At 44.1% G+C, this 141,469-nt stretch overlaps 13 protein-coding genes across 13 annotated transcripts in view; 9 read left to right on the top strand and 4 right to left on the bottom strand.

Annotated features, from left to right (window-relative positions):
- Window positions 1–347, top strand: part of LOC149280374 (tektin-like protein 1) — a 2,822-nt gene extending 2,475 nt beyond the window's left edge. The window contains exon 7 of the mRNA XM_089500625.1: window positions 165–347. Coding sequence (XP_089356751.1) covers window positions 165–347 — 183 coding nt within the window. The remainder of the gene's footprint in view (window positions 1–164) is intronic.
- A 1,252-nt stretch (window positions 348–1,599) lies between these two features.
- On the top strand, window positions 1,600–4,251 carry LOC149280373 (small ribosomal subunit protein uS7-like). The gene is made up of 6 exons (XM_089500580.1): window positions 1,600–1,626; window positions 2,812–2,917; window positions 3,043–3,252; window positions 3,705–3,833; window positions 3,966–4,064; window positions 4,151–4,251. The coding sequence occupies exons 2-6, from the start codon at window positions 2,813–2,815 to the stop codon at window positions 4,217–4,219; spliced, it is 612 nt and encodes a 203-aa protein (XP_089356706.1). The 5' UTR covers window positions 1,600–1,626; window position 2,812; the 3' UTR covers window positions 4,220–4,251.
- A 3,276-nt stretch (window positions 4,252–7,527) lies between these two features.
- LOC149280372 (SH3 domain-binding protein 5-like) lies at window positions 7,528–10,005 on the top strand. Its single transcript, XM_089500579.1, has 6 exons — window positions 7,528–7,707; window positions 8,308–8,370; window positions 8,455–8,583; window positions 8,703–8,864; window positions 9,086–9,259; window positions 9,598–10,005. Exons 1-6 carry the CDS (start codon window positions 7,528–7,530, stop codon window positions 10,003–10,005), a joined length of 1,116 nt encoding a protein of 371 aa, XP_089356705.1.
- Window positions 10,006–19,903: 9,898 nt separating this feature from the next.
- On the top strand, window positions 19,904–48,038 carry LOC149280371 (gamma-aminobutyric acid type B receptor subunit 1-like). Its single transcript, XM_089500685.1, has 21 exons — window positions 19,904–20,102; window positions 21,570–21,758; window positions 24,587–24,616; window positions 30,783–30,943; window positions 31,945–32,079; window positions 32,954–33,124; window positions 33,799–33,900; window positions 34,335–34,400; window positions 34,672–34,863; window positions 34,970–35,212; window positions 37,381–37,444; window positions 37,978–38,055; window positions 38,533–38,683; window positions 38,922–39,054; window positions 39,601–39,717; window positions 45,867–45,974; window positions 46,455–46,548; window positions 46,730–46,857; window positions 47,090–47,218; window positions 47,396–47,539; window positions 47,811–48,038. The coding sequence occupies exons 1-21, from the start codon at window positions 20,081–20,083 to the stop codon at window positions 48,036–48,038; spliced, it is 2,685 nt and encodes an 894-aa protein (XP_089356811.1). The 5' UTR covers window positions 19,904–20,080.
- Window positions 48,039–50,414: 2,376 nt separating this feature from the next.
- LOC149280370 (RING finger protein 225-like) lies at window positions 50,415–51,044 on the bottom strand. Its single transcript, XM_089500624.1, has one exon. The coding sequence runs from the start codon at window positions 51,042–51,044 to the stop codon at window positions 50,415–50,417; it is 630 nt and encodes a 209-aa protein (XP_089356750.1).
- A 3,350-nt stretch (window positions 51,045–54,394) lies between these two features.
- LOC149280369 (butyrophilin subfamily 1 member A1-like) lies at window positions 54,395–62,258 on the bottom strand. Its single transcript, XM_089500623.1, has 7 exons — window positions 62,234–62,258; window positions 57,161–57,508; window positions 56,782–56,991; window positions 56,131–56,247; window positions 56,021–56,041; window positions 55,908–55,928; window positions 54,395–55,089 (listed from the first exon to the last, which is right to left on the bottom strand). Exons 1-7 carry the CDS (start codon window positions 62,256–62,258, stop codon window positions 54,395–54,397), a joined length of 1,437 nt encoding a protein of 478 aa, XP_089356749.1.
- A 338-nt stretch (window positions 62,259–62,596) lies between these two features.
- On the top strand, window positions 62,597–66,262 carry LOC149280368 (butyrophilin subfamily 1 member A1-like). The gene is made up of 5 exons (XM_089500622.1): window positions 62,597–62,657; window positions 62,890–63,240; window positions 63,344–63,616; window positions 64,256–64,306; window positions 65,751–66,262. Exons 1-5 carry the CDS (start codon window positions 62,597–62,599, stop codon window positions 66,260–66,262), a joined length of 1,248 nt encoding a protein of 415 aa, XP_089356748.1.
- Window positions 66,263–68,519: 2,257 nt separating this feature from the next.
- On the top strand, window positions 68,520–72,349 carry LOC149280367 (small ribosomal subunit protein RACK1-like). The gene is made up of 8 exons (XM_089500578.1): window positions 68,520–68,628; window positions 69,261–69,432; window positions 69,641–69,788; window positions 70,006–70,101; window positions 70,372–70,482; window positions 71,011–71,151; window positions 71,322–71,432; window positions 72,219–72,349. The coding sequence occupies exons 1-8, from the start codon at window positions 68,520–68,522 to the stop codon at window positions 72,282–72,284; spliced, it is 954 nt and encodes a 317-aa protein (XP_089356704.1). The 3' UTR covers window positions 72,285–72,349.
- A 5,845-nt stretch (window positions 72,350–78,194) lies between these two features.
- On the bottom strand, window positions 78,195–82,354 carry LOC149280366 (small ribosomal subunit protein RACK1-like). The gene is made up of 8 exons (XM_089500582.1): window positions 82,246–82,354; window positions 81,741–81,912; window positions 81,134–81,281; window positions 80,821–80,916; window positions 80,031–80,141; window positions 79,721–79,861; window positions 79,437–79,547; window positions 78,195–78,260 (listed from the first exon to the last, which is right to left on the bottom strand). The coding sequence occupies exons 1-8, from the start codon at window positions 82,352–82,354 to the stop codon at window positions 78,195–78,197; spliced, it is 954 nt and encodes a 317-aa protein (XP_089356708.1).
- A 13,755-nt stretch (window positions 82,355–96,109) lies between these two features.
- Window positions 96,110–99,023, top strand: LOC149280365 (carbohydrate sulfotransferase 4-like). Its single transcript, XM_089500621.1, has 3 exons — window positions 96,110–96,149; window positions 96,828–96,916; window positions 97,725–99,023. Exons 1-3 carry the CDS (start codon window positions 96,110–96,112, stop codon window positions 99,021–99,023), a joined length of 1,428 nt encoding a protein of 475 aa, XP_089356747.1.
- A 9,676-nt stretch (window positions 99,024–108,699) lies between these two features.
- LOC149280364 (carbohydrate sulfotransferase 4-like) lies at window positions 108,700–109,791 on the top strand. Its single transcript, XM_089500620.1, has one exon. It carries the CDS (start codon window positions 108,700–108,702, stop codon window positions 109,789–109,791), a length of 1,092 nt encoding a protein of 363 aa, XP_089356746.1.
- Window positions 109,792–116,785: 6,994 nt separating this feature from the next.
- Window positions 116,786–120,919, bottom strand: LOC149280363 (alpha-1,3-mannosyl-glycoprotein 2-beta-N-acetylglucosaminyltransferase-like). The gene is made up of 2 exons (XM_089500705.1): window positions 120,323–120,919; window positions 116,786–117,538 (listed from the first exon to the last, which is right to left on the bottom strand). The coding sequence occupies exons 1-2, from the start codon at window positions 120,917–120,919 to the stop codon at window positions 116,786–116,788; spliced, it is 1,350 nt and encodes a 449-aa protein (XP_089356831.1).
- A 5,903-nt stretch (window positions 120,920–126,822) lies between these two features.
- LOC149280362 (E3 ubiquitin-protein ligase PPP1R11-like) lies at window positions 126,823–129,824 on the top strand. Its single transcript, XM_089500618.1, has 3 exons — window positions 126,823–126,900; window positions 128,079–128,187; window positions 129,646–129,824. Exons 1-3 carry the CDS (start codon window positions 126,823–126,825, stop codon window positions 129,822–129,824), a joined length of 366 nt encoding a protein of 121 aa, XP_089356744.1.
- The last annotated feature ends 11,645 nt before the right edge of the window (window positions 129,825–141,469 follow it).

Raw genomic sequence — 141,469 nt, 5'->3', positions numbered from 1 at the left:
AGGTTTAACTACAGAGAGCTTCTGCTGTAGGAAGAGCTTGACCGGCCCTGTATAATGTATAGCTAAATCAGGGTGATTTCTCCTTGTCAATTGAATTATACAGTGGGGCAGTTAGAAGCGATGCCAAAGCCTCTCTCACTGGCTTTTTTTGCCTTCTCCTTAAGGGCTCGGCCTCCCTGCAGAGATCTCTTGAAAGAACGCGTGGAAATACCGGGGTCGTGCAGAGCGCCTGCCAGAGATTAAAGGACGACGCGAGGAACAAAATGTGGGGAGAGCTGCTGGACCGAGCGGCGGTCAGAACGAGAGAGAGGAGCGCCAAGAACCGGAGAGAGAGACTGCATCTGTGATTAGAGCGCAGAGCGTCGGCGAGAGACACAAAACACACAACCCTGACTGAGTAATAAAGAAAGAAATGGAGCGATACCAGAGTTATTGTCTGTGTATAAAAACATATCACACATAAAAAGAGCCCCTAATGTAGACGTGTACCCCGAAATCGCACGCTTCCCGCCATGTGCTGCCGAGAGGGGCTATGGGGTTAAGGCACACCAGGAACTCTCCGGGTCTCGTCCGTGAAGAGACGCTCCTCTTGGGGGGGGGGGGGGGAACGACACTCCACGTTCCACTTCCTCTCCAAAAATGGCGCATGTCCTGCGGCCGCCTACAAAGGGGGGGGACTCCAGAGCCACAGAGTTGAAAGTACTTTATTTCTACATACATTATCTGGGTTTTAGGGCTGTAAAACCCTGTGACGTCCTCGTACAAACATTCCAAGCTCCTAGAAAAGATTCCCAAAGAGGGGCTGCTGAAAAACATACGTTATTTCATACCGTGTTTGACAGCATGTTATACAGAGTACACGTACCTGATAAATAATGTCCCAACAGGCCACCGTAGTTCGAGTGCAGGGAGGGAAAACAACCGATACGCGAGTCCCGCCACACGTGGTTCTGTACAAACCGGAATAAATGTCAGAAGCCACACAGCTATAATCTACTAACATTTTGAAAAAATCTATTAAGATACTATAAGGCCAATGATAGACATTATTAGAGGAGGACAGGGTAACCCCCAAATTAGCATGAACTGTACAACATATCAATACACCCCCCCCCCCCCCCCAAAAAAAAAAAACCTATGGGTTATTTAGCATTTATGATATGGAATTACTAATCATATCTTTCTGTGTTGGGATATACTCTCAAAACTGATAAATACAATAAGGGTGCTGTTCATAAAAATTAACTATTGACACGAACCTAAGAAACTGGTTAGTAAAGCTACGTAAAGTATAAGATGCCCCTGTGCCAGAGACCATGCCTTTACTTAAAGCGTTAAGATCTGCCAGTATCTAAAATGGAAACTGGATTTGCAATACGTATGTGATGCCGGCCATGCGCCCACTTTTTAAATGGCGCTCCAGACGTGACGTAGCGACGCCTTCCCTCATCCAAAATGGCGTTTTTTTGCTGCGTACGTCTATTATAGTAAGGGTGATGTGAGGGAAGAGCTGGCGTAGTGAGGACTGGGAGGAAGTGTGGGCCCCTGTATAACTGGCTAGGAGACCCCGCCCCGGCCTCTTTCCGCTCCGAGCGCCGACCGGTGAAGACATAGTCGAGGAGACACGTGAGTGTCCAGTGTGATTTTATACTCTCTTTGCGGTTCTTACAGCGGTGTTATATCGGTGTATGCGGCTTACTGGGCGGGTTACCGAGTCGGCGCGCGCGGGGTTTTGGGCCCGACGTGTTACTCTTAGCAGGAGGAATGGAACGCGTGTTAGAGGCCTGGCCTCCATGCCCCGTACAGTGCATATTACATATACCCGCACATATCACACGAGTCTGCCAATAAACTCCCCTGTATATCGGTGCACTTCGGGGCTCTGTCTCCCGGCTTGTTGTATTTTTCATTATGGGTTTCTGGGGCTCTCTGTGCGAAAAGGCGAGGCTGACTGGGACAGAGTGTGAGTGCGCTCACTGGAGAGTCTGACTGATATGTATGTATGTATATATATGTGTATATGTATGTATATATCTCTTTATATTACGGTCCCCGCCCTCTGGATGTGTAATTGACAGGCAAATGTTTCTTGCTTATTTAACTCCTTTATAACCGTGTGTGTGTATATATATATATATATATATATATATATATAGCTAGTATGGTGCACGCCTTTATGTGGATGCGTAATCCTGTGTATATTGGATATGTGTGTAAATGTGCGTGTGTATGGATGTATATATGTTCATGGTTCCCAGACTCTGTAATCCTGTGTATGTTGGATGTGTGTGTGTATATATATATATTACATACTCATCCTGATCTATTCTCCAAATACTCTTCAGTTCTATATGTTGCTTTTCAGCAGTATAAAGTGTTTGCTCTGCCTGATTTTATACACAGTATGGCAGTGAAATGGTTAACTTTCCACTTATGAAAGTTACTGATGGTATTCTTTGTGCGCTTCATGGATGCTGAGAGTCCTTAGTCCAAGTACCCCTGTGTGTTGCCCATCTGCCCTGTCTGCGGGTGGCCCCGTTGGAGATCTGAGTTACTGGGTCTCCTTGAATGCCCCCTGCTTTGGACTGGCAGAACTTACAGTAAAGGGGGTCTCAATGGAGGGTTTTATTAACATTAAGTAGAAGCCTGACATTCTTCCTTCCTCCTGGCAGCTTCCTTATTTATATAGCGCCTTCATATAGCGCAGCGCTGTACAGCGGTATCGGCATTTGTGTTTAATCTGGTGTGTATCTCTGGCTGAGCTGTCAGATATCGCGTTTCTTGATCTAATCCGTCGCTTGTTTCTTGCAGGATGGCAGACTGGGAGGGCGTTCCCGTAGGGGCCGAGACCCCCGAGATCAAACTGTTCGGGAAATGGAGTACAGACGATGTTCAGATTAATGACATCTCTCTGCAGGTAAGCATGCGCAGAAAGGGGAGTCTCTTCATATGGATTTGTTGCGCATGTTTGACATACGTCTTACATCACTTCCTAGTTTTCACACAACTGGCGGCTGATTACCGTGATTTTGTGTCTTTCAGGATTACATTGCTGTAAAGGAGAAGTATGCCAAGTACCTGCCCCACAGCGGAGGCCGTTATGCTGCCAAGCGCTTCCGCAAGGCTCAGTGCCCTATTGTCGAGCGTCTCACAAACTCACTCATGATGCACGGGAGGAACAACGGCAAGAAGCTCATGACCGTCAGAATAGTGAAGCACGCCTTCGAGATCATCCACCTGCTGACCGGGGAGGTAATGACATCACGACCTTAGTAAAAAAAAAAAAAAAGACAGACCCCCTGATTGGCTGGTTTTGTCGTACGGCTGGCTCGTATTTTAGCACTGCTGTCGTGCGGAGGTTAATTCTGCAGCTGTACGGCATACTGTGTGTTGTCTCGCTCTGCCCTGCGCGTACAGTGATTACCTCGTCTGTTGAATATTTTTGGCGCTGAAGGTTGGGAAGACCTTAAGACAAAACCTGATGCTGGATAGAAGCAGCTTGAGTAAAGAAACGTGTTTTCCCGCTTGCCGTGTTGGACAGCTGGGGGTCCTGGGCTCCAGAAATGTTATTCACGGGCAGCCTGGTGTTCCCTGCTTCTGCACATCGCACATAACTGTATCGGGTGCTTTAAACTAGGAATACATGTTTCTTGTTGTGATGGGAGTTGCACTCTGTTTCTCACCGATCTGTGTTCTGGTTTTAGAACCCCCTGCAAGTTCTGGTGAACGCCATCATCAACAGCGGACCTCGTGAGGATTCCACTCGTATTGGAAGAGCTGGAACCGTGAGGAGACAGGCTGTGGACGTGTCGCCGCTGAGAAGAGTTAACCAGGTGACGACGGAGGGACGGAAATAAAATGACGCACGTAGTTCTGTGATATGGAGGGTCGGAAAGGAGTGCATTGGGTCCATGGAGAGCGATCACTGCGCGAGTGGGAATATTAACCCTCCGTCTTGTCCGTAGGCTATCTGGCTCCTGTGCACCGGCGCTCGTGAAGCTGCTTTCAGGAACATTAAGACCATTGCGGAGTGCGTGGCTGATGAGCTCATCAATGCCGCTAAGGTGAGCTTCGTACGCGCTGTGTAGTTAATAGCATTAACACGGTATTTTAATACGGACTCTTAATTCTATTTTTCTTCTTCCTGCAGGGCTCCTCCAACTCATACGCTATCAAGAAAAAGGACGAATTGGAGAGAGTAGCCAAATCCAACCGTTAAGCGTGTCGACATCCTAACGGGGGCATCCGGTGTCTCGTACAATAAAGAAATCTGTTATGTATTTGAGTCTCCTGTGTATTTTTTGTTCATAATCTTGTATTTCATCATCGTGTGATGACGCTGTGAGGCAAAGTAAGCGTTTTTGGAGTTGGGTGTTCATGAGAGGCGCCCCAGGATCCAGTAAAGCTTTGAGATTTTAAGATTAGTTATAGAAGGAGAATCTGAAGGATTGAGTAACGTCGGTGGTAACACAAAGATTATCTGTGTGAAAGTGAGTGAGAGCTGAGGCTTATTGAGTAAGGTTTGCAGGAGTGATGGGGTTCTAACTCCTAAAAAACACTTCCAGCCCCGCTGAGCTTCTGCTAAAAGCCCTGAGCTGCCCTGTATGTCAGTTTCAAGGTGCCTTTAAGATTTCACTATACATTAAATAGTTGCTGCGAATGAGCCATCCTCATGATGTACGCAGGAGGAGCAGAAAATGTGCTTGGAAATGAAACTGCCTCAAATGCCCTAACTATATAAATAGTGGTCAGGTTGGTACTAAAGTGCTTGCTGCACCCACAAAACGATTGCCCCGTCAATTTAAATAATGGGGTAACTACATGTAGTAAAGAACACGCTATCTTGGTGATCCCCAGGGTTCCAGGTATTGAGGTATGAATTTTAAAAATCCAAATGGCTGCTGCATCCCCCTATAATACAGCAAGAAACAGGCTTGTATGCTGAGTGCCCCCAGCTAGCCGTCGGTGTGAGTGAGAAATGCCCCAGGTACTGATCACTCAATGCTGTAGTGCGGTTACTCTGGGGAGGGTAATGGGGGCCGCTTGGTTCTTTATTTCTGGCATCGTGGGAAGCGCCAATTTACCAACAATGAAGAAGGAAAGTAACAGCTGTCTACGCAGTTACCTCAAAAGCGCTCTTGGATGTCGGTCCTTCATGATGGATACTTTAGCCGGAGATGTTCCTTGAGTTTCGTCTCGCTGGATGAGCTGTCAGTCTTAATGTCTGCTCCGTTCTCTGAACTGAAATGAAGCTGGTAACAAAGTATTTACATAAAGGCTTCACCGTGAAGTTATATGATTCTGTGGATTCTCCAGTATGGCTGCCTGAGTGCTGCGCATGCATACAGCCTCCCCCAGGGCGTTTAGTCCCAGAATCCTTTATGCCCAGGCACGTGCATAGCATCCGTGACAGAGCGTGGACGATGGGTCCGTGCGCATCTACACGCAGCCCACGCAGTAGTTTAATCTGTATAGCGGCTTTATGGGGTAACGGGATTCACATTTCCCCTATACATTTCCTAGTCAGCGTAATGTATAGGCAAAAAGATACATCCTACAAAGCTATACCTTGTCACTTTTCAATAAAAGATACGCTTTCAGGTAATTTCATAATTTACCTGCAAATCCATTAAAAGTTAATTGTGTACAGACCGTATTTTTTATTTGCATTTGGTGTAATTTCATTTTTTACACAATTGATATTGTGCTGGTTTTGTGTCTCTCTGTGGCCATTTGAGTTATAGACTAATTAAAGTTTTTGTAGGAACAGACTTCATTAGCATCGCCATAAAGCATCAGCTCAGTGTGGTGTTTGAGCCGGGAAAGTCACCCAAAATATCACATGACTGCCAGCAACGGCGGCTCCAGGTCTGCAGATAAAAGGGGTTTATTGGAACAAAATGAGAGAAAAACAGGTTTTTGTCACCGGCCGACATTACTGTATACAGCGCTGGGGGGTTATTACTGTATATAGTGCTGGGGGTTGTTACTGTATACAGCGCTGGAGGATATACTACTGTATACAGCTCTCCTTGCGAAAGTCTTGGTGTGAGAACACGGGGTGGGATTCAGGGATTCGTCAGTAACAGGGATTATGCTTAGGACGGTATATTTAACCGAATAACCGATTATTATACATGACATTATACTGAGTTATGATATAATACTAGTGTGATGAGAGGGGCAGTAGGGTAGAAGGACCTTGTGCGACATCCCAGTTACACACAAAAGACTGCATGGCAGTTCCCCTCCAAGGTTTATGCGGTCCTTTGCTGACTTAGAATAATGAGGTTTTTCGTTATATGACAGGCACATACTAAATACATCTTCCTCCCACACTGGTTTGAGTGAATCGAAGTCTCCATGGTAACAAAAAGGCACTGTTCTTCCTTTCCGGCACTACACCGGAAGTAATTTATCGCAATCGCCAACATGTACGAAAAAACTAGTAACACCTTGCACGAGGAATGATTTTCCGCCATTTTGTTGTACGTACGACACATTTAAGCTTCACGCTGCGCACCCGTACGGAACCTTTTTATATTTCGCCATTTTCCCGTACGGACAGATTTACTTTTCCGAGGGAATGCCGTGCGCCATGTTGCTGTACGGAAACCTCGTAACTCTCTCCACCCACCTTAGTTTGCCATACCTGGTTTCCGGTTCCGGTGTAGCCGGGCGCTGCCGAGATCTAGGCAACTGGCCTGAGACTCCTGTGTAGTGTTTGGGGGGCCGCATGACGTCAGTGGCCGACCCGTGACGTGACGCGGGTGGGTCAACTCAATGACGTCTAAAGAGACTGTATAGGTGGGTGACATTGCACTGTTTACCGTTACGAAAGCTGTATAGGTGTTTATGTTGTAGTAACAGATGTTCTAACGCCTCTCAGCCTGTATAATAATATCATGGAAATTAATGTATTTAGTTATTGATCTGATGAACATTTTAAGATGTTTCCAGGGGTAACCAGTCACAGGGGGAGTCATTTATACCCCAAACCGTCACATTGAGACCATCTCCAGAAAGATCCAGACATTCTAGGGAGAGTTCAGAGGAGGGCGGCTAAAATGGGGAGAGCCTAAGAGAAGAGAGAGAAAGAGGGGTATCTAAATACAAGAGAACATCATCTAAAACTAGAGGATCACAGGCTTAGATGGAATGCAAGGAAGTTCTACTTTATTGAGTGGGTGGTAGATACATGGAACAGCCTCCCAGCAGAAGTGGTAGAGGGTAATACAGTGAGCGGATAGGCATATGGCTCCTGGATCTCAGATGAGATCAAAGACTGATAACTAATGGTATATAACTATGGTGGGACATTTATGAGATTCTTAAGATATAATATTTATCTATCTTTGTGTGTCATTGTGTAGGTGTGATGGTAGTGACTAGCGATGAGGGCTGTTTAAATAGTTATCTCTTTATATAACACTTCAGTATTGTTTACCGCGTTGTGCAATAACTTCATTCATTCACTAAACGTTCTCTCTCTATTGTGTAGGCTGTGAGCAGTTAGGCCGTCTCGCCATGGATGGGAAGGATCCATCTGAGGTGAGACTTCCGACTCCAGGGGCTGAGAGTGACAGCCACCCGGAGCTGGGGGAGCGTGGAGAGAACACCTCTGACGCCAAGAGACAGAATGAGAGTGCCGCTGACGTAAAAAGAGAGGAAGGGGAGCCGGAGGAAGAATTAGATCCCAGAATACAGGTGTGGAGTCTGTTCTTTAACGCCTCCGGTGCCTCGCTGTGACGGTGTCCTGCCTTCCTCCCTGTTTATTTTATATATATGTCTCTCCTGCTGACTATCATTCCTGGTCAAAACCTGGTTTTATCTAATTTTGCCCCAATAAACTCCCAATAATCTGAAGACCTGGAGCCACCATTGTTATCAGTCATGTGATATTTTGGGTGGTTTTCCTGGCTCAAACACCACACTGAGCTAATGCTTTATGGCGATGCTAATGAAGTCCCTTCCCTGATAGCCTTTCATTAGTCAGTGTGTCTGGCTGGGCGATTAAGATCTAGCCATTCTATTGTTTCCCGCCGGCAGTATGATAAGGAGTCGGAGGTTTGTTTAGTAGATCGGGGATCAGATAACAGAGCGAGAACTCATACTAACGGCTGATATGCAGCCGCCTGAAATCATTATATTCTGGGGAAAAAACTTTTAAGAATAGAAAACAGTAAGTGGTCACTTGAAATTTTCTGGTTCAGCTATTTCTTTTCTGTTTTTCTTGTTCTGCTTCTCCACCTCCCTGGTCTCTTCATGTTAACCCTTAATATGTCACTTTTATGTCTGCCGTCTCAGGAGGAGTTGGAACGCCTGAACCAGGCAAGCGAGGAGATCAACCAGCTGGAGCTACAGCTGGATGTAAGTTGCGTTGAGATGTTTACTGGATTTCCACCTCTATTCCAATGGCGGTTATTGAGTTGTCGCCCCTCTCTCTCCCTGTAGGATGCCCGCACGGCATACAGGCGGATACTCACTGAGTCTGCGAGGCGGCTCAACGCTCTAGCCACTCAGCTTGGAGCGTGCATAGAAAAGGCCAGGCCGTACTATGAAGCTAGGAGATTGGCCAAGGAGGTATTTATATAAATATACAAAAAAAAAATTAAATATATATATATATATATATATATATATATAAGTAACTAGCTTCTTCTGATTGTCAGAATGAAATAAACCATATCATACCCATACAGGCTCAGCAGGACACTCACAGCGCAGCCCTGCGGTACGAGAGGGCAGTCAGTATGCATTCTGCCGCCAGGGAGATGGTGTTTGTAGCCGAACAGGGAGTCACCGCAGATAAAAACAGACTGGATCCAACGTGGCAAGAAATGCTGAACCATGCCACATGCAAAGTGAGGGGGGAGAGTGTGATTTGGGAGAGAAATATCTGATGGGTGAGGATAGAGGGAGGGATGGTAAGAGGGCCCTCTCTGTGTGCTGTATACAAAACACTAAGCCCTGTAATATCAGGGTTATCTTGTTGGCACAACATCATCTATCCCTTGATTCTCCTTTTCCGTCTCTCTTGGTTAATCTTCCCCCCTCATATGCGTTTATTCTGACCGCTCGTCAGGTTAATGAAGCGGAAGAGGAGCGGCTGCGCAGCGAGTTTGAGCATCAGCGAGTGACCCGTCAGTGTCACGAGGCCGAAGCCCGAGTGCAGACTTTACAGAAGAGCCTGAGACGCGTCATCATCAAAAGTCGCCCTTACTTCGAGCTGAAGGTCCAGTTCAACACGGTGCTAGAGGTGAGAGCTGTGGTGTTACTCTTCAAAGGGCATAAGGTTTCGTAGGTTCTGCGTTACCCAGAACTAGAAGTGCCAAGTATATGACTTTGCCCCAAGTGTCTCTGCCGTACAGGACCAAGGTGGTGTCTGCGTCACTGTTTAACAATGTGGTGGTAGAACGCCTCGTATTCTTGGAACCTGTCCTTGCGAGACTATGGCCCGTGACCAAAAAGTTCATTGCCTTTTAATGTGTTACCCTCATCTTGATCTATGAAGGACATGTCCTTACCTCTGCATTTAGAACCGAATCAGAGAGTTCGTTTTACTCTCTTGTGCCTTTTTTCGTTGCTGTGTTACAGGAGCACAAAGCTCGTGTCACTTCTCTGGAGGGTTCTGTGGCCCAAGCAAAGCTCCGATACTCCGGAACGCTTCGTAATTTAGAGTTGATCAGCGAGGAGATCCATGCTCGCCGCACTCAAGGACCTCTCATGACCCTTCGCGCTCCTCCGCTTGGAGCTGAAGCCCCTTACTCCATGCAAGATGGAGAAGGGGGTCCATCGGCCGATACAATATCTCTTCTCAGCCTGCAGACCATTGCATCTGATCTTCAGAAGAGCGATTCCGTAGAACACTTGAGGGGCTTGGGGGACGTAACTAGTCTCGACGGCAGGGTAGAAGATGAAGAGAATGATGGGGCAGGTAGGGAGAGAGCAGGTGAGAGAGGGGGAGGTGGGGCATTTAGACATCACAGGAGTGTTAGTCTGTGAGAGAATAAATTAGGTACAGAGACATATCAGACTATGAAAGGACTTTGTTACATTTTAGAGTGATCAGGGATAACCAGAGGTTGCTAGAGACATCAGATGATAGGTGAGGTTGTCCAATTGCCCTGGGTGAGAGCAGAATTTACTTCATGACAATTTAGCTAAAGGCTTGGGGTGTAGGGGTAGATAAGAAAGGGAGACGTCTTATTACTTAAACAGCGGCCACTGTGCTCCTGACTATGTAATAAGAAAGCTGCTGCCATAAACTTTCCTAGGAGCTTCTGGATGGGGGTATATAATAAACCCCATCGTGACTTACACTGGCATAGGATGGTCGGGGGCATGCGCTAATTGCTTACGTTCTAGGAGAGAATCCCTCTGTGCGGAGTAATCACCACGGGCCCCAAATGTCATGCCAAGGAAACCAGTCAGTATTGGAGAGCCCCAAAGAGACCCTACTTTCTAGATTATCTTAACCATGTTTTGTAGCCGAAGATGACGACATTGGCCCAAGTACACGCAGAACGAGAGTACAGAAGGAGAAGACAAGGAGATGTTCTAGTCCTGGCGACAGGGTAGGGACAGACCGGAGATGTCTCGCTGCTATGAGAACGTTGTCTGTTTGATGCAGCGCTACAAACTGTCTCTTTAAATGTACCTCGGCGTGTCCTTGTCTGAAAATTAGCGTATGTGTATATAGATGCGGGCGCTGGCTAATGTATATATTACTGTATAGCACAGGCTGTGTAAATATACCCAATAAAACATATAGTTCGAGGCAAAAGACCAGGCTGCTTGCGTTTTTCAAAGGGTCCCTTTTGGGGTATTTGAAGCCGGATGGTGAATGTGTAGGAAGGGGGTATTTTTAATTATCTTATTACATATTATTATTACATATTATCTTCACACAATCTTATTAAAAATTAATAATTAGGAGCTCTCTAGCAATGTTACCCAAAGATACATTATCGTGAGACGTTTTGTGTCTGTTGTGGGGCAGCGAGCGAATTAATTGGATGATCGCCTAGATTCAGGATCGATTTATGTCTTATGTTTACGTTCACTTATCGTATTAACCGTACATCATCCTGGGACCTTACGCTCCTTCCTGCGATGGCATCCATCTGGAGCTGCCATCTTGGCCATTTAAAATGGGACACCTATATATTCTATACATTGCAGATCAGGCGGTACGCACTTTGGGGAGCATGTGTCAGACTAACCGGCACGTGCAGAATTAATAGACCACATCAGCCCCCTTCTCCAGGACACGCCACGTTTTCATACCCTACAATAATCCAGATGTCCAAATTGGGTCTGACTTTAGGGGGCGTGGCTAGATACAGGGAGTGGTTGGGCCAGGACCGCCCACCATACCTTAAGAGCCGCCCCATACATCCAGAGCGCTGCCATATGGCAACGTGCAACAACAGAGACCTCCATTGGTTGTGCAGCTCCTTGGGCTGGTCAGGGGAGTTCAGACGATCTCAACCGACCCATTGCCCAAAAATCAGGACTTTCTCGCAAAACGACGTGACACTCGGAAGTATGCCCGCACCGCAGGGCATCATTTTACCATTACATGTGTCTTGGGAAAACATGGCCGGGGTGGTCGTCCCACTCTATGTCCATCTAAAAATCCAAACCCGCCTGGCCAGATCATGAATGTTTAATCCTGCAGTGCTACAAACCTCAAGGTTACCCTCTGCATTATCTATAGGAAAATCCACCAAGGTGTTCAAGGTCAGTACGGAGAACGAGCGGAGCGGAGGATCGTTTCCTCCCTAGATCTCCACCAAGGAGCTCCCTGGAGATCAGAGGAAAGGAAGCGAGAGGCTGTTAACAGCAAGGAAATAAAAGGCGTGGAATTCACCGCCAAACGACGTTCCTGCGTCATTCCAACTCATTTACCACGAATCCCAAAACACAAAGCTGCCTTGGACTGAAAAGACTTTCCGACTTAAACGTGTCGGGCTTATTAGTCAACGTAATTGCCACGATTTAACCCTCTCAGCTCACACCATAGATTCGGGGAAAGAACAAGAAGCGCAGAGAAATCACAAATTGGAATCTTGGAATCAAAGTGTTTGGGGCGACGTCCCAGGCGCTGCAGCTGAAGACTTTAAGAGAGGGTTTCGTTAATGAGTGATGGGATTGGAGGAGGGGAAATGTTAGAACAAGAGGCCATCATCTACAACTAGAAGGCTTAGATGGAATGTAAGGTAGTTTTACTTTACTGAGAGGGTGGTAGATAAATGGAACAGCCTCCCAGCAGAGATGGCAGAGGGCAATACAGCGAGGGAATTTAAACATGGGTGGGATAGGCATACGGCTCCTGAATCTAAGGCGAGACCAACGACTAAGGTTTGAGGCTTTACAGCAGGAGAAACGGGCATTAGGGTTACTGCTGTGATCCTATACAAATGTTTAATATGCCTGAAGAGGCCTTGAAAGCTTGCAATTTATTATACTTCACGTCATCCTTCCGTTAATCGGATTACCATCATATATGTCCAGCTGACACAAATTTACATCGCTGGATGGTGGCACGCGTATGCACTACTTCATGCAGTCACTTTTTACATGCATAATGTAAGCCATTATGTGGAATCTGTGCCCAGACTGAGTCACGGTGACTATTATGCGGCACGTGACCCCGCGCTGCTTTCATGTCCTGATTATAGACTCAGAGATTCTGTGCTGTATGAATAGAAATGACCCATTTCTGTTATTCCTTCACATTTTCGCCACCATTAATGTTTATTGCACTAAATAACTAGAGGTCTATTATAACAGAGGATCGACCCCCTGGCTACGGACTGCCGTCGGTACGGGGAGCCGGCAGGCAGCGCAGGGTTATACTGGGAATTGGGGAATATAATATATAGGCTTTGGTGCACGCTGAAGATCCTCCTCCAAAAAGCACTGTGTGTGGGACACGGTCTCCTGGTGTTGGGATCTCGCTCGTGCTTCTGTAGGGTCACCTTAGGTGGATCATCCTGTTCCCTTTAGGAGAAGGATGAGGGGGGGGTAACTGGCGAAGTCAGGGGAGTCCGCAGGAGGAGGGCAAGAGGTGGAAATTGTCCGTCTTTAATTTTTTACGCATTGATCAAAAGACGGTCCTACTGAGCATGGATGGTTCTGTCCGACCTGCGCCAAACCAGGGATAACTATATTTCAAGCTCTCCGGCGTCCGGGTCCCTTCCTAGAAGATCGCAGCCAAGTAGGATTCCCACACAAGGCTAGCGGGACTCTGTTCTGTACACCTGAGGCTACTACAGCTTCAACCGCGATCAACGGCGTTGGCCAACACTCCATAACATTCTGATGATGCCTCGACTGGGAGGTGGGATTTCTGTAGACATCACCCGTTTCCTGCCCCCTGTCTCACCCGTTTCCTGCCCCCTGTCTCACCCGTTTCCTGCCCCTGTACCCCCCCTAGGCCAGCTCTCTCACACACCTCCTGCCCCGCACACACAGACGGTCTCTCCCTTGTGTGTTTCCTTAGCCTGGATTATCTCATTATCCCCTCTGCTCTCTGTCTCAACTAATCTCCTATTTCATGTCCCTTTCCCCTGGGGCTGTCTCTTCCTACCCTGCACTCTCTCCTTCTCTCCATCACATCTGCTCGTTGGGATGATGCTAAAGAGGTCTCTTGAGGAGTCCCATTTGGGAAATCCAATTCCGGGACGCCTGGGACCATTATGATGGGGTTACCAGAAGGTCCCATTGACCAGGAACAGGCTTCATGAATGGTGCTAGAAGCCCAACGGAGAGCTCTGTCTGAATTCACTTTTACGCCGATGAAAGGCGATGAGGAGCAACTCCGCCGACAGTGAATTTGGCAGACTGTACCTGCTGAGCTGGCCTAAAAAGTCACCGGATATCAACTCAACGATTAGACTGTATTGGAAGGATTTCCTGCTCAGGATGACTCCGTTGGGACGCGGGTCTTATTATAGCCTCATGCAATATTATGAGCGTATGATGTCATTGTTACCGGATTTTATATGCATTCTCCGGTAATTTTCCAGGTTTTAAGAAAGGCAGCTAAACGGTTAAGCTTAAAAAATAGCCAGGAAAGAAAAAAATATGAATGCATCTAAATAGGAGCAATTTTCTTTTCTTTAAGAGTAAGAATTGGCCAGAGGCGATCTTCAGGGAGAGCGAGCGGGGAGGGGAGAGCGAGCGGGGAGGGGAGAGCGAGCGGGAGGGGAGAGCGAGCGGGAGGGGAGAGTGAGCGGGAGAGCAGGCTGTGTGTGTTGGGAGAGATCAGAGAGGCCCAGCTGGTGACAAGGTGACACACTGGGCACTTGCGTACACGCTGAGCTCTGCCTGGCCACCTCTGCCTGGCCTCCTCTGCCAGCTACTCCGGGCCCCATTTATCTCACCGGCAGCGTCCCCTCTGAGCTGACCAGAGCCGAATCAGCCCAGAGGGGTTTCATTACCCCAACCACACCCTGGCGTCTTGCGCTGGAACCATTGAGGTACGGTGCAGCCCTGCACCGTGCATGGTTCATAAAGTGCCCCTTTTAACCGTTTCCACGCTGGAGCCCCTTACACACTGCCTCTGATCTGCCCCATGCTTTCTAGTTCTGCCCCTGTGCCGGCTCCTGGCCCCAGACATTTTATCCTTTTATCTGCCGTCCATAGTGAGTGCCGTCCTGCCGCAGAGCGAACGCAAAACCCCTTGGTTTCCCAGCTCTGTGTTCCTCTGTCTCCCCGATACCACCTGTCTATCCCCTCTACAGCCCCTTTTCATCCCCACAGCCCTGTCTCACCCTTTCCTGCCCCGTCTCACCCCTTTCCTGCCCCCTGTACACCTGTCTCACCCATTTTTTGGCCCTGTACACCTGTCTCACCCATCTTTTGGCCCTGTCTCACCCGTTTTTTGCCCCACTACACCTGTCTCACCCATTTTCTGCCCCTGTACATCTGTCTCACCCATTCCCTGCCCCTGTACACCTCTCTCACCCGTTTCCTGACCCTGTCTCACCCATTTTCTGCCCCCTGTACATCTGTCTCACCCCTTTCCTGCCCCTATACACCTGTCTCACCCGTTTCCTGCCCCGTGTACACCTGTCTCACCCCTTTCCTGTCCCTGTCTCACCCATTTGCTGCCCCCTGTACACCTGTCTCACCCGTTTCCTGCCCCTGTGCCACCCCTAGGCCAGCTCACACACCTCATGCCCCTCTCCCTTGTGTGTTTCCTCAGCCCGGATTATCTCATTATCCCCTCTGCTCTCTGTCTCAACTAATCTCCTATTTCATGTCCCTTTCCCCTGGGCTGTCTCTTCCTACCCTGCACTCTCTCCTCCTCTCCATCTATCCCTCTCCGCTCCCTGTCTTGGTCCTCTTCCCAGTGTGGTTGTTTCTCACTTCTCCCCCTCTTCTCTCTCTCTCTCTCTCTGTCTCTCGCTCTCTCTCTTTCTCTCTTTCTCCACCCCTGTCACACATACTCTCGCATCCTCTGTCCGTCCGTCCGTCCCTCTGTCTCTCAGTGGGAGGTTGATGTAAAGAGACAGGAGGGGGAGGGGGAGAAGGAGGAGAGAGGGGAGGAGAGAGACAGACAGCTAGAGAGAAAAAGAGAGGGAGGAGGGAGAGCGCAGGATGAGACAGCCCGAGACAGCCTGTCTGCCGAGCTACTGCACTGAGGCCTAGGAGAGCCCCGGCCCGGAGAGACAGGCGCTGCCGGAAGAAGAGACGTCAACTTTCCCCAGCATACACACCCGGGGCAGGAAGACGGCATCCGCATCCCAGGTCGGGGCAAAGAGACGGCACCCGCACCCCGGGCTGGGGCAAAGAGACGGCACCCACACCCCGGGCTGGGGCAAAGAGACAGGGCAGCAGGTACAGGGATCCATAACCTCATCCTTGCAGGCAGCCAATGCAAGCCAGGTCACCCCCGACTGTGTGTATATCATATATATATGTGTGTGTGTGTGTATCATATATATGTGTGTGTATATCATATATGTGTGTGTATATCATATATATATGTGTGTGTGTGTATATATATGTCATGTGTGTATATCACATATGTGTGTGTATATATATATATATAATGTGTGTGTGTGTGTACATCATATGTGTGTGTATATGATATATATGTGTATTTATAAATACACTAAGTGCGTATATATTATATATGTACATATACACTATGTGTGAGTATATAATACATGTAAATATACACTGTGTGCGTATATGTGTATATATATGTACATATACACTATGTGTCTACGGTGTGCACATGCAGTGGCTGCCTACATACCCAGATATACCACAAATAAATCTATATGCATACAGCGCCCACGTGCGCTTACGGTTACGTGTATTTGCACACACTTTGTGTCACATATCTTTAAGACATGATCATTGGTTTTATACAGCGTATAATCCAATAAGCATGTTATGTATTTGTGTGTATATGTATATGTTCTTATTTACAGATTATGTTAGGATGTTCATGCTTTGGATGGTGATGGAGCGTGTACCTGTCTCTGTGTGTACCGGTGATGGAGCGTGTACCTGTCTCTCTGTGTACCGGTGATGGAGCGTGTACCTGTCTCTCTGTGTACCGGTGATGGAGCGTGTACCTGTCTCTGTGTGTACCGGTGATGGAGCGTGTACCTGTCTCTCTGTGTGTACCGGTGATGGAGCGTGTACCTGTCTCTCTGTGTCTACCAGTGGTGGAGGTGTGTAGCGCTCTGTGTCTACCAGTGGTGGAGGTGTGTAGCGCTCTGTGTATACCAGTGGTTGAGGTGTGTGGCGCTCTGTGTATACCAGTGGTGGAGGTGTGTAGCGCTCTGTGTATACCAGTGGTGGAGGTGTGTAGCGCTATGTGAATACCAGTGGTGGAGGTGTGTGGCGCTCTGTGTATACCAGTGGTTGAGGTGTGTGGCGCTCTGTGTATACCAGTGGTGGAGGTGTGTAGCGCTCTGTGTATACCAGTGGTGGAGGTGTGTAGCGCTATGTGAATACCAGTGGTGGAGGTGTGTGGCGCTCTGTGTATACCAGTGGTTGAGGTGTGTGGCGCTCTGTGTATACCAGTGGTTGAGGTGTGTAGCGCTCTGTGTATACCAGTGGTGGAGGTGTGTGGCGCTCTGTGTATACCAGCGGTTGAGGTGTGTAGCGCTCTGTGTATACCAGTGGTGGAGGTGTGTGGCGCTCTGTGTATACCAGCGGTTGAGGTGTGTAGCGCTCTGTGTATACCAGTGGTGGAGGTGTGTAGCGCTATGTGAATACCAGTGGTGGAGGTGTGTGGCGCTCTGTGTATACCAGTGGTGGAGGTGTGTAGCGCTCTGTGTATACCAGTGATGGAGCGTGTACCACATCATGATGGTAATTTCCTGCAGACTTTGATGTGACCTCTTCTGTAAATAAATAGAACCAGGTGTCTGGGAGATATAAATAAAGTCCTGAGCTGGAATGTCTGTGTATATGTTGCGCTGGGGATCTGTCTGCAAGAAAAAGTGATATGTTGGTATGTTTGATTGGTATATGTTTAAGTGATATGTTTGATTAGTATATGTGTAAGTGATGGGGAGGTGATATGTTTGATTAGTATATGTGTCAGTGATGGGGAGGTGATATGTTTGATTAGTATATGTGTAAATGATGGGGAGGTGATATGTTTGATTAGTATATGTGTAAATGATGGGGAGGTGATATGTTTGATTAGCATATGTGTAAGTGATGGGGAGGTGATATGTTTGATTAGTATATGTGTCAGTGATGGGGAGGTGATATGTTTGATTAGTATATGTGTAAGTGATGGGGAGGTGATATGTTTGATTAGTATATGTGTCAGTGATGGGGAGGTGATATGTTTGATTAGTATATGTGTCAGTGATGGGGAGGTGATATGTTTGATTAGTATATGTGTCAGTGATGGTGTGTTGATATGTTTGATTAGTATATGTGTCAGTGATGGGGAGGTGATATGTTTGATTAGTATATGTGTCAGTGATGGGGAGGTGATATGTTTGATTAGTATATGTGTCAGTGATGGGGAGGTGATATGTTTGATTAGTATATGTGTAAATGATGGGGAGGTGATATGTTTGATTAGCATATGTGTAAGTGATGGTGTGTTGATATGTTTGATTAGTATATGTGTGAGTGATGGGGAGGTGATATGTTTGATTAGTATATGTGTGAGTGATGGGGAGGTGATATGTTTGATTAGTATATGTGTGAGTGATGGGGAGGTGATATGTTTGATTAGTATACGTGTAAATGATGGTGTGTTGATATGTTTGATTAGTATATGTGTGAGTGATGGGGAGGTGATATGTTTGATTAGTATACGTGTAAATGATGGTGTGTTGATATGTTTGATTAGTATATGTGTTTTGTAGATATGGGGCTCCCTTTTACCTTGTGGATGAGATCTGATATTCGGATGGAGGATTTAAACACAAAGAGATCGTACTGGGGGATCTGTTTGGTCTGTGTGTGTGTATGTGTATATATATATATATTTAGTACTGGGGGGGTCTGCGTATTGCACTGAAGGGCACTATCTCTACGTATAGGATAGCATTTGCTATACATATAAGAACAGCTGGTATTCCTAATCCGTATACACTGATGTGGGCAGATCTCCTAAACGCCGCGTATATCTGGAACGCATCACATTTTTGAGGATTCATTGCAGTTGTTGCTATTTTTTCTGCATAGATTAGGGTGGATTCCTGCATTATCCGGATCTCTCCTCTCTGCTCTGATCTATTATGTCAGTATACTCCGCTGATGACATCTATTCTCTATATATAGCACTTAAACGGGATCACTTCTGTCTCTACATTAAGGGGGGGTCCCTATATAACAGCCAGCTTGTCCCCCGCTTTGCCGTGTGCCGAGGATTCTCATGTGTGACAAACGAACTCCCGTGTTACGTTCCAGGGCATGTGACCCCTCATCGTAAACCCTGCATCATGTGACAAGAACCCCGGCCATCGAGCTCAGGATTCAGAGACAGTATACCGAACATTACCATACAGAAAAGTAAGTCCGCCGGAAATATCGCTGCCGTGTGCCGGCGCGCAGCATTCAGACCCGTCCGGCCCGTCTGGTCGCCCGTTATTCCTTTTGGACTCGTCTGAGATCCAGGAGCCGTATGCCGACCCCGCGCATTATTAATCCCCTCGCTGTATTACCCTCTACCGCTTCTGATGTTAGATTCTGGACTCTGGACTTTGTTAAATCCCCTTTTGTATTTAGATGTCTCTCTCCCACCCCCCTCTGTCTCTTCTGCCCCCCAAGCTCAGTAACCATCAGTGCCTGGCGGTCGTGGATCTCTTGGAAAGTTAATCCTGATGGACTATTGTGACCTTTTTACACTCATCATGTGACCCTTTAAAACATGAATTGTTCGGTTAATTATACCTTTTATATACCTCCCCTCTCTCTCTCTCTCTCTCTCTCCTCCCCCCTCTCTCTCTCTCCCTCTCTCTTTGTTTGTCTCGTAGATGCATTGCTGCATCGCACTGTTTATCGCGGTTTCGCTCGCCTCGGTTTATGCATCGACGGGAAATACCACAACAGGTGAGAAATGGAGAGAAATGAACGAGTGCGGCAGGAGAATAGAGAGAGAAGAGCTGGAAGAAGCGCAGAGGGATATGACGCAGCGTGTTTAGCTGCACCACGCATGCGCTGCAAGGGCTTTACGTGCGCTTTTTATGTAGAAACAGTGGGGATGACAGAATATACCCACGGCCGTTTACCCACTAGTGTTATGCTTTGGCCACTCTGGGCACTCGTTTCAAGTTCCTCCTACGTTACAAAGCTGAGGCTAAGTGAGGAGCCAATCGGGAAGGGGGAGGTGAGGAGCATGCTGGGATACATAATACTCTCCTACTCTCTCTTATTCCGCCCCCCCCCCCGAGCAGGCTGCCGCATCATACACCCGCCCCGCGACGGGGGGATACGTTACCGAGGCCTGACGCTGTCTCAGGTGAAAGCGGTGGAGTCTCTTCCCGTGGATTATGAGATTGAGTTCGTTTGCCGTGGAGAGCGCGAGATTTCTGGTCCCAAAGTGCGGAAATGTCAGAGCGATGGGACGTGGACCGACATGGACAAACCCAGCCGCTGCCGTGAGTATCGCCCAGTGAAGGGGTCGCCAGCCACGGTCCCTATACTGCCCCAACGGTGATCATGGTGGACCATTTAATGCTGTCCTATGGGCCTTCACAAACCTTGCCACGGACATTGGTTTCCTCGTATGGACACTTTGTCTCTCCTGACACTTATTACACACATTCCCCCCCCTACCCCTTGCACTCGCCACATTGCTCTTCTGCTCATAAACGAAAAAGGTTGTCCTCCGGGTCATCCGGTGATGGGGTCCACATGCAGAAAACCAATCTGAGGCAAGAGAGTAGTCAAGGGAGGGGCTCCTAGGGGCCATTTTTTTTCATTATTAACTACTCCCAACTTCTACCCCCCAGTGAGATGAGATGGAGGGGTCGTAGCTTGGGAGCTAGAGGGTCACTCAAACAGTGGGATAGAGTGGCAAAGTCAGGACAGTTGGGAGTCCACTCTAATTGTGTACGGGCGTGAATGTCCACTCCTTTCACGGGAGCTCCCATCATGCACTTCCACCCTTTATGGTTGTGAGGAATATATCTGTAATATTTCACACATGTGCTTCCCTACATCCTCTGCTACTTGTGAAGATAGTTCTCATGGCTTGGAGATTGGAAAAGGGCTCCGTTGGCATCATACATGACGTATTGTAATATTTGAGCCCGAAATGGCTTTAGAATGCCTTGAGCGGGCTAGGAAAGGCGGCACTCTACTGTAGCAAACACTAGAGAAGAAGGTAGGTAGATAAATAGAACAGCCTTCCAGGAGAAGTGGTAGAGGGTAATACAGTGAGGGTATTAAACATGCATGGGATAGGCAACGGCGAGACCAACAACTGATTAAGGTTTGAGTCTCTACAGCAGGAGAAACGGGAGACTAGACGGCAACTACTGTTTCTTTTTACTACCTGTAAGTCACGCGGGAAACGGGAGCCAAGGGACACCCTGCAAAATCTTGCTTCATTTTTCTTTCTCTACTGCTACAAGTAACCTACTTAGCGCTTATCACTGGGGACCCCACTCACAATACAGATAGGGCACCCACAGGGAAAAAAAAAACACCAGGACTTCTCTTTAATGATATGTACGTTGCATTATTTAGCGGCTGCCTGCCGACTTCTTCGTGTCTCTTTGCTGTAATGTGACCGCAAACACAGCCTTACTCACCATAATGTGACCGCGAACAGTTATAACAGGCTTTCCTGTACACTTCTATATATTATCCCACGTCCGGCCCCCTCGGCCCTTCTGGCTCTGAGCTCAAGGATACAAGATTGATTTATTCCTTTTAATGCTTCTTTTAGTTGCTTTAACAGAGAAATACAATCTCCTCCACCTCCCCCCCATCACCACCTCCTGAAGGCATGGAGTGTTGGACTCTCTGACGGGGTGGTGGCCACCGCTGCTTGTGTTACCCGTTGGAGACAACCTGTACCCATCCCCCGTACTTATCTCAGTCTCGCTCTCCTTCCTCAGTCCACATCTGCCCTCGAATGCACTTGAAACTGGAGAATGGCCAAGCGGAGGTGAGAGGAATGGGTCGGGTTCCTATGGAGGGGACGAGCGTCTCTTTCTACTGTGATCCTGGCTTCCTGCTTGTGGGCTCCAGCCACAGCACCTGCACCAAGGTGGGCAAGTGGGACCACCCCAAACCTACATGTCAAGGTGAGAGAAGCAAACAGAAGGTAAAGGAGATGGATGTTGGGGGGGGGGGGGGGAAGTGTCCACGGAGCAACAGAGTAAAGTGTTGCTGGGGCAGAAATAGGGCAATTGGTACTGAATTTCTGTCTATATCTCTGTATAAAATGACTAAATAGAAGCAAACTTACTAACGTCTACTTGCATGTAGTCTTTAGTCGAAGGTGATGCCATATATTGGGCCAACATCTTAAAAGCTATAGGCTTTAAGGACCCCCGAGGTCTCTTCTTTATGGAATACATAGCGCTAAAAAGTACTTGCTAGAAAATCCTGTATAGAAAACTTTGAAGAGTAGGTGGGCAGAATAGATGTCCTGGCAAATTCTTGCCGAGACCGATTGTAATGTTATGATCGTTCAAGAACCATTGTAGATGTCCCTTTGCAAGGTCTTATATCCACCATGAAGCGTCTGGTAGAGGGTTTTGATACCCAGCACACTGCAGCCAGAATGGTTGAGGTTCTCTATCCCTCACCTGCTCGTAATAAAGCAAATGTAAAGCAATGTAGTTAGCACTAAATCCTCTAGATGGCACTGTGGTCACTTTATGCTATGATTACCGGAAATGGTGTTTAGAAGTGTGTGTGTGTGTGTGTGTGTGTGTGTATGTATGTATATATATATATATATAATATAAATTATATTGTATGTGTATATATATATATATAGTAAGTACAAATTGTCCCGGTATTTCTGAAAGATCAGTTTGGGCACGTTTGTGGGCACCACAGAATTTTCGTGTTGGGTTAGATAAACAGCTGCCACAGCAAAAATGTTGGTGTATGTTCATTGAATTCCGTGACATTATTAGTCCTGGAAACATGCTGATGCATTATAAATTATGTGAGCGACCATAGTTTAGAGTCTAGGGCAGGGGTGGGCAATTAATTTTCCCATGGGGCCACATGAGAAATTGGAATGGTTTTAGAGGGCCAGACCTCTACAAACTACAAACTCCGAAGCCTTGTCCATTTTGTTAACTTATGTGCTGTTTAATAAAGTTATTCAAGCCTACGTCATTGGTAGAGGTGCTTGAATAAGTAAGGCCTGAATAACTATTAGCACAGCACAGAAGTGAACAAAATGAACAAGGCTTCGGAGTGCATACCGTATTTTTCGCTCTATAAGACGCACCTGCTGATAAGACGCACCTAGATTTTAGAGGAGAAAAAAAAGGAAAAAATATTTTGAGCTAAAAAATGGGCTAAAATATTTATTACAATAACTGAATAAGCTATGAACACAGTAAGACACACGCAGTAAGACACACACAGACACAGTAAGACACACACAGACACAGTGAGACACACACAGACACAGTAAGACACACACAGACACAGTAAGACACACACAGACACAGTGAGACACACACAGACACAGTGAGACACACACAGACACAGTAAGATACACACAGACACAGTGAGACACACACAGACACAGTGAGATACACACAGACACAGTGAGACACACACAGACACAGTAAGACACACACAGACACAGTGAGACACACACAGACACAGTGAGACACACACAGACACAGTGAGACACACACAGACACAGTAAGACACACACAGACACAGTGAGACACACTAAGACACACACAGACACAGTGAGACACACACAGACACAGTGAGACACACACAGACACAGTAAGACACACACAGACACAGTGAGACACACACAGACACAGTAAGATACACACACACACAGTAAGACACACACACACAGTAAGACACACACACACAGTAAGACCTCCCTCCCTAACCCCCCTTCTCAGTATCTCCCCTCTAACTCCCTAACCCCCCCTTCTCAGTATCTCCCCTCTAACTCCCTAACCCCCCCTTCTCAGGATCTCCCCCCCCCGCCCCGGTCACTTACCTTAAACTCCTGTGTTGGAAGCGTGAGGCGTTTGTCTCGGGTGCCGGCGCTTCACTGCTGATCGCCGGCGTCTGACGTCATATGCCGGCGCCCAGCGTAAAGCGCCGGCACCCGAGACAAACGCTTCCAACACAGGAGTTTAAGGTAAGTGACCGGGGCGGGGGGGGACACCGGACTCATTGGTGAGTCACCAGGACACTCTTTGCGGGCCGGTCCGAGCTATTCAGCGGGCCGGATGTGGCCCGCGGGCCGTGCTTTGCCCAGGTCTGGTCTAGGGGGTGAGCCTGTGATCAACCAGTACCCAGGGCACATGAAATGTGATTTAGCCTGTTGACAAAATAGTCCCAATCTGCCAGCTTGTAGCTGAAGAAATCCATAAGTGAATCCAGAAAGGAAACATATAGTATGTTATTAGTAGTTATGTTATTTTTTGTTTAATATTCTGTTTTAAGCTTTATATTCAGTTCAGCAATGAGAGTGGAACTGCGCTGCCCTCACTCACCACTGGGGGGCAGCATATGACTGCAAGGGACCACTGCAGTAATTACTCAAATGCAGTACACAGAAAGACACGGAGATCAGCAATTTGTTTGAATCATTATATACAAAAATTACAAAACCCAAAGGCAACCCCCCCCCCCAATCAAAGCAGCAGGACCCGCTGACAAGTGCAGGTGGAAAGTCAGCCATGAATTCTGGGCTCACATTTACATGGAGGGGACCTGCATAACCTACTACGCCAAGCTATGAGCTGGCAATAATATACAATAAATGACAGGAGCAAGTCTACATTTAATACAGACGTTCACTATTGTACCGTGATGGCATACAACAGTCCTGAATTTTCATGGCAGTCCAGACGGCTGGCCTTAAGTCCCAACTCTGCCTGCTGTCATAGCAAGTGTCTTAATCTTTGAGGCTATTGTCACATCAGTTCTTCAGGCAGTGGTGGAGGGCTCTGTGACCTAATGTGGCAGAGCATGATGTAAAATCTAGACGCTTCTCAAGTATTGTGAATGGGCCCTTGTCCAACATCACGGGAATGGGACACCAGATGACTTGTATGCGTGCGGTGACGTGGGTTCACACGGTGCTGTAACACAGACATGACGGTTAGGCTATATAATCACTTATCTATTCCAGTGGGTTTCCCCTTAGAACTGGTAATGAACTGGGATCTTCGGGCATGGGGGGCATGGGGACACAGGAAAGGAAGATGGATGTGTAAAATGTGGGTACAAGAGAGGGGCAAACGGACACGGGCAGAAAGCGAGGGTTATGGACATGGCAAACATAGAGAAAGGGGATAATGGACACGGGGACCGGGAAAATCTATTGGGGCTGATCCGGCGAACTTGCTCAACAGCAGGGTTTGTTATTGCATTACGGGTTACATGGCAGTTCCTCGTTTTACCACTGGGTGTCGCACCTGTCTGTGGCCGCTGGGACGATCCGCGCATGTTGTCAAATATATCAGCGCAATAAAGATCATTAACAAAAATTGGTGTTGTCTGTAGAGTATATTTATATTTTATATACTGGGAAAGTGGCGACCATGGAAGAAAACACGGGCAGACTAGATGGTGATTGGAGTATCTCTATCTATCTATCTATCTATCTATCTATCTATCTGTGTGTCTGTCTGTCTATCTAATGCAATTGTTATATAAACAAATACAGTATTATTAAAGGGGATCTGTTGCCATCACAGCTTTAAGCATAAGCAAATTCATTAGAGTGGAAGTCCCCTTCCTGATTTTATCTAATTTTGTTCCAATAAACCCCCTTTATCTCCAGACCTGGAGCCGCCATTGTTGTCAAACACCACGCTGAGCTGATGCTTTATGGCAATGCTAATGAAGCCAGCTCCATAGACTTTCATTACTAAATGCTTCTCTCCTGGGGGGGAGAGGTCAGGGGCAGCAATTTGATCAATTTCTCTATCCTGATGCCCCCCCACCTCTTTCAAAGGCTACATCTATTTTGCATTATCAAAATTTTTTTTTTTTTTGTTAGAAACACTTAATTGTCATATGACATAGAAGACCGTGATAGGTTGTTGCCATAGAAACCAAAAAATCTTTTACGTACACTTGACTTCTGGTTCCCTTTAAATCACGTTATTTATGCCCAGAATCTGGGAAGATTGTATTAGAGGTCAGGCAGGCGCTAGCTCGAGGGTCTTTGGCTACAGCTCCCATAACCTCAACTCGCATGTGCTTGGCTCAGAGCATTCGGAGTTGTATTCCTGCAACTACTAAAGCAATAAAGTGTCCCCAACCTCTTTAATTTCACACGTCTCTGACATGCAGTGTTATCCTCTGCACATGGCTCTGATTAATCTGTCTCTTTTCCACCTTCCTCTCTAACACAGTCAGGCGCATGGATTCCTCACGTAAGTCTGACACCTTTCTCTCTGCCTGGTAAATGTTTGCATGATATACCCCGTGTGTCTCCGCGCATGGTGTATTCTGCTGTCTCTGCGCATGGTGTAGTCTGCTGTCTCTGTGTGTGTCTCTGTATGGTGTTGGCAGCTGTCTCTTTGTCTGTCTCTGTGCATGCTGTTGCCAGTTGTGTATTTGTGCGTCTCTGCGCATGGTGTAGGCAGCTGTCTCTGTGTGTCTCTGCGCACGGTGTAGTCAGCTGTCTCTGTGTGTCTCTGCACATGGTGTAGGCAGCTGTCTCTATGTGTGTCTCTGTGTATGGTGTAGCCTGCTGTCTCTGTGTATGGTGTTGCCAGCTGTCTCTGTCTCTGCGCACGGTGTAGGCAGCTGTCTCTATGTGTGTCTCTGTGTATGGTGTAGCCTGCTGTCTCTATGTATGGTGTTGCCAGCTGTCTCTGTGTGTCTCTGCGCACGGTGTAGGCAGCTGTCTCTATGTGTGTCTCTGTGTATGGTGTAGCCTGCTGTCTCTGTGTATGGTGTTGCCAGCTGTCTCTGTGTGTCTCTGCGCACGGTGTAGGCAGCTGTCTCTATGTGTGTCTCTGTGTATGGCGTAGCCTGCTGTCTCTGTGTATGGTGTTGCCAGCTGTCTCTGTGTCTCTGCACATGGTGTAGGCAGCTGTCTCTATGTGTGTCTCTGTGTATGGTGTTGCCAGCTGTCTCTGTGTGTGTCTCTGCGCATGGTGTAGGCAGCTGTCTCTGTGTGTACATTCTGCACAGCTTGTATCTGTCTTTCCTTCCCCTCTCAGCCTGTCTTTAACGCTCCTTCCGTTTTGTATCTATGATTTCCTACCCTATCTATCTAAATGCCCCTCTCCATCACCCTCGGTCTCACAGCCCTCTTTGGCTACCCTCTAATTCTTTATGGCTGTCGGGCTTTATAGTTTGCCGCCCACCGTCCCTGTCTACGTTCCGATATCACTCCATATCGCTATCATTTTATCTTTATTAATATGCTGATCTCCGCACGCCGCCTGTCACTCTGATTAAGGTCCCTGGTAGGGCTGTGAGAGTGTCAGCGCTCTCAGAGCTCGGAGATAAGGGATGGGGAAATGGGTTCATGAATGAGTTATGAGGAGGACGGTGGGGGGGTAGTCTCCAGGGGTCTTCTCTCAATCTGTAGCCGCGGGAGCTTCAGCTTGTGATCTCCTGTCCTCCCGGGACGGCTGGCAGGTTTGGCTCCTTCCCCACAGAGCTGACCTTTTTTGATTCAACATTGAAAGCCCCTAACAGATGAGGAACAATCCTGTCTCCCATTCCTGCCGTCAGCTTGTAATATACAACCGAACTAAACCCCCAAATCAACACACACATACTGTATGCACGCTGACCTTTTAATTACCCATCATTCACACTGTGTCATTGTCATTTTCTCCCCTGTTTTTCCTCTTCCCATTCTGCACCTTCTAGTTTTTTTTTTTTATTCTGTATTTAATTCTCTGCCATTGTCATTAATTTTCCATTTCACGCCTCATTCCTTCGCCCTCTCTGTCCCGTCTTACTGTTTCTTATCTCTCTTTCTTTTTCCTCTCTGGCTTTTTCCATGTTCCTTATTCTCCGCATTCTGTTATCGGTATTTCAGTCCTTTTTCTCTGCTGTCTGATTCTAAAGAGAGGGAGCCTTACAGGGGTCATTAACCCAGTAATACCCCAAGGTGTTATTTATTTTATTGCCACCCTCAGTCTTCTCCTCTATTTACATGCTTCTTTACATAGTCCTTCTCACACCCCTCGCATCTTTCCTTTCTCGTTATCATCATAGTTCGTACATTACCAGTTTCACTCTCTTGCTCCCCATTTCTCGTCATTTTACTCTCCCTTCTCTCATCCTCTCTCGCCGTTCCTTTCTATTGCTTTTTTTCTCGCCTCCCCATTCTTTCTTTCTTCCTTGTTCTTTCTCTCTTGGCCCTATCCCACTTTATTTGTGTCCTTATATCTCCCTCTGATCCCCCTGTCTTCCTGCCTCCAACCTCCATGTCTTTCCTTCTCCTCCCGTCACACTCCTACCTGTCTCCTTTTAATCAGCTTTTTTCTTTTTCATATTTTTGTTTAAATAAAACAATTTTAAACGTCCAAAGACTGTAATCATCTTTATTCACCAGTCTTTCCTTCCCTCTGTTTTGACTTCATTCTTTCCTAATTTATGTTTCTAATCTATTGTACATCCCCACGGCATATGTCAGGGCTGTATAAAACAATCAATTATAATAATCTCCCACATCCTGCTTCATTAAGCCTCTCATTTTCCCTTTTTTTGTCATTAACACTTCCTACCATTTCTCTCATTTTCTCCATCTATCTTTATTTGTATTCGTTACTTCATCTTGTCATCTCCTTATCCTTTCTCTTTTTTTCTCTTTATGTTCATTTTTTTCCTTGATCTTTTTTTACTTCTCTTTCATTCATGCTCAGCGTTTGAAATAAGAAACATAGCATTTTAAGACCCGTTTGTCCCATCTAGTTGCCCGTTTTTCCTGCTGTAAAGACCCAAACCCTAATCAGTCGTTGGTCTCGTCTTAGATCCAGGAGCCAAAAGCCGATCCCGCGCATGTTTAAATTCACTCACCGTATGAGCCGCAATCGGTTCTACCTAATGGCTGTTCCACTTATCTACCATTCTCTCAATAAAGTAAAATCTTCCTTCCATTCCGCCTAAGCCTCTGACCCTCTAGCGTTCGATTATGGTCTCTTGTTCTTCCTTGAGAAATAAACTTTCCTCCTCTGCTTTGTTAAATCTCTTTAGATCTTTCCATCACATCTCCCCTCTCTCTACTCTCCTTTAAATGATACATTTAAGATCCTTTAGTCTTTCTTGATAACATTTCTTACTTTTTCAGTAACTTTATTTCTTTCCTTCTCCATTTAAGATTCTGTAAAAATCCTTTTGACCTAAATACAAATTAATTTGAGCGAGAAGCAGAAGGGGCGGGAGAGAGGACAGAAGGGTAACGGCTGGTACGGGGTGGGTGCAGTCACGCACCTCTCTCTTCTCAGACAACCGGCTTTCTCAGTCTGTCTAATTCCCCTATACCCAATCCCTTTACTTTGCTTACCCCCTTTACCCCTTATGATCCTTTCCATCTCTATTCCCCAGTGTTTTTCCTTTTCAGGTTCCCAGAGTTACCTTCATTACCCCCGCACCACCTCTCTTTTACCTCCACTGATTCACCACAAGGTTTTCAACTCGTTTGCCACCACTTAGCACCTTTACATCTCTAAATACCCAAATTGCGTATGTCTCCTCCTAGCATACATTCATTTGTCCCTCCTTCATTACCCCTTCCCTCCTCTATCACTTTCATTTCCTTTACTTTACCTCCATGTCACTCATTCTCACGTCCCTCACCTCTTTGCCTTGTTCCTCTTTTCTCCCCAACACTGCATTGTCGCCCCCTCCTCACTATATCTTGTCATCTCTTTCTTCTTCTTCTCCTCACTTTTACTTTTAAAGTTCATTTTTAGAATTTCCTCATTCTCCAGTCCCCTTCCTTAAATTCTTCCTCCTTGTATCTCCTTCTCCCCCATGGTGGTCTTCTTGTTCTCCCACTGCCTTGACACAGAGCCCCATTACCATCACACTCATTTCCCCACCGTTCATCTTTATAGAACTTCCATTTCACTCCATTTTTCATTTACCCCCCTTCTGCTTCTATATAATTATCTCATCTGTAACACCCCCCCCCCCCTTATGGTATTAAATCTGCCTTTTTGGAGAACTCTCACCACTTTCTCTAATGGTTTTTCTCTCTGGGTAAACCCTTGTCCTATCTCACATATTTCCTCATCCCTTAGTATTACGATAACCTTCATCTATATCACGTCTCAACCTCTGCCCTTAATATGTCTATCCCCCACCCCCCCTGTCTTTCTATTCCCCTCACTCCTTATTATTTCCCCTCTGACCGTCTCTCCCTGTTTTATGTCTCCTTTCCCCTACACTTGCTCCCTCTCCCCTCAGTTCTCCATCTCTCCCTCTGTCCATCTCACATCTCTCCCCCTCCTTGCTCCCTCTCTCATTTCTCATTCTCTTTGTAATCCCCAGCTCCCTTCGGCGTGGGTGACATCAATGTGTCTCCTCCCCCCTCCTGCTCCCTCTATTGCTCCCTCTCTCCCTCTCCATCTCTCTGTCGCTCTGTAGACTGCAGAATCAAATCAGGAATCATGCAGATGCTGCGGCTTTCTCGCTCCTCATCCCCAGGCTGTTTCTCTCAGCTCTTCCTGCCCGTCTGATTCAGTTTTTGTTGTTCTCTCCCTCTCTGCTTGTTTTTTCCGTCCATTATCTTGCTTGTTCCTCTTTCCAGCTCTTGTTCCCTCCTCCTTTCCCCATTTATTCCCCCACATTCTATTTATTTTTCCCTGCCCGTCTTCCATTAACCCGATTTCACCCCCCCCCCTGTTGATCATCTGCCTTTCTCCTATGTCTCGGTTATTGTTCTGTATCCCGTTCCGCTATTAGACATCTCCCCGCCGCCTGCACCCGTTTCCTTGCCCCACTCCATAATCCTCTCCGATCTTTTCCTTTCTTGCCCTGCAATGCCTCCTTCCTACCCTGGTCTGCCAGGCCTCCTCCTTCTCTTTTGCTCTTCTCCCCCTCAATGATGTCTCCCCATTTGGTCATGTCTGTCTGTCTGTGCGTTTCTGTTCTGACGCTCTTGCTGTGTGCTGTGGTCTCAGGTAAGAGAGCGCTGAACGTGGGTGCTCTCTTCCCCATGAGTGGGGGATGGCCCGGGGGGCAGGCCTGTCAACCTGCTGCACAGATGGCACTAGAGGATGTCAATAATAGGAGGGACATTTTGCCGGAGTATGAACTCAGACTTATACACCATGACAGCCAGGTAAGGATGGAACACATGGAATAGGGGGGAAGGACATGTTCATGTATCATGCGTGTTGATAGAAGGGTGACGGGGCACGGGTGTTTGAAGAGGACGCTCTGAGGGTATCAAACCAGGTGATCACCACTGGCGAGAAGAGCTGGGTCATCTGCATGGACAGCATGAGAATAGGGGGCTGACATCGCTAATAATTGGTGACCGTGTGACGGCACATCGGTCGGACAAGTCTATTAGATCATAACGAATGGTTAGAAGAATGATTGAAATGCCAGGACACCACATAAAGGTGCATGGAGGGCACACGGTTAAAAATGGGGTGAGGGAGGAGGACAATTTATGTAGGCGTTGGGTGCAGGTGAGGAAAAGGGACAGGAAAAGAAGGTGAGGGGGGGGATCGGGAAGTTAAGACAGAAGATGATGAGAAAGCAACAGACTGATAGACAGCAGGGAAGAAGTTAGAGACAGCTGTTGCTGGAAGGGAAGAGAGACGAGGGGGTGGGGGGCAAAGACAGAATGACCTTTTAGCAAAAGTATCTCCAGTGTGTGGGGGGGGGTGCAGCCGGGCTCTCTCTCAGGATTACCCCCTGCGCTCTCATTATTCCACTCAGTTCTCTCACTGTTACCACGGCAACTGAGGAAAGAGTAAAATATTCCAGAGTAGAGAGATAAACGGGAGAGAGAGAGGAATGGGCAAAGAGGGGTTTGGAGGGGGAGAGACAGATGGGGAGAGAGACAAGATCAGGAAAGGGAAGACTAGAGAGAGACAGATTGAACACTCTCATTATCTCTCTGAAATCTCTGTTTCTATTCCTGTCCCATCAATAACGCGGCGATAACACACGGGCATCTCTCTTCCCCATCACATTCTGATTTCTATCTCCTCTTACTGTCTCTTCCGGTGTGCCCCCTCCACATCCCGCTCTCATTCTCTCTCTCTCTCTTTGTAATACTTCACTCTCACCCCTCTGTCCCTGCTCTTCATTGCCTCAATCTCTCCTTAGTGTGACCCTGGCCAGGCAACCCGCCACCTGTATGAGTTGCTCTACAATGACCCCATCAAAATTATGCTAATGCCCGGTTGTAGCAGTGTATCCACCCTTGTAGCAGAAGCTGCGCGGATGTGGCATCTCATAGTGGTGAGTAGCATCTCCTGTCTTTTGATGCTCCTTTCCAACAACTTTCTCAACCTTCGTCTCCTACCATCTCCAGTCGGCAAGCCTTTCACTTTCGCCCCAAACGGTCTTTTCCTCCCAGACCCTACTTTGCCTTCTTTCCTAATTCCGTAGTATAATCCCATTCCTCCCCCTCTCCATCTTCTGTCCCTCCAACTCCTGCCTCTACACCACTTTTCCTTGCTCAGCCTTTCTCCTCCTCTTTATTTCTTCTCTTGCCCCCCCCCCGCTTCTGCCCCTCTCCTAACTTCCTTTCATTATTAGTCCTCCCCACCATACTTGTCCTCATCATTTTTTTCCATTCCTCCCCCCTTTATCACCACGCAGCCGGAATTTGCTACGAAAAAAAGAGTAAAATTATACATTCCATTGTCTTTCAAATAAATAGTGCCTAATTAGCATACGCTAGCTATTACATGGCAGGCGGAGCAGATCCAGCTACGTGAATGTACTGCCGTATCCTTCGTGTGTCTATACATCCGGAAATACAAGTAGGCACTAAATATTTAAGCGCATGCTGTAAGTGGGTCACATATTGTTCTATCCATCTCAGTATCTTTCATTTTCTACTCATATTAATATTCAATTTTCCCAAAACTCTAATTATTTGCCCACCGACTCCTCCACATACTGTCTTCTTTTAGCTCATCTGATGACCCCGTGCCATACAGCCTATATTTCCCTATTTTTCTCAATTTTCTAGATTGTCCATTGTATTTAAGCCCTTTTTGGATTAGTTCTTCTCTGATTCTTTCCTCCCATTTTATTTTTTCCAACAGCGACCTTACTTTTCCACTTTTCCTCCCTCGTCGCTAACATTCTTGCCTTCACATTCTAGCTCTCTTACGGCTCCAGTTCTCCTGCGCTCTCCAATCGTCAAAGATTCCCGACTTTCTTCCGCACTCACCCATCGGCCACTTTGCACAATCCCACAAGAGTCCAGCTCTTCAAGAAGTGGGGATGGACCAAAATCGCGACGATACAGCAGACCACCGAAGTCTTTACCTCCGTGAGTGTCTTATAGCCATGAAATTCTCTAGACCAAGAGTATATTGAATGCTCCAAACTTCAGAGGGTCTTTAGACCAGCTAGAGGTTACCAGTGAAGGAACTCATTGACCAAAGGGTCACCACCAAGGTCTTCATGATAATATAATGAGAAGAGGAAGCTCTCGTCTTGTAGAACCTGATGTTGTGAGAACCCGAGAGTCTTCACACTTGAGATTACCTTACAGATGCCGTGTGTCGGTAGTTCAAGGGTTCACTGTGGCCCTAATTAGATTTTCGTAGACTGGATTGTTCCATTTACACCTACAGGGTCTCTCATGGTTCTAACGCTTACTGTAGCCCACAGGGAATTGAGAGCGAACGCTCCAGTTACACACTAAGAGGAGAAGTCAGACAGAAAAAAACAAGGGAGTCATAAATTAAATATTTCTCTGGGATTGTTCATGGAAATTGTATCGCAAAGAGAGTAGGAGATGTCTCATACGGAGTTGGAGGTTGAGCTTTCATTATCTAAAGATCTAGCAAGTGGTGATTATTTTCTTCAATGTTCATAGAACATTTTTAATAGGTTAGCTAAAAAAATAAAAATTTTAGCCTCAGAATGTAGGGTTCTTTGCTTATTACCGTACATTCTATGCGTTAATTAGAATTTAATGAGATCCTCCATCTCTGCCAGACCCTCGATGACTTGGAGGAACGGGTGAGGGAAGCCGACATCGAGATCACTTTCAGACAAAGCTTTTTTTCTGACCCAACGGTGCCGGTCAAAAATCTCAAGGTAATTTCCTTTCAACTGGTTGTCAACAAGAATCAGACGGGTATCCGTGGGAATATTCCATCGTCTTCCAGACTTATTGCCTTCAACGTGATCTCCATCACCACGTATCCCGTGCGCTGAAGGAGGCGCTGCCGCTTGGTGGGGTTTCAGGTCACCTTAGCCAACCGTCCGCGTTAATTATAGACTTCTCGCCTGTGATTGCGTCATAGCGGCAGTCATGGCGCCCGCGGTTCCTTGAAAATGTTAAATAGGTCACTGAATTCACAACATTCCGTTTAAATTTTTTATAGAGCTGACAAAGTGTTAGTAAATAACCCTTGAGTTTACAAGCCTTTACTTTTTATGGATTTTTTTTATCGTTTCCGCCGCTCTCTCTTTTCTATACCGCCATTATTTGTGTTGTTTATGAATTCACTTGTCTTTCTCTCTTTTAGAGACAAGATGCAAGAATAATAGTTGGATTATTTTATGAAACAGAAGCCCGTAAAGTCTTTTGTGAGGTAAGCTTTTTTTATCCCCCCCCAGCCAGTGATTTTCCTGATGAGTTATCTCTTCCACTCAACCTCAATTTCATTACATAAGTGAAATGAGATTATGTCTTTACCATAAATCCATTGCTTATATAATTTCACCACTAAGTCCCGCTATAAACCTTGTGCATCCATTTCTGCCCAGTCCGAGTTCCAGGGCCGACAACTTTTTTTTTTTTCTCCCTCTAATGTTTCTCCGAGGCCACGCAACCGTCTTACAGCCTCCCCTCGCTTCTCACAGGTGTACAAGGAACGTCTCTTCGGTAAGAAATACGTCTGGTTCTTAATCGGTTGGTATGCGGACAACTGGTTCAAGATTCCAGACCCGGCCATCAACTGCACGGTTGAAGAGATGACCCAAGCAGTTGAAGGCCACGTGACCACAGAGATTGTGATGCTCAACCCCGAGAACACACGTGGTATTTCCAACATGGTACGGAAATCGCCTTTTCTCACTTTTTTTTTTTTAAACCTTTCTCTCTCTCTTTATTTTCTTTTGTTCTTTAACACCTTCTCTCTGGTGCTCGTCTCTTTCACAGACCTCTCAGGAGTTCATGGAGAAGCTTAAAAAACGTCTTGGTACAAACCCCGAAGAGACGGGGGGTTTACAGGAGGCACCTCTTGCCTATGACGCAATCTGGGCCCTGGCGCTTGCTCTCAATAAGACAGCCTACGAGCTGTCTAAGAAGGGACTGCGATTAGAAGACTTCAACTATAACAACAATATCATCAGTCAGGAGATCTACAGGGCCATGAATTCCTCGTCCTTCGACGGCGTTTCTGTGAGTCTCTACTGTCCATCACCTGATTAACCTCATCATACCTGATCTTACCCACCTTATTAATCGTCCACCCAACCACAGCCATGTTCTCTCTTTTGACCGAGACGTCTCGTTGTCCCTAAGGAGATCTCTCATGGTCACCTGTCTTCTCATCATGTTCCCCGTCATCTCGTTCCTCCATTCTTCTGGTGTCCCTTCTGCCAGGCGATTGTGTTCCTCGGGTGTGTAATTGTCCCCGAATCGCTCTATATTACCATTTCACTACCTTCTGTTTTTCAGTTTCCTTTTATTTATTTCATTTTTCCCACCAGTCAATCAATCGGTCTCGGGTTCCATCAAACCATTCGTTATCTCACTCTGCCATCGTCTCGTTATCTGCTCTCGTGTATATCGTCACAGCGCTGTAATTACTATATTTCATCTCTTGGCTGCATTATTAGAAATTGATTAATTGTTTCTTTTTGTGTATCTGTCATACCGGGCTGGCTGTTTACTTTTTATGGTTTGGCATTTGATGAGCAGACAGTAGATGTCAGTGAGATTTATGGAAAAGAAGGGAAAATTGGCAGCCGGAGTGTATGAATCAGAGTTTTCTAATCAAATCTGATGGAGGTAATCTAAAAAAAATGTGTTTTTAATATATTACTATAAAACATTTTATTTTGATGATTAGGACGGCCTGTTTTGTGCCGGGTAAGTAGTCTAAAGAGCTCCTAAAATCAGTTCCTGCGCGATGGTTGTCTTCAGAGCCTAATAATTAAAGGAGCCTGACGAAGAGGAGCTACGAATGTTATTAAGATTCCAGAATAATAGTTATCGGTTTGGGTATTTCAGATATTGAGGTTTGGGGCAAATTGCCTGCTTATTTCTGACCCGTTGAGATGAAAGCCCAGGGGCAGGGTGTTTGACCGCTGAGGGTAAATCATTACCCGGCGGGGTACTTTTGACATATCCGCAGTGGCTCGCTGCTCTGCGGTGTTTCGTTGCTCGGCTCTCTCCTTAAACGGTTATTACGATCCGTTTTCCGCTTCAACAAATCGGCGAGGAATCATCCATCGCCTTCAGGGCGTTCGGCCACCGCGCTGCCCGATATCTTCGTGTCTGAGATATGGAACGTATCACAGGAGGTTACACGCTACTCAAGAGGCGCTCTGTGCCTTTAACGCGGCGCGGAGGTCTGAGAACGCGGCCCCAGGGATTCTCCTTTATGTGTTCGGCGTGTTGGCGGAGAGAACCTTGCGGTTATTTACTGTTGATCGTTTCTTAGATGTGACGTGCGGATGTTGGTTTATACCTCGCCGCTCCCAAACTGTCGCCGTTAACCACGTCTTTGCCGGCCGCCACTGCTTGTACCTTGATACCCGGCATCGTCTGTATTCTGGGAATCCGCCGTCTGTCCTCCTGTTAATGTTATTAGGCGAGATAATTCGGATACCGGGAACTGCGAGCTTTGGGTGTATCTGCCGACCGGTGTGTTTGTAGATCTCCTTCTAGAATAATAAATGCCGTGTTTATTAGGGTAACCGAACAGGCAGCCTCAAGTGAGAATAATAATAATAATAATAATAATTATTATTATTATAATAATAAGTGAGAATAAGCAATATTAAAGGTATTTTTGGGGGTTTGCTTTCATTCTTCACAATACATCTTCTGGTACCTTTTTTCCAAACAAGCGCTGTTGATTATTTTCATGGGCGTCAGCCGCTCTTTTCTCTCCAATATATTCTGCAGCTGGAATGTGAATATTTTCCATGCCAAATGACTATTATTTACGCATCGCCCCAGTAATGTCATCATTCATGCTGCAGCTTGATGTCCTTTTGCCTCCTTCTTTTATGATTGTATCCATATCCTGACCGATTCTGAGGTCCTCTCATGTCCAATGTCCGTGTTCTTCCCTATCCCCTTTGTACAGGGCTGCGGAATACGTTGGCGCTATATTCATCGCTAAGTAAAAATAAATTCCCAACCTGTTCTGGTGTCCTCTCCCATCCTTTATTTAGAAACCCTCTCTGATGTCATGATGTGCTCCATCCCAACCCTCCTGTACCCCACCATCACCTCCTCGCTGTGTATCTGTGCCGTTGCTTCGTTGTATCACCTGGCTCTTGGCTTTTATGGCTCCCTGCTTTCCTCACTCTTCCTCTTTCTTCCTCCATCCTCAGGGTCATGTGGTTTTTGATGCCAGTGGCTCTCGTATGGCCTGGACCCTCATTGAGCAGCTACAAGGTGTGTGGATCGTAGGCCGAGGAGAGTCATACCTGACGTGTCAGCTCCTGATAGTAGGGGGTGGTTAATATGCACCAAGCGATCCTTGGACCTGTGGAATATCAGTCATCCTACCAGCTAAACCTTTACCATCAGTACATATATTTGTGTCATTTATTTAGTGGAAGTGTTGATGTGTGTTCCCAAGAGCTCACAGTCTAATCGTGTAATGAAGCAGATCAACAAGCACAGAACGAGGTCCGTGTTGTGGGCTGCTAAACTATTGGCTTTTAGTACATAATACCTTTATAATTAATAGTTGGATGAGGATGATAAGAATTGTAGTCAGAGAACACTTGCGAGGATCCATCTGTGGATTAGAACGGCAGTGAGAGTTGAGGATCTCCGGAGATATTTCATGTCTTGGTAGAGGTGACCTCTTGCTAACTCCTTGCCCTGATCTTCGCTTTCTCTCTTCTGTCTTTTCTTCTGCTCACTCGCCCTCGTCTTTTCTCCGCTCCACAGCTGCTCCTCATACTTCTTTCTTTCCCTAGGTGGCATTTACAAGAAGATCGGGTACTACGACAGCACAAAGGATAACCTATCCTGGTACAACAACGACAAATGGATCGGTGAGCAAGCTGGGGCTGGACCTCCTTGCCTACACTTGTCACATTGTCATTGCGCTCTCGCATTCATTGCCTCTGTCTATCACATAAAGCCTTTGCGGTCACATTGTTCCGACCCCTCGTTTTCTTTTATCTCTTCATTCCTTTCTTCTCTTCATTCCTTTCTTCTCTTCATTCCTTTCTTCTTTATTAACTCTTTTTTTTTTTTTCTACAAAACCTCCTATATCTCAGACGTCTCTTCTATCCCTGGTTTAAACCAGAAAGTCAGACTGAATTCTCTGTCCATGATTTAGTTCCCTTCTCCCATTGTTATCCGTTCCTTACATTCTTCAATTAAACTATTCATCTATTCTATCCTTTTTTTCCTTTCTCCTTTGCCCGCTCTTCATGTTCTGCTTACTAATTCTTCAAATCTTCCTTCGATTCTCCTTTCTCTTCCTACCCTCTAATCCTGTCGATTTTCTCTCTGGCTCTCCTAGGGGGGTCTCCTCCAGCTGACCATACCAAAGTTATTATCACTTTCCGGTATGTGTCTCAGAAACTTTTTATCTCCGTCTCGGTTCTCGCCGGTCTCGGGATACTCCTGGGATTTGTGTGTCTCTCATTCAACATCTACAATAGCCACGTGAGGTACGTTTGGCCGCAGGTGTCCACCAGAAACAAACATGAGGGTAGAGTGGCAAATCGGGACTGTCTTTTGCAAAGCGGGACAGTTGGGAGGTATGCATTATAAAACCGTGCATATGCCCAGTAAATACATACAATAATGTATCAAAGCCAACATATTGACATGATATAAACCATGTTATTCTAGGATTGTAGCGCCGTGATATCCGGAGCGTGGTACTATCACAGTTTTCTCTTTCAGATACATCCAGAACTCTCAGCCCCACTTGAATAACGTGACAGCCGCGGGATGTATCCTCGCTCTGGCGGCGGTTTTTCCGCTCGGCCTTGACGGTTATCACATCGACACGTGGCGCTTCCCTCTCGTGTGTCAGGTGAGAGACAGCCAAACTCGACCTCAGAGAGACTTGCTCAGAGAGATCACAATAAGGAACAGCCAAACACAACACTAGCGCAGATCCAACAGGGTTTTAGATGTAATTGAAGGACGTTTTACTTTGCCGAGAGGGTAGTTGAGAAGTGGAACAGCCTCCCAGCAGAAGCGGTAGAGGGTAACACAGTGAGGGAATGTGAACATGCATGGGACGAGACCAACGACTTATTAGGGTTTGAGCTGATCTGCCGGCAGATTCTAAAACGTTAAGAGAATAGGAATCCTAAAAAGCAGAAAGAGATTCCGCTATGGAGAGACACCATCATAAAAGTTCTCGCACTTCAGCACCCATCATGCTCTTCCATCAAAAAGGATGAGTAGCGATCATGGGAGTCGTAGTCCTTAACCACAGGACACTGCTGGTTCTCGCATACGATCAGAAATGGCACCAAATGTTAGGGGGACGTTACTTTAGTACAGCATTGACCTCTTCCCGTCTCTTTCTTCTCTGTTCCTTCGCCCCTTGATCACACGCGGACATGCGCAGGCGCGTCTCTGGCTCCTGGGGGTCGGCTTCAGTTTGGCTTACGGCAGCATGTTTACCAAGATTTGGTGGATACATACAGCGTTTACCAAGAAGGACGATAAGAAAGAGCGAAGAAAGGTAAGAGGTGATTCTGTGAGAAGAAAATTAAAAAAGGGGGGGGAGCCAAAAACATAAAATTAAAATAAATATAATTAAGCGTAACTGATGTAGCTTTATCTTTGAAACTATCTTTTTTTTAATTCAGTTTGACTTTTTTAATGAATTATCACGTAAAACACATTGATTTACATTTTATTTTGGTGATGATGTCATCGGCTCTCCATATAACGTATGCTTTTACGGCCCTTTAAATAGCCAGTGGTGCTCGGAGGCTAGACAGGAAGTGAACGCTGGAACTCCGTAAACAGGAAGTGGCTGCTGAATAAAGTTTTATTATAACCCGTGCTCCAAAAACATATTATATATTAAAAATGTTAATCTGAGTATTGATGCGAGCTACATTAACCCTTTAATGGTATTCATATTAATACTAAATACTAATATTAATATAATATTAATACTAATGATGAATGAATATTAATGAATGAACCAGTGTGAATTAGATTGATGTAATCGCATACCCCACAGGGGGCAGTTATTTCTCTACGCCAGGGATGAGTCACATTCCGTCCAACGGAGCGCAGCGTTTGGGGGGCGTTGGATAAGCGCTCGCCTGCGATTCCGGTGGATGAGTCAGAGATGGAGAGGTGAGGAGGTGTAAGAGCGAGGAGAGTTTGGGGTTTAATATAGAAAAACAAAGCTGTAAGTAAATATATAACTCGCCCATACGACCTTATATTAAGATCAAATACCGCAGGCGGGAATTAATTTGCATGTGAGGCTGCACGGTAAACTGACAGGGCGGGGCCAAACAATAAGAACCCATTTATCGATTCTCTTAAATTTCATGCCAGAATAATCACGGATCAGCATGCGCCACGACATGCCGGCGACTGCGGGAAGGATTAAAAAAAAAAAAATGCTTGTAAGCCGGAGGGAGGGATGCTGGGTGTAGGATGCAGTATGGACCTGAAGTGTTCGCGTAGGGTTGCCGTGGCAACAGACGGCTACGCAATGCAGAAACTTCATATCTGCACCTTATTCCTTCCCCCTCCCCCCGCTCGCATTATAGCCAGTATAGACTGGAAACCGGTCGATTCACGCCTTGGCCTGTATGTCTGCTACGTAGCAAATTTAACCCTTTAAGCGACGGAGCTGGAGAATATACATTGTTGGGTGATATATATATGATATGATAACATACGTTATATGTTAACATATAACATATGATAACATATGGTATGATAACATACTCCTGCGCATGTGTTGTAATGACGTGTATAAACCCAATTAGGAACCTTCTGGAATATGTTGTTGTTCACATCGCTGCGGTCGCAGTTTTCAATGGTTTTTGTGGTTGTCTGTAGGCCTCGGTGCCCCTTCTCAGACAAACAACCCAGCATTTAAAGAGTTAAGAAATAACGTAGGGCGCTATACCTTAACCCTAATGCCCAATGGCACCTATAGCCATACACAGCCCTGATTTAACCGCTTCAGTGCCGAGCTCCACGCCTTAGAGGGGACACAAACCGTTCTTATTTATAAGGAGCAATTCTAGAGCCGGGTTTAAAAATGGTCTTGTCCTGCTGCCTGATTGGACCATCCCATCGGTTGCTATGGTTATAAGCTTAACTTGATTCTTGTCCAGTGGGACTCGGCTTCCCCCTCCAGTTAGGATTTTGACCCCCCACGTATCGCCCGACACCGTCATCCATAACCAGCCATTAATTCACCCCACCCCGGGGCAGAAATACACCTTTTGGTGTTTGTTTTGTTCCCGGACGGACGGTATGTGAATATCTCGCTAGTCGTGATGACGTTGAGCGGCTTCACCCTCTTTATTTCTGCTGGTTTATTTCTAGGATGTACCGTCATGGTGTTATTCCTCCCCTGTCGTCAGAGATGCACCTTTTTGGTCGCACCCTCCTTAGTTTGAGGAATTTGTTTTTTGTTTTTCATATATTTGGAAAAACCTGCAGCCCGGGTTTCACAGAGATGATTAACGTGAGTCTCGGGCGCGCAGGTTCACTGCCTCCCACAACGTGTTTACTTTCCCTTAGTAAGGGAAACACCTGGCACGTCATGGAGGACAAGCCCCATCATGCGCAGTGGGAATCGGAGTCCTCCAGAGCCAACGGCCGCCTGTGTCTGCCACATCCTGTCCTCATGCGAACCAGAGCTAGCCTTTGGTCTGGCTGAGCATGACGGGAAGTGGGTAGCCTTTGTCTGTCTAAGCATATTGGGAGTTGTTACATCAGCGGCCAGGTGGTCTAAGGTGGGACCGTATTTCATTGTTAGATTAATGTAATTAATGTGATTAATGTAAACTTAAAAAAAAAACTAATTTGGTTCAATAAAAAAAAAGTGACTCTTATCACCATAGCAACCAACAGAATGGTCTCTTCAGCATCGGTTGCTATGGTGATCACATTGTGCATCATATCGATCTGGAATCCTTGGATATGAATTTTTTTGTTGTTGTTCCTGTCGATATACGGTAGTCATGGCAATTTTCATTAATTAGCATGCATCGTAGCCGAGATATTTGGGGGAGAATAAGTGATAATTACATATTTCTCTCAGCGCCGCCGGGAATGGTCCAGAGAATCCCGTCGAGGCTGTGCAGACAGCTGTCTGTTTTCGGAGAAGCCGTAAAGCGCTCTCAAGCTGCCAGATTCGCCGTCCTTTTAATGAGCGACATGCTTCATAAAGGAATACATTTCCGTGTAATTCCTCCCCAGCCCCCAGCGTGGAATCGCTCTAATTAATTGCCGTACCCGAGGCAAATTTGGGAAAATGTCCTAAATTTTCGGGGGTCTGGGGAAATTATTATTATTTTTTTAACCCTATGAGATGGTTGCACTGGTTTTAACCCTATGAGTATTGCGTCATATCGGGGGTCTCGGAGCGCAGGCTCTGCCGTTGGTATTTCGTAATCATCTCTGTAGCAAGGAGCCCCCCCCCGGCCGCTGCAGCTGTGGGAGCAGATGTGACGGAGCTCGTGAAGCTGCAGCTCTGCCCCCCGCCCCGGCGGAAAGCGGAGCCGCAGGCAGGATTTGTTGCGGTTGAGACCTTTTCAGCGAAACAAACTTAACCCAGTTCTGTCTACGCGGCGAGAGCGCACAGACAGCCGAGTGCCGCGGCAGCTCCAGGACAGAGACGCACTGGATATCGCCACCTTCGAGAGCCCCGACCACCCCACTGCCCCAAAAACAACTCTCCACGCGGCAGAAAATGGTATAGAACCCCAGCCTGCCAGCACGTAAAACAGATCTATTTCTTCAATCCGTCACCAACGATACAAAAGATCTGAATATCCCCCTCAAAAATATTAATCTTAGTAGAACAGCCTCCCAGCAGATGTGGTAATACAGTGAGGGGATTTAAACATGCATGGGATAGACATACCTCTAAAAGCTGCAGCAGGGGTGAGGAAGGTTCGCTCCCTAACCCCCCAAAAGCTCTGTGATTGTGTGAAAAGACTCAATAAAGTTGGATTGATTTTAGACCCCGGCTGGCTTCGGAGGGAGTCGTTTTTCTCACCTCTTACCGGGTGATTTTCTCACGTTTTGATCACTTTGAGGAGAGACTTTCGTTTGTCGCGTCTGGAAAACATTAAAGCGGCTTCTGGGACAATAAACTCATACAATATAAAAACATGCAGAAAAAAGTGCCTACTGTGTACAGTAATAACCCTGAGCGCTGTATACAGTAATAACCCTGAGCGCTGTATACAGTAATATAACCCCCAGTGCTGTATACAATAATAACCCTGAGCACTGTATACAGTAATATAACCACCCAGCACTGTATACAGTAATATAACCCCCAGCACTGTATACAGTAATATAACCACCCAGCACTGTATACAGTAATATAACCCCCAGCACTGTATACAGTAATATAACCCCCCAGCGCTGTATACAGTAATATAGCCCCCCCAGCGCTGTATACAGTAATATAACACCCCAGCGCTGTATACAGTAATATAACACCCCAGCGCTGTATACAGTAATATAACCCCCAGCGCTGTATACAGTAATATAACCCCCCAGCGCTGGATACAGGGGTGCTTGGGGAGGAAAAAAGGTTAAAAAAAAAACAAATTCAAGAATAATCAGAGGGTGTTATTAGAAGACACGGTCTCTAATTATCCCACGAAGAGTTCAGGGGGTAGAGGTCTCGTGAGGCTCATGGTCACAGATAATTCCACAGCAGCCACATCCGCCCGTCCAAGAAGAAGCCGATATCTATGACATGGTGCAGGGTGGTCACCGGCAGCCACGCCGGCTCCAGCCTCCCCGACAGCCGAAACCTGAGCGGAAAATCACTCGGATCTAAGAGAAAATCTGCTGCCCTGGGATCTAAACTACCGGCTGGAGCCGGCCATGTGCTTCTCGCTCGTCCTTCTTCCCAATAAACCAGCCTATTACCTCCTGGTGAGAATATGTTGGGGTCCAGCGGACGTCCATAAAGAGAGCTAATTTTCATCAGGGTTTTTACATTTACATAAAGGTTTGGGGTCACTTAGAAATGTCCTAGTTTTATAAAGAAAAGCAGATTTTGTCCCTTAAAATAACGCGAAATGGATCAGAAATCCAGCGCAGACGGGGTTAATGACTATTGTAGTTGGAAACGGACGACTTTTTAATGGAATCTCTTCATAGGCGTACAGAGGTCCTTTATCACTCCCATCACTCCTGTGTTCCAATGGCCCTTTATCACTCCCATCACTCCTGCGTTCCAATGGCCCTTTATCACTCCCATCACTCCTGCGTTCCAATGGCCCTTTATCACTCCCATCACTCCTGCGTTCCAATGGCACTTTATCACTCCCATCACTCCTGCGTTCCAATGGCCCTTTATCACTCCCATCACTCCTGTGTTCCAGTGGCACGTTGTGTTCGCTCATCTGAGTTTAGGTTTACATTACTGATATTTTTTTACAGTGGCCCTCGGGTATTTTCCTCTTATGATCATGTTCACTTCCGTACACATTTCTGACACGGGCTATGAGGTCATCGGTCGCCCAGATACGCCACGTTCATCATTTAATCATATTATTAGTGAAAATAAATCACCCCCCACGGTGGGTCGCCGTCTTCGACCGGACACAGCTCGCCTGTGATGGTGGCCGTCGGTTTATCTACCCGGATTCAAACTGAAAGTCTTCGGGTTGAGAGCGGGTGAAAGCGGAGCCGGGATGGCTGACCGCAGGCTTTCACTCCACGCGGGAATTATACGGGCTGAGCGTTTACTGCCCTCATTAAATGTTTGCTTAGAAAACTATTATTTTATTTGGCTTCCGGATACCGCGGTGAGGAATTGGGCAACCTTCACACCGCGTGACCTGTGATTACTGAAAAGGCCCTGGGGTTGGTGTAACGTTGAGCAGGTCCTGAAGTGACGCTGTGGGAATAGACAGCAGATTGTATATACAGGAGGTATTTGTAATGCTCCTCTATTGGCATACTTCCCAAGTGTCTCGGCTTTTGTGGTATGGTCCCAATTTTTGGGGGCTGCCCCATTTATGTGGGCCAGCTCTGGGAAGCTTAAAATCAATGGAGGTCTGTGCCATTGCGACGAGGCGGCTCTTCAGATATAGTGGGTGGGTGGCCCTGACCACACCCCCTCCCAGGTCTAGCCACACCTCCCTCTTATTTGGTCCTGTCCCTGAAGCCTATAGCCACACCCCCAACACAGGTCCCCATTTGGGCACCTAAAATAACCTGATTTAACCTAAGTATTTATATTTTGCCCTAGAAATGTGTTTATTGCTGACCGTACCTGATACAGAATATATAGGTGACCCGACGAGCGGTTATATTGTATAGATATACATTTCACTGGAATTCAAACAAGACGTGGCGTTCACGAGTACCGGTATATACCGGTATATACTGTATGTAATGCGATATTTGCATTGTGTAATTCAGTGCGTTTCCTGTAGAGGGCAGCATGCTGGGCCAGCACTGCATTATATATGCATGGTATAGTAATATATAAGATAAATATAAGCAGGTGTGGTAAAGGGGATTTCTTTATTTGCTAAGTTGGGTATTATATGCTCGACGAAGAGACGTAAGTAGTCCTGAAAGCTTGCAATCTAATGCAATTTAGAGAGTTCCATTCTTCTTCTTCTTTTGCCTTATCTGCAGCAATCTCAGACTCTGGAGCCCTGGAAGCTGTATACTACAGTCTCACTTCTCTTGGGGTTGGATGTGATCACTTTTGGGATCTGGCAGATTGTAGATCCCTTGCAGCGAACCATTGAGGTGAGTGACACAAAGAAAAAGCCCGTAAAGACTGTATAGGAGAGAGGATGCGCTGGGCGTCACAGACAAGGGAATGACGATGTCGTTAGAATTAGAAACGATCTGTCATTAGAGATGTCAGATAAATCATGAGAAATGGCAGAGGTCCTGCTACGGAAGCTCTCCAGCGGAATCTCCATTACCCTCCAGTCCTGCTAAGCACGGATTGTAAGCTCACGGTGTGCATCTCTGCCCTTCCATATTTCTAAATTGTCCTTTGGCAAGTGCCCATGCGCAGCGCTTTAGAAAATGAAGACGTTTCTCTGATGTCTTCGTGTCTCCTCATGTTACAAAGTTTAGATTTTTTTGTCTTTTTATTTGTTTCTTGTGCACCCAAAACGTTCTCCAACCTGGAGAACGCTTATACGTATCTCCTGGGAATAAACCCGTAGCAGTCTAGCTCTAACGCATCTCTCTAAACGTTCTGTGTGACATCTTCAGGAGTTTACCAAGGAGGAACCCCGAGGAGATCTGGATGTACTTATTCTCCCGCAGCTGGAGCACTGCAGCTCCCTCAAGATGAACACGTGGCTTGGTGCGTTAATGTCTTTTCTTCTTATTTCCTCCCTTTTTGGCAAATGATTTCTTCTCTGTGTGCATCTTGGTTGTTATTTTTTGCATATGTTGCTCAACATCCACTTTTTTCCACCATGAAGTAGACCTTTGGACCGCTTTTTCACCTATCTCTCTCTCTCTCTTCTTCCCATCCTCTCCAGGTATAGTCTATGGCTCCAAGGGTCTCCTGCTCTTACTTGGTATATTTCTCGCTTACGAAACAAAGAGCGTCTCGACTGAAAAAATCAACGACCACCGCGCGGTAGGGATGGCCATCTACAATGTGGCCGTAAGTACTGGGGCCGGTCAGTCTTTGAGAGGTCCGTATGGGGAGCACCAAGGTCAGGAGCACCTGGAGACTTTTAATTCTAGAGATACCTATGGTTTCCATTCCAGTAATAATTACAGACAGACTGTATTTTTGGGAGCCCCTTCAGGGCGTTAAGGAATCTAATGCTTAATGTCTCTCGTTAATGGTTTATGGAGCGGTCTTATCTACATCTGATGTTTTATGTCCCCAGGTCCTCTGTCTCATCACCGCGCCAGTCACAATGATCCTGAGCAGTCAGCAGGACGCGTCTTTCGCTTTCTCCTCTCTGGCCATTGTCTTCTCTGTCTACATCACCCTCGTCGTGCTTTTTGTTCCCAAGGTGAGGGCGAGGGCATCCTTTTTGTGACACGTCTCCTTAGGGCCGGGCATTTTATTTTTATAGACGGAACCCGGGCGTTGTAGTGATCCCTCTTGGCCGATATTCTCTGCAATGCATGAGTCCCTGGGGTTTTTATCTGGACGCAGCTTTATCAGATTGTGTCTTTTTTGTTCTCAGATGCGACGTCTCATTACTCGGGGAGAGTGGCAGTCTGAGCAGCAGGACACTTTGAAGACCGGCTCTTCCACCAATAACAACGAGGAGGAGAAGTCTCGGCTGCTGGAGAGAGAGAATCAGGAGCTTGGGAGGATCATTGCCGAGGTGAGACGTCAATAGGACAACCCTAGGACCGGGTTGGAGGAGCTTCACCCATCTAGCTGTCATTATACTGTAATGTATATCAAGCATTGTCCAGGAACAAGCAGACCACCCAGCCATTCTATAGGACCACCGTAACCTTTTCTATGTGTTTTAATTCTTTTCTCTCTTTTCATCCCTTGTTCTTTTCATTTTATCCGCTCCTGCCTTGTATCGTTCACACCTTCCCCACCTTCTGCCCTTCTCTCCACCCCACCATTTTTTCAATTTGCAGAAAGAAGAGCGGGTCATGGAACTGCGCCAACAGTTAAGGTCTCGCAGGACACAGTCGGTCACGGCGCGAGACAACTGCTCTGACAATCATTACCCCAACTCTTCGGGGGCAGTCTCTTCTCTCTACCAGCCTGGCCTCCCACTCGCTCGATGCCTCGTAGCGGAAGGGGGGGACAAGTTGGGCAGGAACAGCTGTGACGGGAGCCGAGTGCACCTCCTCTACAAGTAGGGAGACATCTCGATGGAAATGGGCTGGGGCGCTCTCTTATTCTACATAGCTGTAAATACACTGTGTGACCTCTGTTTCATCTCAATCAGTATGTCTCATTCCTTCACTCTCAGATCGTGTGTGTCTTCCCTTCTTTCATCCCTCCTCACTCCAGCCGACCACGCCGTCCGCCTTCCCTACCCCCCTTGTGTATTATTCCAACTTTCTGTCTCATTATTATTCAGTTACTTTCTCTTGCACCCAGTTCTCATTGAATTTGGCACCTTATATTACACAGCAATCCCTCACTATAACCTTCACGTTCTGGGACTGCTCGCTCTCTCCCTCCACCGCCGTCTTTCCATGAATCTGTATATTCTCCCCTTAAGTTGCTTTCCCTCAGGGATCGTTACCGTCTCTGTTATATAGAGTCACCCGAAGTCATCTGCATCAACACATCGCTCACAACATGTTTTCTAAGCTGTGATTGACTGTTGCAATAAATAAAAGAGACACATTTTACTGTTTGTTTTTCAACAAGTCTGCTTATTTCTTATTTTATTTTATTTTTTATTTTTTTTTTTATTTTGTGATCTGTGTGTATAAAGCAGCTAATAACCTAATTCTCACACCTATACCCATTAATAAGATGGCTTTTATTTTAGCCGTCGTGATACCGTGACTGTAATCTGCCATGGCTTACAGTAAATTGCTTAGAAACAATGTTTTTTTTAAGTGGAATTGAATGCAACCCCAAGACAATGGCATGAATTACATAGGCAGTTCTAGAAAAAAATTATTATTTTGGGGTCTCCTTTTTCCCCGTTTACAAAATGGTCCCGGATGAGGCAAAAGGTTCCCTTTGAAACATAAAAAAGTTAGTTTTAAGCTGACTTTATGTCTTAAAATAAACATATATATTTATTATTTATTTTTTTGGAAGGAATTAGTTCTTTTTACTAGGTGATTGGCACATACACAATACCCAAAACTAACCTTTTTTTTTTTTTTTTTTTTTTAGCTTTTAGCCTCAGGAGAGACAGCAATTGTCTGGAGGTTACGTGCAGGGACAGCACTGTCCCTTTAAGAAGAACAAGGCTGATAATTCAGCTAAAACCCTGATTTCTGTTAAGTCCAAAGGTTCGAAATATGATTTTTTTTACAAGAGTCTTTCTTATGCCTCATAACCTTCCCAACCCAGGAACTGACGCTGAGACTCTTCAAATATACATAACACTTTAATCAAACTGATTCTATTGGACTTCTCAATGATGGTGATGACCAAATGGTTATGAAAACAGTGGCTTGTGTGAAAATTCCAAATGAGATTGTTTCCGCTGTTTGATATAGCAATGAGAAAAGCACCAATCAGGATGCTCAGATATCATTAAATCAGAGTATGAAGTAATCGGCTCCAGACTGCGTGACCCCGACAATCTGCCCTTTAACCCCAGATCTGAGACTGGGGTAAAAAATAAAATCCATGTGTTCGTATTACCGGATGAAGATAATGGAAGTTGTGCTTCAGCTACACGTTCTCGGTCTCTTTCAATGGAGCTGAATGATGAAGTATAAGCAGCAAGATATTACCTCATTTCCCAGCAGTGATGGAGGTCCGGCCGAGGTAACATCCAAAATAACAGGGCCTATTTATCTGGAATCAGTAGGGTTTTGGACACCAAATGATCATTAAGCCTTCCTCCTTCAAATAATCCAAATGTTCATGCCCCCCACATAGAAAAATGAGCACGTAGACCTCAGAACAAAGTTAATGTATAAAGATGGGTATTGCACACTAACATTCAAGGAGCTCAGAAAGGATCTAATCACATTGGTAAATCCTATGTACTCTTGAGAAAGAGGCAGTCGGGGAACTGGAGATAATGCGGACCGGATTTCAGCCTGAATTTAAACAATTGCTTTTATTGCTTGTTATAGACAAAAAGCCGGTGACAATTGCGTCTTAATTTTAGCCTTCGTTACAGCCGTCCCAGATGAGAATGGGCTGATAATTGCATGACATTAACTTCAGGGAATTAGCACGTTAGCACTGCCTAATTATAAGTCTTTGAGGTTACGGTAGTGCAAACAATGGAATTTTCTAGGTCACCTAGACCTATTATGGGCAATAAACTGAATGGAATTTCAACGTTCCTACGTAGAGGGAGACAAAGACATCCAGAGGCTGCCCATCAACCATGACTGCTCCCCATGTAACAAGGTGACTTCCACACAAGAGACACACCTCCGTCAACTGGTGCCTTCCATGAAGATATCCAGTAAGTGACGTAGCCTTGTACCTGGATGAACATTGTCCAGAAAATGACTTCAATGTAGGCTTCCATCATCTAATGCAGTTTTAAGATATCCACCATTGTGGAAAGGTCCAAAATGCCCTTAGTGGCCCATATGGTTTGTGGTGGTGTTGAGCATACTCCCAGTTCCATTATTACCACCGTTTCCTGCATTGCTACTTACGTTCCATGGAACCAGGTAGAAGATGTACACACCAGCCAGGACAAGAGCGATAGTCAACAAAATGGCCATAGCTATAGAGCCATAGAAGATGCAACCTCCAGTCCTCAAAAGAGAACACAAATTCCGGGGGGATCGGGGATCAGGTGGAGGACGTCCCAAGTCGACACTGAGGCTGACGGTGCTAAGGTGGAGTGAGTTATTCTTGTGCACATACAAGAGTCCACGTTTTCTGCTAAATCTCAGGGAAGGAACTGGGCAGCTTGATGGCTTACTCACTTTACCTAATAATTCTTCATTGGTGGACAACCCCGGTGGACCCTTCTTGGGTGGGACTGAGGTAGGAAGACGACAGATGGGGCAGGAGATCACATCGGGTTGCGTTGACCCCACAGTAATCCGAGAGAGGCATTCCAAACAGAAGACATGACTGCAGGACAAGACTTTTGGGAGGTGGAAGACGGTATCGTATGGAGTGAAGCAGATGATACACTCAGAGAGGCCATCTCCCTCTGATGCTTGAGTGGGGGCCTCCTCATCATTCTTCGACATGATGGAGACGTCTGCGGAAACAAAAAGGTCATTAAACTGAGGAGAAAGCCAAGAAGAGCAATCAATGGACCTTAACATCTGAATGAAACCATTCCCACTCACCTTTGCAGGCTCCTATACCCTCCCATCACCTATCACCATCCCCCAACCGCACAAGATCTGGAAGTGCCTCAATGTTTTATGGACCCCAGGGCGACGTGTCCTCTTGTGGCTCACGTACCGTTAAAGAGAACTTACTGACGGCTTTTTCCCGAAATATATACTATTCCTTTTCTTAAGGCAGCAGCCTTTTTGTGTTGGGAATGCTCCTTGTAGCAGGTTATTCTAGTTATTGCTTTCTTGATATATATTTATATCATAATGTTACACAATGGTCCAAATTTCTTGCATGGCACAGAGGTATTTAACTAAGGGCCACGTGCTTGCACCTTTTCACTTAATGCTTACAGTAAGCGTGTGGGACCATATAATACCTGTGGTGACCCAGGATGGGACCACCCTTATTTCCAAGAGGTCCTGAATGTTGCCTATGATGCCATGTTGGTCACCCCCCTCTGGCTTTGTACCTTTAAATGAGATTGCCTGTTACCCCCACGTTGGCCAGCTGAGTTCAGCTGTTGGAATGAACCCTAGCGGCATTATACTGGTTTTATTCAAGCATGACGGGATCATACGTGTTATAGATCCAACATGAGGACGTTCTAGATCAATGAGTCATTTAACCGATTCGGCAACTGTTTAGGAGACCTGGACTCATATTGGCCATGTATTTAGATGCAAAGGTATTTCATGGATGCAAATGGGATTAAACTGCATGGAACACTATATTGTGCGAGGCACATATCTCTTTGGTTTTTGCCCCAGTCAGGGCAGATTGTCAGGGCCGCACATATTTTACTCTGGTATCTGAGCATCCCAACTGGTGCCTTCGTCGCTGCTTTATCATACAGCTGGAATCCCTGCCTGAATAAAGGTGACTAATCAAAATATCTTTACCTCCCGACAAGTCATGGTTTTTTTTTCCGGTAAGGACTGTTATTATGAGACTTTTATTGCCTCCATTAGTGAGTCACTACGATAGAATCTTTTTGCTAGGCTATTATAGGGTTAATATCGGCCTCCGTGCATTTAAAGGTGCAAACGAAGAAGCCATTGTGTTCCTGCCGTTAACCCTTTGATTGCCCGAGTGACGCTCTATGCATTTATTTAATAGTCTGCATTGGACGGGATTAGGCTTTTCTGTGTCATCGGGGGGATAATGAACAAAAAACCTTTGCAGGGCTTATAGGGTTAATGGGAACGCAGTCTCTTTCCTCCCGCTTCAGTCCCTCTGGGCGCAGTCTCTTGTTTGCCTGGCTGGCAGTCTCTTTATCTGTATGTATTTGGTACTCCTTGCTCTGTACACTCGCTTATCTCTTTCTTTCTCTCTCATTCCCTGTTCCGTACCCTCCTTGGTCTCCAGGCATCCTCCCCACCTCTCGCTTTACATTCTCTCTCTCTCTATCTCTTTCTTCTTAATGTCCCCCCTTTCCCCTTCATACTAAACACAAAAGCTTGCAATTAAATGGCAGATAATCAGTAGGCGGCTGCAACCTCTGGGCATCTGCTGGATTATAACTCCCATCAACCTTAATAAATAAATTGCAAATCTTTGCCGTATTGCACTCTGCTAGACAGCCTGGTTGCTGTCTCTTTTCTCCTTGCATGCGGTGTTATATCATATATATATAATACTCACAGTCCCAGGATGCACAGGCGTCTCGCGCTGTTCAGATCCCAGGCTCTGGCATTGTCGCGTTCCCAATCAGATTGTGAGCTTCTCTGCTCTGCAGAGTAATTTTTTCTTCTGTCACCTTTTCTCAGCTTTGGGGCAGTCTCATGGGCTGTCTAATCTGGCCCTGGGCAGCTTCGGGAATCTTGCCCAACCTGTCTATCTGGATGTCTCACCCAGTGCGAATTCGGTTTCTTTTCCGTGTTCCCTCCCTCTTGGCAGGTGCATTGATAAGGAACCCGTAACCTACAGCAATTGGCACCCGGCCACGTGACTCAAACAAAGTGAACTTCAGAGTCACAATGACGGACGGCGGGCGGTGGAATAGCTCCTCCCATTACAGGGCCATACACAGATACAGGTAAAGTAAGGATTAGCCCCTCCCATTACAGGGTGACACCGTGACGGGGCACATGTGTCCCTCCACTTATAAGGATGACAAGTGAAGTTCTGAAGTTTTTCCTGGTTGTGCCACATTTTGCGGTGTGACACGTGTTACAGATATGAACACACACCCGCACTTACACACACACTTACACATACTTACACCCACAAACACGCAGGGCACGCAGACAGGAGGCTGCCATTTGCCATTCTCTGCGCAGAACAATATAGTGACTCGGGTAATGGTGGGATCTGTCTGCAAGATGGACGTTTGGCTTTCTCTTTTGGCATAAGGGCGATGAAAGGGGCTTTCTGGCAGTAGGCCACGTGGAGGCGGATTTCACACTTGCCCCAAGGGCAAGCAGCCTACCAGTAACTTTTGCAGCATCCCAGTAACCCCGTCTGGCCCTGAGAGAGAGTTTCACTATTTTCCACCTAAGCACCACTTGTGAGATATTGCCCCCCGCCAGTCACTGTACATGCGTGTAGTAGGGTAGTCCAGCAGAACATGGGTGTGCAAAACAGCCCTCTCTGCAGGCGCAGCGTCCATTGCTCCACACGCAATAGTGGATAGGGGGCAGTATACCGAGGTGGGCATCTGACCGTCTTCTATACCTACCCTTCCGCGGCACTTCAATGGGAGTCAAAATGTACAAAGACTTTCAAAATGACACACAACTTTTTATTGTAAACCAAACATTTTTATTAATTTCACTTAAAAAAAAAAAATAGAACAATCAAAAAACCAAAAAAAACATAATCAAAAGAAAAAAGCCTTACAAATACAAGATCCATGTAATATAATAGTCTGGTTTACATTAAATAGACCATACATTGAATTGGTGAATACATTTTATTGTAACCCAATAATTTAACCCTTTGTTCCTATATATATATATATATATATATATATATATATATATATATATATATATATTTATGTCCCTGTGCTCTGTGTTCATAATAAAGTGTATCACAAAACCCAAAATGCATGCGCTGCGTGGCTTTCTTTGAATAGAGAAACGTTCTTTATATAATATTCAGCTCCACCTAGTGTTGTATTCTGGCATCTTCTGACCATGAATGGCAAGGAGTAGAAGACCTACATCTATTCCCTAGACAATATTTACCCATCTGTAGAACTTTTACAATAATGAGAGCCGGGACCGTAGCTAAGATCCAAAATACTCCGATTTTACAGGACACCACCGTCATTGAGGTTGTATGTAGAACCAGGAGAACAACAGGAAGAGGACGCTGAATGCAGAAGACATTCGGTGTCCTCTTTCTGTTGTTCTCCCGGTTCCTCGTTTCTCTTTATTGTTTCTTCTTTCTCTCTTTCTTCTCCCCCAATGGCTTTCCCTCGATTGGTCTCGATCAGCCTTATTTTGTCCCCTGTATTTCCCAGCCAGAAGAACGGACTGAGACTCTCCTGTCGAGTCACACTGAATTTAGCAATGCATTCCCAGGAGTGAACATCATAGAAAGATAACTCCCAGGGATCTTTGAGCTTTAAGTAGACCCCAACCATGTTCAGAGTACCTCTTTGAAAGTTAAGTGGCTTCTCCGGTGTATCTAACACTTTGTAGGTGTCAACAAAATTAGCGATACACCAAATATGCTCCTGGGGGCTGAATTGATATGCTGCACCTTGTCTTCGTACCCTTGGAGAGGCAACACCTACTGCCCATTCCAGCCCTGTCCCCATGTCTACCTCCCAGTAATGGCAGCCGGAGAAGAAGGAAGGGGTGCCGAGACAGCAGCGCTCAGTCTCAAAGCGGGAGTTATTTTTATACGGTTCAACATCGGGAGGTCGATTAAAAAGGGTCATGCAGTCTTCGGACACAGAGAGGTTTGGTTGAGTGGTTTCTGGGGAAAAGCGGATGTTCTCTGAAACAGAAAGAGAGTACGGTAAGAGGGCCAAGAATGGACTGAGATAGAGACATCCTAACATGTCCTATCCTAACATTATCGGCCTCCTCTGGAAATAAAGTGCAGAAAGAGTGACTGGCAGAGTCCGGTTTTGTTTCCTGTATAAATACCTGGTTTCATGACGGCTTTTCTCCAATCTAAAATGAGTAAAAAGAACGTCATTAGCTTGAAACAATAGAAACAAACATATAGTTCCATCTAAGGGGTGTAATCACCAAACTCTCAGTTTTAGCAGTTGAGTCGAATGATCCATGATCTGAAGGCAGCAGACCCAACTCAAGAAAGCCACCTGGAAGGAGTTGAGTCTCCATTGACTTAAAAGAGTAACTTCTAAAATGTTATTTGTGATATAGTCATTGGGTTAGTATGGGGGGTAATGGTAGTGAATAAACTTCGTGCCCAGATGATATCAGGTTCTTATCCAGCGATCATCATGTTTGGAAAGAGCCTAAGACAAATCAGCATTGAGTGAGGTTTGATCAATACGATTATAGGTTCTATGGCAAATGCGCCAGCTTTTTGGGACCCCAGTGAAGAAAGGATAACAGAGAAATGGCGGGTTTGGGCTACCATGTGCAGTAAACTCTTCTTGGATTATGTAGTCCAAGAAGAGTTAAATTTACTTGGTAGCCCAAATTTGCCATTTTTTGTCGTCACAGGTGTCCCAAGTTAGAGACATCCCAACAGAATCTGAGGAGAAACAATAATTTGAAGGTCAACACAGCTTGCCCAAAGTTTCTGGATTAGATATGAAGTTGGTTCTTGCCAAGACATACCGATTTCAGCGGACAGACGACCTATAAAGGCAAGAGAGAGGAGACATGCTTGAGACATTTACGTCCAAAAGTCTTCTACTTGGTTATCATACACCATCAACACCATCACTCACCGACTTCCACCGTCAGTGCGTCTAAAAAAAGAGACAGCCAAAGCCATGGTTAGTAGGCATGTCGCACACCCATATCCTCCTACTTATCTCCCTTTCCCAACGTCTCTTACCTTTCTCATTCCGAAGCCTCCGGATAATGTAAAACACACCGAACCCCCCTATTAAACAGACCAAAAAAACAAGGACGAAAGCGTAGAGCCATTTTGATTGTCGCGGGAACACAGCGTCTGCGGAGAGACAGAAAAAGATGAGGTCGGGTATCATAAAACACCGCTAGAGTGATCCAAATCATTGAAATAAACAACTTAACATCTGGCAGCCCCCATGTTATGCATTTGAAACCTAAGGTTACCTAAGTGTTACAGGCTTAAGTTCCCGAGATTAATAACCGAGGTCCCATGAGCACTAAGATCTGACTATTCATAATATGTGGACAATGATGCCACCAAATGACCCGAACTTAAGAGTTTAACTCAACAATGGAACTGTAGGAGGAGAAGTAACCAGCATTTGAGCCATTCGTAACATAAATGAGCAGGAGGCATTTAGGATAAAATGGAACCAGCCCTTAATGCAGCATTCCATCCAAGACTGGATCCTTTAGTTCATCTCCGTTCTCTATTATGAAGGTATGTCAGTTGTCTATCCCATACCTTCATAATATGTAACCACCAAAGCATTGAGATACCAACCTGCGATACGTATATAGAAGCCGGTGTCATTTAATGTCATGGCGTTTCTCACCGCACAGTAAAGGTTACCCTCCAAGGAGTCTTTGAGAAGAATGCTGCTTTCCAGTCCAAAGTGTCCGTCCATTTCTTTGGTAGATATCTCCGAACCGGGTGTGATTCTATTTCCATCTGTTCCTTCCCAGTATACTTCTGGTTCTGGGTACCATCCAGAGGTAGACAAGGAAAGCATCAGAGAGTTTCCTTCCACGGAGACGGTCAGGTTTGGAAGAGATCCCACACCTGCAAGAGATCGGTAAGAAAATGAGAGAGTCTTTGAGAAAGACATGAGGAAAAGAGAGAAAACCGGAGGTTAGAATACAGGATTTAAGGAGACCAAAGCGAAAGACACTTGGTAACCAAGTCTTCTCACCACGTAGAGACCGGTTCTCCGCTGTTCTGAATTACAGACCTGTGACGCTGAGTTGCAGAACGGCCTCTTCGTATATCTGACTGCTTGTGTTCTCCACAAAGCAGTGATAGATCCCGGCGTCAGATAGGCGGATGTTACGCAGAGACAGTCCCAGGTCCCCAACCTCAGGACAACCTCGTAAGGATGCCCTCCCACGATATTCTGTAACTTGCTGCTCCTTTTCCTCCCGTCCATCCTTCAGTAGGACCACAACTGAGTGAAATAAAGTCCTGAACCAACGCACCTCTAGTCCGAGAAGACTCAGAGGGGGTGAGAGAGTGCAGGGCAAAACCGCATCTGATCCCACTGCTGCCACCAATGCGCTTTGTGATTTCACCTGAAATTGACCTGTGAAGAAGTGCGAGAAGGGCCGTTACTCACACATAAGGGCCGTCTGGGTGGTTTTGACATGCTGTCGCCCCCCAAGAACATGAACTCAAGGCTCATTGGCCTTTTATGAAAGTATTACTATGTTTTTCTCAGCAAATCCTTACTTGCTGATTATTTAGAATGGGACAGACCACATAACGCCAGGACCGAAACAACATGGAGGAACCCCAAGAGTTTAATAAAGTTGTATGAACTTTTTGTTTGCGTTCTTCCTTTTGTTATTCACTTGACTGTTGTGACGAGCTGTATATTTGTCCTCAGGGCTTGTTCCATTTTACTTTCCTTTCAACAAACCAGTATAAGCTCGTTCAAGCAGGGCTCTCCTCGTCCAGACTGTTAGATAAAGCGCCAGTTAGACCCTTATCCAATGTACAGCGCTGCAGAACAAGGTGGCGATATACAATTCATTTAATAATAAGTGAAAATAAGTAATTTAGACATTTGGATATAAGGTTTGGATATATAGGTTTACAAATTCTGAAGGTCCCTTTAGAGCGCTTGTCACTAATTTGGAGAGATGTTGAAATAGTATGGCATGCCACGTGCCGATAGGCTGGGCGTACGGCGCATGCACGGGTTCCGTGATTAGAATTTCTCAGCCCATCGGACTCTGCCGTGTTTCTCTTTGGAGGGACAGGTTGTTGCCACATCGGTATGAAGCTTGCATTAACAAAGAAACAGAATTTGATGTCGGCCCACCTGGTCTGCCCATTTAGCTATGAAACCTCTCGCCGTATTTATTTGGTGCCAGGAGACATCGGTTACCAATCAACAATGCTCATGGTGGATGATGTTCTATGGACCTTCACAAACCTGTCCACGGATACCGGTGTCCTCGTACGGACACTTTGCCTATACATGCCAGGAAGCCCCCTAAAATGCATATTGAAATATCTTGTTAATGCATTCTTTAAACCTGTAAAAATGTTTAATGGAAGCTGCAGCTCCTGGGTTGCAGTGCAATGTCTCTTCTGTGTTCTGATGACCTGCACTACCGATTGATTGCTTGAATCGGCCTATCAGTCCTTTGATATCAATGGGAGTGCCATGGGAGTTCGTGTGCACAGGGGTCTCATCAGACCCCAGGATCACATGCCAAGCCAGCACTAACCGGCGAGACCCCCCAATGCATTTGTAAGGGGGACACCATGACAATCTAAAGGGAGATGAAGCCTGGTCCAGACACGTTCTAGAGCATGAGGTTCAGAAGACAATTGTTTAACGCCGTTCTTGGACCAAACCATTCCATGTGAACAACACCCCTCCCTACTGGCTATGATTACAACAAATCAGAAATATGTATTGATAATTACTGGATATCCATTAATATCCAGATTTTTTTGGGGGGTATTGCAAACGTTAGTGTTTTGGAAATGACCCAACATCTGCCTGTCTACGAGGCCCAAGAGATATTGGAAGATGAACGGCTTGTGAAACCCATGAGTGGCTCAGCTATTTCACGGAGGCCATTTCCAGTCCGTCCCGTTTGTCTACAATTTATATTACTGGTAGAAATAAACCAAAAATAAACTGTCTTGCGCTGTAACGATGACCATGCTCTGGCGACGCCGGGTTAAGCCGGCAGAACCTGTTAGGCTTGGGTAAGGTTTGTGTACTTAGTGCGGTATGTGAGGTATGTTTGGTTGTAACACGGGTGTAAGAGATAAGGGTCACGCAGTATTATTTCAAGGAGGTGAAATGTTTCCAATTGCAAAAGATCAAGGGCACAAACATGACCTTGAGAGTTCCACCAGAATGTTCTCGGCAACAATGTATCTCCCACTTTGCATTGCATTTAGCCACATGGAGGGCTTTATTCACTAAAGTGAGAGCTGATGGATCCAGCTCCCTGACTTTACTATACATTATGAAGGTCCAACCTCAGAGAGCGTCAACTGCAGGAAGAGCTTGGCTGAACGGCTGCTAGCGGGATTGAAAGCAGCCGTTGTGCGGCAGCCTCCTCCGGTGCCTAATGAAGTTAAAGGGGCCAGCGTGCCCGCACTGGGCCGCCCATGGCCGTGCCTCAGCACTTCGTCCCACATCTTAAAAGGGTGCGTGCACACCGGCCCCTTTAATTTAATTTCATGAACGCCGGCCTCCACCCGCTGCCCCCACCAGACACCAGGGAGTCAGAAGCAGTAGCAAGTCTGGTGTTATAAGGATGCATAAGGCTTTTCTGGAGGCAGAGTGCCCCATGATATGCCTTTTAACCCCCTTTATGCCACTCTGCCTTCAGAAATGCCTTTTAACCCTCTATATGCCACTCTGCCTCTCGAAATGCTATATGCCACACACACACACACACCAAGATATACTAATCATCACGGCCAAGAATTCTAAACAAAACTCAGGGTACGGAGCTGCCCCTGCAGGATACAGTTATACCTCCCACATACTGCAGGGGGCAGCACTTTACCTGTTCTGGACTTGCAACATGTGAAATGTACACACGTGTCCTGAAAAAAACATGGGGTCACCCTAGCCAGCAATAAAATAGTTATTCTGCCCTTTTTTGAGTAATTTCTTATGGGAAGACAACGAGGAAATTGCAAGAATTCTGAGAATTACTGAGGAGGGGAAGTTCCTTTTTCCCTGCTTGTCTCCAGTTTACCCCCCACCTCCTTTGCTTTGACCTTTTGTGTTGCCAACTTTTTAGTTGTGTCTTTTTAGCCAGATGAAATGGTCAGTTAACACAATATTCCAGGTGTGTTGGGAGGTGTGCGGACGAGTGGGCGCCCTGGGAAGTAGGTGTTGTCAGAATGTGGCCACCTCGGAGCTCCATCTCCCTGAGCAGGTCAGAGGAGGTCAAGGATCTCCCTAACTGGCCCATACAGTGGGGCAGCTACCTGGAACAGGGCAACAGTGACCAAAAATGGGGACCTCCTGTGAGAATGAGTTTCAGGTCTCCAGGTCTCTTAGTCAAACGGGTTTTCCTCTCTCTCTTTTCTCAAATTTTGTATCCCCTTTTGCTTCTCTCTTTCCCTATTTTCCTCTCCTTTCCTTTTCTTCTTTTCTCCTTTCTCTTTCCTCACTCATTTCCTCTTTCATTTCTCTTTTGTCTCCCCTCTCCTTTCTCTGATTTCTTTCCTGAAAAGGGTTTGCAGTACTAGGAATGCTGTTTCTTTACACGACAGGCCTGATTTAGAAATACTGATCTCTAACCAATCTCCCTAATCCTAGAATATAAATATGAAGAAAAAGGGAAATCCTGAAAGTAAAACAAATATCGGAAAATGCATTGATGGTTCTTGAATGTGTGGTCCAAGTGTCTATGCACTTCCACGTCCTCATGTCTAAGGCCGGGTGCTACCAGAAGCCAACATGTGGCAACCGAGTAATAGAACAAATGAAATACGTTTTATGGAAATGTTGCTTGGATTTCAAAGAACCGCGGAGAGGTCAAAGATCCAGTCCTGCTGGCCATACCGAGGAACTCTTCTTCCCCAGGTCAGTTTCTTCTTTCTCTGGGCAGGGGAACAGTTTGGCCGCGCCTACTCCCCACCCACATTCTGCCCACTCCCCTCCCACTACAAGCTAGCCCTGCCCTCTACATGTGACAAGCCCTGCCCCTTCATGAAGTCAGTTCTCCAGGAGAGGGAGAGCTCCGAGTAGGAGATCCTCAGATACGCTTCTAATGATTACCCCTTTGGCGATTCCAATTCAACAATTACCAGACGTCATCTCCAATGTAGAAATGATCCTTATTTATTATTGGTTTTCTGATTCATATTTCTGGACATTTTTTTTATTGAATATTGGGAAATAACGTGTTTTCTAAGTAAAAATAAAATAGCAACAGTAAGAATTACTTCCTGTAAGGGGAGGTGCCGCTTCGTATAACAGCCCCCGGGAGTGTATTGTTTGTTCTTTGTTCCTCGTGTTTCTACCTCGATTTTCTTCTTTTTTTCTGCCAACTGAATTAACCCTTTATCTCTCTGTCATGAAATATATTCCAAGATTATCTACCGAGGGCTGCCGAGTAGCACCCTAGCTCGCCCAGGTGGTAGGGCTAGTACTGCAGAATACAGGGAATTCAGCAGGATGAGAAACCCCCCCCACACACACACACACTAAATTTTACATATATGACCATTCCTGGGAGCGTCTGCCCAGAGAAAGTGGAAGCTGTTCCGGAGGCACAGGGAAAGCAGCACATCACTCGGAGACTCCGGGTCATACCCGGAGAGTGTATATTATATACACATACATATAATATATAAACATCTTCACTGTCAGCAATGTGGATCTCTGAGAACGCTCATAGATCCCGGATCCGCCATGAAATGTGGGGTATACAGCGATCTAACAGCGAATGTTATTAACATCTTAAATACACAGACTATAGAAATTATTACACACTTTAAGGAAGCTGTTGAATAAACGTGGATGTTCTGATCCTTTACAATAGAATTTTTATGGATTTCCCTGTCACAAAAACAACGGCGGTCGGCTGAGTTGTCCACCGGTGGCATGATGGATGGATGGATGGATGGATGGATAGACAGCTAGGGTTAAACACTTTACATTAAGAGAGGGAAAGCGAGACATGAAGATTAAGAAGGGATCTTCAAACAGGGACAGAAATACCGTCCTTATAATGACGTCAAATCAAGGCTACCCTTGCCAGGTGTTCCATAAATAGAAGAGAGTGGGGGATCTGGATACAACGGAGGAAAAAAGTACCTGAGACCGCTGCAGCCAGAGTCATTATCTGGAGACAGAGATGAGCCAGCATTCTCCCCGTTCTCAGAAGTGCCTCTCTTCTTGTTTCACTTTTGCAGTTTTTTGTTTCAGGAAATAGATTTTGATAGTTTTTTTTTTTTAAATAAACAGGGCGTGGAGGTTTTGGAAAAGAGACGGTGGGGAGTGCAGAAAAGAAACACCAATGCACTAAAGGCACAGGAGCGACCTGAGAAAAAGGGGGGGACAAAAACTATCAATCGAAGCAAGAGGAGAGGCATTCGAGGGACCCTCTGATCAAGGAGCGCAGCCGAAGAGAGGCAGCCAAGACTGAGAAAGGGATCTTAGCGACGTTGAGTATCCAAGATGCAGAGAATGTTCAGAATACTGGTCTGTATCACCGTGGTTCTGCCGACGACTGCCGCAGGTAAACCCAAGGCACTCGCTCAGATTAAATATGCATTATGCAGGGCTTCTAAGGGGGGGGGGGTTCTATTTATTCTGGTGTGGAAAGTGTTAAAGTATTTCACAGGAACCTTGAAACACACCGGCAGTCATACTTATTTACAGAACCGCATAAAGGATTGTATGGTTTGAAGTTTTGTAACTTAAAAATGGTGACGGTCAATCTCAAGTTTGTGATCCTTCCTTTTTTTTAGTTGTGTTTCGGGTGCTGTCTCATGATACCTTGTTGGTGGCAGAAGTGGGATCAGATGTTGTCTTGCCATGTACCCTCTCGCCTCCGCTTAGCCCTGTTGGGCTGGAAGTGCGTTGGTTCCACAATCTCTATCACTCTGTGGTCTTCTTGATGAAAGACGGAAAAGAGGATAGGCAGCAGCAAAGTGCCGAGTACCGTGGGAGAGCTTACCTGCAAGCCGGACCAGGTGAAGGGAACCTGTCCCTTTCTCTGCGCAATGTCCGCCTCTCTGATGCTGGAAAATATCACTGCTTCGTGGAGAACAAAAGCAGCCAAGCTTATGAAGAAGCTGTCATGGAACTTATGGTGGTTGGTCAGTTTAATAGTTTTCTTTTACGTTATCAGAAATACAAAGTATGTGTAAGTTCTTCCTTGCTTTATTTTCCTGTGGATCATTCTGAATTTGTTTCCTACAGGGCTAGGTTCCCCACCTCTGGTGGAAGTCACACACCAAGACAGCTCTGTTCTGCTCTCCTGCTCCTCTGATGGTTGGTTCCCGAAACCCCAGATGCGTTGGGAGAAAGAAAGCCGTGATGTTGCTACAGAAGTCCAACACATGAACCGGAGCGATGGTCTTTTGAGTGTAAAGAGTAACATTCTCCTGAAAGATTCCTCTGACGGTCTCGTCTACTGCGGAATGAGACATTCCATCACCGGCCTCGAGGCGGGTGTCTACGTGAAGATCTCAGGTTTGGTTTTGAGATCTTTGGTGGTCTTTCATTGATGTGCTGTCAGAGCGCATGATCTGTAAGGATACTGATAATAATTTAAACAGTTATGGAGCGTCTCAGAGAGTGTTGTACCATTACTCCACGGGTAGAAACTTAAAAGTATGTATATTTTCAATAATCCACTAATCACGCGCAGTCAAAGGTAACATATGTAGCAAGATTCTGATGAATGAATGTTATTTTACCCTTTAGGCCGCTGTTTCTGGCTACTTTCTTTAGACTAGTTCATGAGAGCGCTGGTACCTCTCAGGCTGGGCATAAAACACGCTATACAGCCCAGAATTTGAGAAAACCACATTTGGCTGACAACACACCCAGAGCTCACTATTCAGTCCTGTCCTTATTCACTGAAAGGGATTAGAACATGCGCATGCTCATGGAACACTCATGAATTAGCACAGAAGGGATCTACTCAAAAGTCAATCCTCCTCGTTGCTTTAGAGTTGATTGTATATGCAACTTAAAGTAGATGGTCAAAAATAGCCGTCATGGTCTAAAAAAACAATTGTTTTTCTTTTCCATGGAGCGCAGAAGATATGTTTCCCCGTCTCTCCTTCTGGGCAGTTTTGTTTCTCCTTCTGCTGGCCATTTTGATAGCCGGCTCCGGCACCGCAGCCTGGTATTTCTACACTTACCGCAAAGCCCAAGGTAAAGAGAGGACAGGAGTGCCTTGGACTAGCAGAAGACAGTAGGAGACCGCTTTGAGACAGAAGACAGAGACAAACTGAAGACTGTAGCAGTTACTATCGAAAGAGACAAGAGATAAAGGTCAGCGAGGTACTGAGAGGGACAGCAGAAGACAGCCATTACCGAAACTGACCAAAGTCTTATTTACTGACTGCTCATCCACTCTCAATGAATTATTTTTTTTTGTATTTTCAGAGAGAAAGACCGCCGAATATGAAAAAAAACAGGGTACGTTCCTTTCCTCTGTAGCGTCTGTGATTCTGGTATTTTCATGCCATTACTTTTCTTGGCGCTGGGTAAATTCGTCCTTTCTTAGAAACACAGAATCTGGGGGCAGAAAGTTAGATGGAAGAAGAAAATGTTGAATGTAGGTCACGCTCAGCCGCATCCTCCGGTTACCCAAACACCGCGATCGCGGCTCTTCAGTTGAGGTGACAGGGGGTTCCAGCAACACAAATTTCCAGCCTGCGTATGAATGAACGGCTGTGTTATAAAGAGCCATTGGGTAGAAAAATAGAATGTTTGCGAAGATTGCTCCAAACTCAGCGTTAGAATTCATGATTATAAACATAAAAACAACCTCTGCATCATTTATATACCCACTAGGCCGCTGCCTATTACCCTGAGCAGTTAGGGGGCACCGCCATCATGTTCTTCTATATGTTTGCAAGCAAGTGCCTGAAGAAGAGATAAATGGGACCGGTCCTGCGGTTACGTAATCTTTTCTCTCTCTGTTTCTCAGGATTTTTTTTCTGATTATTATTTGTATTATTATTATTTGCAGAGCGCCTGATACAAGAGATTGGTGAGTGTCCAAATACGCAGAATGAAACATAATAATAATAATAATAATAATTAAAAAAAAAGAGCATGGAAAATGTCTTAGACGGCGACAGTTTGGGTAATCCTAGATGAGACAACAGTAGGAAGACGAAGAAAATGATTACGGGGGCTACTTCGCGCATCTAGAACTTGCTGCTGTGCGTCAAACGGTGAACCAGATCAAAGACGCTCTCGCAACTCTTCTTAAAGTCTTATTTTTACCGCTATTCACCCCATCGCGCATGGTGGAAGACATAATTTATTGTACACCGTACCACCTCTTTTACTGGAGTCCATCAATAACGGACTGTAGTAATGAATATATCCAGTATTGTTTATTTTTCCCCCACTATTTTACTCTTTTTCTCTTTCCAGAATGGAGAAAGATTTCTGCTATAAAAGGTATGAGTAGAGTAAAAAAACTATAGAAACCTGGATTATAGTTAAATTCTCGATCTACCGTAACTCTACGTTACTTAAGTTTATTTTGATCACGTCTCCTAGTCTTTGATTGCAGAATGATCCATCTTTTTTTCATTTTTATAATATAACCCCCCTGTTTCTTTTCCTGTCCTTCTCCCAGAACCTATTCTGTTTAACTCAGAAAGCGCGTTTCCTGGTCTGCTCGTTTCTCCGGACTGCCAATGCATTTCGCCCACGGGAAATCTACAAACGGACTTAAATCCCGAGCGGTTCGACACAGAGCCGTGCGTCCTCGGGAGACCGCTGTTTGACTCTGGCGTTCATTACTGGGAGACGGAGATTCGAGAGCAGGGAAGCAAGTTCTGGTCTGTGGGGGTAGCAAAACAGTCTGTGAGACGGACCGGCGGACTGCGGGAATCACCTGAAGCCGGAATCTGGGCAATGAGGTCATCTGAAGATGGATTTTATCTCCTTAAAGACGTTGCTGAAAAAATCTATCCATCAGAGACACCGCGTATTTTGGGAACTTATCTAAACTTCGAGGGCGGAGAAGTTGCGTTTTATAATGCGGAAACGTTTGAGTGTCTCTGTCGCTTCCGCGAGAACTTTTCCGAGCCGGTGTGTGCCTTTTATTACGTGGGGTCAGGAATCACATTTTTGTTAAATCCATAAGAACCGGCCAACCCATTTATAGCTCAACAACAGCCGGAGAGTCATTTCATAAACCAGACTTGGTCAACGAGGACATTTTATAGAGTAAAACATTCTGAGAACGGAGTGTTGATGTTTACCAGAATTTGCCAATTCGTGCTGTTCGGAAATTGTGTATTTTAAGCAACTACTTCCTGCTGCTTATCACCTTCCTCAAACAAGGTCATGCACTTTTAAGAGGCTCTAACATCTTATTTTGAATATGTACTGTTCTAAGCAGTTTACGAGCTCACTGGTTCTAAGCAATTTAAAAGCTCACTGGTTTTGTAAGCCCCCCCTATATCACGAAACCAACAAAGGGGTGCTGGGACAGCCAGGGATGAAATGTATGTAATAAACCAACAGGATTACCCTGTACGGAACAGTATATCGGGGGATTTATTGTGTCTTTAAACCCACTCTATGTTTATGTTCTATGACATACAAACCCTAACATACATTAAGGTTGACCTGTCATTTTTTCCAGCCATTTTTTTACCAACTGTATGTGTGATATGTGGTTGGTAACCAGGCACGTATCTTATACATATACCCTCGTTTAATGATTGCAGTGTAGTGGGACCGGAGCTTGCCTCTGAGTGCCGGAAAGCACATGGGGTTGGCTTATGTGTACTAAGCAATGTTCCATCTAATTTTTCTTAGTTGGCGTGCGCAGAAAATTTCTCTTGTGCAAAAAGTTTCACGGAGCAAAAATGTTGTGCGCACAATATCCGCGCCGCATAAAGTTTCAAAAAAATTATAATTTTTTTCTTTTTTTGGGAAAAACTGTTGTGTGCACAATTTTTGGACATGTGCGCTCTCTAAAAAGGCTATGTGCGCGCGCACAAGCGCACAGCTTAGAGGGAACACTGGTACTAAGCAATTCTCGTGCATTCCGTTACTTTCTATGGTGACCGCACAAACTTTTGTACGTATTTTGTTTGGTTGTGGGGTTTTTTTTGTTTTTTTTTATTCATCTCTATAATGCATCATTTAGTACGAAAAAAAAATAAAGAGTGTAACATTTTTGGAGAAAAAACACATTGTCTAACAGTTTCTCAGAGAAATAAAAACTGTATAAAATAAAAATAGACAAAATAATAATAGTAAATGACAATAATAATAATATAAATAAAATCTATTCATATACCTATGCTGAGTTTGGATGTGAGTCACATGCCCGTCATTTTCATTTATTTTGGTAGGTAAAAAGCCCATATATTTGTTTTCCAAATTTTAATATTCTATAACTTTATAATTCCATAACTTTAATAGCGCTCACAGATCCCGAAACCTATGGTCATTTTGACGTATTTCATGCGTTCACGTCGCCACCGATCTCATCCAAAAGAAACAAAAAACTTTTCAAATAGACTTAGTAATGCAGCTTTGGATTTTTTGCCCAAAATATATCAACTTGCAAACAAACACTCGTATTAGCCTCTACCACTTCTGCTGGGAGGCTGTTCCATTATCTCCCACCCTCTCCATACAGTAAAACTTACTTGCATCCAATATTATTCCTGTGAGACGAACAATAACTTCTCACATGAAAATCATGCTAACTTGATTAAGATGTTGATTTCAGCTTTTTTTTTTAATAAAAAGAAGGTAATATAAGAATCATCAATATGTTAAACGCCCTCTATTGGGGATGCTCTTTATTACCAACACAGGAGGCTCGCATTCACCCCGGGGAGTAATAAATATGAGTCCCACTATTTCCGGTTAAGCCATAATTTACCACGGAACACATATCGTCTATCCCCTAACTGAAACGGATTAGGAACATTTTGTTGGACGTACAGGAAACAGTCGTCTTGTGATCCAGATCATTTCCTGTTGCTGTAGCGCAACGTGCTGACGCTTTGTAAACACTCGTCGGCTGCGGGCGGCCATGTTGTGTGTGGCTGTTGCTCCGCCTACCTAAAGTATAACTAATGTACATTTGTTGGCGCGTAAATTCACAAAACGATCGGGGTTTGCGCTTTTGTTCACAGATTCTTTATCATTAGGCTCGTCTTTAGTTTATTGTTAGGAAGAATCCTCATATATGCGATACACCGCCATCTTGCTATGCAGCGTAGTGACGTAATGACGTCAGACGCCGGCGTGCTCTTTCATCACTATATAAGGCTGCCTCTGCGTTGCCTCCGCCTCTCTCCGGTCTTTTTGGGCCCAGCTTTTGCAATCTGCCTCCATCCGGCATCGGTGGAGCGTCCTCGGACTCATCGCAATCATGACTGAGCAAATGACCCTTCGGGGGACCCTTAAGGGTCACAATGGCTGGGTTACCCAAATTGCCACCACCCCACAGTTCCCGGACATGATCCTCAGCTCTTCCCGGGGTGAGATACATGTGTATACACGGGGCTTGTCATGTAAATAAGACATTCTCCCCGCCGGGTTGTATTGTCGTGTAATTGTAACCTGTGAATGGTTTCAGGGTATAAATGCCTGTGTGTGATGGGAGTGGGCTCTATTCATCCTTCCATAGAGTTCCACTCTCTCCTCATTCACACCAAGGGTAGAGCTGGGAGGCCATAACTTGATAGGTGCAGCTACTTCAGTAACGTGGGGCAAGTTTACTCAACCTCTTGAGTTGTATTTGCCCTGGAGTGGGTAACAGTCCATGCCACCTAAGGCTGGTGGGGTGGTTGTTTGGTTCTGGAGCTTTTCTGAGATGCACCATTCTGGGTTGTTAGGACATCAAGATATTCCCAAGCGTTCCTCGGCCTCTGAGTAAGAAATGTAGAATCTGCATGCAGTTTGGCCCCATTTGGCCCGTCTGGTCTGCTTGATCAGAGAAGACACAAATCTTAGTGCAGTTTTGGTTAATTTAAGCGCTGCAGCCTTTGTAACAGATCTGTTTTTTTGTGACATTGTTTACTTTCTGTTTCTTGGGTGTGCCAGTGATGACTTTATGCAGTTTGGTTAAAATCGGCAATATTGTTAATGTTTGCTTATTTTCCTTGGGCAGATAAGACCGTCATCATGTGGAAACTGACCCGTGATGAAACAAATTATGGCGTCCCTCAGCGCGCCCTGCGTGGTCACTCTCACTTCGTCAGCGACGTGGTCATCTCTTCGGATGGACAGTTTGCCTTGTCCGGTTCCTGGGACGGTACACTCAGGCTGTGGGACCTTACAACGTGAGTATGAGTGATGGAGCGTGCATGCGCGGGATGTATACGGCGTGGTGGGAGGAGGTACAAAAGCCCCCTTTCCTCAAAATGTTTATGGCAAAGCAGAGGGAAGTTGTGAATCTGTCCCTCCTCCCCCACAGGGTGGCACAGAAACGATTATTCAGAGGGGAGAGGACACTGTCATTGTGTCATCGTGTCAAATGTCCCCCTGCAGTGGCATCACCACCCGACGATTTGTTGGTCACACCAAGGATGTCCTGAGTGTTGCTTTCTCTGCTGACAACCGTCAGATCGTGTCGGGATCCCGCGACAAAACAATCAAGCTGTGGAACACACTAGGAGTGTGTAAATACACCGTCCAGGTAAGGAACCGGCTCACAAACCTGTTGTATGATCGCATCCCAAACGCATCTCGTTCCCTATGAATAGAACAAACACTCCTGAGTGTCTTCAAAAGAGACAAATTCAACCCCTGCGGACACCCCTGCAATTATGATGGGAACAGAGAGGCGTCTTCATGCCCTCTGCCCGTGACGCAGATCTCCTGCTGCTGTTAATAACCCACTGTCTGTTCCACAGGAGGAATCTCACAGCGAGTGGGTCTCCTGCGTCAGGTTCTCCCCGAACAGCAGCAACCCCATCATCGTATCCTGCGGCTGGGACAAGATGGTGAAGGTGAGTCTGGCTGTGTCTGTAATGTCGGTTGATGTTCTCTAAAGTAAGATAGTATCTTGGCTATCTCATATTCTGAAGCTGGAAGGTAATAACTTTTGGCCGTTAGGCCTTTCTGTTGCTTTATGGGCAGTAGAGGGTCAGCAACTATTACGAAACCTTCTTGAAACCCAGCTGCGAGGGAGGGAACGCATTAATTGATTCTGTTAAGCAATCGTCTTAAATGTGAAAAGTGAATGCTGCTTAGATTTACATAAATTGTCTTCTGATCAGGTCTGGAATTTGGCCAACTGCAAGCTGAAGACCAACCACATCGGGCACAGCGGCTTCCTGAACACCGTGACCGTGTCCCCCGATGGATCTCTGTGTGCCTCCGGTGGCAAGGTAAGATTTTAGAGCTTTACCTCCAGTGCTTTAGTTTAAATGTTACTGCTTGGTGTAAGGGGGTGTTCTGTACAGTTTGTGGTGATAATTATGGAGTGAATTGTGTTGCTTTTTCAGCAGCCATCTAACGGTGGGGTGGCTGCATCTTCTTGACTTTTAGCACAGACCCATCAGGTTGTTAGACATCATGCTTTTGCAGCTGTCTGGCTTATAAATTGGCCCTATTACTAGTCTGTCGCCAAACCTTATTTAAGGTTTGGCCTCCTCTTAAGGGAAGACAGGCTTGGTTCTCGCTGGGCCCCCTATTGCCGGAAAGGATAGATCGTAAATCTTCACAGCTACTGAGGATAGACTATGAAGGGCTTCTTCCTATGAGGGCTGCCTAGTCCGCTGCACACGGATTGTTTGAGGTTCACTTTGGTGCAAAAACATCTGGCTGAGGATTGACCACAAAGCCTTGTGGACCAGGCTGTCCAGAATTTGGGAGAGTATGTTGTGTTTAATCTTGTGTTCTCGACTTGTCTGTAGGATGGACAGGCCATGCTGTGGGACCTGAATGAGGGAAAACATCTGTATACCCTGGACAGTGGGGACATCATCAATGCTCTCTGCTTCAGCCCCAACCGCTACTGGCTCTGTGCGGCCACTGGACCCAGCATCAAGATTTGGGTAGGTTTCCCACTGTTACGCATTCTACAAAGCACTTCTGCCATGATGTATTCTCTTAATGCCAACTGATACTAACTGCTGAATCTCAGAGGCTGTTACTGAGCAGGACTGAAGCGTTCTTTCATAAATAGGGTCTGAGTTTTTGTGACAACTGTTTTTTACCCCTGTAGGATCTGGAAGGCAAGATCATTGTTGATGAGCTGAAGCAGGAAGTGATCAGCACCAGCAGCAAGGCTGAACCCCCACAATGCACCTCTCTGGCCTGGTCAGCTGACGGACAGGTAATTGATCTTATAAATGTATCCATCGTTCATATTAATGCAGTGAAGAAATCATGGAGTTCTATGTATACATTTCTGTTGCAGTTTGAAAAGCATCACCATAGTAACAAAGCTGTTAATGAAGGGAGAGTTTAAGTTGGCGTTCATTATATACTTTAAAGGCATTTCTCTGATAGGCTGACCCTTTATAATGTATAGTAAATTATTTCTCCAGCCTCCATATGCATTATACAGGGCTAGATAACACTATTTCGTTAGGGGAATATGCTTTTGTGGAGGGCTAAACATTCTCTTTACTGAATAGACCCCAAAACACAGTTTGCAAGCATTGCATTGGAATCATGGCTTTATATATAACATTTAATGTATAGAACACCTTCAACATGACTGTTCCTGGTATGTGCATATTAAATCTAAAACAGTCTAAACACATGTAGGTTCTCAGTGGTCCCGAGCTGCCATGCGAGGACTTCAAGCTTCTGAAGGCACGTCCACTGTTAAGGATAGCCCACCCTTAACAGGAGTGACTAAGTTACTGCAGGCACCCTGAAGCCTTTGCTTGGTCTGATTAGAAGCTTCATGTGTCATTAGGATTTGTTTATGTGAATACCATTAAGTCGCCAGTAACAAGGTTTCAAAGCACTTTGGTGCATGGTGGGGCGTTGCTGATTCAGGTGGCGCTTGAAACATTGACATGTTGTGTGGGGTCAGTACTGCTGAATTCAATGCTTTAATTCCTTTTTTTTTTTTTTTTTTTATATAACTTTTTTTGTTTTTCTCCCCCAGACACTCTTTGCTGGATATACAGACAACCTTATCAGAGTGTGGCAGGTCACCATCGGCACCCGATAAATGCGTCAAGCACACAAGCTCTGGAGTCTGTAGAATGGCATCTGTTCAAAGTCACCCTCACAGAAGTCTTTAACCATTAATAAAAAAAGTTGCTAAAAATCTTGTCTTGTATAAATTTTGTAAGATTGAGTCCAGTCAAACATTTTGGATGTCGTGCTGTTGTATGCTAAACAATGGCTGCCGGTTACAGTAAGAGTGGCTTTAGTGTTAAACCGTCCTCTCAATCTGCTGTTTATGTTGAATCTTCTGTGCGATTCTCAGCGCTCTGTTAACTGCCAGCCCGTGTAGAAGATTATAAACTTGCTAGTAGGGCCCTCTTTACATTGTTATGGTTTAGAACTCTGTTCTGGTTTTCTCAGACCCAAGAAGTAGTGCTGGGGAAGCTGTGGGTGCAATAAACGAAACTATGGCAGACTGCACAGGGGCTTCTGGGTTGTTTTTTTTTATTGCTGAATGTCTTTTCTGTAATCTCTTTGCAAATAGGGCAGATGGATGGTGTTTGACATTCAGCAACTAGAAGTTTTATTTATTTTATACAGTGCCATCAAATTCCATAGCGGTGTACAATGGGTAGACAGTAACCAGTAGTATGTAACATAACTAACAGACAACAGGTGAGAAGGGCCCGGCTCAAACAGCTTTACAATTTAGAGTAAAGCTTGACTGTGTGATCAGCTCCTTATGACAAACATTAAGCCGCTGCCTTAACCCTGAGATGCCAACATAGCGTGTCTGCCCAGACCCTGCTGGGATCTCTATTGGCTCCCACTTTTGTGATCGTAAATGCCTGAGGTTCAGGGAATTTTTTTTTTTTTTCTCCCCCTTAAAATTTCTTTATAATAAACATTTTATTTTTAAGCCTCGGGTGGTTGCTTTGACCTCACTAGTATACGTTTGGTACAAAACCACAAACAAACTGTGGGTTTTCCCTCTAATTTGTAAATTTTGAGAAGAGAAAGAGGTTCAGAGATGTGTCCTATTTGATGGGAGATGTGTCCTGCTGGACAGTCAAATGCTTGGGAGATTAAGGGTCCTTTAGTTGTAGCTGCAAATCTTGTTACAGCCGCTCATCCACAGAACATCCGCCAGCTCTGAATGTTGTGAGATCCGGCTGTCTAACTGCCAGCACTTGTTATTGTAAGCAGGAGCTGTTATTGGCTACAGGCTGACTGATTACATGTAGTAAATAACCAATCAAAACAACGCCCGTGCAAAGATCTCCTTTTATATCATTAGCGCTGCTACTCCGCTGAACACAGTAATCTGAGCAAAATCCAAGACATGCTCTCTATTTACCAAGGTGTCGCTACGGCATGGTGCTTTATTCTTACTTTACACTAGGGTGGACACATTGGGTTTTAAGCATTAAACTAGAAAAATAAAATTCCTTTAAATACATTACACCCAAGTGAAACCATAAGTGATGTAACTCGGTGATGTAACAATCGATACTAGGTAAACTTCCAGAATGAAGCATTGTTCTGTTACCATAGAAACCCATTCATTGCCATCAAATACATTGTATATTGCATAGAACAAAATGTGCACAATGTATGTCTTAGAATGCAGCTTTACGGTTACACCAATCTCACCGATTTTTGTATATAAACCAGAGTCCTTGTGCCTGTAAAATAGTGTGAAGGAGAGCAGAGTCCCGTTCGACAGACATTACATGAGCCCGAGCGATTTCTTTGCTGTCATGTCATTTATCCATTGATTCTCCTTCGCAGGAGTCAGCGGTAGCAGCTCGCTCACCGGAACGGACCCTTCTGATAGAAACCAATGCGGCTCTGCACTCGTTTAATCCATTAGTAGCTGCCATATCCAGTATATGTATATAATCTGCATTTTGCCTTGGTAATAACACCCTTAGTCTGCGCCCTCTCTAGATAACGGGTCTAGTATAAGTATTATGTGTTTAAGTACTTGATAACTTTGTTGTGACAAGTTTTGGTCCACAGAAATCTAGATTAGAATTGTTCTGGTACTTTTTGGAACCCTCAACCAAAATAAATTTCATAAAACGTGCAGGATTACTATTCCTTACATATTGAAAGTCAATATGATGTCATATAACGGCCCCCAGCTGTAAGAAAGGTAAGCGAGGAGGGGACGGCTGCTGGCTGGTGGTGCTGCCAACAGCTGCACCGAAGAAACGATCAGCTTTAGTTGATAAAGTAATGCATCAACTGTCAAAATAAACACACATATTCACGCTTGCCATGGACCAGATTAATCCTGACCAATGTTACATCTAATTTTTCTTAGTTGGCGTGCACAGAAAATTTCTCTTGTGCAAAAATTTTCACAGAGCAAATAATTTGTGCGCACAATATCCGCGCCGCATAAAGTTTAAAAAAAAATGACAGTATATGGACCAGATTAAGCCTGACCCACTAGCGGGCCATGGACCAGATTGTGACCCCAAACTTTTGAATGGTGGTAAGGGGACAGTACCGCTTTCAAAATTTAAATGTAAATGTGAACCTTTTTTAAAATGTCTCCCTGTGTACATAGATCAATTAGCCACTAAATCAAAATTCTTGCTAAAGCCCTTCCCCTTGAAATGTCTATTTTATAAACTACATATGGGAAGAGATTAAGGCTAACTCTATCTCACCCGACGCTCTGCACCTCCCTGCGAGTCCCTCCACTGGCTCCCCATCCATAGCAGCATTAAATATCCTACAAAGCTGTCACTAACACTGCTCCCCTCTACCTATCCTCCCTCATCAGCAAATATACTCTCATCACCTCCTCCAATGCCTGCCTACAGGACTTCTCTCACGCAGCACCAACCCTCTGGAACTCTCCTCCCTGTGCGGTCCGACTCTCACCAACTCTACCCTCCTTCAAGCGCTCCCTAAAAACCTCTCTCTTCAGGGAAGCCTACCACTGACATAAACATCAAAACTTCCCTCTCACCCACTTACAACCCTTATCTCGCCCTACATTAACGTCATTCACTACCACGCAGTCTTCACCTCCTGTTTCTCACCCCTTATCCACCTAGAATGTAAGTTCCTGCGGGAACAGGGCCCTCCATTCCTCTTGTATCTGTATGTCAATTGCTTGTCATTTTGTACTTGACGTTATCTGTAAAACTTTTACCTTGTACAGCGCTGCGGAATCTGTCGGCGCTTTATAAATAAAGTATAATAATAATAATAATAATAATAACTATGTGTCGTGTTAATTATGTTTGGCGATTGCAAGCAGTTGGTTGTAATAACATTGATGGTACATTGTTACCGGCTGGCACGGCTGTCAGGGTAATAGAAATGACACCGATAATGGATTTGCGATAAAGTCTAGTAAAATGTATACAGGAAATAGGAGATGCTAATGAGGCGGGATGTGATGGGTCAGTACTTGAAAGTTATTAAAGACATGCTAAGGAATCTAAGACTGAACAACATAGAGTAGTGGATGTAATTTCAAAATCCATAATTTGCTAAATATGCCAAAATAGAAACTTAGAAATATAGAATTATATACAGGGCCGGCCTTTGGGGTGTGTGAGTTGTGCGGCCGCACAGGGCGCCATGGCCGCAGGGGCGTCACTAGGTGGCCACATGTCCCAGATTGCCCGGGTCCCGTGCACCCTAATTGAAGCGTGTTTTTATTTTTTAAATAGACGCGGAGGAGAGAGAGAGAGAGAGGCGCTGAGCGGTCTCTCATGAAGTTTTCAGCAACCGCTCGGCGTCCCTCTGTCTCCTCCCCGAGCATCTAGCTCAGTTGCGGTGCCAGCATGTCATGCTGAGCGCCGGAATATGACGTTGTATTACGGCGCTCAGCAGTGAAGCAGCCTGCACCGCGGCAGAGCAGGGAGTCAGAGGCCTTGCGATCCCACCGCATGACTTCTGGAAGGTAAGTGAACTACAAAGGGGGGGACAGGGGGTCAGATAGTCAGAAAGGGGGGAGAGGTAGATAGTGAGAGGCAGGCCCGGACCGGGACAAAAAATAGGCCTGGACATTTAAGACTGAGCAGCCCATTTTTATTTATTTATTTATTGTTAAAGCCCACACTTCATGTACCATCTTTGCATTTCCCCAAAACATTCATGATAGACACAAACACTTACTCACTCGTTCACACAAATCATTAAAACATATTCATTAATGCAGTCTCACAAATCATTCAAGCAATTCATCCACACATGAATTCATTAATTCTCATACGCATTCACAATTCAGCCACACATTTATGCATTCATTCTTGTACGTATTCACACTACCCACTCTCCCCATCCCCTTCTAACTATGTATCCTTCCCCATTTCTCATTATGTACCCTCTCTCACTATCTATCCCCTTTGTCTTTGGAAGCAGGGAAGTCTTTTGGAAGCAGGGGCTACTTAAAGAAACTGCCAGTTTAGCTGTTTTTTTGAAATCATATTTCAATCACGGTCTTTACTTCAAAGAGCTAAGTACATATTATGCAGTTAAAAATGCATGTCTAACACCGATATATATATATATATACCTGTGTGTGTGATATCATGCACTTCATAGTGCGTCCCCTGAATGGCAGAAATAAAATGTGGTCACCCTAGGCGCCAGGCGCCGTCCTATCACCAAGGGCGTGCTAAGGCGGATGCATGGTGTGCACCCAGGCAGTGGAGGCGAGAGAGGGGCACCGAGAGGTCGCTCATGAAAAAGTTTTCAGCAACAACTCGGAGCCCCTCTTTCTCCTCTGCGCCCTACCACCCCTCGTCGCTGCCCTGGCTGCAGTGGTGGGAGTGCGAGGCCTCTGTCTCGGTGAGCGCCAGAATATGACTTCAAATCAAAGGGGGTAGATAGTGAGAAGTGGGGAGAGGGGGTAGATGTGTGAATGAAGGAGTGAATGAGTGAGTGACTGCTAAAGTGTTTGTGTCTATCATGGATGTTTAAGTGATTTGGGGAAAGGCAAATATGGCACATCCAGGCTGTTTGGGGACAAAATTGGCTCAGGCTGGGCTGTAATTTGTGTGTAATCTGGTCTGGTCAAGTCGCCAGGGCTGGCCTTTGGGGTGTGCAACCTGTGATCTATACCTGTGATTAAGTTTTTTATCTATACCTTTAATGTCGAGTTTATATGTGAATTCAAGTTGATTTATACCTGCAAAACTGGGTTTGTGTGTTATTCTGTTGAGCTGTATGTTGTGCTATGTTTCCCTATATATAGATTATATATAGACAGATACGTGTTCTCTGGTCCTACAGCCACTTGTGAAAACTTAATTTGGAAAACCAGTGAACATCTCAGCGGATATCACAGTTGCAAAAGAAAAACCAACATCATGGTTCTCAGATGCTGTGAAGTATGGACCAAAAGTAATACATTTGGAAAAGGTTAAAAACAAACCTAAAAAAGCTTTTTACCTAATTTTTCTTTTTAAATGCGTCCGAGTATGTTAGTGCATGTGATTATGTGTCTGGGTATCTTTGTGCCCAGTGCATACATGTAAATAACGTGTACGGTTGTGTTAGTGTCCCTCCCGAGATCAGGCTTTGGACCCCCGCCCCCCCCCCAAATCTGCCATCAGAATCTATAGATTGCAAAAAACTGAATATGGCAGCAGATTAGACTCGTTGCATCTAGTATCTCAATTAGTCCTTGACCATGTATGTTTTAATTCCCTCACTTTACCACCTCTGATAAAACATGGCCACATGATGAAAACCCCATGCACAGGTACAGAGGAATATATATATATATATATTTTTTCTTTTTTTTTTTTGAGGGGGAGAACACATCCTTTCTGCTGAAATGTACATTTTATCCAGGCCCCCAAAAACCCACTCTTTCCAAAGACAAAGGCAGCTGAACTCCATAAGCTTTATTGAAAACACTTTCATCTATGTATCTTTACAGCTGGTGTCAAAGCAGATAGAGTCCATGCACTTAGGAGGGCACGTGCGCTCAGTCTTAGCGTGTTCCAATGGTGACTTGCCAAACCCTGATCAAATTATCAGTGTATCCAGCGAAGAGTGTCTAAGGGAGAGGAGGAAAAAACAATGAATACAAGATAGAGGTTGTGAATTTTCATAAATATATATATATACCGTATTTGCTCGATTATAAGACGACCCCCCAAAATCTGAATATTAATTTAGGAAAAAAAGAAAAGGCCTGAATATAAGACGACCCTAAAGGAAAAAAGTTTTACCAGTAAATATTAATTCATGTAAACTATTTTTTTTAATAAAAGCTATGATTGAGAAAAATATTTTTTTTGTTTTTATTTCTTGTATTTTCCAACCTGTCCCCCAGTTACGCACATCTGCCCCCAGGCTTGCCACTCCAATATGGCACTGTGGCCCATGATATGCCTTTTAACCCTCTATATGCCACTGTGCCCCATGGTATGCCTTATACCCCTATATGCCTATATGCCACTCTGGCATTTAGGGGGTTAAAAGGCATATTATGGGGCAGAGTGGCATATAGGGAGGTATAAGGCATTTCAGGAGGCAGAGTGCTCTATTAAATGCCCCCTTAACGCCACTCCAGAAATGCCCTATGCCCCCATTTAACACACACACACACCCTATACCCCCATTTAACTAACACACACACGCACACACACTCTCCACCCCCCCCCCCTCAGCCCTCTCTTACCGGTGCTTCCAGCCGGGGCAGCGGGTTGACGTCGCCTTCCGCTGCAGCCGGAAGGAGGTGGAGTTGGCAGCGGGGGTTTGTATGCGTCCGTCGCGTATACTTTCCCCGGCTGTCAGAGATCAGAGGTGCGGTTCCGGTGCGGGGAACTCTGATCTCTGACAGTCGGGGAAGGTCTACGCGACGGACGCAGACAACCCCCGCTGCTAGCCACACCTCCTTCCGGCTGCAGCGGACGTTGTCTACGCGGATCGCGTAGACGTCAACCCGCTGCCCCGGCAATACAGCAGGAAGCACCGGTAAGTGTGTGTATGATGGGGGGGGGTGAGACAGGAGGATCCAGGTCCCCTGCAGCGGTGCGGGGGATCTGGATCTTAGTCTCCTAAATCAGACCTCTATTTGAGGTCTGATTAGAAGACGACCCCGATTAGAAGACGAGGGGTATTTTTCAGAGCATTTGCTCTGAAAAAAACCTCGTCTTATAATCGAGCAAATACGGTATATATGGGGATGGGGAGAGAGGAAGACTATTCAATATTAAAAAACATTTACCTGTCCATCAGCTGACCAGGCCAGAGAGGTGCATTGTGGGGGTTCAGCCTTGCTGCTGGTGCTGATCACTTCCTGCTTCAGCTCATCAACAATGATCTTGCCTTCCAGATCCTACAGGGGTAAAAAAACAGTTGTCACAAAAACTCACAGACCCTATTTATGAAAGAACGCTTCAGTCCTGCTCAGTAACAGCCTCTGAGATTCAGCAGTTAGTATCAGTTGGCATTAAGAGAATACATCATGGCAGAAGTGCTTTGTAGAATGAGTAACAGTGGGAAACCTACCCAAATCTTGATGCTGGGTCCAGTGGCCGCACAGAGCCAGTAGCGGTTGGGGCTGAAGCAGAGAGCATTGATGATGTCCCCACTATCCAGGGTATACAGATGTTTTCCCTCATTCAGGTCCCACAGCATGGCCTGTCCGTCCTAGAGTCAACAGAATAAGAGGTAACTGAACATGATGGCAGATAAGAACCATTCGGCCCGCCCATTTACCCAAGTGCCATAACAAGACCTAAAATATCGCATTCTTGCATAACAAGCCACCACCCCCATTGGCCAAAGCTTTACTTTCCCAGATCACCTATTTCCTTACCTTTCCACCGGAGGCACACAGAGATCCATCGGGGGACACGGTCACGGTGTTCAGGAAGCCGCTGTGCCCGATGTGGTTGGTCTTCAGCTTGCAGTTGGCTAAATTCCAGACCTAAAAGGCAATGCAATTTTGTTTTAACACATGACAATGAATGACTTAAATATTAAGTATGGACTAAACTACCAACCGGGAGACACCACTGAATGCACCTGTAATCATTAATAGACACTATATCCATTATCACTCACTGTGGCGCATGTCATTGATATTAACACAAAACAGGGCAGAACTGTCCATCTTGATTCACTAAAAGGCACTTTCTTGCTCAGTAACAGCCTCTGAGATTCAGCATTTAGCATCAGTTGGCATTAAGAGAATACATCACTGCAGAAAGTGCTGGAAAGCTACGTCGCCCGTCCTCTGTTAACACTTCATTGTAGAAAAGGTTTATAGACACTAAGCACGGTGCTACTGGAGAACTGCACTCGCAACACACATCGCCATTCACAGCTATAACCCTTCTGGATGGGTAAGAAGCAAATCCAAAAACTTCACCGTCTCCCACAGTACAAGTTACCGCGAGTAAGAATACAGACACGGAGGCTGATGTTATAATTTAAAGCCAGCCGGATTAGACGTTGGAAGATCAAGTGAGATACTCCTGAAAAGCGCAGCATCAGCCTTCACTGAAAAGCGTGCGAGTTACTAGGGGTGTCAATACAAAAAGGTGAAGAACCCGCAATTTGTCATCCTAAAGTCCCATATAATTTCACGAAATAACCAGACTCACCTTCACCATCTTGTCCCAGCCGCAGGATACGATGATGGGGTTGTTGCTGTTCGGGGAGAACCTGACGCAGGAGACCCACTCGCTGTGAGATTCCTCCTGTGGAACAGACAGTGGGTTATTAACAGCAGCAGGAGATCTGCGTCACGGGCAGAGGGCATGAAGACGCCTCTCTGTTCCCATCATAATTGCAGGGGTGTCCGCAGGGGTTGAATTTGTCTCTTTTGAAGACACTCAGGAGTGTTTGTTCTATTCATAGGGAACGAGAGGCGTTTGGGAAGCGATCATATAACAGGTTTGTGAGCCGGTTCCTTACCTGGACGGTGTATTTACACACTCCTAGTGTGTTCCACAGCTTGATTGTTTTGTCGCGGGATCCCGACACGATCTGACGGTTGTCAGCGGAGAAAGCAACACTCAGGACATCCTTGGTGTGACCAACGAAGCGCCGTGTGGTGGTGCCACTGCAGGGGACATGTGACACGATGACACAATGACAGCGTCCTCTCCCCTCTGAGGATACTTCTGTCTCACCCTGCAGGGGGAGGTATAAATTCATATAGTACCCCCTTAGGCTACATCTGCTTTATCAATTCATCTTTATGCAAAGCATGACATAAGGCTTTATACAGACATGCCAGTCGGCTTCCCTGTAGCCTTAAATTACAACGTGGCAATTTCAATCTCTTGAATTTATAACGGCCAGCAGTCCTCGGCAAATAACTAGAATATCGGAAAATTCTTATTTAATACAATATCAGAAAACGGAATATCCAGCCCGTAAAACAAGAACAGATTAAAAACCAATAGCAAAAACACTAGCAGACGCGGCATTATACCTTATCACATACGCTCACCTCCTCGCTTAATGAGGAAGCAGCAGCCTATGATATATATTGCGCTAGAAGCTTAACACGACTTACGTGGTGAGGTCCCACAGGCGCAGGGTTCCGTCCCAGGATCCAGACAACGCAAACTGCCCATCCGATGAGATGACCACGTCGCTGACAAAGTGAGAGTGCCCACGCAGGGCGCGCTGGGGGACGCCATAGTTGGTCTCATCACGAGTCAACTTCCACATAATGACGGACTTATCTGTGACAAGAAGAAAAGTTATAGCCCCATAAGATATTATATACACTCCATAATGATGGGATACATTACATAGCTATTCACATACTAGATTTTTTTGCATCAAGTGTATATGGACCCACATTTTATATTATATACATAATTATATATATATACATACACACACACACACAGGATCCTTATATCACTTAAGGGCACAATTAAAGCTCACAACAATGAAGAGTTCTGTGTATGTACACACACACACACATATATATATATATATATACACACATATATAAATAAATAAACAGTATACAAATAACTACCCTCCCCCATAACACACGAGCACCTCACCCCGGGAAGAACTGAGGATCATGTCAGGGAACTGCGGGGTGGTGGCAATCTGGGTAACCCATCCATTGTGGCCCTTAAGGGTCCCCCGAAGCGTCATCTGCTCAGTCATGATTATGACGGTCCCGAGCACACTACACCGGCGAAGGATGGAAAGAGATCACCGGAGACAACCCGGCAGCGGCCTAAAAAAAAAAGGTAGAAAGCGTGTAGCCCTGGCCTTTTATACTACGTGAGCAATATTGCAACGTCATCACGTTATGGGAGGAAATCCGTCGGCTCGCCAACCACAATAAGGCGCCTTCCTTATTGAGTAAAAACTTTATTAATACCGCGACGTTTATGCAACAGGTTACAGGAAGCTGCCAATGCAGTAATGCTTATTATTATCTCATCATACAGAAACAACTTTATTAGTACCAAATGGTTACCACTCACAGTGTTGTTAAGGTTAATTTTATAGGATGCTTTTGTAGTGTTACCTGAGACAAGGATACCCACAGCGCTGTATACAGTAATAACCCCCCAGTGCTGTATACAGTTAACCCTCATCTCTGTACACAGTAAAAAAAAAACCCCAGTGCTGTATATAGTAATTTAACCCCCTAGTGCTGTATACAGTAATAACCCCCCAGCGCTGTATACAGTAATATCGGTTAGTGACAAAAACCTGGTTTTATCTCATTTTGTTCCAATAAACCTCCTTTATCTGCAGACCAGAAGGCCGCCATTGTTGTCAGTCATGCGATATTAGAAAAATAAGGGATTATTAGTATCTTTTATGTATATAGCACCAACTATTCCTGCAGAGCTTCTTACAGTCCCTACATTCAAAGGATCTAACAAAACTAGAACTGGCGGACTAAGGTGAACTGATACATTAGGTAAGGGGGGGGTCTGCCTGTTATTTTACAATCTAGAGGATTAATTGTTAAAGGCTTATATATGATTTGGTTTACATAATGGATATCGCAAGACAGCATTTAAGCAATTAATTAGGCATACGGGTCATACCTTGTGCTACAATGCATTAAAAGGGTGCTTGTGCTACAAATGAACCTAAATGTAATTCCTTCAAGGTGTATAGTAGGATCTGAGCATGTGTTCCACAGCTCTGACAACCTGTTAAAGGCCCCATCTTTATTAAATGTCATGCAGGTGTTTGGGGGCAAATGTCACATCCCAACAGGGCGAACGGAATTGTAAATTACATGTCCGCAATCCAGATTCTTTTTTAACCGTCATATGTTCAAATAACACTGCAATCATCCTTTTATAAAAAAAAAATAAAAAATTACATTTTAATTATAAATACCACTTTTATCGCTTGGAATAAATATTTGTATGGTATTTATCTGTTTACAGATATGTTGGCTTGCAGTTCCACATTTGGCCACGAGAGGGAGCTCAGAATTAACAATAACGATTATTTCGATCGTGGTATGTTGGGATGCGAAAAATGACAAAACGTCATGGTGACATCACTTTTCTCCCCACGCACCTGAGCCTTCGCTTTGAATTAAGTCTTGAAATGCCTTCTTTATGCTTGTCTGAGAATTATGTCCAGTACATGGTGCACATCAATTATTTGTGAAACGACCCTATTACATTTATATATGTAGTTTCACATACATGTAAACAAAGTTCACAACATATCACAATACTTGGAATGTCACAATTACTGATCTCGTTATACTAAAGAAACAAAACAGTCATTCTGGCTGAGGGTTTTGGGAGTTAGTCCACAGCAGCCCTTCTGCCTGTCACCATCACCGTAATCTATTTAGGCTGGAGGGGTCACAATGATGAGCAGGGATCTGGTGGCAATGTTATCCGTATGCTAACGAGCTGATCTAGAGACACACTAAAAGCCATACATGAAATTCGGTTGGAGAAATTTATTATGATCTTCCAGTGACTATTGAACAGTAATAGGAAGTTATCATGGAGGGGGTGCTGTTAAAGAATAGAACACACAGGAGAAACCGTGGAAACATGTCTGTCCAGTTTATAAGAATTGTCTCATATCTAGGAACAGTCATGGTCTTTACAATGATCTCAGACAGATCCTCCGGATCACACAGTCTGCTGAATCCTTCCTAATCAATTCTGCTTTAATGATATCAAAGCACCCCAACTATTACCGATACACATGCCTGGGAACTCTCCTGGTTTCGTCTGGAGACTATGGGTTGTGGGAGCAGCGTTCTGACACAGACCACCACCCCACTTCCCCCTTGGACAGTGACGTGTCCCATGTCATCAGCGGTACTTTCTGCCTGCATCCCGCAAGGGGAAGAGGGGGCTCTGTTTAGCTGAAGCCATAAAGTTCCCAATTATGCTTATTTTTCACACGATAATTCCCTGCTTGAATACAAATGACTTCATTCAGAATATCTTACATGTACCCTCTGACAAGTCATGGTTCTGTGAAGTGCTGTTATCTTTGTGATGGACAATTAAAGGGTTAATATCAAAAGCCTCATTTGAAGGTATTATATTAAGCAATCCAAACCTTGTTTTACACAATGTACATAATATTTGAAAAGTTTTAAGGAAGTTACAGGTATTAATATGTCATATCTGAGCAATGAAGGTTTTTTCCGTGTTTCCATACGTCTGTTTTGTACAGAAACACAGGGTGTTGACTGCCATCACTGGATCACTTTACCACATTTGCCAAGACTTGCCTGTTACATGCACCCACTTAACCCTATGAGTTCTGGGGTTTGGGACCCACTTTCCCCTCTGGACCCGAGGCTAGGTGGACTGGGGCAGTCATGCTGAAATAGAAAAGGATCTTCCCCAAACTGTCTTGGTGTGCTGAAGCATTAAAAATTTCCTTCATTGGGAGTAAGCGGCCCTAACCCTGATTTTAATAATTAAGAGGTGTGTCCCAATACTTTTGTCCATATAGTGGTACACAAAGGTCCATAAAGACATGCTGAGATGAGTTTGGGGTGGAAGAACTTGACCGGCCGCACAGAGCCCTGACCTCAACCCCATCGCACACCTTTGGGATGAACTGGAATGGAGATTGCAAGCCGGGCATCCCGTCCGACATCAGTGTCTGACCTCACAAACGCTCTACTGGATGAAAAGGGCAAAAATTCCCACAGAAACATTTAAAATCTTGTGGAAATCCTTCCCAGAAGAGTGGAAGCCGTTATAGCTGCAAAAAGGGGACCAACTTCATATTAATGTCCATGTATTTAGAATGCGATGTCATAAAAGTCCCTGTTGGGGTAATGACCAGGTGTCCCAATACTTTTGTCCATATAGTGTAACCGTTGGTGTGTAGTGTGCATGGATTTTTTTAAATCAATTCTTAAAGAATGTGAAGAATAAGGTCTTGGAACACATTTAAAGGGGCAGAAACCAAAAGGACACCGATGATTTCTAGGCTGACAGGGCCCTCCACCTTGTGGGGGACATGGTTTTTAGTCCTGGTCGCTCCCATCCGGTCCCACCATTACCATGTACATCCTTCTCCCACTCGTGGCAACATCTGCCCATTATTGTTGGTGTTTGTCAGGCCCAACAGGGCTGATTTTCATCATGTTGATGCCAGGATGATAGTTTTGTTCTTTTTTAACAGCTCGGCAAGGGAGAGCTGGCACTTTCTGGCAAATAAAGCCAAATGTAACTAACACACAAACTCACTCACACACACTAACCTTACGCAGAAGCAAGAGCAAAATGTCCCCCCCCACACACACAGAGCCCAAATTGGACTGGTGCTGTCTGAAGAACTTGGACTGGCCAGGAAAAATTGCCCCAACAGCCTCCTAAAAAAAGAATGCGTAGTATAAACATACTTAAATATACACAACAGCCAAAATAGTTTAAAAAGGAAATATATTTAAAAGTTATATTTATATCCCCAAACTTCTACAATGCAGGATATTTTGTGTGATTTACGTCTCTGTCACGGGATGGGGTATGATTCAATGTGTTTTGAAATAAATCTGCAACGTAAGGTTCTTACAACATAGAATGTCAGCTGCTAGAACACTGCGGGCGAAACATGAATGACAAATGATAAACCTGTCAAACTGTATTATGTGAAGATGACGTGTAAATATTTTTGTAGATGTTATCTATTGCACTCTCTCCCATTATTCGCAGGTTAGTATCTCGTTACTTTCAATTTAATGGGATTGTGTCACTTTAATGAACAATACCTAGAAGCTGGGCTTTACCGGGACTTTTTAAGTAGCTTTGTGACGGATTGAAAGATGGCTTGTGTGACTACCCGTTTAGTGTTCCGTACCCGACTGTGTCTAACCATCCATTCTGCATTAACCCCTGGCATTCTGTATCCTCCATCTGTGATTCCAGCCTGTAGGTTACTTATATAGGTTTCTGGATCAAACTTAACTTGCCTACACCTGAGCCGCCTCACTGTTGGGATCATCTAAGCCCCCGTCTGCTTATCTCGGGGTCCCGCTCCCGCGACTCAGGGCCGAAGAACCTCCGCAGTGAGTGCTCGTTCCGGGACGGCGGATGTGACACAGAATCTGAATTAACAGGATATAAAGGTTTGTAAAGCGGAAACAAAGGATTAAATAGGGGAGGGAAGGCATGAGAGGAACAGTTAAGTAGAATGCTCAGATGATCAAAGTTGAAGTTTGTTAAAAAAAAAATTATATATGTTTTACTCAAGTAACTTTTTGAAAAAAGGAGGAGAAATTAAAATGGTGGAGAAAAATATTTCATTATAATATACAGTGAACTTCCTTAGTAGATAAAAAACAAAATGGAGTGGCCGTAATCTTTTCAAACTCCATCAAAGCTGGAATTAATAACCAGGCTTGACCCCAAAGAAAGGTATATGATTCTAATTTGTTGCATTAACGATGATGTACACCCTGGGGAATGTTTATTTGCTCCCACTAATTTGTTAAAATAAAAATGGAAAAAGTAGATAAAATAAGAAAAGGTATTTTGTTAACTGCAGGGGATTATAAATGTGTTATCGATTCAATCTTAGATAAGAAGCTGATAAAAGATAAGAGGGTAGATAAAAAAATAACGAAACAATCAATATATTTTTAACGGTATTTGTAAAACATGCAACCTTTTTGACTCCTGGAGAAAGGTCATCCTGGAGAAAGAGATTATACTCGTTTGTCCAGAGTTCATTGCTCATACTCTAGGATTTACATGATTCTCTAAATCAAGTAGAGAAAATGTTATTAAGAGACAATATTTTGTCAGATCATAACTTGACCGTACTAGAACTGAGCGAGACTGGGAACTTACACCAACAAACAACAAGGAATATAGAAAGAAAAAAAAATAAAGAATATATTATTATGACTTTTTTCTTTAAAGAAAATAATTAAATCAGTAATTAGAGGCCACTTAATGAAATGAGATAAAAAATAATGAGAAGCGATAGAAGCCCAGAATTAGTGGATTGATGAAATGATAACAAAGAAGGTAACATTTAGGAGATAACAACAATACGAAAACAGATTAATCGGAGGTTGATCGAGAACACAAGTTATGATCTACAAAAACTGCGTTTTACGTGGTTTCATATAGGCAATAAAGCTGATAGAATCTTATCTTTACCTTTTAATAATTTGGAAGTAGAAATAACTCAATACCTCGATAAAATTAATATTCCAAACATTTCAGAATCCCAGAAGAGACATTTAAATAATAAAATGACACCTGAGGAAATAGATTATTTTACCGTCTATTAGGAAAATATAAAACACCAGGACTGGATGGATTTGGAAATCTTTTTTATAAAATGTTCACAATAAATGTAATTGCACATCTTACAAGAACCTTTAATAAGATAGCTATAACATTCATGAGTACAGATGGATCCTTTTTATTATTTGTTTTTAGATGATTTTTTTTCCTTTTTGTATTCCTATTTATCTACATTCTCTGTATCTCCAATAATTTGGGTATTTTCTTTTCTAGATTAAAAGTATACAAGTAATTTGATATGGGAACTTTATATGTTGTTCTTTTTATTTCTTTTTTTCTTATGTAATGTTTTAATATGTGAGAAAAAAAAAAAAGGAAACATCTAATTGGAGAGTTCTACCACTAACCGGCTCTTTCAAGCCCAGATTCCTTGACAAAGTTACCTCCTTTTAGGAATATTTAGTATTCAATCATTTGTTTTTTTTTAGGGATTTTAGTGGCTAATAGATATTCCAGAGATTTTAGATGGGACATTAGGGAAGCTTAGATGTTTGATCTATACATAGAGTACGGAGTTATTGAAGTGAAAGCTATCATTACCTATTACTGATTTCTGTTGGGCAAATTAATATTGAACTTTGGAATCAAACAAAAAAAAATGTAAGAGCCCGTTAAATTTTTTACGAGAAAGGTTAAGATGTTCCCATAAAAGTTGATATATAATCAACTGATATAAAAGTTGAAGTGAAGAGTCACTTCACTCACTGACCATCATCTTCATTTCCAATCTGTTATTATTGCCCTGTTCCCCTTGTTTTAATATTATTTTTGTTGGCTGTTGTTCATTTTCAGTAATGTGTTATGTCTCATATATTGTTTTTATTTTTCTCTACCTATTTTGTCTCTTCTGCTTCTTTTTGCTCCCAATTCCTCCTCATCCAAAAGCATTTGGTAACCATGCTACCTCAAGTTAAAGATGAGGACATCAAGGTCCTTTTACCTGATGCCCATCTCTTCTTCATCTTCTTCTCCTTTCGAGGAAAGACATGTCCACCTGCTTATCATTTCCTCCTGGCGATCTGGTTCTTCATTCTCTGGGCAGATCTTTAACCACCACAATGATGTGTTCTACCTCTTTGAACCTGGGCATCCCATCTGGATGAAGTTAAACCAAGAGACGGCTGAGCTGCTTCATTCTCCATTCCGAGACCTACTGGGATCCCTCTTTAAGTGTGACGTGTCGCCTCTCTCTCCCAAATGGTGGACAGTACAAGTGTGGCTGCTTCAAGGAAGTATTTCCACCTTAGGATTGATGATGAGAATAATGTTTTTTTGACATTCTCCTGTAAAGCAAATACAGTGATGGAAAGATGGAGGCCGAGGCAAGAATGGAAAATTGCACCCCCCAGTTATTTTATTTACACTGCACTTAGACACTGCCTTTACACACACCTGCCCATTAACACGCATATACACATACACTGCCCTTACACACACCTGCCCATTAACATGCATATACACATACACTGCCCTTACACACGACTGCCCACACACTGCCTTTACACACACCTGTCCATTAACATGCATATACACATACACTGCCCTCGCACACACCTGACCATACACGCTGCTTTTACACACACCTGTCCATTAACAGGCATATATACATACATACCCCTGGATTTATACACACATATGCACATACACATAAGCTTACAAATACCTACACTGCTCTTATACACACCTGCCCACACACACACATATGCATGAGCTTATAAACACTGTGACAAACCCTATAGCATGAGGGCCATACATGTCACTTTTAGGGGTCCTAAGCACAGTCCTCTAGGGCAATCAGAGTCAGGAACAGCAGCTTTAAACAAAACAGCGCTTTATTTTGACCACTTAAACCCCAAAAAAACCAAATCATAAAAAGAAAACCTAGCTCCCAATTGGAGCCCTCTCTAACTTAACTATGCTGGTCTAAACTGACCAGCCTAACCACCCACTACCTCAACCTCCCAACCAGACCCAGCTATGCCAGGCTCTGGAAAACCTCCCCCAGACAGCACACAAAATGTCCAGGCAGGTATTGCCTCACTTGGCTCAGGGATAGTCTTCTTCAGGGCCTCTCCTTGCCCTGGGAGCACAGGGAGCTTCCTCTTCCCCCAACAGTCTCCCTGAGTATCAGGCTCCAGGGGTTTTTAATGCCCAGCACCTGTGCCTGACGCCGGCCTCATAGAAATCCCGGACCGGATCCTGCAGATTTCTTGCCTCCTGGAAAACCCGGCATGGAGTTTCCACAGAATGGGGGAATGGAGCATTGGCCCACCCTGCTCTCCAATTGCTCCACCCCAGGGACCCATATGTATAATCTGCATAGCAGCTGTACTCAGATGCCATGCTAATCATCTCCCTGGGGTTCACACGGTCACAACACATATATAGACATACACTGCCCTTACACCCCTTTCTCCACATCTATTACCTTTCTCATCCTTCATGAGAAATGTTGACATTTTTACACAATGTTCCTTTAAATTGATACATTCGTCCGTCTTGATGTGAGTTAGCCATTTCTTGGTTACTTAAAGTGAATACATAGAATGTAGTAGAAGATACTCGGCGTATGTCTAGCTTTACACCACATCCCATCTGTTATTTATTATTCTTATCTGCCTTGTGGTTAATCTGTAGTAAGGAATGGGTAGGAGGTTACCGGATGTCAGACACATTGTTACAAGTATTGTAACAGAACATAATAATAGGTGTTAGTATGAAGGGTTTGGTAGCTCTGTGGGGTGAAGGAGACAGAGGATCTTATCGTTAATGACCCCACCACTGGTGAAAAAAGTCGCACTCCTACTGGCATTAAGATACAGCTGTTGTGGCAAAATGCCTCTGTTAAAAGCTTTTTGAAACATATTTAGATCACGGAAAGAGCTTTTATCCCGTCCCGAGACAGATAATAATTTCCTAGGGCCTAATTTGCATGGAGGCATCTCTAAACTTGTTGAGAAAGAACCAGTGGCAATGAAGACAAAACACCCTTGAATTAAGTTGTTTAATAACCCGGGTAATTGCCCCAGTACTTAGCAAATGCAGAATAATGAGTGGAATATTAGAAAAAAATAAAATAAATCTTAATATTACTTTGCTGACATAGTTCCCAACAGTCCTGATTTGGCTAAGACAGTCCTGCTGGCAAATCTTCTGTTCCACTGGCTGGTGGTCCTGATGTTTTAGGAGTGCTGGCAACTTTGCCACATGAGTGTCTCTTTTGCAGTAAACTGGAATGATCAGAGGGTGGTAATTAGAGATAATTTGCCTCTTCAAAATCTTGGACCCCTAGGGTGCCAGGTAATCCCGCTCTTTAGCTTAATGTCCAGACCCCAAGGCACGAATAGACCTTGTTGTTCTAGAGCCCCCGTGACACCTATCTCTATTCTAGAGCCACAGAGACCATCACGAGAAGCTTCATCAGCCATAAGCACAAACCTCTGGCTCTCCCCCTAGAAGCAATGGAGGGCAGCACAACCCATGCTAAATAGCCACAAGAATATTGGGGCTCCGGGACTTAGCGGGGGGCCATACATGGGAACACTCTGAGTTTACCCCCAAGCCCCTGGGTTTTTACCCCAGTTTGAGGAAACGTGCAGACATCCAGGTAGAGACAGAGGCGAGACAGTTAGTTAAACGGTCTAAGACAGAAGGAGAGCGGTCGCGAGAGGATAGATAGATCTGGGGGTCATCAGCGTACAGGTCGTATTAAATCCATTAAGCCCTTTGCTAAAATCAGTTAGCTTCTCAAGGTTAGTCTTTACAGCGGGAGAAACGGGGCAGACTGAGGTGGGCCGAATGGGTCTCAACCACTGTCTAATGTTTTCTATGTAAGCAGATGACCACTACTTTTTTCCTCCCCTTAACTGACAACCCCAAAATGTTGCACATTGTCTCCCGGGCAGAACAACTCTCTTAACCTCTTAATGGCCGGGGCTATTTGCACGGTAAGACCAGAGCAACGAGGGAATTTCCCCGTATCCTCGCTCAACCAAAAAACAATCTCTCATTTGACAGCGTGTGACGGACACACCTGTATGTTTACCTTTAACGCGGTACGCTTAGAGAAAATGTATACTGCGGGGATATGTCGACACGTATAGGCGACACGCTGTCAGACGAGAGATTCTTTTATGGCTGAAGATGCACTTCGCTCTGGCCTGCTAATACAAAGCAACCCGCGCAGGAAATATAGTAGAAAATTTCCATTCCATAAAATTCAAGTTATTTACTAAAAGGAGATAAAATCTTTTCTTATCACTATGGGGAGGATTATTTGAAAAGAAGAAGTGTCCAAAGTCCTTTAGCATCTACACAATGTTTAAGGCCCGCAGGTGAGATAACAAGAAACATATTGCGTGGACAGTTGGAGAAGTCACGTGGAAAATGTATTTTTCACCTTCATCATAAACCCCAGCACTGTATACAATAATAAGCTCAGGAATGGCCATTGGGCCTGACTGTCGCATGACGCAAGGGCGTACCTAGAGTATTTGGCACCTGTGGCAGATCCTGTATGTGGCACACACACACACTTCAAAACTGCATAGTTTCTATGGTTAGGCAATTTTTATCATTATATACTGAGGCACACATTGACGGTGGTACAGCATAACTGCTAACATTATATACTTAGGGATTACGCTGTACCACCGTCATTGTGTGCCTATACTTTGAGCCAGACACTGACAATACTGCAGTACAACCCCTATCACTATATACTAAGCCAAACATTGATGTGGTGTAGGCCTAACACTTCAGTGACTGGCTTAGTACATAATAGTGATGCACCGAAATGAAAATTCTGGACCGAAACTGAAAATTCTGCATTCATTTGGCCAAAACCGAAAAAAACCCCAACTTTTAAAATACTTTATTAAAAGTAACACACCAAAATTAGACAAAAAAAAAATCAATAACAATATTAATATATATATATATATATACATATATATAATTAACAGCAATCACAATCCTATCATGCCCAGGTTCTAGCATGTACTGGCTGACTTAGCATGATAGGCGTGTGATTGCTGTTTGCAATCATATATCTATTAATACGATTATTGAATTTTTCTGTCCAATTTTGGTATGTAATTTACTTTTAATAAAAGTGTTGTTAACACACCACAGTTGGACAAAAAAAAAATTGATAACAGCAATCACACTCCTATCATGCCTAGACAGCCTCCCTATGCCATGCTATCCCCCCACACTTCCATGCAATCTCAAACCCTCATTCACAAACATTCATCATAAACTATAGCATAACACCCATCACTCTCACACACTTACTAAGATTTTCCTACCTTTCCTCTGGCACTGTCACTTTTCCTCCTCTTCTTCATTCTTCCTCTTCTTTCTCTTCTGTGTCCCGTCCTTCCGGTGCAGAGAGCGCGGAAGGCGGTGGGCGTGGCTCCAGTGTTGTGCGCCGGGATTTGACATCAAGTCCCGACTCACAGCCACAGTTGCCGCGCGCCTCATTTTTGGAGGCGTGCCGGCACCCCTCAGTGAGCGGCACTCCAGGCGGACCGCCCCCACCAGGTACGCAATTGCCCCCCTGCCCCCCGGCCCAGCACGCCCCTGCCCAGCGCTGTATACAGTAATATAACCCGCCAGTGCTGTATACAGTAATATAACCCCTAAGCCCCCAGAAACATATTGCGTGGACAGTTGGAGAAGTCACGTGGAAAATGTATTTTTCACCTTCATCATAAACCCCAGCGCTGTATACAATAATAACCCCCAGTGCTGTATACCGTAATAACCCCCCACTGATGTATACAGTAATATAACCCCCAGTGCTGTATACAGTAATATAACCCCCAGCGCTGTATACAGTAATATAACTACAGTGCTGTATACAGTAATAACCCCCAGCGCTGTACACGGTAATAACCACTAGTCAGGGCCGGCCCAAGACAAAATGCCGCCTGGGGCGAAGTTTAAAATGCCGCCCCCCCCCATTATCTACCCTTCCTCTCCCTCCCTTACTCCCCCCCCCCCTTGTACTTACCTTTCAGCAGTCCTGCAGTGAGTCTCCCTGCTCTGTCTCGGTGCCGGCTTGTAATGCTGAACGCCGGAAATGACGTCATCTTCCGGCGCTCAGCATTACAAGCCGGCACTGAGCTAGAGGGCTCGCAGATGAGAGAGAGGGGCGCCGAGCAGGTACTGACAAATTGGTAAGTGAAAACTACTCGTCGCCCTCTCTCTCCTCCACTTTAAAAAAATATAAAAAAAGGCTCCATTGTCGGGCCGGCCCTGCCACTAGTGCTGCAAGTGCAGAAGTGATAGAGGCTAATAAATGCATGGGATGGACATATGGCTCCTGAATTGAAGACAAGACCAACGATTGACTAAGGTTTGATTCTTTACAGTTAGAAAAACGGGCGACTAGACGGGGGCCGAATGGGTCTTAGTAACGCTTAATTATATATTTTTTTTGTACAACAAAATAAGACATAAATCTCCAACAGTGGTTACCTTGGAAACAACAATTAAAACATCATCTGTTTCCATCGACACTCTACTTTCACAAACATTTTCTTTTTGTTGTAGTAGTAGTAGTGGTGGTAGTAGTTGTAGTGGTGGAATTTCCGTTGTTTACGTTTGATGATCACGTGCCGAATAATATACTGGCTGCACGGGTCGGGTAAGACGGCGTGAATCCAGTCGGTTGAGAATGTCCTAGAGGTAGGATTTTCCAGTCTGTCTTGGGACAGAAGCTCTTTTTTCTTTGCTCGAGGAGGTGTCTCTTCTTACCTCTCGGTGTAAATTGGCCACCTGAATCTCAGACTCATGTATTCGACTTAATTGTTCTTTCTAGCCCCTCCATCAACAGACTCCAAAACCGAGTGAACATCAGAGCAGAAGGTGGGTATTTTCGATGTCTTCTTTAGATGTCTTCATGGCCGATAATTCCTGACATGTATTTTGACCCGGTGTCAGGTTTTATTGGGGGGTGGTAGCACCTTGGCAATTTAGGAGCCATGTGCCTACCGCATACACGTTTAAATCCCCTCGCTGTAATAGCCTCTACCACTTCTTCTGGGAGGCTGTTACACTTGTCTTCCACCCTCTACGTACGGGGTTTTGTGGTACACCACTGCGTCTAAAGAACTATCCAGGCTCCCTCTCCTTTTTCAAAGTTTCTACTAAGCCTTTGCTTTTTTTGTTTGAGTATCATTCCCATTTCACGTCACCTTCTCAATAGGAATAACAATATTGCGCAATACCGGGAGTGTCTGCTCATCCATAACCCTTTATTTAGTTACTCAATGGGCGAGAATAGGCCAATCCTTGTAGTAATTAAAAAATGAATCTTGATTAAGCTTTATTCTTGTTTGTTTGAGTTGATTCTTTAGCTGGCTTTTCATTTTTATGATATATATATATATATATATATATATATATATATATATAAAAAATAAAACCTCTTTATAGTAAAGACCTTATACAAAGGGAAAAGGCACGATCTGTAGGTACTTAATTACCTGATTGTTTTATGACATCCAGGGCTTACTCCCTGTTTATGACCCGAGCTGACCGTTCCTTCTGTTAATGTATAACTATTATCATTACTATATACGTATGAGTTACGTAGATACATCCACGTAATGCCACATAGACTAGGCACACATAGAATATTTTTTTATTACTTTGTTTTTTTTTAGTTTTTTTTACATTTTTTAAACAATTACTTTTTTACTTATTGATATCAGGTCCTGAGAAGTAATGCTATAGATATTGGGTGAAGAGGTTGTCATTATGGGTTTTATGGTGTTGTAAGATTTGTGGCAGAGGAAAGAACATGAATGCCCCCCAACATTTCAAGTAGCCCAAGGACACCTTTGTTTTAGTGGGGTGCGCTCAGAAGCATGCAGTCTTTACTGAGACTTTTTATATGGATTTGAGTGAGCAATGTTTTTTATTTATTATTATTATTATTATCTTTTATTTATATAGCGCCAACAGGTTACGCAGCACTTAATACAATACATATATTCAAGGGGATGACAAGACGAGAATTGACAGACTGAGACAAACCGATACATTCGGTGGAGACATTTAGACATTTTAATTTGGATTTTGGTCTGAAAGAGGGACTATACCCCCTAAAAATTGACACTTGGCCGTTATGGACATGGAAACACTTAGTGGTGTATTTAAGCCTAGGGGTAGGGCGGCACTAGGGGGGAAAAAGGACACGTAACCCAAGCAAATCATGGAGGTCAGACTGGTGCTGCCCATAGAATTATCAAATAAGCTGGCAGAGGATGAGAGATAGTGGGGGGCTGGGACCTTTTGGCCCGGGGGGACAGGTACAGCTGAGTGGCCCACTGCCCCCAGTAACTAACATACAAGCACACGTACATACACACTCCCTCACACATACACGTACACGAAAACATACTTTCTCCATCGTACCCCATACCCCACTGCATTCCCACCTCCGACAGTAGGCCATTCCAAGTGGCCCTGTTTGGAGAATTTTGGGAAGGCCTGTGGAGCCCCATCCCCCCCCCGGCCATCCCACCTATGATGAGAAGTGGTGGCGGTGGAGGGGTTGCTGTCTTTGGACCCAGAGGTCACTTTGAAGCTAAAGCGGCAATACATTTACTAAGGGGGAAGTAGTCATGTAGAATTCATTGAATATATAGAAGGCTGTTTTGGGAAAGGTTATTGTGTTGGCTTCTGTTTCATCAACCAAGATAATCGGTACAGGTTGGGCGGGTGCTTTTTTTTTTCCCGCTTGCACAATGCCTGCGCGTTTCTTTCTTAGATGTAGTTAGACCGGCGTCTAATGTAAATCTTGTAACGATGTCACCAGGCTCTTCTTCTGTTTCCTCTTACAGCGGAGTCTAAAGGTGAACAATCGGTGAATTCTTACTGCATAACCTCACCAATACACCTCATACCTGACAGCATCACGGCGGCAGAGCAGGTAAGGGGCATCTTCCCAATGTCTGTGCTCATCTTCCATTAGAGTAAAAATGTAGCTGTACCTTCCCGCAACACCCCGGGGGTAACAAGTGGCTCCCACAGGAGGGATATTTATTTTAAAGGAGGAGGAATGTTTCTTCTTTACTGAGAGTGTGGGAGATAAGTGGAACAGCCTCCCAGCAGAGGTGGTAGCGGGTAATACAATGAGGGAATTTAAAGATGCATGGGAGAGGCATACGGCTCTAAAACAAGACCAACGACTGAGTGGTTACGGCTGTGTGTGTGTATTGGACTTGAATGAGTTAATAAGTGTTTACAGGCTTAAGGCTGCATGTTTCTGCTTGTGTTATCATGTTAGAAGTCACCATAATAGAAAATATAAATTTTTTCTCGCGTTATCTGTGAGGCTGTTAGATTAGCAAAATCAGTAGGTTTTGCCAGGGTTTATTGCTGTAAATACGATAGGGGCCGGTGGTTAATAGGTCCCCATGCTTACCAACGCTGCTGTCCCGCGGCAGACAGGGTACGGCATATACTTGGGAATCCTGAGTGTTTTGCCCAGAAGCGCTACTCGATCCCTATAACACGTAGACACTAGGCTTAGTCTTCAACAAACAATTATGTGTATTCCGTTTTAAGGATTATTTGCTAATTTCCTCCTTCTCTTTTTTCCCCGTCACTCTCTCTTCCACCCATCTGCACTCTCCACTCTTTATGCTTCGACTGCTAGCATTATTTCTATAGACAAATAAAATCATCTTGTGTTTCTCTTCAGTCTGATTTCTCCTGTTACTCGTTCTGTTTGGCAGTGTCTCCGTCTCCTTTCAATTCATATTCCGCTCTTTCGATTCTTAACCATGTTTACCCGTTTCAGATTTTGTCCCCTTCTCCTGATTGCTATCATTGTTACCACATTCATTTTCCACAATCCACTCTCTTCCTTTTATTCTTCTTCTTCGTTTCCTTCACAAAAAAGACCTGTCCACCTCCTTATTGTCTCTTCCTGGCGTTCTGGCTCTTCATTTTTAGGACAGATCCTAAACCACCACGATGACGTATTTTACCTGTTTGAACCTGGCCATGCCATCTGGATGAAATTCCATCAAGAGACGGCTGAGCTGCTTCACTATCCAGTCAGAGACCTACTGCGATCCCTCTTCACCTGCGATGTCTCTCCTCTCCGCTTCTACCTCCCAAATGGTGGACAGAAGATCGAAGACCTAGGCTTTTTTTCTGAAAGTCGAGCCCTCTGTTCTTCTCCCGTTTGCTCTGCCTCTATCCCCACGGAAGGCTATGATCCCAATAGCTGTTATTACCGTTGTGGAAATGCTTCCTTGGAAAAGATGAGAGAGGCGTGCAAATCTTACAGCCATGTGGTGATGAAAACCGTGAGAATTTTAGATCTTTCCGTTCTTCTGCCTCTATTCAGGGACTCTGACTTGGACCTTCGAATTCTACACTTGGTGAGGGATCCAAGAGCGGTGGGTGCGTCAAGGAAACACTTTGGATCCGTTTTCGATATTGATGACCCAATTGTTGTTAGAGGAGATATGAAAGGGCAGAAAAATGTTACCATGGAAAAGGTCATGGCTAAGATCTGCAAAGCCCAAGTTAACATCAACAAAGTGGCACGAGCAGCTGGGATTTCCCAGCAAGGGCGCTACATGGTTATACGTCATGAGGATCTTTCACTGGAACCTTTGCAGAATGCTGAAAGAATTTACAAATTTGCTGGTCTTAGTATGACGAAAGATCTCGAGAGATGGATTTATAATGTTACCCATAACGAAAATAAAAACCGTAATGACTTTATGGCTTTCTCCCGAAAGGCCACAAAAGTAGTTCAGAAGTGGAGGACATCACTGGAATTTCCGATGGTAAAAACAATTCAGCATGACTGCCAAGAAGCAATGGAGCTGTTTGGCTATTTGCCTGTGAAGTCGAAGAAAGAGATGAAAAACCTGAATGTGGCTCTTCAAAGTCCGTTGGAGGCTGATGGAGAAGACACTGGAAAACCGCCTTTAAAACAACAGAACCACGAGTCTAGCGGAAAGGAAGTATCAAACAGAAAGGAAATCGCAAATGCTGAAAAAAGATGGGAATGGTAGCCAAAGAAAAATAGGACAATGATCTTTATGAATGATATTTATTTCTTATTGAAAAATGGAGACTTTTTTAAATTTGCTTCTACGTGCAAGAGTATTTCAAAACTCTACGTTGTAAAGATCAGCAAAATTTGTAAATATGTAATAGTGTTAACAGATTAAATTCAGCCATAAATATAAAGTATATAAAGTATAGTATTCATCTGCATTTAAAGTGAATCATACATTCTAATATATATATATATATATATATATATATATATATATATATATATATATATATATATATATACACTATATATATCAGGGGCGTCCAACATGCGGCCCGCGTAACCTCGAGGTGCGGCCCGCGTGAGATCGGCAGCCAGGATCACAAGAGCCCTGCTGCTTACTTGTGGGAGGGTCCATTCTCTGCTCCAGTCCTGCCTCCTCTGTGGGGAAAACGAGGGAGGCCGCGCCCCCTGCTGAAGTCTGTGAGCGGCATCGAGAGCTGTAGAGCAGGTAAGGGGGTGGGGTAGGTTGTGTGAATGAGTATGTCTGATTGAGGGAATGATTCTGTGAATGAATGAATTTATGTGTGTGTGATGGCATGGATGTGTAAGTGCTGGAATCTAGGCATGATGGGACTGTGATTGCTGTTAGCAATCACACTCCTGTCATGCCAATTTGGACAAAAAATACAATGCCCAGCCAACCAGTACATGCTGGAATCTGGGTATGCCTGAGATTGCTGTTAACAATCATAATATATAATTTTTTTGTACAATTTTGGTGTGTAACTTACTTTTATTAAAATGTGTGTGGGGGGTCACTTTCAGTTTCGGCTAAGTAACCCTGAATTTTTGGTTTTGGGCCAGAATTTTCATTTTAGTGCATCCCTAAAATAAATAGAACTATTTTTTTTTACTTATCCAGAATCCTGAATTTGTAGGCCCAGAAATCCCAGAAATCAGTGAGAGGAAAAGTAAAGGTTTTGTGTCATTTACTTTATTTTAATCTGCATATCTTATTAAAGGCCATATTTTCACACATTGAAAAATGAGTGCGGCCCTCGCACGTATACAATTCTGATGAAGTGGCCCACTGCAGAAAAAACTTGGACACCCCTGGTATATATTGATACCTCATAACTATATGTTGTGTATTTATTATGATTAAATGTTATTTTGTCATACTAGATTGTAAGCTCCTTTCAGCAGGACCCTCTTCGCCGTTTGTTTCTGTAAACCCAATTTGTTATGTACATTGTTTACCTGTTCTACAACACTTCGGAATAGGACAGTGCTATATAACTAAAGATGGGAACTTCTAAGGCTGGGCTGCCTGGAGCTGTCCATTTTATATGGCTTTGTGAGGGATTGGTGCCATGCGTATGGGTGGAGCTAACCCTAGACAATCTTAAGTGGGAGGGGAGTAGGAGGGGAAGTGGGCGGAGTGGTCATGGCCAAACATTATTGCTTTCCCCGGAGAAAGTGATCTGGAGGTCCAGGGAAACGGAGCTTCACCAGGAGACTCCGGGTCAAACACTGGAAGATCCCTGGTATGTAACTTAACACGGAATTTTCCAAAAGTGATTATTTCAAGCACATTTTTTATGTATGACTACAACTATCCAGTGAAGGATTCTCTAAGCAAAATAGCAAAGAGTGTGCTCTACTAGTAGAAGCTGGTACCCACCAATGGCTGCTCAAATCCAGGACACAAACTTGAAACATTTGCCTGTAAATGTCACAGATTAAATTTATAGGCAAATCAGGGGGTGTCAAAACTCAAGATTGTGCGCTAGACAGATGTCCATACCTGAGACCTCTCTGGGTTTCACCTGGAGACTCTGGGAGAAACGCAGCTTCTCCGAGTCGACACACAAATCCTCCAGGTCGCGAAAGCGGGGTCCTCACACGCCCCACTCCCCACCCATTTCCCCTTTAAATTGGGAACATCCACTGACATCATTGCGCAGTCACCCAAGGGTATGTTCCAGATAGCCGGAGCCCACAAGTTCCTGCTGTGCAATGTAGACATGTATTTGCCACCAGGGGCCCCATTGTAAATCCACTCCTGAGTACCGTATATGCTGCTGGCATTAATATTCTTGTTGTTCCACTCAGTACCCAGTGATGCCCTATCTGTGATTATAAGCACCCCTATTTCTGTATGTAGCCCTGTGAGGCCTCCTAATTGTGATGCCGATGTCTTGAGCTGAAGGGTAATGCTGGCTTGGGTGGGAGGTCCAGGGGACCACAGCTCCTCTTCCACATAAAAAGGGAGCCTAATTACCCTATTCAATGAGCTGTTAAAAGAGAGATAACTGATCTCCCCAGCTGCCCCGTTTACACTATGGAAGGCCAAGTCTGTTTGTATTTTTCCATTGTATCATGTGATAACATGCGTGTTTTGAAAACCATTGAAATGTAGAAGAAAAAATAAAAGAGGCATGTGAGCTCAAAAAAGATAATCAGTGTAGGAAAGTCAGCTATTTTTATCAGTAAGAACAATCTATGTTTGCGAAAACATGACAGGTAGATCTATGATTTGTGCCTCATGCTGAAAATCATCAGGATTCTTCCTTGTTCCTTTCTGGCCAAAAAAACCCTTTCGGTTTTCAATGAAAAGAACCCCACGCAAAACATTGTGAAAAATGTGTAAAAGAGATGCCGTGTAAATACCAAAACAACGTATTCATGACTCCATCCAGGTCTTCGTTAGACATAAAGTGGTCTTAGGCAAGCCTTGGGCCCCCCTTCCCCTATCCCAACGGTACTGGAACAGACCTCTTGGCTAACCAGTGACATATCTTGGCCCCTCAACACCTACCTCAGTGGCCACTATCTTCTATGCTAACCCCTGAGATATGATGTCATATTACGGCACCCCTAATTGTTGAGTTTAGATGTTTCAGCTGCACCCACTGCTAAAATAAAGCACATAGGGAGCCATGAGATCCAAACTGTCTCTAAAAGCAACATCAGCAGAAGCGCCGTGCATCAGGAGCTATGCACAATTCCAAACATCGGCTATGGTGATGTAAAGCCACCTCCACTGGACTGTGGAGCAGGGGAAATGTGTTCTCTGGAGCAATTAATCACGCCTCACTATTCCAGCATGACTGCGCCCCAGCTCACAAAGCAACCCCCCATAAAGACATGGATGAGTTTGGTGCGGAAGAACTTGACCGGCCGCACAAATCCCTGACCTCAACGCCACTGGAACGGAGATTGCCAGCCGGGCGTCTTGTCCAACATCAGTGTCTGACCCCACAAACGCTCTACTGGTTCAATGGGCACAAATTCCCACAGAAGCCCTTTGAAATCTTGTGGAAAGCCTTCCCAGAAGAGTGGAAGCTGCTATAGCTGCAAAGGGGGGACCAACCTAATGCCCATGGTTTCGGAATGGGATGTCCAACAAGCTCGTATAGGTGTGATGGTCAGATGTCCAAATACTTTTGGTCATTTAGTGTACATGTTTAGCAGCTGTGATGCTAATTTGATTCTTTGTCTGCTATGTTTTCTTACAATAAGAGACACATTACATACTGAGTGGCTTCCTTCATGCTGTTAACCTCTTACCTACCTAAAACACCACAATAATGGTTCCTTGTGGAAGCCAAAGTCAAAGTCCCACAATACGTGGCTTCCGACCAATCACAGCCTCAATTGAGCTTAACACCAGATGCATCCAGCCAACAATGTTTAGTTTGTAGTGACCCTACAAAGGGTTATTCTTTAACAATTAACAAATATTTTGAAATGTTTTCTTCGTTTAAGGGATCTACATAGGTTGCACATATAAACAAATAAAGTCACGTATACATAAACATTTAAATTATATTTCTAATAATTATAATGATAAAAGGGTTTGTACCGTGTTAGCCATTGAGAAAACAGGGAAAAAGTATAGTTAAAATGATACCGTTTATTGGCTGAGAGTTTAATTGCAAGCTTTCGAGACCAAGTTGCTAGGTCCCTTCCTCAGGCATTAGTGAAGCTAAAAAAAGCTAAGAATTTTCTAAATACAAAAGCACAAATTCACACGTAAACAAAAGCTTAAAATAAACACAGAGGTATTGGGGGAATTTTCTCAGCAGTAAATTAGCCAGACAAGCAGAGATCCAATATACATACCTGGGAACTTCTCGGCCCCGGCTACCCGGAGTTCCCGCTGGCGTTGGGGGTGTTCCCGCTGACGTCGATGGGCGGTCCCTGCTGACATCGGTGGGTGGTCCCTGGTGATGTCGGTGGGCGGTCCCTGGTGACATCGGTGGGTGGTCCCTGGTGATGTCGGGGGCGCTCCCGCTGACTTCGAGGGGAACCCCCCATGTAAAGGGGAAAAAGGGCGGGGAGCGGGGCGTGTCAAGACCCCGCTCCCGGGACCCGGAGGATTCGAGTCTTGACCCAGAGAACTGGAGGAGAAGCGCTCACCCGGAAATCTCCGGGTCAAGAGGATACATGCTTCTTAAATTTAGGGTTAAATATAATTTAATTATCGTATTATATTTTTCTAATATAGTGCATTTTTAATGAAATGCCAAATGGGACTAATAGGGAGATATATATATATATTTATTAGATTAAAATATGATTAATCATAACAAAATATACTTGAATTTATAGTAAAGGATTGCTCAAATAATAACATTTTAATCTATTGTCTTACTCTCCAATACTTGGGTGTTATGAATGTGTAGCTGTGATTTATATTAATTTATCTACAAAATATGTTATTTATTTACCAATCGTGCAAAACGAATAAAATAGTTTGAATAGAATCTAATGTTGTGTGATATTGGATATTTTGGCTGCTGTTCTGCATACTTAAACAAAATAGGTTATTTAAATGTATACAGGGTTAATTGAGATATGACCTACATTAACCTTGGTTTGCTATAAGACTTCCTTATAATAATAAATTTGTTAATAATAATGAATAATTATTTGCTAATACATATCGGTAAATTGGATAAACGACACATACATAGTTTTTAGTTGTCATTTGAAGATTTTTATCATTATTATTTATTGATTTATATAGCGCCGTCATATTCCTCAGTGCTGTACAACGGGATTCTGAGTATCAACAATATAAAAAAAATGTTATACGATCTGGGCTGTGTAAAATAATAAGTAAAACCTGTATGTACACCAATAATTACCCTTTGTAGATGGAAATTCTCTGGCTGGAAAAACCTGAATGTAACTCTCCAGCGACAAAAGGTAAACGAATACCCCCCCTTTTCTAGAAGCCTTGAATGTTTGCTGGGTTTGTGCGTTTTACAGGATTCTACGGTCATAAAAGCCGCAACACAGTGTGTACGAACTGCAGAAACTGTTCTTAAAGGATAAAACCCCTCTCTCTCAGCGGTGGATTCCGTACCTTTAATGCCCTCACTGCAAAGAGTCCCTTCCTTTATTGTGTATGAAATCTTCGCTCTTCCGGGGGAGTGAGGTGTCGGCAGTTGCGAGTTATATTTTGTATTATTATTTTTTTATACTTTTTTTGGGGAGAAAAATCTGAAAAAAAAGACGGTAATCTTTATTTATTTATGAAGCGCTTCAATATATCTTACGAAGTAAAAAACCCTAACTATTTAACCTTACAAACAACGCCTACAACGTATCTTCGGATATAGCATAGAATAAGTGATCGCCGCTTTAACGTATTTTTCACACTTGATGATAAGCAAGTATTTCCGTTCTTACCAAACCTCAGAATTTTATTTTATTTTAGGACGTGACCTTTACGAACTAAAAGAAATTCCATTGGCCCCAGAAAGGTGTTCTTGGAATGCATTATTCTACAGATCTCACCTGTTGTTTACTCTGGAACCTCGTAAGGAAGTTTATGCGTCATAAAACACCTTTCAGCCGTAGACTTTTTATTATAAATGTCAATATCCCAATAAATGGACTTCATTTTCCTCCCATGTCCAAAATCTACAAATATGTCTAGATGTCAAGCCTACGTTTATGAGGCCTTCAAAGTTAAACTAGATTCCGAGCCAGATTAAGAATCCGCAGCCTTGCAGGTATCGCAAGTTCAAGGCATTTTAAAGTTAGAACGTGTTTTTTTTTGGTGTTAAACTAGAGATATTTAGTTTAAAAGTTCACGTTATTAGGAGCTATTGAGATGTGTCGCCTCCGGTCCTGAAGTCCTCGCCCTTCTCTGCATTTACTTTACGGAGACTGTCCGAACCAATCAACCGCAAACAGCAACTTTTGAAGCCAATCAGTGTTAGGAAATCTAAACATGCCGGGGGTTCTTATTAGAGTCTCCCCCGGCATTCGCCAAACCAGAGCTGGAACCGAGTGGCGGGAAGTGTATCACCTGACGGGAGATGTGTTGGGCCAGACGCCTCTTCTGCCAAGGGCTAAATGCATATGGGGTAATTCTGCAGAATTTAAGGAAGTTACTAATAAAAAAATAATACGGTGGCTGGGGTGTCCTTTTAATGGGGAGGAATAATCTTGCTGTTCCTACAGGAAGTTCAGGTGGCTTCTCTCATGCTGTACGCAAACATAAGTGATCATATGTGGCCGGTCTAGAACATTACCCACATGGGGCTCAGTCTCTCTGTATGAGAGCTGAATTCAGCCCTGGCGCTTTAAGGCCAGCAGCTGCCTGATGACGTAAGTGTGACCGGCGGTTGGATACGCCGTCGGGACATATGCAGAAGGCTGGAAAGACAGATCAGATGAGTGTTTGGCTCTGTAGGACATCGTCCCCCCGGGCATTGGCTTGATGTGCCAGTCTGGGCTTGGCTGAGTTGACCTCTGGCACTGTCCGTAACTTTCCGTAACCGTGGTTACTGCCCAAGGGCTGTAATGATACCTGTGTCCATGCGATACCGAGCGTACGCTCCGGATCAACGGGCGGCCTGTTAACACACTGGGGTTTAGGAGTGGAGAGGACTCTCTTATACTGTATACAGTGCAACGTATTCACTATTCCTCTATATACACCGCTGCTGCTTTATATTTGGCTTTTATTATTCTATTGCTCTGTAAGCTTTTCACTCTACGCTCTACAATTCTCTATTGTCTTCCTCTCTTCCCCGTCATGACGTCGGAAGGTTATTGTTCACTATGTGTTTTTGTCCTCCAGGTGTCACATTTGTGTTGCCGGCGGGGTACTGAATTATTTTTACTTGAAGCTGAGGAGCAGAAAGCTCGCATGGGTATCCCTTAGCTCCTGGTTTCCACGTGTGATTTACCTGCAGTGTCTGCCATGCGGTCTTTTGTGGCCGGACTTGGGGCGCTAGATGTAACGTAAGGACGCTTTATTTAACTGGGAGGGGGTAGTAGATAAATGGAACAGAATCCCAGCAGAACTGGGCTAATACAGTGACATCATGTAAAAATGCACGGCATAGTACAAGGTTTGTACAGCAGGAAAAACCTGGCAGACTTGACGGGGCTGAATGGGTCTTATTTGCCATCAGAGTCTATGTCTTTGTGCTGCTAGGGGGCTTCAACTGACATCGGGAGCGGCGCATGTGAAAACAAAGCATTTTTACAACAAATGTTCCTTGCGTAAAGATACTCGACGTAGTTAGTGGCTCGGACATTTACGTGGTAACATAGCAAGCAGTGCTTCGACCTCCGACGGGCTTCCAGGTCACCAGGACTAACTTCACAAAGAGCTTAGGATCGCCGGCTGCAATAAATAATAGAAATAATATATATAATAAACATGTGGATTCCCCGACAACCGCAGGACGATGACGGACACGTATAAAAATCCGACGCATTCCTCGTCATTTAATGATTTCCCCGGGGAGGGGCAATGGTGCAACACATGAAGTAGAGATCTCGCAACACGTACCGAGCTCACGCCGCTGTACCGGAGGTGAGGGAATGTTTTTTTTCCTTTCAAATGTGTTTTTATACTTTAGTATATTTATATATAGATTATATTTATCTCACGCTCGTTCCGATCTCTCTGTGTAATAAATGTCTCTTTGATGTTCATCTGTCGCATGTCCCAAGTTTAATCTCATCCCTTCTCGCTCCGGCTTTTCAAAGCTTTTCTCACATTTTTCATGCATCTTGATTAATCATTTACGAAAAAACGCTGCTTTTATCACTTTTGTTACATTTTGAGCTTGATTGAGCCAGATTTGTGGTCTAGTGAGTCAGGGCACTTTGTCCTTATTGAAGCCCCCCATATTGATAATGCCCCCCCTACATACATGGCATGAGTATACATGCCCCTATAATGCTTGCCATGGCCTGTCTTTGAGCCCCCATTTGCCCAGGACCCCGGAGTGGTAGCCTTGTGGCTACAAGTTACACTTGGCCAGTACCTCATCCATTCCGCATATTTTGCCAACATTCCGTGTTTGGCTCACCCAACGGGCACTAAAAATGTATTTAATAGAATTTGGGATAAAGGGGGGCTTTGCATATAAATCTAACTCTATCCTTTCTACCCCCTCTCCCCCCCTGCCCCCTAGGGTTGCCAGGTGGCATCAAGGAAAAAACAGGACTCCTGATGTTAATCAATGTTCTTCACCGAAGACCCGAGGCTACAAGTCTGACTGACCAAAACCCGACTCCTTTTCAGTCCACAATTTGACATAGGAGCTTGCTATTCATTGCAGACCACAGAAAAGCGGACAGACCGGTACGATTGGCTCTTTAATGGATGGTTGATCAATGATTAACTCCTTGGAACTTAAAGAGTTGACAATCTCATGTTACAAGTTACAAGCCCTTCTCCTGGATCCGTGGGAAGGTTGGTGGTGATGGGCTTTGAGTCTGAGTGACAAATAAACTATGTAGCGGCTCATACTGATCATATATGTTTTTTTATTGTCAAATTAACCCAAATGCAATTTTTAAGCAATTTTAATACTATTTTCTTATTCATACACCGCAATCTTCCTTCCTGCCAATATATATAAATATATCAGAAGAATTCGTTTGAAATTCTGCGTAACGTTGTTTGTCTCGACATTAAAGTTCTTAAAACAATAGGAATTCTATTGCAAAGTAAAGTTTTTTAACCGCTTTGTGACAGAGCTTTTTCTAATTTTTTGCGTGTCTTCCATGTTTTCCTTTTTCCATGTTAAGTGAACCCACAAAAAAAATATTTTTCCCAGGACTGCTAGGACTTTCTCTTCATACCATATTTCCGTATAGTCTTTCATTTAATTTGAACATAATGTCAAAAACAGCAAAACATTTTTACAAAACCCTACATTTTTCCAATTTTACAAAGGATTTCTTCCACAAATAAGAAAAAAAAAATACCCCCTATTTATATCGAGGAACACCCCTTCAGTAAAATCTCACATTTATACTTTATTAATTATATACATTATTTTTACTTGATTTTAAACTTTTTTATTTTTTATTTATATTTCTAGTGAGAGGGGAAAGAGGTGCTTGGACACATATTTTTTCTATATTTAATTTTTATTTTAGTATTTTAAAAAAAATGTTTGGAACTGTACCCCTTATGATGTCATGGTGATATTCCTGGAGTAGTTTATTATGTTTTCATTTTATTTCTTTTTTATATTTTCTTCAACTATTTTAAATATGTTTGGACTCTTTATATAATCAATTTCCAACCAGGGTTCTTACTTAATAGTTGTTTTTTTTTTGTATTACAGCTGTTTTTTTTTACCATGGTCTTCAGACTAACCCTCAACCGTGTCCTTGTCTTATGTCTACTGACCATGAGCTTCACCTGGTTGTTCCACTTCTTAAAACAAGATGACTCTCCAAAGAAAAACGTTCACATCATCATACTGTCTTCCTGGCGTTCTGGCTCCTCGTTCCTTGGCCAAATCTTCAACCATCATCCTGATGTCTTCTACCTCTTTGAGCCACCAAGAATGGTTTGGGTCAAACTGCCCAATGAGAGGGCTGATTATCTACATTACCCAATTAGAGACCTTATACACTCTTTATTTAACTGCGATGTGTCTCCTCTTCATTACTACCTACCCCGGAACGGACGCTACATATCTGATCTTCCTTATTTTTCAGAGAGTAGGGCTCTATGTTTTCCACCGGCTTGTAAGAAAATGAAACATTATGACACTTATGACCGGCCCACCTGCTTCCAAAGATGTGGTTACGTGCCACTGGAAATGATGGCAGAAGCCTGCAAGATACACAGCCATGTGGTATTAAAGACAGTAAGGATCTTGGACATCAGGTTCCTCCTTCCGCTTTTACGAGATCCAAACCTTGACCTCAGGATTATCCATCTGGTAAGAGATCCTCGAGGAGTGGCGTTTTCAAGAAAAAACTTTAACCTTCTAAAGGAGGAAGATCTGATTGTAACAAGGAGAGGAGGGAAGGAAAAAGGGGAGAAACAAAGAAAGCCCAACGTGACCCAGGTCATGTTCAATATCTGCAAGGCCCAAGCTGACATCTTCGAGGCTGCTCAACTGGCCGGACCATTACTACAAGGGCGGTACATGGTAATAAGACATGAAGACATGGCAATCGACACCTTGTCCAGTGTTGACAAGGTCTACAGGTTTGCCGGCCTTAGTATGACCCCAGCGATAGAGACATGGCTGTTGAAAATCACAAACCAAAAAAACAAACAACAAATAAGTTTTATGAGCTTTGTTGGGGAGTCCCATAAAATTATCCAGAAGTGGAGAATGAATCTTAATCAGAAAACAGTGCTGGAGGTCCAGGATGCGTGCAAGGAGGCTATGGACGTCTTTGGGTATCAGCCCATCAAGTCTTTGAAAGAGCAGAAGGATCTAAAGTTGGATCTATTGAGGAAAGAAATAAAGAGTAGGGGGTAACAAAACAGACGATATCTGGGGACCGTGTATTATCCTGTTTCTAAATAAATTATTTCTTCATGAAAACAGAGGGACATTAGACACGTTACAGACATTCATTTTTTGCAGATTGCAGGAACCCATAATAACATTTATCGTATCACAGTTGCCCAGTTTAGAGGAGAAATGGAAGAGCAATTCAAAGAAGATGGTTTATTGCTGAAAAAGGTGGCCCTAAGCCGCAGGGCCACATGAACAAATCCGTCCCCACCAGTAACTTAATCCTTATCAGAGGACTTTAGCATTGTACCAAGTCCATTGTCTCTATCCTTAGAGGTATCAGGTGATCTCTGTCTCCATGGTAACGATTCTTTCCTGTTCTCTTACCTGCTGTTGGTGAACCTGCAGGTCTATGACATCATACCCTACACCGGGGCACTATGATAAGCAGACTGCCCCATTGGGGAGCAGAAAACATCTCCCGCTCTTCTCTATAAGCCCCAAGGGGCCGCGTAGAGGGCCGTAGTAATAACGAAATGCTGTACGTGAAACGTCACGCATCTTACCTCAATAACCTTTGCTGGTTGATATTTTGGATTGATGGGAGCGTACGATTTATTTAATAAAACATTCCTAAAATGAACGTCCAATAAAACGTATCTCACACGACATGTTTGTTAAGGAGTGAAAGTTAAGCGGATGTGTCTTTATGTGCACGATTTATTGTCTCTAACACAAAATGTATATATATATCAGTCCACAAGGTCCTCCAAAAGTAAAAGAATTATTGTATTGTTTTATATAGCGCCACCATATTCCGTAGCGCTGTACAATAGTAAGAGATTGAGCCCAAGTATTATAAGTTTTTCAAGAAGGGGTACAGATCAAACGAATTAATAATTATTCCCCAAGCCATCCTTGTTAACTATCATCATACCCAGGAGCTCTCTGGATCTGGGGTCTCCGGGTCACTTTCCATTTTCTCCGGGCTGGGGAGCGTTGCTTGGCCGTTACCCACTGCGAGTCCACCACCCATAACACACGGCCGTACCTCCACAGGTGGCTGTACCGGCCCCTCATGGAGCCACTTCCCCAGAATAGGGAGCACGTATGAGTATAACCATCTATTTATTTACATTTTCTAACTGCACGTACTATTTATATATATATATATATATATATATATATACACATACATGCTGGGTTTATTACTGTATACAGTGCTGGGGGTTATATTACTGTATACAGCGCTGGGGGTTATGCTCAAAATAATTAATACGATGGGTATAAGTGTAAGAAATAAAAGTGGTTATGATCAGGACAGCCGCTCGTGGTCAGGGTGTCTCCTGTTTCTTTGATTATTTAAAGCGTTTATGGAAGGTTGATGGGGTTCCATCCGCTAGGATTTGGTTGATTGTGAAACTCTGCCCCATTTGATTTTATCACCTAGATTTATTGGAATTCTGCTTTCAGTCGGTAAAAGACAACTATGTCGTTCTGCAGGAATGGCTCAGACATGAGGCCAACCACAGGACTGCGTGATGAGATAGTCTGACCCAGAAAAGCCGATGACGCCCTCCTCTTTGTGCAACAAATCTTAGTAAATAGGGGTTCCCAGCGCTGATGCTGGATTCGGTTGTGAGATCACCCAAGGGTGTTCGTGGGTCGTAGGTCGTACTGGGTAAAAACTTCTCATCTCTTGCCTTTATCCCTCTGCTTTCTTCTTCTGTGGTGGAAGCGCAAGGTCTGGTTCTTCAGCAATCGCACGCTGCGCATGCGGCTACCATGCTGAGCAACTCCATATGACACTACATCCCGTCACATCATCGGCAACAATCACCGCCCAACAGCGTTAGGGAGCGCTCAATTTTGGACCGCTTACAGGGATATCTGTGAAAGTACTTGGACAAGCTGCCGCATCCTTGGACTGTCCTGGGAAAATCAGGACAGTTGGCAAGTATGCACGTAGAGAGCCCACACCCTATGGGTGTCCACATTGCCAATGCTTTTTTTTGGACACGTATAACTTTCACGTTTCTGACGGCACATAGAAAGTGCTGCCCCCTGCAGTGAGTGGAGGGTATAACAGCGTCATTGGCATCCCGGTGGACTTTCTAAATGAGCTGACCCTGAGACTCTTTAAATATTAACCCTTTACTGGCCCATCATGCAACTCTTCATATGTGTTGGAGAAAAGGCTCCAATACCCATCATTATTTAAAGATACACTTAATTGAGTCGCTTTTGGGAACTCCATGCAGGACGAGCTTGGAAAGCTGGCTCTTTAACATAATATATATATATATATATATACGTTGAAAAAATTCCTTTAATCATCGACAGATCTAAACACATCAAAAGCTAGATATATTACATTATTTACCAGCGTTTAAAGTAAAAGAATACTCTGTAATTACAGTCATTGTGTCGTTATGTATAATAAACAAATTTACATAAGTGTTTGTTATGAAGCATTATTATTCAAAAACCTAGCAATTATTTGCATTCTTGCGCGTCTTTAATTATCAGATTATTGCAGTACTTTATATTGTAGGTTCTTAGCGTTTACTTGCAAAAAAAGTGTTTACCGGGGCAAAAAAAGTTACAAGCACTTTAGAAATTTAGCATTTTACGGCAGATCAGACCCGTTCGGCTCCGTCTAGTCTGCCCGCTCCTCCTGATGTAAAGACTCCGACCTTAACCAGTCCTTGGTCTCGTCTTGGATTCCCTGATCTGTATGCAAGCATTGGGGAGGTAATGAGAATTTACTTCTAAACTCAGACACAATGCCTGCAGAGCTGCACGTTATTACAAAGTTATTACATAAAAAGTTACAAAGTTATTACATAAAAAAGTTACAAAGTTATTACATAAAAAGCTATATATTTATATAGTCACTGCAGAGTGCCAGGATATGACATCATATCTCAGATCCTGAGAAACATAAGATAAAGATCTGTACCCTTCACCATGATATACACTACTGGTCATTCAGCTGTTTTCATGGAAAACAAGGACATTTCTGGTTGTAACATCATTGCAAAAAGGGTTTCTAACCATCAATTAGCCTTTTAAACAAACTTGGATCAGCGAACACAATATGCTATTGTAACATGTGAGTGATTGGAGTGATAAGGGGACCTTGGAACATGGGAGTGATAGGAGTGATAAAGGGCGTTACTCCCATAAAGATATTATATAATAAATCAGCCTCTCCAGCTTCACTAGTCATTTACAACATTAACACCGTGTGTGCTGGACGTCTAATCTATTTCATGTTAATTTAATGGACAAAAGTAATCCCAAACTTTTGGTAACGTGTGTGTGTGTGTGTGTATATATATATATATATATATATATATATATATATATATATATATATATATATATATTACACAGTATCTCATAAAAGTGAGTACACCCCTCACATTTTTGTAAATATATTATTATATATTTTCATGTGACAACACTGAAGAAATGACACTCTGCTACAACGTAAAGCAGCGAGTGTACAGCCTGTATAACAGAGTAACTTTACTGTCCCCTCAAAATAACTCAAAACACAGCCATTACAGTCTAAACCACGGCAACAAAAGTGAGTACACCCCTAAGTGGAAATGTCTAAATTGCCCAGAGTGTCAATATTTTGTGTGGCCACCATTATTTTCCAGCACTGCCTTAACCCTCTTGGAGTCCTCTTCCACTCCTCCATGACGACATCGCGGAGCTGCTGGATGTTAGAGACTTTGCGCTCCCCCACCTTCCGTTTGAGGATACCCCACAGATGCTCAATAGGGTTTAGGTCTGGAGACATGCTTGGCCCGTCCATCACCTTTACCCTCAGCTTCTTCAGCAAGGCAGTGGTTGTCTTGGAGGTGTGTTTGGGGTCGTTATGTTGGAATACTGCCCTGGGGCCCAGTCACTGAAGGAAGGGGATCATGCTCTTCTAAAATTACATGAGAAGATATAATAAAATGTTTACAAAAATGTGAGGGGTGTACTCACTTTTGGGAGATACTGTATATACTTATTTTAATTCGTAAACATTGTTGCATATCTTTATTTAGTGTACATAAGGATTTAGGAAATGTGGGAGATCTCCATAAGGGAGCCCCCTAGTGGAATAATTTAACTATTGCACTACCATTTAGTGCTGAAGTTTAAGTAATCTAATCACATACTATTCTGCCATCTACTGGTCAGTCAGAGTAATGCATCCAGAACATTCACTATGTCATTATACCGCTAAATCTTTTATAATATTCCTAATTTTCCTGATTTTAGGTCACTTAGACAGTTGGTGAACATTATACACATATATATGATAAATATGGTGTTAGGAACATACACCGATCATTCACTTGCTTTTCTATTCTATGTATTTTAGTCTTTGTTGGGCTGTTCTGGATCAATTCACCTGCTCCCAAGAAGTCATGATAATTCTGTCAAGCAGGAGTCCTTGTACAGCCCATTTCAACTGTTGGCAAGCAGCTGAGAGGTTCCCTATCCTTAGCAGCTTAACAGGGGTTGGGTTGTCAAGTAAATTGAATTTGTGAATACACATGTTTCTACTTTAAAGCCAACTCAGAATAGATTTCTTAGAGCATCAACGATAATCCCAGTTCTCAGGAAACTGAAGCTTTATAGTTACGTCAGGCTGCAGTCATTATAGGGTCAGTACTTTCAGGATAAATGCCCATATGTGTCTTCATACATCACTTAAACCTTTAAAAGTACTTTTTCCCCATGGTTTCCACACCTTGTACTTAGAAATGGCCAGAAAAGCAGTGATTACGAGGAGCAGGAGGTTTCCATAAAAAAAAATCATAATGCGAAGCAAGACCTCCAAACATAAGGGTTGGAAAGGTACTTTAAATTGCCCCGACTCTGATTAGAAGGCATGTAAATACCTTTTCAGCTGCCGGCAGCCGAAGGGTTAAATGCAATGCAATTTTTGCTGGGTGTGAGTGTAAAATTCAGTTGAGACCGAATCTAATTAAGATTGTTCTGAATCCCATTATTTCCTATAAAAAAAAAAATCCCTGTTGCGGAAATTCTCAAACTTTCAGCATAACCCCGGCCGCCGGTTTTGTAATCTGCAAGACGAGGCTTCCGAGGAGGTCAAAGGCAAAAGTTATTAAAACACTGATGGCAAAGAACTGCTCCCAAGATACAGAGCGAGCGTTTAATTGGAGACGGCGGGCTGTCCTGTAGTCGTTATCGTAAAAGAACTATTTAAGATATTTTTTCATTGACCTTCCCAAAAGCTTATTGAAAAATGAATCGCAAATCAAGGACGTTGGATCTAATCCGCCTAAAACCATGGTGGCTCCGGCCGCATTCGAGCCAACACTGGCGCTGACCGTTCAGCTGAACTTACCCCCTGCGTAGAAAATATATGGGGGCAGCCATGTCTCCTAAACCTGGCAGAACCAACATTAAAACGTTCCTCCTGCCCTGAAACGGTTAATAACAAACAAGACAGTGTTACGGGCTGGCTTCGGGCTCCTTTTCCAGAATATAAAACCATGTCTGCGTTTTATTATCTTTTAGGAAATAGCCAGCAATTTCCCGTTTCATAACCCAGCTGGACCCCCGCTTTATCAGCGAACCGCCACGTGACCCGACGCGCTTTCCAAATAACTCTGCTGCCGCGTGACGCCCCATATAGACTCTGCAAATATTCACAGGCGCTTGGAAGGGCTTCAATAGTAGCTTTTCAGCACCCAACCTTTGAACCATTGTTCAGAGTTATCATCATGTGCCAAGGTCCACAGTGTCAACTCTGAAGGGGGGGGGGGTGGGGGTGGGAATTATCATTAATGGCAGAAAAGCCATTTCCAAAATGTGAGAAAAGCCAAGCTCTGTCAAGTGGGATGGCATCCCAGATCGACATGAAAACAAGGGGGTTTCGTGAAATATAAACTTAAGAAAGAAAAAAAAAAAAAGTCCTGCTTTACATGCAGATCTGGGGAAGAGAAAAAAAAATAAAAAAATGCACTATTCCCCTCGGTATGAAAACCCAGCAGGCGTAACGGCTCACATCTAGAATAATGGGTAGAGCTTTATATCCTGGTTGGTGAAGCCTAGAAATACCTACCCAGCTCTGTTTATTTAATACCGTTCTTTAAAGTCCCCCCTCCCCCAGTTTGCAATTGTTCCATTACATTGGTCAGACAGCCCATAGCTTCACAAGTAGAAGCTGGTAGACACACCGACACACACACCGACACACACACACCCATTTACTCAAACATTGAGAAATACTTCTTTTTACCCCACATAATCCTGTCCGGTCCCTCTCCCCCAGAACGGAGTAGCACACTTTAATCCAGAAAACCCAAAGTTGAGTACCAATTAATACCCGGACAGACAAAGTTTTGTACCCAATAATACTCCCAGGGAGTTATAGTTATATAACTATATATAGTTATTCTATATTTAAGAAGTAATATCACGCCCTGGTACATACAAGCTTAATGAAAGCTCTCCAGTGTCACCCTACAAACCCCACACACACAGAATTTTACAAGAAATCTCACCGCAGCATTCTAAAAAGACTCGTACTTTCTTTAGGAATCAATGCTATCAATTATTTAACGCCTCAAGAACGGGACTCGGACACATCGTGGCTATAAAGGTCACTTTATTGAGGTGATATAGTATGGAGAAGAGCCTCAGGAAACCAAGCCTGCTCTGCTGGGAGTCGGCATTCATTCCTGAGTGTGCAATCGAGCTCGCTCTCTCTCAGGGTCTCCATACCGCTGCTATCGCACCAAATATATTCAAATGTTTTATATGAAATAAAAAATATGCATCCTTTATGCTGCTTCTGAAAGGCTTTGAACCTTCATTCCGGTACCTCTAGCTTTCCTGTGGTCCTGCATTCCATCCTAGAGGTCACGGAGTCACAGCATAGATCTCTCCTCTGCTTATTTTGCTCCCTGTAGAAATTCTATATTTCACATGGCTCCACACCACCTCTCGCCATGCTTCTTCTTCTTTACTCAACACCTTAGGTCCATGATGGGTCATACCCGGCCCATTCTTTGGGTGGAGCCAGAAAAACCCTTCTTCCTCTGTGGGTGAAAGTCACGACCCCCATGTAAGCAGTTCGAGCCACCCCAGACTTCAGGTCATCCATAACCCCAAATGACCTGGCCATGGCCTTGAAAGCGTCTCTGGTAGTGTACTCCACTCTCACCGTCCTACCTCCAGCCACTTTGCCTTGTAGCACCTCCTCTGCCCGTGCTTTGGGTGCCCCATAAACCTGCCCTAGGAACCAAGGATCATAAGCCTCTTTTAGAAGGTACGAGAGATCCATTTTGGTGAAGGCTACTCGGCCCTGGTTCAGTTTAATGAACTTCAAATGCTGGTCGAAGAACTGTCCCTGGCTAACCCCTTTCCTCCCAAATGTTCGAGTGCGGGACAACTCTGGCCTCACGCAAGCCCTACCCAGTCTCTGTTCAGGGTTCCGAACCCAATCATCCCAGAAAGCCGCTGGCCACTTTGGCTCCAGTTCCTCCCACAACTCGCGTAGTAACAGCCAGCCGAGACCTGGGAAGAAGTCGGAACGGTGAAGCAGCGAGCCGCCATCCATCTCCACAAGAGTTTCTTTCCCATTATCGTTCCAGGCCGAGGCGCACCACAAGGTGGGGTCCTTGCGGAGAAGGCCATAGGATGCTTGGAAATACTCATAGAAGTCTGGGGCCACCTCCAGATCGTCCTCCACCACAATGGCAGCCTGATGGCCCATGTTTCTAAATATCTGAAAGGAAAATAAAGAATCAGAATTGAAGAGGCGCGAGAAAGATTAAGAAACACTTTTCTGTAGCAATATTCCAGTTTTCTTTGCAGAAAGTCACCATGCGGTCTCTCACCGAGAAGCCAAAACGCTCTGCTTGCGCTGCTTACATTGAAGGAGACTGAGCCAATTTAACCCCCTAATCACCATGACTATTTCACACTATAGGACCTGGGCATTTTTATTTTTTTTTTACCCTTATTTTATTGAAGTGGGGAAACTTTGTTCTTGCCTGCTGATCACATATCAGCGGAAGTGGCACAGAAATCCCCTTAAGAATACAATTATTACTGCTGTAGCAGAGAGTGGAGAGCAAGCGCTTCACTAACTAATGGTTTGTATATACAATGAAAGTTCAGCCACCTCAAGACATCAGCTGTTCTTTTTTTGTTGACATCAGCGTTTTTTAAATTATTTACACAGCCATGTTGTTTACGCACGTCCAGGCCAAGCGATAAGGCGTTCTGTGTTAAGTGATCTGACGCACAGGAGATAAGAGCGTTGGGATGCTTGGCAGACACACCTGGCCATGCGCCCGCTGCACAGATAAAGGGCCAGTAACTGGCACAATGTACCGATCTTATCTGTGAGACGACTTCCATATCACCCCCACATAGACTTAAGACGTATTTTCATTTTTAGCACATAGTGGGGTTCATATACCAGGGCTCGACAAACCGGCACGGCTGGTCTCCACAAGGTGAGAGTAGTGTATGTGATTGTGTGTATACTATAGTATCAGAATCAGTGTGTTATATGTATACTATAATGTCATAGTTTGTGTGTACGTATACTATAGTGTCAGAGTCAGTGTGTGTGTGGTGCTAGAGCCAGTGTGTGAATGTGTAGACTGTAGTATCAGTGTGTATGTGTGTATATGTATAGTGCTAGAGCCAGTGTGTCTACTGTATTGTAGTGCCAGTTCCGAGTCCAGAGTGTATAATTGTATCTATGCATAGTGTTAGCCAATGTGTGTTTGTGTATAAGAGTTTGTTACAGTATGTCAGTATATAGGGTTAGAGTGTGTATGGTGTTAGCATGCGGGTACATGAACGTATAATGTTAGTGTAAGGTTTTAAGATCTTAGTGTGTGTCTGTATGGTGTTAGAGTGTGTAACTGTACGTTAGTGTAAGGAAATGCTCAACAAACACAGAGCGCCAGGAATAATAAATAAATAAATAATAATAAAAAAAAAACAACTGGCTCCTAGATCCAAACCAAATTTGTTGACACCCGTCATATGCTACGGAGGGAGCTTGCAGGTGAATGTACATGAGAGCTGCAGTTTAAACACAGACATTTCCTTATGCATTATGAAGGGTCAATCCATGCAAGTTATTCCTGCAAAGGGCAGTTGAGCCGGCCCCGCAAAGCGCATAGTTTAATTAACAGCATGAGTTCAAAACTTACATTATAGAGGGTGAATCACTGGGGTCAGCCCTTCATAATGCATAGCGATGACGGAGAGTAGAAACAGCAACTCCGCTACAAACTCACCTGCCGGCTCCTACTTTAATGAATAAATGCCAGCATTTCGTGAAATAAACCGAAACTTGCTGGCTGCAGGGTAATATATTCAGAATAATGGAGCTTCCAAAGAGGAGCGCGCAGATGGAGCTTCCAAAGAGGAGCGCGCAGATGGAGCTTCCAAAGAGGAGCGCGCAGATGGAGCTTCCAAAGAGGAGCGTGCAGATGGAGCTTCCAAAGAGGAGCGTGCAGATGGAGCTTCCAAAGAGGAGCGTGCAGATGCACGGTGGGTGGAGGGACAGCCTGTCACATAAGACTGCTAATCGAGGGATCTGGAAAGATTGTAACTCCTTCAATGGAACCCACATGCCACAGAAAGCATTAAATACCAAATACTTCAGTGCCAGGGGAATAGAGGACCAATCCGCATGTTAAAAAAATGTTACTTTAAAACTGGGCTAAAAAGCGTTTAAGGAACGCTATTTTAATAAGATTTTTGGTTATATCTGTATGCCAGATGTATGCATACAATGCCAGCTAGCATGCCCATAGTGAAGTGCGTTAGAACAGAAGGAAGAAGCCCCCACAGACGCTATGAATCTACAACTCCTATGATCCTCAGGTAGATAGAACATCAGCGGGATTTCCCAGATCCACACCTTGTTTAGCACACTAGCAATGCATGAACTAAATTCAGTCCATATTTCAAGCGGACTGAAAAAAACCCCGCGTTTAAATGAATTCAGATGTGCGATGACATCACTCCCGCTGGATTTTCTAGTTTGAAACCAGCTGAAGGCGCATCTGACATGACGAGACAGAAAACACGCAGAAGTGGAGCACAAGAGCCCTGCGGCAGAAGAGCTTCTGAACGGTCCACTCGCTGTCAGAACACCGTAACGGAGAAGCCTCCCTGCAGAAAGGTTTTTTTTTTATAACATAATACAAGGGAGAACTTTTGAGATTGTAATCCGCAGCCGACGTTCTTCAGAAAACAAGAGGAAGCTCATTTGCAATTACTAAGCAAATATTTGGAGGCACCGGAAACCTGTTGAACTCACAGACTTCATTATACATTATAAAGGAGTAGGACTGAACGGGCCCTGCACGATGCATGGTAAAGGTGGTGAAGATCACCTCATTGGTCTTTGCTTCCATCACGGCAGGTCCAGCTCAGCCAATCCCGCTCTAAAGACTTTCTATGCTTTTGGGACAGACCTCTGTTACCTCCGTCTCTTCCACACTGCCTTAATACCAAGACCCCCCCCAAATCTCCTTACCTGGTTAAGCGCCCATCTGTAATGACGGGCGATCTTGTAGTATCCTTGAAATTTCCGGTGTTCTGGTGGCGCTGCCACTTCCGAGAGGTCAGGTTGTTTGATGTGCACGACGGCGTCTCCGTAGGAGTCTATCACTCGTCCCGTCTCTTGGTGGCCACAGTCCTGGCTCACAACGATCGGGAACTTTTCTGCCGAGGGACGGTACTTTAACAGGGAGTCCAGGCACTTCCTCACCGACGGGCGATCGCACGCCACCACAAGTATTGGAATAACAGGAACCGGCAGAGGACCAGATCCCACAGGGGATGGGGAGGCGTGCGAGGCATTAGCGAACTGCGGGGGTGCAGCAGCGCCACGTGGACCCGGTACAGGAGGGGGTCGGAGGTTCAGTTCTCCAATGTAGTGACGGATCTGTTGAAGTAGCCCTTTCTGCTTCTCCAGCTCAGCTTCTGCTTCTTCGGTGAGCTGAATTAAATGCGAGGTGAGGTCTGAAGGATCTGGGCCTCGTGATCGGCTCATGAGGTAGAGGAGAAGGACAGCATTCCATGAGATAAAGAGGGCTGCCCCCCAGGCCGCCACGCTGGCCTTGCGCGGCATTCCCCTGGGGGGGTCCCAATCTCTATTTGGCAAGAGATACAAGAAGAACAGGTGGATTCTCGGCAGGACTCGCTTTATCAATCCCACAGAAAGAAGTTGACAAGACAAAAACTGTCCCAATCAAGAACGCAGAGGAGATCCAGAACAGAGATCTCTCTCGAGAAAAGAGTCTAAAAACTTTGCAAAAAGCCACAAAAAGGTAGAGCCGTGTTGTCCTAACTTTCAGCAAGCATGCACCTTCGGTTAAAAAGCCTCCATGTGTGAATTCAGTATGGCACCAATATAATCCGATCCAAGATGAGGAGACCGGGGCTGAATACAGTTCAAACCTTCGTCACGAGAAGAGCTGGGATCATACTGCTATAAAGCCAAAGGAGGGTCCATCAAAGCCCACCGCTATATAAAACCACCTCCTTCTGACGCGGTCAACCTCGCACCCGTCCACCTGCGGAGAGAAGAGGTGAGAAGTGAGTCAGCAGTACAGAGAACTTTGCCCTTTCGGTTCCACAAGTTACTCTCCTCTCTAACACGAGACTCGCATTAAGAAGAGTCCACCGAACCGTCGAGAAACATCCTGCAGCAAGCGGCTATTTCCTGCCCCGGGGGGGGGTTCAGGGCTAGCGGACCACCCAAAACTTTCCCAATCTCATTCCTTCAGCTATGTGATCACTAAACAGCTTGCCGTCTGCCCCCTTCTGATAAACGAACCCATTGCTTTCCCTTTCTCATTTAGTTTCTCCTGGGACCCGTGGGGGCGTTCGGGATTATCGCCCCACCGTAGCGTTTCACTCTCAGTTTCTCAGCACCGTCACGCTAACTCTCCGGATCGTAGACACCAGTCTCACCTCTAACAGATTAGGGTCTGTCTCTTCTAATTATGGATTAGACGTTGAATGATGCAAACAAATAAGATTATACAGAGAGTCAAGTGTCCCGGGGGGGGGGGGGGAGATAGATTGTGCTAAAGATTGAGTGCAGGAAACGAGGCAGAAAATGATTTTATATAATATATATATATATATATAGTTTATAATGATTTAGAGTAACTTAAAGAGTCCATTAAAAAGAAACTGCCTTCAGAACAGGGCAGAGAAAGGAGGAGTGGGGAGAGAAGACATTGAGAGAGGGGCTTCTACAGATGATCTGACCTGGAGTCTGGAAGGGGTTCCTCGGTTCTAAGTTCTAAAACTCCTCCAAAGTTTGGCGCACTCTCCCTCCCCTCTTCCTGAGAAGTCTCTCTCCTGTCTCGTCGGTGGGTCTCACATAGCGACCTAGCCCGAAGCCACTCTAAAGCTCACTTAACTTGTTTGACTGACTGTCTCTCTTTCTCGGAAAGCCTCTCCTTCCTGCTTCACTCAGGAAGTCGGCTGAAAGCCGAGTGTTGGGTTTCAGGAGAATAAGAGAGACAGAAAGCGAGACACCCCCCGGGGAGGAGTCTCTAATTAGCCACTCGCAGAGAGCCACGCAGGAGAAAGAGACAGACTAAACCGCATGCATGTGCTGAACCTGCGCGACTAGAAACTCAGCAGGTAACAATAGCGTGCATTGTATGCAGGTTTACATTACCGATATAAACTAGCATATGGTTTATACAGGGAGGGAGTGGTAGAGGGGTGGAATAGGCACCCAGCACAAGTGGTAGAGGTCAATCCAGTGAGGGAATTTAAAACTATTTTAACGACCTCGAAGTAATCCGCCGACCCGATGTTATTACACTTCCCTCGCCCACGACACGGTTCCACACCCGAAACCGGAATGTAATTATCAGGGATAACCCTCTTTATTGTGTAAACTAAACAGCATCTGAGCAACAAGGGAGGTATTTATAGAGCGCCAGTAAACGAGAACTACAACTCTACAGATAAAACACAACTGTCCGCTGGCTGGGGATTATGGGAGTTGTAGTGCAAAATACTCGGAGGTCCAGGGGCCACCTAACTCAGGCGTGAAGTGAAGACCAACCTTAACGTTAGAAATGCAATAATGTGGGTTTTACTTTAATTAAGTCCAGCATTAGAAACAATTCCACGGAGGATTTCGTCTCATTTAGAATTTTGGCTGCGTCACGTGACACAAAGTCTGGCACTGCTAGGCTGTTGCCGTGGAAACGGAAAAATATTTTAGACGTTTGTGCCGTTTTTCGGAGACTAGACCTTCAGCGGCACCTTTAACCTTTCTATACAAATGAAAGTTATATTTGTTACATAATTTAATAAAAGTTTGAAAAATGAGATTACGCGGTACTTATTACAGAAACATAATAACACCCATTCTGTCCGTATTCCCCGATCTAAAGAATCGGATGTTAATCAGTCCTTGGTCTCGTCTTACATTCAGGGGCCGTGTGTTTATTCCATACATGTTTAAATTCCCTCAGTGTATTAGCTTCCACTGGGAGGCTGTTCCACCTATCTACTAAATAATACCACCTGGCATGTACTTCACCTTCTGTCTGCTTGGCACCCTAAATGCAACTGCTAGATTTTGACGTGTTAAAAATGACTAAAACAAAGCGTACAACGAACCAAAGCAAAGGGATCTCTTTTTTCGTAAAAAAAGTACTTTAAATTATACTTTACATGCATGCTTTTCAGAATATATGCATTACTTTGTGGCTGTGCAAAAGATTCAATTAGCCTTTTAAACTTAAACTCGGATCAGCGAACGCAACACGTCATTGGAGTGATGGGAGTGATAAAGGGCCGTTGGAACACAGGAGTGATGGGAGTGATAAAGGGCCATTGGAACACAGGAGTGATGGGAGTGATAAAGGGCCATTGGAACACAGGAGTGATGGGAGTGATAAAGGGCCATTGGAACACAGGAGTGATGGGAGTGATAAAGGGCCATTGGAACACAGGAGTGATGGGAGTGATAAAGGGTCTCTGAACGCCTACGAAGAGATTCCATTAAAAATCAGCTGTTTCCAGCTACAATAGTCATTTACAACATTAACCCCGTCTGCGCCGGATTTCTGATTCATTTCATGCTATTCTACAAAATTAGCTTTTCTTTCAAAAAACAAAATGTCTAAACGACCCCAAACTTTTTAACGGTTGTGTAAATATAATAAATACGCGCATTCATAAAAAAAAACAAAAATTATAAAAAAAAAAAAAACACGCCACAAATACAGTTTTAAAAGCCAGGCTTTTCCAGGTATACGATAAACACACCTATAATAAACCGCTGCCCATGAACGCTATGGGTTTATAACACAGATATATGTTATATACTCACATAAAATAAGAGCTCGTCGCTTGTCTCTGCCCGTCGCCTCCGTGGGGAGATGAGGAACCTCATCGTGGTTTCACACCGACTTCAGCGAGATGCCTGCACGGGAACGAGCGAAGTATGAGGTCATGAAACACGGACACATTGTTACGATGCATCGGACGATGCTTTCTCTGTCATCGACGGCTTCTCTCTAAATGATCAAACCGCGTCATTTTATTTTATTATTTTAATTTATGTGAAGTTTGTCCAGCACAACAGATGGTCCACAAAGAAAGGGTTTTTATTTAGTACTTCTCTGTGTGACTCAATCCCGACATCTCGCGTACAGTTAGAACTTTATGTTAATCAGTTCAGCTTTTCTGGCAGAAACGCTTTAAAAAGAGCCAAGGTTAGATTAAAAATGGTGTTTTTTAGGCTTACGGCCCCTGTCCTGCCAGAGAGAGTTTTCTCTGCCTGATTAAACGGAAGACAGACGAGCCGCCTCGCAGGCAGTTGGCTTACCGGGGGGGCGTCCATGCCGAGCTGATTTGCACTATTAATGGGACTCTCCAGGGGCCATGTTTTCCAAGACACATCAACTTCACGTATTACTGACCAGCCCAGATAAAATGCAGCCCTGAAGTATGTAGGATCTATAGACTCATGGAAGGGAACCAAGTAGTTATACATCCTCCATACTGCAGGACAGCATTTCATCTGGGCTGGTCAGCAATATGTAAAAATTATATATGTCGATGTGGTCACCCTACTCCTGCCATCATATGCACTTTAATGCATATGGGTGCGGCATGGCCCCTTTAAATTTACATGTTGACCCTTTTGCAGAACCCCCCCCCCCCCCCATTTGCCCCTTTCCTCCCACCCCACAGCTAAATGCTGTGCACGAGATCCCGGTAATAACGGAGCTGGAACGAAAGCCGAGAACGGAGAAGCCGACACGTCACTAAAACTTTTAATAGAGCACCCAAAAAACGGGGAAGAAAACAAACAAAAAAAAAAACATACAAAAAGACTGAATAGAGTAATAGGCGCCAGTGCATGTGTATAACTTATTAACCTCAACCTTAAGGCTGCAGGGGGGCTGCATCTTCCGTGTCAGGTGAGCATTTTTTGTTTGGGGGGGTGAAAGTACTCAGAGGATTAGGGCGAGCGTCAGGAACATTAAACCGTCCCTTTTATGCAATCCACATAATCCGTGATGACGTTTTTAGTGCTTTTTATAAAAAGGTCAGGACAGGCATCACGGCACAAAAAGCCGGATAGTTACTAATCGCTAATGTTTTCTAACAATAATTCATTATGTTTGATAAAAATAATAATAAAAAATCATCTCAAATGTTTTATCTCATAAAATCAATGAAACAAAAATCATACTTGGATCCTCGGCCAATACGGACTCTTCTGGTTCCGTAAGAAAATGGTGAACCGTTTAGAAGATAAAAATTATCTGGAATGACTAAAGGGAGAAAAGAGGAGACGATAATCTAGAACTAGAGAATTGGAGGCGTCGATGGAATGCAAGGAAGTTTTACTTTATTGAGAGGGTAGTGGATAAGTGGAACAGCCTCCCAGCAGAAGTGGTAGAGGCTAATACAGTGAGGGGATTTAAACATGCATGGGATAGACATATGGCTCCTGAATCTAAGACGAAACAAACGCCTGATTAAGGTTTGAGTCTTTATAACAGGGCGACTAGACGGGGGCCGAACGGATTCTATATTTCTATGATACTAAACACATTACAGAGCCCCGAAACCAGCCACAGACATCGGCAGGTGAATCCCGCGGCTTCCGGGGCGGCGTGGAGGACGGGGTTACCTTTTCATTGCCTAAGAATTGAAGGATTAGGAGCAGAATCACGCGGGTGTTTAAATGAGTATTTTCAGGGCAGTCACAGGATTGATGGCGTCAGAAAACCCAATAAATAAGAAAGAAAAAAAAAAGCAGTGCAGGTGAGTTATAGACGTGTGATGTAATGAAACCCTCCTGACGTCATACCACATACCAGTCCCTGGGGTCACGTGCATTATCTCCTTCTCCCAGCTTCTTGCCTGTTCCTCTTCTTTTTTTTTCTTCCCCTCCCTCGCTAGTTCCGCTTTAACTTCCGCCGGATGCCAGAGTGTGGACGCTGCCACCATGGTAACACATAATTTTGCTTCCGCCTTCAGATGGGGTGGGCGGAAAGCGGATTGGGCCAATTAGCGCTATTCATTCGGAACGCATGAAGCGATTTGATTGGCTCTTTGTGCATCGCGAGAGAAAGAAGTGCACTGTGGCAGGACTGCCCAAATCAAAGCCAGGCAGCGATTGATTGGTCATATGTGAAACGCACATAGCGGAAGCTATAATTTAATTGGCTGTCCTTGAAACGCACTTTTATTTTCGATGCTTCTTCATGATTTAGCGTCACAGATGACATTTTAGCTTTGGGCGGAAGCCGCAAAATATTTGCTTCAGTCTGCATGTAACGTCTTTAATTGCAGTGACCAATAGGAGATATGAGTGCGTTTTCAACGTTTTATTGAAGCAGAGTACTGTGGTGACAGCCTACCATCGAGAGGAGCGGAAGTAAGAGGACAGAGCGTCCCGTAACAGAGTCTGCTCTGTGATTCACTCTTGGAAACCCTTCACCGGTGTACCGTCGTATCTCGCGGATTGACGACAGAATGGCTGAATCTACGGCGCAGGCAACAGGGGGAGGGGGAACATCCAGCACCGTGACCACAGAGAGTGAGACCCAACCGGTGAGTGACGTCAGGGGAATGACATCACCCACTCTCACCCTTGCAATGGGCTTGTATAGTGTGGGTCTTGTGATGTTTCTTGTAGCGTAGTCTATCACTGCCTCCACACCCAGTGGAGAGGTCTATCTTATAACTAGGTGATAGAAATAAAATCTAGCAATCCGCACACCCTTTGCCATATTATGACTTTTTATGTAGCGCATCGTTGTACAGCGCCCTGGAATCAGTTGCTGCTATATAAATAATCTCTATATATAACTATGCATGTGATTACCTATAGGAGGTCAGCTCGGGACATAACCTGCCGAGATCTTTTATTGATATGGTGCCAGCAATTTCCGTAGCGCTTACAGTCCCTACATTGAAAGGATCTGCCAAAACTAGAACCGACGGACTAAGATGAGCTGATGCATTAGGTAAAGTGGGCTCGGCTCGCAAGCTGACAATCTACAGGACGTCTATGATTTATGCGTTTGGCAGAGCCTGGTCGGCGGATTCATAGGCCTCCGTAAACGTTTGCTATGGGTCAGCTCCAGGAATTAGACCGTGGGGGATTTTGACCACTTAACCCATTGTCTGAATTTCTAGAGTAGGTAGCGATCAATATAGCTACATTAGCCCAAGAGAAAACTGACTCTGTTTGAAGCCATTACCTTTTTATTGAGCCGAAATAGAAAGTGATGTAAAGTGACGCAAGCTTTCTGGACCTCAGAGGTCTCTTCTTCTTTCATCTGGAAAAAGAAACCTCCGAAGAGACCTCCGAGGTCAACCAGAGACTCTACTATAGAGAGGACAGGAATCCGTTGCATGTAGATTGGTGTTAATTGTAATGTAGTCCTGATCTATACTTTATTACCGTAACCAAAGAAATGGTAATCTTGTCACTGCTTGCAGCTATTTTATTTGTAGTCCAAGAGACATGTAAATAATGTGGTAAAATACATTAAAACGACTCAAAATGTTTATCTGCTGCTCCCTGGTTATGCGTCACAAGCTGAACACATTTTATTATCATGGTGATAATGGCAGCAATAAATCTTCATCCCTACAGGAGAATGTGAGATTTGCAGATCCCTTTGTCATTAACAGGGTAATAAAACATGTAGGTGACAATGTGTTCTGCATGCCAAGAGTCTAATTAATGTGTAACTAACCCCAAACTGATTACCTCGCTGCAGGAGCACCGGTCTCTGACTTTGAAGCTGAGGAAAAGAAAGCCGGATAAGAAGGTGGAGTGGACGTGTGACACTGTGGACAATGAGCATCTGGGACGACGCTCATCCAAGTGTGAGTGATAATCATTCCGCCATTGTATTATTATAAATTATTGTTTTATATAGCGCCATCATATTCCGTATCGCCGTGCGATGGTTGTACAGGGAATGTATAGATCAGGGGTAGCTGATCTGTGACGCATTAGCTGCATTTTAATCCCAGCTCCTATAATGGTTGGATAGGAGGTCAGCAACCACTGGAGGCTACACGGGAACCGTCAACCCCAAAGGGCTAACTTATGGCAGGTGGTTCTCAAAGGCTTCTTCCGGGACAGGGGCGTCCAACCTGCGGCCCTCCAGCTGCTGCAGGACTACATCTCCCATACTCCTCAGCCAGCCCCTTAGCTGAAACTGCATTATGGTAGTCCTTCAGCATCTGGAGGGCCGCAGGTTGGACACCCCTGTTCTAGGAGCTCGGCTAGTCCCTTTGTTATTCCTAGGTGGCCAACACCTTCATGCTTCAAATCCACCTTACTGACAGCAGGGTTTATGATGCAGAACACATCTGGCTACATCAAGGAAGAAGTGGCTTTTGCTTCACGTTGAGGTTTTCTTGCAGACACTTTCTGGAAATGATAAAAAATGAAACCAAATCTTATTTTGTATTTTTTAATAATCCTAAAAATCCAGCTTTCAATATTTCTTTTAAGGGGCCGTGCAATTAGGAAAATTACATTTCCATTTCAGGCAGTTACGATGAAGAGATGATTCCTCTATTATTTCCTCTCGTCCTTGGGGGCAGCTATAAATACACTAAAAGCAGAGCATTTCATATTTGCGTCTGAATGTAATGTTCGCTGTTGAACAAACAAGGCACAGTTGGAAATGTAATATTCTTGCGTTAAGACAATGCAGCTCGTAAAAGAGGAATTGAATCATTACAGTGAGCACAGCCCATAAAGCACAGCCCTTTTCAGTATCAATCACGTTCAGCTCCAAAGGTCTCAAACGACAAAATAGAAGAGTTACACGATTGTTCAGGCACAGTCTTGATACTGGGACCCAAAAGCACCTCTACAGGTCTAATTCGGGGTTAACTTTAGAGTTGGCAGTGGGCTATTTGATGATGCACTGCCATACACATGTCTTTGCATTGACCTTGGTTGTGTTAGCACTAGAGTCCCAGTTTCTTGGCTTGGGTGAATATTTTGGATTATGTATGTACACACGATATGTTGGAAGCACCCGATTTGTTGCACTGAGACTTTTGTACACCCTGTCCGCTTACCTGGAAATATTGGGGACCAGGGTGGCCCCGTAATAAAAAAAACCAGTGAGATGACAAAATCATTCTCTTCTCTGTACAGAAGAAAGTGGGGCAAGTTGGTGTCCAGCTAGACAGAGTAGATAGGAGTTACCATAATATACATTTTGTATACACAGGCTTGGTAATACTAGGGCACGATAGGCCTCTTCTGACCCCTACTTGCCTGTGTTTTGTGATTTTATATGCTTTTCTCTTCTGTCTCAGGCTGTTGTATCTACGAGAAGCAGAGGCCATTTGGCGAGAGCTCAACAGAGAGCGAAGATGAAGACGATGAAGGCTGCGATAGCGCGCACTGCATCCGGGGCCACAAAAAGATGGGAGGATCTGCTCCTAAACAGACAGCTCCCCCAAGCCGCGATAGCTCGAGCAGCATGAAGCACTGAGACAGCCCCGAGGGGGACCCAGTGCATCGTTTATTAAATGCATACTGAATAGTTACGAGGGGGGGCCCCGTCTCTTCATTATCTTGAGTGACAGCCGCAAAGTGTGGTCCTGTTATCGTCTCCTTTCACCGGGGCATCCAGGGCAGTCAGAAGACTTGAGGATGTAAGGCATGGTGCAAATCAGCTGATGGCTGGTTTTAACATGTTAACCCTGCAAATGCCAGAGCTTTGTACAATGTATTTGGACACCTCTGTGGCTCTCCTACTGAGGTAGCTCAAAAAAATGTGTTCTGAAGGCGTATTTGTGCCTCATTTCTACAGCACAACAGCTGCATGGGATGAGCCTGGTTTTATATGCTGTGTCTGGCTGTGCCGTGTTAAACACTATATAAATAACTGGTGTCCAGTTCCTCTCTCGGCTGTCTTCAACTCTCAAGTGCTGAGGTGCATTGACCCATTGAATGTATATGCATGCCCTATCTATCATTACTTTCTGTCTCCATCCTCAGTGGAAAGTATTGTAGTCTACAGCATGTACCTTTTCCGTGAAATCTCCCTCAAATCCATTCTGCCCCAGGCTGTACTTGTAGTTTTAATTATTTTGGTCCTATATTTATTAAAATATAGCCCTGCTGAAGCACTATGCTATAATTAAGCATATTATATATCACAGATCTATATAATACTGGTGCTTAATCCTCCATATAACCATGACGCCAGTTCTTAAGACGCTGCTTTTAGCCCACTGAGTAATCGGTTACTCTGCACACTCCTTAGATTTTACTTTGTCCAACAAAATAAAAATAACTATTCTTCGATAAAAACCTTATGATGCTCCCTAAGGAACATCACATGTAGCAGATTCCATTATCAGAAAAATACATTGAGCATCAACTGCCCCTTCCAGAGGGTCCAAAGAGCAAAGGACCATCCAAATATATTATTTTTTTGCTGTTTAGAGAATCTGTATATTGTGGTTTTTTTTTTCCTGTTGGGAATTAAAAAGATTTTGTTTGGTATTTTTTTGAATTCCTATAACACTGCGAGAGCTGCTGTTTCCACCACTGCAGATCTTCCTCATGTGTGAAAATAGATGGGTTTGTGAGGATATAAGTACATACCGTCCCTGTACTCAGAGGGTCAAAATGAAGATGGGAAGTGACTGGGGGATTAAGGTTTGTTCATTAAACAAGAGCAGGTGGGAATAAACAAGCTAAACTATTTCATTAAGTATTATGGTTGAACAGCCCCAATGAGCTTCTTCTGTAGAAATGCTTGATATGCATACATATTTACGGTCCCTAGTTAGATTGATGTTTGTTGCATGTTAGAAAACCTGTGTCCTGTCTACCCATCGTACGACGCTATGGAATACAATGACGCTATTTAATACGATAAATAACTGAAGCGTAATGGGGTTAACCCTTCAAAATACAAAGTGTCTTTAGCTGAAGGTGATGGATTCGTATTTGGCTTTATCTAGAAGAAGATGAAGAGTCGTATAAGCTTTTTGGATCTCAGAGGTTTCATGTGAAGGTATCACCTTCCACTAAGGACTCCATCTTCTCTTGGACCAATACCCTTATATCCATTTTCCTTATTAACGCCCCTATAAGCTCCCACTTTTATCTGCCATATCTATTAATGAAACATATGAAGAAGGAGTCGGTCACAGGGCTTGGGCTCCACCATGGTCTACATGTATAATCTCAAAAGCCTGGTGGACCCTACACTAGAATGAAGAAGCCTCTTCTGTGCATCAGTCCTGATCCATCCCTGGGTTTTCTGAGTAGACCAGGCGTTTCACCTCTATCTAGAGCAGGCAAATAATTTAATCAAATAAAAAGTGTTCTACCACTCCAGGAAAAGGATCTGCTGCACACTATACCAAGGCATGCGGCATATAAACTAGCATTTCATCCTCCTCCTTGGAAGACCGTGTGATTACTGTGTCTAGAAAACCCTTGTTTTTTTTGTCAAATTTATACCTTTTATTTGGTGGGCTTAGAAAGAGAGGTAAGGCCAAGTAAGTTTTTGGGAGCTCAGAGGTCTCTTTTTCAGATGGAAATATATTGGAGTTGGTCCCCCTTTGTAACTATAGCAGCTCCACTCTTCTGGGACAGCTTTCCACCAGATTTTGGAGGGAACTTTTGCCCGTTCATCCAGTAGAGCGTTTGTGAGGACAGGTACTGATGTTGGAGGAGACGCCCGGCTCACAATCTCCATTCCAGTTCATCCCAAAGGTGTCGGATGAGGTTGAGGTCAGGGCTCTGTGCGGCCGGTCAAGTTCTTCCACCCCAAACTCCTCCAACCATGTCTTAATGGACCTTGCTTTGTGCGCTGGGGGCACGGTCATGCTGGAATAGAAAAGGTTTCCTATCCTACGATATCCTATCATTGCTGCTTCCATTGTGCCATTTATTGTTTTATCATCAGGTCCTTCAAACTCTCCACCTCGTTACTAAAAAACACATCGTTTCAGTCCATGTTCCTCAACCCTTTCCCAGTCAGTAAAACAGTTCAGTTATCTGCAGCAGGAGAAGGTGACATCCATGTCTTAGAGAGCTCCCCACGTGCCCGCGCAATGCATTAACATGTTAATGTGAGTTCTAACGAGCTTTCCTCCCACTCAGACCATCGTCAGAAAAGGGAGAATAGAGATTTCTTTATAAAGACGGGGATTTGGGATGCAGAAATCTGTTTGATCTCATACACATTATTCTCAGAACGTTGCCAAAATAGCAGAGCGCCAGAGAAATGAATCATAAGAAACAATAGCAAAGAAAACTCTATTTACCAAAATACATTATTTTATGCCTGCATTAACCCCTTGCTTATTCACTAAAGGAAGTGTTGTCAAGAAAATTGTGGTTTCAACACCCTGATTCACAAATCATTATGAAGAACCAACAGTGGCAAGTTTCTCCAGCTAGTAGGACAGAGCTGGCCCTGTAAAATGTATAAGTTAAATATCACTCATTCAAGTATGCATTATACGGGGCCAGCCAAACCCTGGTTGGCTCCTCATAATGTATAGTGAAGTCAATGAGCTGAAACACAACTCTCTCTGTAGTGAATAGTCCCCTTTTCTTTCTCTGGGGTGCTAAACCTGAGAAATGGAGCTCGACAGGTTGTTTTTCAGAGCTTCAGATCCATTGAGCTCACGGGGTGAATGAGGGAACAGGTAATTAAGGGCGAGTATTTCGTAAGGAAATCAGGAGACAGAAACACAGACCGCAATCGCAGCTCGCGCATGGCCACCTACCACCCTACTGAAGAGGAGCATAAGGATGGGTTACCCCAATCATATCGCATGTCCTGATTTGGCTGCATTACTGGGACAGTTGGTAACTATGAATACTGCATCCTTCATATCAAATATCAACTTGATAAAGACCTCATTGTGAGGTCGAAACGTTGTCTGTTTCCTTCAATAAATCTGTCTGATGGAACCCTTGAGTGCCTGGAGCCTTTTTCTATTTTGATTTACTGGGGAGCTGGCCCTTCCCGGCACAGCTAAGCACCTGAGTTCCTGTGGGGAGTGAGTGCTGATTCCTGATTCTGGTGACATAGAAAAAAAAGGGCATTTTGTGGCTACAGACACAGCGGAAGTGATTGTGACCTAATGAGAGATACATTTTCTTTACACAATTTACTTTATTAACGTTTGTAGTAACATTATTGCGGCTTTTAGGGCTGTACAACACTTCGATATGCTTATATGCTCTACACCAGCTTCTGGACAGGCATCGGGGAGGAAAAAGGGACAAACTTTGGGGCCCAAAAATGGTCTCTCTCTCTTACAGAGGAACATTTATGAAGTTCACTATTTAACTATGTAAGCTATTAAAGCTGCTGTTCCACTCACATTATTTGGCCTCTCTAATATGTTGAGCAAATAGACTTTAGCATATCTATTACTCTACCATTTCCTGTGAAAATCGTAGAAAAGCATTGTTTGTTTATATGGCGGCAACTTGGAACGTAGGATGCCGCCTCTTGCTGTCCCTCTCGCTTTAACCCGTGGCTCTGCCTCTGTTATACCTCAAAGGTCAGAGAGCATGGCAGCCATTTTAAGTTAGTCAGTTTTAAGCAGTGATGCAGCTGAGGATGTAAATTCCTATATTTCTGTCAGTATTAATAAACCTGATTATTTAGTAAATGTTCAGCAATAAAGCAAGGTTGTATTAAACTACCGGCATCATATCTGAGGCAGACAGGGCTATAACAACGGTGGCGAGGATGGGATGTACAAAGGCCCTACCAAGCCAGAACTAGAAAGTAACAAGAGGTATTGTAATCACTACACACTGCCATCCACAGACATCCTTCATGGCACAGCCATGTTCATTAATCTCGGCCATCAGGATGCACAGTCACCGGACACGGGAAGATCATGTACTGAGTTGGGTTTCATGGTTCATTGGTACAGACTTCTATTAGTTAAGCTAGACACCATCTTCAGCAAAAAGAGCGTCTTCAAAAGGGGCTTCATCTTAACCTTATTCTTTTAAAATATTTCCTTGTATGGAAGATGTTGTGGGTGAAAACGTTTTTTATATATAAAAGACACCGTGGAGTGAAAAGATTTTCCATGTATGTCTACAGGCGACTGTTAATTATTTCAGGAACACAATAGCAGCTCTGACTAGCTAAGTGGCAGATCTCCAGGAGCAGATTATGGCAATAAGGAACATCATGGCTCAGAATGAGGAACAAAAGATCACAAAAGATCAGGTGCTGAGGCAGAACGATCAGGACAACATCCATGTGGCTGAGGAGGCTGTGGTGACTGAGGACGCTGAGAAGGCTGAGGATGCTGTGGTGACCGAGGACGCTGAGGAGGCTGCGGCGGCTGAGGAGGCTGCGGCGGCTGAGGATGCTGCGGCGGCTGAGGATGCTGCAGCGACTGAGAACGCTGAGAAGGCTGAGGAGGCTGCGGTGACTGAGGACGCTGAGACTGCAGTTTTACTGCATTTGTACTTCACTGTACTGCAGTATTACTGCACATTTACTGCACTTTTTTTTTTATACGGCAAACCTACAGTTGTACTTCAATGTACTGTAGCTTTATTGCATTTGTACTTCCGTACAAAAATAACTGCAGTACAACTGCAGTACAGTGAAGTACAAATGCAGTAATACTGCAGTAAATGTGCAGTAATACTGCAGTAAAAGTGCAGTATTGCAGTTTTTTCATGTCCAAAAAACTGCAGTAATTTTTTCGTAAGGGGCTGAGGATGCTTTGGTGGCTGAGGAGGCTGAAGTGGCTGATGATGATGTTTAGTCAACCTGTGTACAAGTCACCAAATGAGCCTCGTGTCAAGGAGCAGTTTCACCTACTCATTTCTTTCTTCAAGTTGATTGTAGTAGATAAGTGTAATAAAATATGAATAAGATTACACTGTGTTTGATCTGCAGTTTGCTGCATGAAGACCACCTATTACACTTTCCATGACAACCTGGAGCCTACCCTTATGGGCCAGGACTACCCTCTGACATCAGTGGGGGCGTGAAGTGGGGTATGTTAGGACCCTGCTCTCGCGACCCAGAGGATTCGGGTGCCGACCCAGAGAATTGGCGCTTGTCCTTGTGTCTCCGGGTGAAACCTGGAGCGTATCCAGGTGTGTACATGTGATGACATCTTGATGACACCCTGGACGTATTTGAGACACTGGATGGGAATTTCCCCTGTCTGACAAAGAAACTAGATGCCAATTTAATGCTTTTTATTGTTTATTGAGTTTACAGTAATGTGTTTTATATACTTTCCTCCATGTGCAGGTTTTATACATCTTGTGCCTTATAGCTGTGTACATGTCATTTATAATTGTATCTCTTTCTAATGTACCCAAACCTATTTTGTATCCATATTTATTGTGACTCCTTTCTTAATAAAGAAAAAGAATTAAAAAAGAAAATATCCTGCGTCCCCATGCTGATGAATAATTTAGTGTTATTACATGAATTCCTGATAATAGATCCCAGCCCAGTTTACACATAGAAATACAGAATTCAACGACAGATAAGAACCATCCAGTCCAACTAGTTTGTCTATTTTCTGTCTTTAAGGACTCAAACCTTAATCATTCCTTGATCTTGAACTTCAAAAGCAATATGCCTATCCCATAAACGTTTGACTTCACTGACTGTCTTAACCTCTACCACTTCCACTGGGAGGCAAAGCTTTTTTTTTTTTTTTATAACAAGCAGTGACAGGGAAGGGGAAAAAGAAGAAAAATATAGAACGATTGTCAAGTTCTGAATTTTGTACAATGCATGTATTACTATTATTATTTATTGTTTTTTTATAGCGCCACCATATTCCATAGCGCTGTACCAATGGGTGTGTATCACAGTATAAGCAAAAATATTTAATAGGGACCCATCTTTAATACACTTAATAAAAAGCATGATAATGAATAAGCCAATCCAATATTTGTGATAATTACCTGTGCGTTGTCTGCCGGGTGTGGGGGGGCTCCAATCACAGAATCGCATCACACAAACGCTAATGTAAAATACTTTTGTCCACGTGAAACACGAAGGCAATCGTCTAGTCGTAACGTTTTTGACAATTACACCCCAACCTTACAGAAGTGGAATCTTCGTCTTAGTGCCGATGTCACATCTTTATTTTTCAAGCTGTAGATGAGCGGGTTTAGCATGGGGACAGCAGTCGTGTTAAAGAGAGAGAAAAGTTTATTGGAGTCCAGAGCTTTACCTGAAGTTGGTCTCAGATACTGACAGACGAGGGTTACGTACAGAAGAATGACCACTGTCAGATGGGAGGAACACGTGTAGAATGCCTTACGCCTGCCATCTTTAGATTGGATCTTCATGATGGCGACAATAATGAAGACATAAGAGATAAAGGTAAGGAGAAAAGGGGTTAGACTTAAAAGCAACAACCCTTCAATGAGACTCAGCATCTCCAAAACAGACGTATCGCTGCAGGAGAGGTTCATCAGAGGCTTGAGATCACAAAAAAAGTGGTTGACTACGTTCGATGTATAGCAAGAAAACGTAGATAATAAGGCGACGTAAGGAACGACTTCTAAGAACCCCAATGTCCAGCAGGCACTTGCCAGCAGCACACAGGCTCTTGGATTCATGACCAGTTGGTAATGTAACGGTTTACAGATAGCTACGTAGCGGTCAAAACCCATTGCCGTCAGAATAAGCAACTCATTGCATGCTAAGCTGGAGAAGACATAGAACTGTAGAATGCAGTTAAGAAAAGGAACTGTGTTATCCCCAGATACAAAGATGACAAGGATCTTATGTGAGGTGACTGTGGAGGAACACATGTTCAGGACAGCCAAGTTACATAGGAAGAAGTACATTGGAGTGTGCAGCTGACGTTCCAAGCAGACAAGCAGGACAATAGTCAAGTTACCACCAAGGGTCAAGAGGAGAATGAGCAGAACAAGGATGAAGATCGGAATCTGTAGCCCAGGGACCTCCGAAATGCCTTTAATAATGAAATAGGTCACAGAAGTCTGATTACTCCCTTCCATGTAGGATCCGGATACGTCTTTTACATGTTACATTAGTTCAAGAACTAAAAACACCGGTTGATGTATATTATGTATGTGATGCATATTTTAGAACATGATATACAAATAATAAAATGGTAACTAAGTATTTTCTTGAAGATGTCCTGGGGTACGCAGAATCTTAGGTTAAACCTCTGTATTTTGTGACTCTGTATTATGAATCATCACGTCATCATATCTTCCAAATGCCTCTGAAGGACCTTTTCACACGACCCTAGATTACCTTAAGCGTCTTCTTCCAGCGCAGTTTTATTTCAAGGGTTGCACAGATCAATGTAGTAAATTGCATTTAGTTTAATGTCGCCATTTCCCCATAATGTGAGTCGTGTTTCAGGCTTACCACCCGTATCAGTATACAGTATACATTAGCTACCCCTACCTGGTACCGGGACATGCCTCATCCTTCTTTACCCATACCCGAGGAGAGGTTTTTATAACGTTGCTGTTATTAAGAGACACAGTCCCAGAGGCTACAGAAAACCCAGTGGGCCATATAGTCTGGCATTAATTATATTCATTTTTAAAAAGTCAGTAACAGACTAATAATAATAATAATGTCTCAAATAATCAAACTATCCTTAAAATGGAATATACTGTATTTTACTATAAATATTGTATATTTTTTCTTTAGATATAAAACTAAATTCTGCATTATATATACGCATACAGTATGCAGAATATATAAATATATTATCCTTAGTCCAATGCATTTAATATATTAAATGAGATAAATCATTAACCCCTGTGCTGTCCCCTATTTTCTTTCATTTGTTAGTCAATAATGCAGAGTAGATCAAAAATAATACATAAAATAATAATACAAATGAATAATAATAAATACCATATAAAATATTAAAAATTATAATTAATATGATTAATTCGATTTTTTTGTCCTAAAAAAAATTCTGGCATACACAGACTATTGTATGACAAACAAATTAACAAAAATATTTTAGGAGACAAGCCCCCTGTTAGAATGCTCAGTCTTAATACTTGGGTTTCTGGCTAAGGGGTCAGGATGTTTGGGTTCTGGGCAAAAGAAGCACCTATTGCTGCTGTTTTATCATAGAACTGAACCTTTATAGCTGGCTAAATTGTTGGCGCTTTATAAATAAAGAAAATGATAATAATAATAAAAATAATAATCATCATCATAATTGCTTCCTGTCTTCCAATGAGTTCTCCAGAAATAAAACTGTTTTATATTTTTATATATGTGTTTTAGAGTTCTTTTTTTCTTTTGACTATTGCTTGATATGTGGCTATACCAGTTAAATAAACCGCTAATGCTTTTTTCACCCCGAATGATGTTATGAAAACACTCAGGATGTGGTTTCTTTTAACTTTAATAGTCTTCTTATACGTCACTTCCAGTTAAGCAGAAATATAACTTTTTTTTGGGGGGTAGAGAATTAGCGAGGGTAATTTTAAACAAATTCATTTTGAAAATGATATACCCCAAAAAAGTGTCAATTGGGTTTGAAGAAACGCGTCAAGTAGAGTTTCCTTACACAGAGTTTTAGCCCATTTTAATATATCGAGGAAGCAGAACTGTCTCTGTACATCAGATTTAATTCTTCTGGTCTCCTGGGACTTTCTATTCGGACTTTACTCGTGGGGACTGTAGATGGCCCTGAATAAGAGCATGTTAAATTATTTTAGAAGGATTCCCCATTATTTAATCTTGACTTCAGATGTCTTTGTATACAGAACACTTTCCTCATTTAAAAGTGCCAACTCGTTTGTGAGTGTATTATAATAACCTCTTTTACAATCCTAAAAGCTCCAAAGAGTTTACTCTATGTTTCTGTTTTTTTTTAATTCTTGCTCTAATAGGTTTAAATTCCATTTTATTAGATGGCTACATTGTTTGTATTTTACTGTACCACATTATTTGGGTGTGTTACACATTATTTGGGGTGGATTTTTACACTATAGCACTTTCAGTTGAAGTTACAAGAAAGTCAGTCCCAAGAGCAGGAGATCCTGCCCCTGAAAGAGCAGATGAAGACGATGGAGGGTGAGATTGTGTCCATTAGTACCAACAATGCCCTGTTGGCCAAAGATATCTCAGAACTTAAACAGGTTTTGGGAAAGAAAGTTCACAGAGAGAGACAATCAGAAAAACCTGTGACATATAACACTCAAGAGAGGGATGAAAAGATCCCCTGCTGCCCAGACCACGCCGCGAAGCTGGATGTCCTCACGAAAGGCTTAGAGAAGGAGAGGAAAGGCCAATGGATCCACAACTTATCAGACCGGGCTGCGATGTTGGATGTCCCCTGTCAGGGACCACAATATGCATGGGGACCTCCACTTCTGAGGCTAGAGAAGAGGTGGAAACAACCAGGAGCCCACAAGTCATCAGACCACGATATTGATTGGATTTCCCAAACAATAAAATTGGAATTTGATAAAAATACATTTATTGTGGCTTTAACATATTTGTTCATGTTTCCTACTTGGTCTCATGTGGGCAATTTGGTGTCGCTTGGTGTTTCTGGCACAAAAAAAGTAAAAAAAAAAAACACCTTGAAATGGTTTATTTGAAAATTGAAGTTTCAAATACAGAGAAAAGGTTATGGAATTTGCAAGGTACAGTAGAGAGAGGATAAATGTAAAGAAAGATAAGAAAACTGTGCACAACACCCAGCACGAACTCCAACATGTCATGAACTTGATGTAGGAAGATGTTTTCCAAGAAAATTCATTAGAATTACCAGTAATATTAAAATTAGCGATATGCAAGATTAACACGAGCACATCGTAAGATATGATGGTGCAGAAGGAAAAGAGAGTCTGCCCTTAGGAGCTGACAATCTATTTTGGAAGTTTAGAGGGAATGAGACAACATTTAAGGCGCTGGTGGGCGAGGAAGGTTTGACTGCATCCAAGATCACGTGTAAAAGTCAGTGGCTTTCACATTCATTACTAAATAACACTGTTCTCCTTTAGAACATATTAAACATACTTAGTTAATTGCACCTTAATTGTAACATTTTAAGGCTATAAGAACTGATGCAATTGCAGACCTTCCATGTGGATTTTAATACCATCACCTGGCATTTCCTTGGCAGCCTGCTCTACCCTATCCATGTTGGCCACCTGAATTTATGTTTAGTAAATATTAGTTAATAAAATGACTAATCTCCCAAGGTTTATTTCTAGTGCAATTTTTTTTTTTGCTTAAGTGGAACAGCATCTTTAATTCATTGATCACAAGCTTTCAATCATGTTTCTCATTCCAGAACATAAAGGATAAATTATGTGTTCATTCGCTGTCAAACCAAGTTGATTTTCAAAAACTCCAGTAGCTGTTCTTTTTTAAACAAATCTTTTATTTAAGGAAATACTGTTTTTTTTTAATGCATTATTATTAGCAAACTTTAACAAACTCCAAATACAGTAAATACCATTTCCCCAGCAAATATTTACTTTAGTACTTCTGGAAATATAACTTTCCTGTACCATTCCATCCATAATTTATGAAACCTAATGTCCAACTTATTACTACTATATATTTTTTTACACACAATTCCCCGGCCCACCCACCGCGTCCAGAAAGCTCTTGATGAATTGATACTAAGACCAAACGTTAAAGTCTAATCTATTCAATATGAAACACTTGTGACCGTATCCATTTAAGACGACATCTCATGGACTTCTTAATGTCCTTATTTTTTAGGCTATAGATAAATGGATTTAAGACGGGCACCGCCGTGGTGTTAAACAAGGAGAAGACTTTATTGGAATCCAAATTGTCCGTAGAGCTTGGCCTCAGATACTGAGAGCAAAGACTCATATAGAGAATTATAACGACTGTGAGGTGTGAGGAACACGTGTAGAAGGCTTTACGTCTCCCGGTGTTGGTGCGGATCCTCAGTATGGTGGCGATAATGAAGATGTAGGAGATAAAGGTCAGAAGAAATGGTATAAAACCTACAAGTAAAAGTCCTTCAAAAAATATCAAAAACTCTAGAAAAGTGGTGTCGCTACAAGACAAGTTCATTATGGGCAAAATATCACAGAAATAGTGATTAATCTCATTGGATTTATAACACGAGAAGCGAGATATTGCCCACATGT

The sequence above is a fragment of the Sceloporus occidentalis genome, unplaced genomic scaffold (genome assembly GCF_023333645.1).
Source record: "Sceloporus occidentalis isolate IW3139 unplaced genomic scaffold, rSceOcc1.0.p SCAF_157, whole genome shotgun sequence".
NCBI classification, from domain to species: Eukaryota; Metazoa; Chordata; class Lepidosauria; order Squamata; family Phrynosomatidae; genus Sceloporus; species Sceloporus occidentalis.
Note: the sequence above shows the minus strand (reverse complement) of the source record. Positions and strands in the feature narration are given on the sequence as shown.

Excerpts from the sequence above, each read along its gene's own strand:
- LOC149280366 (XM_089500582.1), bottom strand. The coding sequence starts at position 82,354 with ATGACTGAGCAGATGACGCTTCGGGGGACCCTTAAGGGCCACAATGGA. Across the intron at positions 79,548-79,720 it reads GACCCAGCATCAAGATTTGG|GATCTGGAAGGCAAGATCAT; the intron begins GTAGGTTTCCCA and ends TTACCCCTGTAG. Across the intron at positions 78,261-79,436 it reads CCTGGTCAGCTGATGGACAG|ACACTCTTCGCTGGATACAC; the intron begins GTAAATGTTTTT and ends CCTCTCCCTTAG.
- LOC149280371 (XM_089500685.1), top strand. The coding sequence starts at position 20,081 with ATGGACAAACCCAGCCGCTGCC. Across the intron at positions 39,055-39,600 it reads GCTTCCCTCTCGTGTGTCAG|GCGCGTCTCTGGCTCCTGGG; the intron begins GTGAGAGACAGC and ends GGACATGCGCAG. Across the intron at positions 45,975-46,454 it reads CCTTGCAGCGAACCATTGAG|GAGTTTACCAAGGAGGAACC; the intron begins GTGAGTGACACA and ends TGACATCTTCAG.
- LOC149280372 (XM_089500579.1), top strand. The coding sequence starts at position 7,528 with ATGGATGGGAAGGATCCATCTGAGGTGAGACTTCCGACTCCAGGGGCT. Across the intron at positions 8,865-9,085 it reads TGAACCATGCCACATGCAAA|GTTAATGAAGCGGAAGAGGA; the intron begins GTGAGGGGGGAG and ends ACCGCTCGTCAG. Across the intron at positions 9,260-9,597 it reads AGTTCAACACGGTGCTAGAG|GAGCACAAAGCTCGTGTCAC; the intron begins GTGAGAGCTGTG and ends GCTGTGTTACAG.
- LOC149280369 (XM_089500623.1), bottom strand. The coding sequence starts at position 62,258 with ATGACTCTGGCTGCAGCGGTCTCAG. Across the intron at positions 57,509-62,233 it reads TCTGGCTGCAGCGGTCTCAG|GTCAATTTCAGGTGAAATCA; the intron begins GTACTTTTTTCC and ends ACTTCTTCACAG. Across the intron at positions 56,248-56,781 it reads TCTCAAAGACTCCTTGGAGG|ACGCTGTGTTCCCGCGACAA; the intron begins GTAACCTTTACT and ends GTCTCTCCGCAG.
- LOC149280368 (XM_089500622.1), top strand. The coding sequence starts at position 62,597 with ATGCAGAGAATGTTCAGAATACTGGTCTGTATCACCGTGGTTCTGCCG. Across the intron at positions 63,617-64,255 it reads TGTCTACGTGAAGATCTCAG|CCGGCTCCGGCACCGCAGCC; the intron begins GTTTGGTTTTGA and ends CCATTTTGATAG. Across the intron at positions 64,307-65,750 it reads CACTTACCGCAAAGCCCAAG|AACCTATTCTGTTTAACTCA; the intron begins GTAAAGAGAGGA and ends TCCTTCTCCCAG.
- LOC149280363 (XM_089500705.1), bottom strand. The coding sequence starts at position 120,919 with ATGCCGCGCAAGGCCAGCGTGGCGGCCTGGGGGGCAGCCCTCTTTATC. Across the intron at positions 117,539-120,322 it reads ACAGATGGGCGCTTAACCAG|ATATTTAGAAACATGGGCCA; the intron begins GTAAGGAGATTT and ends TTTTCCTTTCAG.
- LOC149280364 (XM_089500620.1), top strand. The coding sequence starts at position 108,700 with ATGAGCTTCACCTGGTTGTTCCACTTCTTAAAACAAGATGACTCTCCA.
- LOC149280367 (XM_089500578.1), top strand. The coding sequence starts at position 68,520 with ATGACTGAGCAAATGACCCTTCGGGGGACCCTTAAGGGTCACAATGGC. Across the intron at positions 68,629-69,260 it reads GATCCTCAGCTCTTCCCGGG|ATAAGACCGTCATCATGTGG; the intron begins GTGAGATACATG and ends TTCCTTGGGCAG. Across the intron at positions 70,102-70,371 it reads GCTGGGACAAGATGGTGAAG|GTCTGGAATTTGGCCAACTG; the intron begins GTGAGTCTGGCT and ends TCTTCTGATCAG.
- LOC149280370 (XM_089500624.1), bottom strand. The coding sequence starts at position 51,044 with ATGTCGAAGAATGATGAGGAGGCCCCCACTCAAGCATCAGAGGGAGAT.
- LOC149280373 (XM_089500580.1), top strand. The coding sequence starts at position 2,813 with ATGGCAGACTGGGAGGGCGTTCCCGTAGGGGCCGAGACCCCCGAGATC. Across the intron at positions 3,253-3,704 it reads TCCACCTGCTGACCGGGGAG|AACCCCCTGCAAGTTCTGGT; the intron begins GTAATGACATCA and ends TTCTGGTTTTAG. Across the intron at positions 4,065-4,150 it reads AGCTCATCAATGCCGCTAAG|GGCTCCTCCAACTCATACGC; the intron begins GTGAGCTTCGTA and ends TTCTTCCTGCAG.
- LOC149280365 (XM_089500621.1), top strand. The coding sequence starts at position 96,110 with ATGGACATGGAAACACTTAGTGGTGTATTTAAGCCTAGGG. Across the intron at positions 96,150-96,827 it reads TGGTGTATTTAAGCCTAGGG|CGGAGTCTAAAGGTGAACAA; the intron begins GTAGGGCGGCAC and ends TTCCTCTTACAG. Across the intron at positions 96,917-97,724 it reads GCATCACGGCGGCAGAGCAG|TGTCTCCGTCTCCTTTCAAT; the intron begins GTAAGGGGCATC and ends TCTGTTTGGCAG.
- LOC149280362 (XM_089500618.1), top strand. The coding sequence starts at position 126,823 with ATGGCTGAATCTACGGCGCAGGCAACAGGGGGAGGGGGAACATCCAGC. Across the intron at positions 126,901-128,078 it reads CAGAGAGTGAGACCCAACCG|GAGCACCGGTCTCTGACTTT; the intron begins GTGAGTGACGTC and ends ACCTCGCTGCAG. Across the intron at positions 128,188-129,645 it reads GGGACGACGCTCATCCAAGT|GCTGTTGTATCTACGAGAAG; the intron begins GTGAGTGATAAT and ends CTTCTGTCTCAG.